This window comes from Apteryx rowi, unplaced genomic scaffold (assembly GCF_003343035.1).
Source record: "Apteryx rowi isolate R43461 unplaced genomic scaffold, aptRow1 scaffold_794, whole genome shotgun sequence".
In the NCBI taxonomy this organism is placed as follows: Eukaryota; Metazoa; Chordata; class Aves; order Apterygiformes; family Apterygidae; genus Apteryx; species Apteryx rowi.
Genome location: NW_020451087.1, coordinates 1 through 144,179, shown reverse-complemented (window position 1 = coordinate 144,179; position 144,179 = coordinate 1). Strand labels below are relative to the sequence as shown.

General features: G+C 40.1%; 2 protein-coding genes across 2 annotated transcripts in view; both read right to left on the bottom strand.

Moving 5' to 3' along the window:
* SLC22A16 (solute carrier family 22 member 16) overlaps positions 1-5,092 on the bottom strand; it is a 55,458-nt gene extending 50,366 nt beyond the window's left edge. Inside the window, exon 1 of the mRNA XM_026088905.1 lies at positions 5,070-5,092. The gene's annotated coding sequence lies outside the window, so the exon portion shown is untranslated. The remainder of the gene's footprint in view (positions 1-5,069) is intronic.
* A 24,054-nt stretch (positions 5,093-29,146) lies between these two features.
* Positions 29,147-133,137, bottom strand: LOC112977041 (cyclin-dependent kinase 19). Its single transcript, XM_026088901.1, has 12 exons — positions 133,017-133,137; positions 109,874-109,984; positions 97,062-97,202; positions 68,013-68,070; positions 67,084-67,215; positions 48,635-48,778; positions 48,312-48,381; positions 47,004-47,076; positions 42,895-42,992; positions 41,265-41,343; positions 36,934-37,200; positions 29,147-33,447 (listed from the first exon to the last, which is right to left on the bottom strand). Exons 3-12 carry the CDS (start codon positions 97,155-97,157, stop codon positions 33,316-33,318), a joined length of 1,149 nt encoding a protein of 382 aa, XP_025944686.1. The 5' UTR covers positions 97,158-97,202; positions 109,874-109,984; positions 133,017-133,137; the 3' UTR covers positions 29,147-33,315.
* Positions 133,138-144,179: the final 11,042 nt, after the last annotated feature.

The following is a 144,179-nucleotide window of genomic DNA, read 5'->3' as shown; positions in this document are numbered from 1 at the left end:
CACTTTCTAAGAGCTATGGAGCTGCCACTCTCATCAAGCAATGCTCTAGATGGGTTTTTCCACACACAAGCAGTGCAAGGAAGGCAAAGATGTCTTGTCTCTCCTTACAGGCACACCACCACTCCTAGGCAGCCAAGGCAGGAAAACCCACATGTTTTGGCAAAATTGCCTGGTAATTTTGGATGTTATATACTTAACTGTAACTGTTCAGTTTCTGGTACAAGGTAATCCATGTCTGCATAGAGAATACCATAATAGATGGCATTTCAGACTCTACAGACCCTATATCAAAACAAGCCCATACATTTCCAGTGTCTTCCTTAACTTAAGCCAGAATTTATCAATAATCACTGCTATTTTAGCATAGTGCCATCTGACGCTCTCCTTTTCACTCCTGAAGTTGGTATGTGTGATTGCTTAAGGTTTGTAAAGTCCTGTTGTTCTTTGGACAAATGTTGGTGTGAAGGTACAATGTGAACTTTGACAACGTGCTAGCAAAGCCAATATCCTTACAGCATTTCTGTCATCATTACAAGGGTACTTTTCTTTCCCTTTGATACGTTAGCTCTTAAATCTTGCAGCTGAAATGACCTGGATTATACCAACTTTTTTGCAGTTGCTTTTCTCTCAGTTGACCCAGTTTATCTTTTACTGGATGTGCCAATGCCTGCTATACGCTAAAAGACCACAGCGAGGCAGATGTGCTCAGACAGTTCTTGCCAAGCCTTTAGGATTAACAGTTTATTTAGTATTCCTCCTACACTCTGTCATGCTGGCCTATGTGAGATTTCAAGTGGAAAATGGTAATTACTTAGAATGCTGCTACTGTTACTTTTGAATTTGTTTGGCTGACTTCAGAGGGTCTGAACTAGATGCTCAAGGACTTCCAGTCCTCTCAAGGCAATTATTTTAAAGTACTGAACATCATTTCTGTTCAGAACAAATCAAAGAGGATACACAAGTGAATTTTCCAAAGGACACCATTAAAATACACAAAGCTTAACATAAGCACTTGATTGTAAAACCAAATCACACAGTACTTTGACAACTAGCATAAGCATCTCAGGAAATGGAAAAGGAGTGATTTTGTGCACTTACTGTATATATTCCTCTGAGATTCCCCAACATACAAACACAGATCATCCCCAGACAGTTATTCCTGATATAAACTTGAGTAAAGGAAAAAAATCAGGTCCCACATCCCCTGTTGCTGCTTCAATATAGGCTGAGAGAATTGGCAGAGAGTTGTAAAATGAAAAAGTAAAATAGTGAGGCTCTGGATTTTCTTCCATTTATTTGAGAAACATCAAATTATGGTTGATTTCAAGCACACACGAAAAAGGCAGGGGGGATGAAACCAGCCAATTTGTGWCTTTGGATATGTTGCCAAAGTGCTTGTTCCGACAAGCTGTGCCCCTTCCCTGGCAAAGAGCCTTCTTCTTCCCTTCCCTTTTGTGTGTCCACATAATTTCCTGATTATGCAAATGCACAAAACAACAAGTAATCTGAAAATGAAAATCAAGACAAACAGAGGACTGAACTGTTTTGTTGTCTTTCTGTTCCACAAGGACGAGTTCACTAGTCTAAGCTGAGGAGGCCAATATTTAAGTATGAAGATAAGCAAAAGCTTGAGCAGTGGAATTAGGTGAGGTTCCAGCTTTCTCCTGCGCCCTTTCCAACCCAGCACATTCTTCCTGGACAGTTAACATTTCTGCGAGATTTCCTATGTGTTCCTTCTGTGAGATTTTGTTATGCTAAAATTCTGGATTAAACTGTAAACCATGTCAAATCTTTTAGAAGGAAGGGGACTACCTGCGAATCATCAGGGAAGTTGTCAATTAACTGGTTAAGGAAAAGCTTCCAGATGGCATCACCAGTTTCAGAGAGACTCTTCTCCTTTCCAACATGCTTTTGAGCCACTTCCCCTTCTTTTCCATCAGGCAGAGCCAAGGTGCTTGATCAGACACTTTGAGATTCATTAGGAAAGAAGAAAAAAAACATCTTTCTACTCTTGTATCAATCTATGAGCCACTTCTGTCCTGAGCATGCAGTTTTGGTCCTCCCATCCCAAAACAGACTTACTAGAACTAGAATGAAAATGAAAGTCAACAGGGAGAGAATAGTTTCCGTGCAAGGGAAGAATACATAAACTAAGACTTGGATGGATCTCCAACAGAGATGCGATATGACAGAGGCCCATAAAATCAGGAATGACATGGCCTCTCCTGGTACAACACCTGCTATGACAGCAGTGGGAGGACATGGGGCATTTGGAAGGTAGAAAACTGGTGATCGGGGGCGGATGCTTTTAGGCTCCCTGGGCCTGAAGCCTACCCTGTTCCCTGTTGGGGACCCCAATGTACTATAGGAAGGAGACACAACTGGGGCCACATTCCCCTTTATACCCTCATGCTCTGGGAAATTCCCAGGCTCAGGTTGAACTCTCTCCACAGGTCTGGTCAAAGGTTTTCATTTCAGTAGCTAGTGGCCAATAGGAAAGAGAGTAGCCTATGTGAGAGTGAAATGGACATACGAGCTGCTGACTGGTGAGAAACAGACCCTATTTTGCACTCTTATCCTTCAACACTGCTTTTAAAATGCACAGATCTGATTTTTTTAATAATTATTAAAAAACAGAAACTCCAATATAATAACTTGCCTAGGGGCTGGCTGCTCACTTTGGGACTCAATGGCCATAAACACAAATCTCCGTTCTGCCCCATTTTCAAGGGAATACTATCCTAAGATACTATCCCAAGATACTATCCTAACAACCCCCACTGTAGATAAATACTGGACTGAAAAGAGTGAGACCAATTTCAACACTGTGGTGAGGGCATATGACAGCAAATCTACGCCCCAGTCTCCAATCTGAGAATATTTATGAAGTATTCAACAGCTCCAAGAGGAGAAGGACTGACTCCAGAATAACCAAGTGCTTAGGACAGACATGGGGACCTGGGAGACCAAGGCCTTGATCCCAGCACCACACCAAAGATTTGAGTCTGCCGAGATGTGCTCCAGCTCTTTTTCACATCGCCTGGCAGAACCACACAAGCCCCTGCAGCCCTGCCAAGCAGCACTAGGGAGGAGGGCAGTAGGGCCTAAAGAGTAAAGGCACCTGTCAGCCTCTGCAGCCACCAAAACACTCCAATGGTTTGAGTCTCAGGGAGGTATTACCTTTCTTCCTACAGGACAGTACTCTTTCTCAGTCCAATACCCATTTCTTCAAGCAGTTGCTCTGCTATTTTGCAATTACCCTCAGAAAAGCACTCAGATTCTCAAACTACAGTGTAGGTGAATGTTGTATTTTAACTGGCACACTCAAGGAACATATGCAAAGGTTTAAAMAGGGTGAGAAAAGAAGGGCTATTTCATTTCAAATGGAGAAGAAAAATCATTAAAGCAACCTGGAAGTGCCCTATTGATTTTAAAGCAAACTGTTCAAGCAGTGGGTTAGCCAGAGCCTCTGCAGAGAGTGTGGCTTCTCTGACCACATCAGGAGATGTGTCTAGAAAGGGACTCCTGTCCTTCATTATTATAGCATCTAAATGATGTAGCAATGGAAAATGAGCTGTCAAGAAAAAGATATTCCAYCTATTTGGAAAGAAAGTATAGTCAATTTTCATCAGTAACAGCATTTTTAATCKCATGTTGTTTATAGTGTTTTATAGACAACTAAGAAACAGCATTYCCATACATTGCTTGAAGTAAAATCCACTTCAGAATTTGCTTACACTTTTAAAGGATCTATCAGAATAACAAAGGCAATATTTGCATTTAATGACAAGGTTCACCACTTAGGAGGAAAGGGTTAATGTGCCTATACACAATTCTTTTAGCTATCTTTTCAAATGCAGCCTCTTCATAGGAAACTCAGGGGACATCTGGTAGCAAACATATTTGGTGGCAGAGATAAATAGTTTTCCCAGACCCAGTGAAGAAGATAAAAAGTAACTAGGGAGGCACTGCATGCTGAAATGTTTCAATAATCCATTTTCTTACTAAAACTGGGTAACCTCATCTTTCTCTCTATAAGAAAGATAATGACTCTGACTGCCTCCAAGTTCTTGAGCAAATTTCTGTAAATAAGTTGAAGTGAGGTCTATTTCTATCATGTGTCTGAAAATCTGCAATGCAATACTGTGTAGGATAACTCAGATCTTAGTTTTCTTTATCGCAGTGTATGGAACTAGAGCCACTTCAGAAATCAAGTACCTAATCATAACCTAAGCCATGGGAGGCAGATTTTTTAATCCTAGCTAATCAATATAACAGTATCAATGCTACTTGCATGGCCCTTACTACTGCAGCAATATGGAATAACTCTTCTGCTAGCAGGGAAATTATTTGGATTTATAACAGTGCATCCGAGAACAAMTCAGGTTCTCATATTTATTGAGCTTATTCATATCTAGTGCAGTCATTGTCACCAGACTGGCCATAAATCCTGGTGCTGTTGTTAACTGAATGAGCAAGCTTTCAAACGTAAGTATTTCTATTCAGAATAGTACAGTTGTTTCAGCTTTCCTGTTTAAAGTAGAAAAATATTTATTTAAGGATTACTGTAGCAGGATTATAACACATCCAGAGACTTTCTTGTAGATGTAAGTTTATTTAAATATCAGATGAAATCCATAAAACCTGAAATACTTTTTCTGCCAGAAAGTTATTTGTGATCCGAATCTTGATTTAACCATTGACTCAGCAGGAATGTACTCTAGGGTAGCTTTTCCAATAGCACTTCAGTGTTTTGAGAAACAGTGCTGCATCAGCTTTTAATGAAACTTGAATTCCCTAAAATACCTACATCAGGGTTTAGGTTCCTAAGTCACTTAAGAACTGCTAAATAAGAAATTCTTCCTAAATTCCCTTCCTGCACTGAGCTTGGTGGCTCCATATCTCCAAAATACTGAAAAGTTCCTGGGGTTTGAAAGCTTTCCCAGGTCTTGCAAATATCCTTGTCTTGGGGACATTGCTTTGCAGTGAAAATAATAGGTTAAACATCATACTTCACAGTAACAACAACCAAGCTCAATGGATGAACCCATTGCCAGAAGGACACTCACAGAATTGACAAGCTCTGGGTTAGGACTGCAGGTGAGACATCCTCTTGTACCCTGCGCCTGACTTCCCAACAGTGCTCTCCAGAGTACTCCTCACCCCTGCATTCTGAAATTAAAAAAAAAAATCAGATCAAACTAGGAATAAAGAGTCCTGCAAGGCAGATCATACATTCTAAGGCTGTTTCAACCCTTAAACTACAAGGAACCTTGGCTAAAAGCCAGGGACCATATTTTCAAAATAAATCTCTACCAAATGATCATGCCCAACATGGAAGTATTGATCAACTCTTTTCTATAGAATGACAGCAAAGACACCAGGGCACAGCTGGCACTTCCCTGAGAAACATGTACTCAGTTGTTTAAAACTTTGTGCCAAAATAATTTATGGACTGTAACTCTCCTTACATGGCCTCCTTAAAGATGACATATTCAGAAACAAGTGGTAGAATTCCAGATGGTCATTTCCAAATTATCCAGATGTGACAAAATTACCCTGTTCCTGCATTGCATTTTTAGTTTCTCCTTGCACTGCAAAAATTCAAACACTATTATATTTGTCATTGTCACACTATTATAGCATTTTATACCTATCCCTCCCCTTCAGTCTCATTCGAGCTTATGTATTCGGTAAAGATGCAACAGGAGCCTTTGGGCTTGCCCTCAGCTTCAGTCTCTTGGCTCAGCTTATTCCAAGGTCATGAAGGATGCTTAGGGCCCCTGCTCAGGGATAGATATGAAGTACCAGGTGCTTTACTACTACTGGGTAGCCCTAGAGCTAAGCAAGTACCTGAGCTTCCCAAAGCTGATATAAAAGCCACAGGGCTTACACAGTAAGATTAGTGCCCTTAATGGGTTACTTTCAAAGCAGTTGCATTTGCATCTTGATCCTGCAATGTGGTCCCATGAGACTGGTCCAGTTGTATGCCATGGTACTGTTTACTTGGGAATAGGCAGCAAAACCAGGCCACTCTGTATGGATATGCATCTCACTGAACAAATTGTTTCTAACTTGCTGTAGAAAGAGGCGTTTACTGTAAGAACCAATTCATCCCATGTCTAACCCTCATCCAAGGGAGAAGAAATAGAGAAGGAGTGAATTTGCAGTGCAGAAACACAAAGAAATTCAGTCTTTCTTCGATAAGGCGGTGCTAATAAGAGAGTTTTGCTAAAAAAGGGCTGCATGGAACATGCATCCTGCTCAGGAAGTAATAATAAAAGAGCTCCTTAATTTGCATTGGCAAATCCAGCATTTATTGCCAAGTAAAGCCTACACTTTCTAACCAGTGATAGAGACAACTCTGTTCCAGCAGGCATCAGAGGGAAAAATATGAAAACTGGAATGTCAGAGGAGACCCAGGGTCCCAGGTGCCTTGATTTCACCAAGCAACTCTTTAAAAACAATATGAAAGAAAGCAAAATTGTGGCAAGGAACTAACTAAACAACTGGGTTTGTAGTGTGCATGATTCAGGGGCATGGAATATTTTTTAAGTGGCTCTCTGCCTGAATAGGTCTTGTATTTTGCTTTTGTGAACAAGTGGAAGAAAGTTTTATTAATAAGGTGTTTTGTATGTTGATCTGCTTGGCACAACCAAATGAGCAATTGAGTCCAAAATAGTCACTGCAAAATATATTYTGGAACATATTTTCCCTCTGATCCAACAGTTGCCAACAAAACAGTGAAAAATGGCTAAGGCACAAATTTTGATATTAAAAACATATTTTTTTCAGTTGTGGGGTATTTCCATAATGCCCTTCTTAGAAGTATTTTTATTTTGTAAAACCCTTCAGAGAAGTATAGAATAGCCTAAATGCACAAAACAATGCCAAATTTGCTGATATTCTTGAAATACTTYTTTTTTTCTTTAAAGGAATTGCCAAAATAAACTGCAAAAACACTAGTACTGGAACAAATAACATAGAAAATGATCCATAGATATATCTCACAAGTCATACAAATATTCCCTGTGCAGTCACTGCTTTAATGAAGGGCATTTTTAATACCTGAGAACTGTAGATCTGTGCATAAGTCTCCGTTACATCTCATGGGGGTTTGGGGGAAAAAACGGTGAAGATATTTAGATCAAGCCTTGAGATCAGACATTACTCATTTGCAGTTCTGAACCTCTTCATCTGGCTCCTGTGAAAATACGTGGATGCAAAATAATCTGAGAACAACACCAATCTTACTGGCTATAGCAGCAGTGACCCAGGAAAATGAACCTGTGTCCTCCCTTGCTTTCTGGGACAGACAGAAGGCGGCTGCTGCATTTCCTGTGGGCTAGGAAATGCTTTGCTGCACTTCCCAGTCTAGGAGATGATCCCATTTCCTAACATTTCCTTCTCTGCTGTCCCAGAAAGACGATTGCTTCATCTTCTAGGGCTGTTGTCCTTTTGCACTGGCTCCGTTTCACAAGCCACACTCCATTTCTGTCATTACATATATGTGCATGTAAAACCATTATATTAAAAAGGGACATCTTTTTTTGCAAAAATAAGAGTCAGAAAATTATGAGAAACTAGATGTACAGTTGTCCCTGCATCCTTAATCCTCTTCCTCTATATGTTTACTCTGAGAAATGACTGTATAGCAGGCAGTCATATAGTCAAAGGCCATATCGTAATGCATAGGGTGTGCAATTTGCAGGAGTGGCCTTTTTAAGTTAAAAATCATTTTTTATTCACGGTTTTAACACCCTCTTCTCCTTGTATCATGTGTTACCCATAAGACAAGAGAGGGAGAGGCAAAAATCAGTTGAAATATTTCTTTCATTAGAATTTGCCAATTTGGTGATGTCAAAACATTTTGTGGAAAGGTTGTGACTGACAAAGTTCCAGCAGAGCACACACGTGTCCCAAAGGCTGCGTGACAGTCCCTCAGCACTATTCCCTGGTAGCCTGACAGGGAGCTGTGCACCTAGTAACACAAGCTGCTCTATTTTCAATATCCTCAGGAGCCCACAATCCCAGAATTTTCAGTGTCTGAGACTTGCTGCCTTCTCCAGAGGCAGGGTTGCGGTCCCTTTCATAGACTCTGATATACTGGAGTTTTGTTGGTAACAGAAACAAAACCAAATATCAAAATCCCCAGTGATGGGGTCAGAGGAAGCACCAAGTGCATGTTTTGATCTTCCTCCTAACTCAGCAACTGCTAGGCATTTGCAAGTCAGCATGAGCAACAGCTATTGCTCAGGCAAGGGCACTGGCCATAATTGTTGTGCCACATTACAAATGCCCAAAACAGTGGAATGAAGAGAGGGAAACAGCACTGGTGGATGGATGGACAGACAGGCTGAATCTGAACATTATTTTCTTGAAACCAAAAGGCATTTATCTTGGCTTTGTGATTTTTTTTTTCTTTGGGGGGGGAGATTACAAGGAGATTACAATGCTTAAAGAGAAGTCATAGTGTCCTCAGTAATGAAAAGTATAAATCACCTAGAGATGGGGTAGCTCTAAGTCCCACTTTCTTCTGTCCCTGCAGCCCCAGTTAGAACCTCTTGGACGGACCCCAAGAACAAGAATATCAGGTCTGGAGATAGCTCAGAGTAGATCCCTTCAGCTAGCAATCAGAAGCAAAGCCAAGATTTAGTGGGACCTGGTGGTGTCTATCCTAAATGTCAATGCAACCCATCTGCCAAGCACTGCTGTTCCTAGGAATTCCTCTTCAAAGTAATCAACACCAGAAGTCCAAGTCCCTTACTTGGGAAAATGAAACACATCTCCTATGAACCTTTACTGACAATTCCCCCATGAACGCAAGCGCAGGCTGTTTCCATCCTGTGGTCTCAGCAGTGACTGCTGCCACACTAAAGCCTGGATGCTGGTAGGAGCCTTACTGCAGCAACAGAAGCTTGGCACAAGCTTCAAAAACCCATCCAGAGAGTAGGGGAAATTACCATGTAGGGAATAAAGCCGTGTACCCACATTGTACTGTAAGCCCCAGTGTGACTGCCAACCTAGATGTGCTCTGCACATAAACCAAAGGGAGGTTTTATTAGAAGGCCAAGCCACACAGATATCTTGGGGAAACACAGCAAGAGCTGCTGCTAATGAACAAAATGACCCTTGCCACRAAATTCCTGGCCATTCTCCTCTCAGTCAGCTCCCCACATGCTTTCTCATACTCCTTCACTCTGTTTCCTCTCTTCATTGTCCTACCTCCTCTGCTCCATCTCCCCCAGACCCTCAAGCTGCTGGTGAGCACAGGCCAAGGATGGGTTAGGACCTGCCTGCAGCCCCCTCAGGAAGGTGTCCTGGGTGGGTGCAGGTGGTCCATCACCCGCTGATGGCTGTCAGTTCCATGACCTCTGCACAGGAGCTCTCTCAGTTCAACAAAAGCGTGCCCAGGCCACACAGCCACCTTAGCAGTGTTGCATATGCACCATTGCCTCTCATGGTCTTCAGCAGAGAGGAATAGATAGCCAGGGGGACCCTTGAGCAAAGGATCCCCATCCCCAGCACTGTTCTCTCACTCCATCCCTTTCACACAAAGGAGGAGCTCATTCCTGCCATCTCTGTCTCTAGCCATGCTTACACATACCTTCATCTGCCAAGGTTTGTGCATGAGTTGTGGGCCCCACACCTCTTGCTGGAGGATTTTTTGAGAGCAAGCAAGCCATGGCTACAGTTTTCCCCACTCACCAGCCRAGGACGGCAGTGAAGTCATGTGCTGGGCAGCACCTTCCCCGTCACCAGGAGCTGGGAACCTCTCCTCTCTCTCCTCCAGCCCCCACAGCTTGTCATGTTCCCATCTGAAAGCAGCAACCTGCAAACACATGTGAATCAAGGCAACTACTAGTATCTTCCTAGCTTCACGTACTCCAGCTCTGGGTTCACCAGTCACTTTGCTACAACAGACATAGCAGAAACAGTATCTTTCCTGCCCTTGACATCTCACTGTGGCAGCCTGGAGGCTGCCCAGCTAGTGGGAGCCCTTCACAGCCAGGAGACCTGAGACCTGTTCCTGTGGGGATGAAGYGGCTGCTTTCTGAGGCACCGCAGCTCATGGGCACAGTTTTCGTTTCCCATTTCCAGTCACCAAGCCAGAACCGCTCCAGGCCATCAGAGTGTCATCCAATTGACCACGCAACTCCCAGGCAAATCGGGCCAGGAGTGCCACCCTTTCCTGCACATGACACCCTAAGGCAGGTGCAAACACAGCAAGAGTGAGCCAGCAATACCCTGCCAGGCTTGGGCTGCTCTAATGTGGCCAAGGAGGCTTAAGGGAGAGGAACTGCAAGGKGAGACTGCGCAAAGCAGAGCTCTGAGCCATCTTCCCCTCCCCTGGGGCAGTGCTCTCTGCAGCACCTCATGCAGGTACCTGCCAAATTCACAGTCACTTCTTTTATTTCATTATCTTCTTAAATTTTCTGGCGTTATCCTTCCAGCCACCAGTAGATGGTGATACTTTATCTCCATTCAAGACGTGTGTCTACACTGGAGAACAGGGGAGGCAGCATAAAAGCCTGTTTGAGAACAGATTGAAAAAAAAAACACCTCAAGGGTAATTCAGTTTTCAGACATCCTCATCCTTCCTTAGATGCTGATTGCAGATAGCCTTGCTACAGTCCCTGGTTTTACTCAGGGAATCCCAAATTCTGGTTAGATTTTAGCTGCAAAAAAATACAGCTTTGTCTACATCACTTGCTTCCTAGTGTAAACCTTTATATATATTTGAATTATTGCATAGGCCTGGAGGCACACCTCTTCATGGCAACTGCACAGTTAGTATGCCAGAGAGATCAAGAAAATATATTTATTGCTAAGAATGTAAACAACATGCTTGCCATCTCCAACAAAGCAAATTCCTAAAGGTATATTTGGTGATCACATTCTTTTGAAAAGCTCCCTTTATTTTACAAACTTCTCTTGTAGAAAATGGAAAACAAAATCACTTATCTATGCAGACCTCTGTGTAAAATGCACTCTGAAACTTCCAGCTCTTACAGATTGCCTTCAGAGCTGGGCTTGTGCAAGAAATGTGCATCACTTAAGGCCTACTGCAAGTTTTAAGAAGTTATCCAAACATAAGAAAAATCAGAGCAGATCTAACTAAACCCTGCCTGAAATTGCAATGCCAAAATTTCTGCCATTCCCAATTTACTGATATATCATTTTCTTTGGGACAAGACTGGTGTAGTCATGAATTATGTGGTCCTAAGTACARGCAAACGGTGACAGATCAACAAGGCCCTGCCTAATGCTACACTACACAACCTTGCAGGCACACTAGGAGTGACCATAGAAACCTGGACCACAGCATATTTGTACTCTAGTTTTTCCCAGACTAAACTATCACTCTGATCCCAGAAGCTGTGTGGATTACATGTGTGAATATTTTATTTGTCCTGAAACCATTGCTAACATGTGCTCTCACCCATTCATCTGGGAGTTATTTTTTGCAGGTGCATTTATTAGATGTTTGCATTTCTGCTACTTGGAAAATTACTTTACAGTATCACCAGCTCATCATTTTTTTGGCTGGATCCGACTCCACTGGAGCTCCAGGTTGTGTCTTTGGTGCCACACAAATGCCCATACAAGCATTTCATGGTTGTTTCATGGCTGTTGGGGTTTGTCAAGCTCATGGCCTGCAAGAGGCACAACAGCAGATCGCAGGCCCATGGACACCTTGTGCTGCCCAGCAGGTCTCACAGGCCCTCTCTGGAATGAAAAGGAGCAAAGAGGCCTTTGGACACGGGAGGGGAAGTCTTCAAAGGCAAAGAACAGCATCATCTGGAAATCTGCTGTTTAGGTCTCACTGTTTCAGTAGGAACCTCAGCACCCTTCCTAGTGCTACTGCTGAAAAGAAAGAGAGGTTGGGCTAGGAGAAGTCTGCCAGAAGTTACCCCAGGAAGCAGAGGAATGCAGTTCAAAACACATGAAGCTCAATTCAGTAGCATGAAGCATGAATTTATAAGCATTAAGATGCTACCAAGATGAGCTCGTAACGTATTTATGAAAACACAGCTCTAAAACCAGTTCTCCCTCTAACACAAACATTTCACATAGCCCAGTGAAATGAATGTTCAAGAACAAACCAACCTTGATTAAATCTCCCAGAAGAGTACATAGCTATCGGGTTTTTTTCAGCCTTACCTATGGCACAGTTAACTGTGGTTAGCAGTATGGTTTTTCCCTCACAGTACAATTTCCAGACAACTCAAAATATATCTGTCTCTTTAGGGTTTGAAGAAAGCAGAAATCCAAATTAGAGAGGAACCGTTCAGATTTAGCAAGAGGCCATAAACATTTTACCAAATTAAGAGAAGAAGCATCGGCCAATAATTTTAGAATCCCATAAAATAAGCAAAACCCAGCCAGGCAGACCTCAGAGAAAGACCTCCAAAATATACATATAAAAATAGAAGGTAAAACAATGAGGGTGAATAGGTGAGAAAACAATGAGCAATGATCTCAGTCATTCCTCGGAAACTCCTGTCCAGAGCACTAAGGCTGACATTATCCTGGCCAGGCCCAACAAGGAGAGAAAAGAGCATTCAGGACTCTGATAACAACCTGGTGACTGAGTAATCGCAGTTAGCAGCCCCGGCCCTTGCATTTCACACCTTCTACGAACTGAAGTCCCACTTCTAGCCTCTCCTTATTAGAAATGTGTGAGGAACAGCTAGCTACAGCAGCTGGCAAACGGCTCTTGGGAGAACGGTAAGAACCATCATTAAAGTTAAAAAAAAAAAAAAGAGAGAGAACGAGGGCAACAGATATATTTTACAGAAAAATCACATCAGAAGCATATTATGTTAAAATGCCTGCGGGGTAAGACTGCAGCTTCCTGGCTAAAAAGGGACATGCTCACAGCTTTCTGATGGGTGACAAGTCTCACCCAGGGCCTGAAGAGGAATACATCCCACGTCCTCTGTACCTGGCCCACAGAGCTGCCGCTTGCTGCAAGAGGCACCTCCGTTCATCGTGGCCTGAGTCGCAAGAGGGACTGAGCGCTGCTGCACCATGCGATGCCGCAACGGATGGAGGAGCTGCACCATCAGGGAGCCATGCCAGCATCCTTCTCCCCCTCCCAGCTCCGCGCAAGGCTGAGAGAGAGAGGCACACGTTACCAGATCAGACACTGGCACGCAGTCTGGCTCTGTCTGCTTYCCTCCAGGCACATGGTGTTTCCCCTGCCAAGCCAGAGCTCCTGCCCCTCTCACTGTTCCCCCTGTCTGCAGACTTACCGGCAGGCTCGTCCCGTCCTTCTGCTGGATTAAGTCTCAGCTCTGTCCCCCAGGTATCAGGAGCCATCCCCTCTGCCTGCCCCCTTGTCCCTCCACACCCCTTATCACCTGTGAACCGCACCAGCCCCACTACATCCCCCACATATGATGTTCGCCACCCACGTCACCTCATCTGGCCACAGCTCCTGGCACTCAGTGCAGAGAAGGGCTTGGGGCGAGTTAGCCCCAGCACAGTCTGCATGGCAGCCCCCYTCTGCAGAGCAGCCAAGCACCTCTCCCTGTCCGGCATGTGGCTGGACCACTGTCGCCCCAAGCCCCATGGCCCCTCRCGTCCCACCCAGCAGCAAGAGGAGCTTTGGGGCTGCAGCCAGCACAGGGTGGCTGGCTTGGCAGGGCCAGCCTGCAGCTGCTCTAGTACAGCCAAGGATAACCAAAGCCATGAGGACAGAGGCAAAAAGGCCAATGCCAGGGTGTTAAATGGAAAACATCAGGCTTAGACTAATTTGCTCCTTGCAGCCATTCCACCTTTTTATTAATGTTTCAGGCAAAATCTGGATGCTTTATTTTCCCTGCAGGTCTCAGCCAACTAAGGGACTATGGAGGGCAACCACACTCGGCAGATTGACAGCCCAGGGCTGAAATGATGAGCTGGCAGCAGACGACCACATGCAATGGTTTCGGGCCCTCTCCCCTGCTAACTCACTGGGGGGTTCAGCCCTGGCGTCGGCCCTGGGGCAAGCTCAGGTGGCTGCTCTGCCACGGACAGCCCATCGGATGGCTCTCCCCCAGCCCCCTTCCCCTTTTGCCAGACGCTGACATCCTGTGCTGGGCTGTGCCATGCTGTGGGCGACCCTCCAAAACACTCAGCGCAACCCTGCATCCACCCCCAGTGCCGGCAGCTGTCCCGGCCCAGCCTGGGCAGCACCTCTGGGGTGGCACCACGGGCCCCAGCGTGAGCAGCCGGGACAGCTTCCTCGTTTTCCCATGACTTCCACTCCGCTCAACTGTCTTAACAGCCACTGTCTTTTATCACTTAATTTCAGCCATGAGTCTCCTTCCCCCATTTTTCAAATACTCTCAGGGAGAAAACTGCTATGAGAGCAGCTTCAGCCCCAAGCCCCCCGCATACACTGGGGATTTCAGCCTGCCCTGACTCCATGGCATTTCAGCATCAGATTTATTATTAATTATCAGTGTCATTATTACACAGCACCTACGAGCCCCGGCCATCTAGCAAAACCCCATACAGAATATTAAAATGCTAATTTCCCTCTGAGACGAGAACTTGCTGGTGTCTCTCCGCTCATTTGTTTGCAAATGCCGTTTCCCTGTCAAGGCTCTATTCCCAGCAGGCACAGCAAGGAAATGCTTGCATAAACAGCCCCTGTTTAAGAAACCATGTATCTCTCACATTTGTGCATTATAGCCCTAATTGGGATTACTGTGACACTATTAAAAAAAAAAAAACACTTCATTTTGTCCGATGCGTTTTTAAAATTTTATAGTGTCTCCAGAATGCCTTGATGGAACGACAGCTTTAGGATATATGGTTGAGGGCGTAATTTTCTTCTGCAAAGCAAGGCTTAGCTGACTGTAATAAGTTATATTAAGGCGCAGCTCGTTTTTGTGCCCCTGTGTAAGTCTCCAAATGGCTCGCTGGTGTGTGACTGCTGCAGCTGTCCCGCATTGCGCCCCGGTGTCAGGTTCCCATTTGGAGAGCGCGCGGCACGGCAGCGCTTGGCAGAGACGGCCGGCCTGGGCCAGGAGCCAGCACCCGCCGGTGCCGACGGGAGTCCTCGCACTGCCTTCAAAGGACACAGGGTCCGTGCGCCTGGGGCAGAGACGCCTGCTCTCTTGTCACAGGAAAGGAAACCCTCTATTTTTAATGATAGTGATTAATATGGTATGATTTTTGATGCTAACGCCAGGTGAAGAGGGGGACTCGGAGCCTGTTGCACACCAGGCGGGGAGGTTGGAGGAGAGAGGAAAAGACCATCAGGCAGCTCGAGCTGCAGGGGGCCCCGATGCAGGGCTCGGCACACGCTGCAGAAACCCTTGGTGCTGCCGGCTCTTGGAGAAGTAGTTCCTCRCTGTGGGGCAGCCCAAGGCTCGTGGAAGCAGACCCAGAACCAGTGCTCTCGAGGGCTTAGATGAAGCGCAGCAAGAGGATGCAGCTCTGCAAGCACATAGCAGCCAAGCTAAGAAGCTGCTGTTACCTCTTTCCCCCCATGCTGTGTTTCCTTGGAGAGCTGCATTTCAGGTGCCAAAGTCCCAAGCATCTTTACACTAAGTATTTCCTGAAAGCATCTAAATTCTTTTTTTCCTCTGCTATGTGATTTTCAGCAGCGGATGAAGCACAGGAATTGCTTTGGACTGCATTTTAAAGTAAATAAACTGGCATTTGGTTATATGGAAAAGGGACCAAAATAATTTGGCACCAGCAAATGCAAATACAGCAGTTCAACTTAAAACGAACAAGAAAATGAAATCAGTATCTCTCCTCCCATGTATTTTTTGTAACAACCTGCCACTATTATCCTCCTGCCATTAAGCAAGAATAGCAGTGTTATCTGAAGCTGTGCAATGCCACTAATGCTTAAAGCTATTTCAACAGTTCTGAATCATGGGAAATACAGAAACGCAGCCAGAAACTATCTTGCAAAGAGAAATAGTCAGTTTTTATAGTTTTGTAGTGAATGTCTCACACACAGCTAGTACAGGCCATCTTATTAAACAGAGTCTTCCTTTTTTTTATAGTAACCATACCAATCCCACTTATAAATACCTGCCTCACAAGAAGGCCCTGTGTCTAGCTCCAAATGCAGTTACAAAGCACTTGCAGTAGGGCCTGGCACTGCTGGGCAGTAATGGCAAACTCTATGCGTTGGGTAATACTGCCCTTGCCAATTCTGGCCTGCAACAGTGTTTGTGCAAAGTTCATTACAAAAGTGACATAGCTAGCACGCCTGAGTGAGACAAACGAGTCAGACTACAATAACTGGGGGATAAAAAAAAATCAAACTTGAAATTTAGTAAAAAGCATCTCAGGTACCTTTCCGCCTTGTCTTTCAGAGCTAAAGCAGTCATTCTGGTAGCAGCCAGACTTGACAGGCRGGGATATCTGTCTTCCATTTACCAGAACTACTCCTGGATATATTTCTAAGCTGTCCACATGTAGCTTTAATTCAGAGATGGCTCAAAATGTACAGAAGGGCCACAGCAGGCAAACTGGCTGTTTTTTCTTGGATGGATGCACTGGAATACCACAAACTTCCAGAAAGACTCACCAAAATCTCTGTCCCACACTACTGCCACTGATCACAGCCAAGGTCCAGTCAGTATTACAAACCACCCAGCCATAAACCTCATCCTGATTCAACCCCAATGGGGAAATAAAAGGGGAGGAACAGAGAAATAAAAATCAAAAATACCACCTTGATGGCCAATACTAGGCAGTTTACTCCAGCCTAGCTTTTACTGAATGGGGAAAAAACCCTGAGCAAAGAAAAGCAGGAATAAGCCAACCACAAGACCTGTGCTCAGTGCCCGCTGGGGCAGAGGCTGTTTCTTGCTCTCCTGTTTGAAAGCCCTTGCACCCTCCCTGAGCATTGCTGGGTGTCCACCACCACTGCCGGGGCTCTCTGCCGAGCCTTGGCAGCAGAAGTGGTGAGCATGGCATCCGCAGGAGGGAAGCACTGCCCGCCGGCAGGGAGCACAGAGCATCCCCAGTTGGCCACCCCAACCATACAGCATGCGGCCTCAACCACTGCGGCTGGTAACGCTCAAGGAGACCGTGCTCCTCCCAGCCCAGCCAGGCTCTTGGGGTACCTTTGCTCTACTCATTAACTTCGTCTCCAGCATTACCGGACAACTCAGATATGAAGAAGCCAAAATACATGCACAGTAATCTGGAGAACAGGTTCCCGGTGCAAGTGAGAAGGCTCAGGGAAAGTGCTGACTGTCTCCATGGCAGAGACATGGGGGAGGGAGGCACTTGTTATAAATCACGGCCTTGTTCTTCCCTCACTGGGAACATGTACAGATTCCCCTTGCCTGGGTGCCTGGGCCCCAGGCCACAAAAACACTCAGGTACGTAAATAAATCCAGGCACCACTGTCCAAAAGTGCCACCTGCCAGCCTGTGCTCACCAAAATCTGCCTCATCAAATCGTCAAAGTACCCAGCTGTCTGCTTCCCCCCATCCAGAAAGGTCTCATTGCTATGTCTGCCCCTGCCATGCAGCTTGGTGGCTCCTTCCCGGCCCGTGGGAGGTTGTCATTGGCTCCAGCATCAGTCCCAGCATGGGCAGATGAGGGCCTCAGCCCCAGGGGCTGGTTCCCTTTTTGGCCTTGCCCTTGGCCTGTTGAACCCAGAGCCAAGCTGTCTGCCCCAGAAGAGGTGTGGGGTAGGTCCCAGCAGACGAGAGGTGGGCAGTGACATGGGACTTCAGTTTTGTGAGCATGGCCTCCAAATGCCAAGCTGCTCTGTAGCAGGGGCATCCTCCTCTCATCCTTCTCCACCCCCAGGGCAAAGGCACCAATGCCGCCTGCTTTGGAAAGAAAGTGCCGAGGCCTGAAATCCAGCAGAGCTCAGGGCCACAAATCTCCACAGGGGACAGGCTGACCCTGGTGTCCCTGCTCAGCACTGTAGTCACTGTCAGCCCATTTGGAGGTAAAAAGCCGTTGAACGCGGAGGCGAGATATTTGAGTCGGACCTGTGGATCCCAGGCACCGACAAGCCGGGTGTTGCAGTGCTCCACTTTCTCATGGCCACATCCCTCCACAGACCTGGCCAGGGCAATGGGGTTATGGAAACAGGTCTGACCATAACGCAGCCTCCGACGTCACCGCTGAGAGGACAACTTTGATGGGCCGTAGGCCCATGGTCCTACCAGAAAAACAGAATATCACCTCTAGTTGGAGCAGTGCCATGCTCCAAGCCAGATTCCTTCATGCCACCGGACCTGCTGCCCACACCAGCTTTCCTTTTCCAGTTTCCACTCAGGCTCTATCCATCCCGTGGGATTTACCAGCAGATGGYAGGCAATGCCTGGCAGAGGTCCTCGCTAGCCACATCTTGGCTGCTGAGCTCCTCCATCCTGTCCAAATGGAGAAAAATCTCCCTCCAGCTCTCCTGCACATTCCCCCCTTATCCCCACACCTTAACGGGCACCAGGCACAGCTGGAGCAAAAGCAGCTTAGTTTGTGGACACAGTAATGTTTTACAGGAGTTTGCAGCAGTCTAAGGAGGCGGACAAAGAGCCAGTGGTTAGTGAAGCATGCCCAGGTGTGTTTGGCTTGAATACCAGCAGTACTGGGAAGAGAGCAACGCTCTCTTATTTGATGACCATTTAGCCCAGAGAAACACTTTTATGTGAAAATTTAGAAGAAAGAGCGAGCAGGCTAGATACCACCTCCCTCATGTCCAGCACTGCATAGGGTTATCCGCTCTGATCATCCACGCTGAGCATCAAATATACAAAGCAGAAGCAGAATCAGCACCACAGACTTCCCCCGTGGGAGCTGAGCTCTGCTGTGGAGCCGTGAGGCTCCCCTATGCTGGCATTTATTCGTGCTACAAAGGTAAAACCACCCAGGAATTTACCCCTGCACTGTTTGTACCCATGCAACTCTAACTTGAAATTCAGTCTTTCCTCACTGGTGCTCACAATGTAAGTGTTCATTAGTCACTGTGAGAGCAGTTTTAATATCAGAATTTCACATTTGTTTTGAAATGCTGACATTAAATTCTCTTTCAGTCTTTAAAGGAAAAGGGGCCCATTATCAAAGATACCATGTCAACACCAAGGAACAAATGGATGCTGCACCAGAACTTCAGATTCAGGGTCCTTGTACCTAGTTACCTGAGGATGGGTATTGCTGCCTGGGTTCTTCAACCAGGACACAGGCAAACAAAGCCACATCTACAAACCCCATCACAACGTGGAAGCCTGCTGGCAGAGAGGGTTGCCAAGTAGAAAATGGCAACTGCTAGGAACAGACATTTTATTTTGAAGTCTCAAGAAGCTATTTGCAACAACAGGGTATGGAGAAACCATCAGATCTGACTGCACCACTTTGCTCTGAAGACTCCCAGTGAAACCAGTGACAAGTCTGCCCCAAAAAGCTCTGAAGCAGGAATTGGCTCAGACCGTGCTCGAACTGTTTGTGGTTTATGTGACAGAGCATTTAGCCAAACTCCTGTCAAGAAATGTGATTTTCAACATCTGTATGTAGTTGTCTATTAAGAGGGGAAAAAAACACAAAACAAAAACTCCCTAACTGAAGACCAGCACTAACTTCCTACAGAGAAATGCTCCCAGGGGCAGGCTGCAGAGCCCTGGCGCTGCCCGGTGCTCCCTGGGCTCTGCGGCAGCTGGGGCTGGGAGCAGGAGGAATTCTTCAGCCTGCCCGTGCCCCAGCCAGCTGCCCAAGGGCGACACACGGAGCCAATACGTTATTTGTGCTCTGGTACCCGAGATGTGCGGAAAAACAAGCAGGAGGCTCCTCCCGGGAGGGCAGAAGGGGGAGGCTGGGTGCTGCGTGGGGTGCCCAACGTGGCCACTGGCAGTAGGCTCCCCCAAGGAGCTCTGCTGGGGGCACTGCAAAACGCCTGTGGGCCTGCCGCGAGCTCCTTTGACCGGGTTTCCTTTTAAGCTATCTTGCATGTAAGCTCATTAGCTCCTCTCACCGCAGTACAGCAAGTCAAGAAAAACTTAGCAGTGAACCGCCATGAGCCCATTCGCACTCCACCGGGTAAAGCCACTTCTGCCTTTCCGCTGCGCTTCCCCGGAGGGCCTGGGCACTCGCAGCCCAAGCTGTTTCTCCTTGCGGCTCTCCCCTTACAGGCAAACCCGTAGCGGCACAGAGGAGTTAAGCACCATCTTTCCCAGGTTAACCAGGGCAGAAAGAGGGTTTCAGCCTTCCCCTTGGCACTACCTGAGGCGATGTCCCAGGCTGGCTGGCAGGCAGGAGCACTGCTGACCCCAGTGGCCACAAGCCTGGCCTCTTCAGTCCTGACAACGGGCAGGTAAACGTGCTTTAACTGCTGGTACAGCTAAAGGCTGCCCTCTTCTCCTGGCAGGAGCTACAGCACAGCCCACTGCCAGGCTAGCTCTACCCCTATAAGGTACATGCTATGCGATACCTCTCTGCTCTGGGAGCTGCACCAGCACTTCTGGGCCAGGAAAGTAATCACACCCCTAGCAAGAATTGCTACATCACATGAAAATGTGTGCACAGGAGGGCCAAGAGCTCCAGGTACCATGCTGAATACAGTATCATTGCCCTGTAATGCACTACTGCAGCTGGAGTGCAGCAAGCAGGTATCAGCCTGCTCCTGCGAAGGAACATTTGTATGAGATGAGCATCTCTGTGTCTCAAGAAGCACAGGGCAGAGCGGTGTAGGCATTGTAGGGGTTTGGGGCAGCGATAGCTCTGTTCTCTTTATGCCTTAATTTGCTGCAGCCCAGCTCAAGGCAGCCCTAAAGCTCATCTCCACTGGAGAGTTCACACCTTTGGGCCAGCAGCAACTTGGAGAGATTTCAGCCCCTCCGCTCCCAGGCTGCAGGTTGCTTTCTCAGAGGGCAGCCACACTTGGCAACCACCAGATTCACAGAGCAACTTCTGTTGATGAGCATCCCATCTCCTGAGCTCTGAATCCTCCTCCCGAGATGCTATTCCTCTTGCCCAACATGGCCTGGGTCACATGTAGTTAGACTATATTAAACAGATCAGAACTGACTTCTCCCTTTTCACTTTGAAATACAACAGGCGAGAAATTTTCAGTCTACCTGTCTCTAGACAGTGAATGGGAACCACTGGTAGGTGGTAACTTCACCACCCCGGAGGTCCAACAGTGGTGACTGCTGCAGGGTCTCACTGCCCAGCTACGAGACAAGGAGAATAAGCAAGGCTGAGGCTCCAAAGAAGAGAGCCCAATGGAGGAGTCAAAAACAGGCTCCTGATCCCTCACTGAAGAACCCAGTGCAAAAAATGGAAATCAGGAGAAACTGTACTGCAGAATCGCCCTTGATTGCAGAGCAGCAGTTCAAGCTGAGACAAAGTCAGCAGAGCCTGTTCCCACCAGGCTCGCTGGGTCTCTCTCTCTCTCACACACACACACACACACACACACACACACGGCTGTTAAAGCGTGTTTGGGTGACAGAGAAATGTGGAGTGATTCAAAAGAAAATAATAGAGCCGCTCCCACCTGCCCATGTGAACATGAATCACGTGTGCTCAAACCCCAGCCAGGCGCAAATCAACAGCTCACAACTGACATATGAAAGGGCACCTCCTGAGGCCTGGTGCACCACCGCTCTCCCCCTCCCAGGGCATCAGTCACTCCAATGGGCTCTGGCGCAGTTTGTTTGCATTATGTCTAAATAACTCCATGCTCATTCTCCGTCAGCACCTGCAAAATGAAGTAAAAGTGCTCATTTTCAAGGGCTTTACCAGAAAGGTCCAATTATTGCCTTCTTCTCGTGGAGCGCAAAAGTAATCTGAGTCACAGTGTAGGTCTTTTGCTGTTAGCCTTCTCCCAAAGCAGCTGCCACAGGGGACTTTGGGAGTCCCAGCACAGAAGGAGGGGCCGAAATGACGGAGATGGGGCTCCTGGAGAGGAAGAGTCCTGCTCTGCAGCACGCGAGGGGCACCCAGGCCCCCTCCTTGCCCCTCGAGACAGTCATCCTGCAGCACTGCAACACAACTCCGGAGACTCCCTTATTGCTTCACCCCTTCGGTGCCCCCCCTCCGTCAGCGGCACTAGGCTGACGTCCCATCAGATGATTTATTAAGGCAGAAGTGCCAGCGCAGCTCCTCCGGCTTCCCGCCGACTGAGGGCTTGCGCAAAGCAGGCATTGCATAATCGGGGGCGGGGAGGGGGCAGGAGCCCTGAGCAAGCAAGGCATTTGCCGGCTTTCTTTTGCCCGACACGACCAAGGAATCAAAGTTTCCATCAGCCCGTTCCGTTTGCCTTGCAGGTCAATGAGGTGCATTTCCTCAGCAAGGCTCATGTCCTCTGAGCAGAAGATCCAGCTCCATGGCAGAGTGAGACTGCTGAACTGTCTCTTAAGCCAGCTCTGCCCTCTCCCATGTAGGTCTTCCTTTTCTTTCTAGTCCCCACAGCAGTCTCCCGAGAGGCACACAGGGTGTCCATCCGCTACAGTATAACATGTAACAAAATTTGAAGATCATAATCCTGCGAGGGCTCGAGGCATGCTGAAATATGTGTCGCAGTTTTAGAGGCCCCACATAACAAACACTGAAATTGGCAGACAGCTCCCCCAAATCCCCAGGACCCGGGCAGCATCGGTGCTAGAATATCGTCCCTGGAAGCAAAAGCAAAGGGAAACAAAATACCCATGTGTTCTCTCAATACGTTCCTTTTCTATGCATCCATGGGGATACCATTAGCCATAAAAGGACCAGGCAGCTCCTGGCGCAGGCTGCCTGGGGCTCTGGGGAAGGGAGCATTTGCACTGGAATAGTGCAACTGGAGCTGGCCCCAGGACTGAGCAAAGCTGAACTGCTGGACAAGGGAGGCCCAACCATTGCACCCTGCAGCCACCAGCCAAAAGTGCACAGCTGCCCTGGCAGGTGAGAAGAAAGTAGGCAAGAAAAGATCAGAGGGGATCAGGCCTCCCCTAATGCCATCCAAATTCAACAAACTGCCASTTATAGCACACCCCCTGTTTAAGGACAGACCTTAAACATAGCAAAATGAAGTCTGGATCTGGGACACAGAAGAGATGATGTAGGACATGCTTCAAGAAATCTTCCAAAAATCCTACTGTAACCCAAGCACAGGGCTTGTCAGACACCTTCCTAGCAACATCAGGGCCCAAAACATGTTGGAAGATGGGTATTGCTGGCCACACAACCACTTACCTACTGCAGTTTGGTATGTCACTTTTTTTTTTTTTTTTTTTTGTAGTTAGGAGTGAGCTGGTCCTCACGTGGCACTTTCCACCTCTGCGTTTCGTGCCCCGAGGCCCTGCAGAGCCGTGCGATTGCTCAGCGGGCGTGGCGTGCGTGGGGGGCAGAAGCAGTGCACTACATGCCCTTTGCCGCGCTGGCTGGCACGTCGCTCTGGCRCTGATCTGTATGGTTTCAGCTGCTTGTGCTCTCTTGGGCAACGGCTGGCATCTCAATCAGGCTTTAGAAGGATTTGAAGATTTTTTCTGGAGTCGCTAGGTTTGCAAAGGGTCCAACAAAACAGACCTGAATACCAGTCTTTTCTGTCTTGGGTAACAAGTACAGCAGCAGAACTACCCTCTTGCCTCAGGTACTTCTGGCACCTCTCCCGAGACTCCCACTCACTGGAGCGTGTGTTGACGGCTTGCACAAGGTGGGCCCATCGCTCCGGGAGCTGAATTATCTATCTCCTCTCCATCTCCGCACGCAGGCCTCACAGTTGGAGCTGCCCCGCAACAGCACATTGCAGTCACAGGCTGCTGGAGCGACAGCCCAAGAGGGGATCTCTGCACTGCCCCACCGCTTTGCAGCCCTCAGGGACAAATAACTAACACAATAGCTTGCAAATACTGCAGCGAACGTCCATGCAAAACAAATGAAACAGTCTGTGCGGGAACCTCCGATTTGTGCAGGGCACAGATCACCTCTTTTTGTAGAAAAGATGGCTTTGGCTCAGCGCCTGGCAGGTCCAGGTTAGGTATCTGGCCTATGCAGCAGCAGCTACAGGACAGGAAGCTGCTCACGCATTTGACTAGAGGAAGCAATGGTGTTACACAGCAGGGAGTGAATGGCTGTGGACATCCCAAGCACAGTACATAGTGTAAACATGAAACCTGCTCTGTGAAGGCTCGGCACTGTTACACTTAGCATGCTTAGCTATTTTGCCTATACAGGGTATCCTGTTTTCTCACCACATTTGGGGGAAACAGAGCATACCTTAACCCCACATTTGGGCATGTGAGTGAGAAGAAAGAGATGCAGGAAACTTTTTGGTCCCTTTTTTTTGATGACTGATCACTATCAATGTCATCTTATTAGTCATGCTAGCCTAATCAAATTTAGAAAATATCCTAACAATTTAAATAAGCATATTGCTGAAGTTCACCTGGCTGGCAAGATCCTGAAATCTGAAAGTAAAAGTGTATTTTGGCTCCTACATGTAGCATATCCGGAGACCATCACTGATGCCACAGAGGTAGGGATTCCTCCCTCCCTTCTCTTCCCCGCACTCTCCAGCAAGGTATAGCACATGCATTGAAATCTCAGTCTATATTAGGGCAAGACTGAATACTGCTCTAGTGCTCTTTGGATTTGATTTTGAAGGCAGTATGTAGACTACATAGAGTCATAGATCAGTGAATCGCTGCTCTCCCCACCACAGTAATAGGCAAACAATGTGACTGACTATCCTCATCGTGAAGGAGCGAGGTAGAACACAAACGGATTATCTCAACTCTGATACGCGTGAAGTTGCAGTGATAACGTGGTCTTGGAATAGCACAACCACTGTGCATTACTAGAAACATGACACACTAGGAACGATATATGAACTTAGAGTATTAGGGGGGAAAGAACATGCCTGCCTCTGATCTAGCTGGCAGGTCACTTCTTCCATCTTCCAGCACGCATGATCCGCTGATAAGTATTTTACAAGATTTATGTTAACAAGCCATGGTTGAGCATTTCTCCACACACTGAATATATGTAAATGTTATCAAGTGAGATTGAGCTCTCAGAGATGAAAGCTTGTGGCCAGTGTGCAAATAGGATGCACGTCACAACCTCAGATGATTCAAATACACTTTCAGTTCTAAGAGCACTTTGGATGATAACAGAAGTTACTCGACTCCTGCTGCCCAGAGCTCACTTTCTCAAAGTCACAGGGGACTTCCAGCTTTCATCCAGTAACAGCGTATTTAGAAGCAACTCTTCAGTCATTGGGATATATCCACCAGGGCATGTTAGTAGAAGTCCCCACTGTTTCTTAAACAGGTAGGGATTTATTTCGATGCTTGTGGGATACTCCAAGCTACAAAAACATTTAAATGTTTAAACAAAAGTCCCATTATTACGAGGGGGAGTATTTTGAAGTCATAAATTATGTAGCTATTCATGAATTTATGTGTGGGTAAGATCAAAGTCCATAAACTTTCTGAGATGACTGAGCCAGTTTGCCTGAGCCAGTTTGCTTTGACATATCATCACCTTTACAAGGCATATCTTCTAGGGTTGTGACACTCTACTTATGAGAGAAACATTTGCCTTTCAAATGCAAATGCTTCCAAAGAACTGCAGTTATTACATGATGCCATGATACGATATTGCCTGCTCGAACCTCTCCTGCTGCAGCAAAAGGAGCACCCCAGCAAGGGAGAAGCCCTGATCTCTCTTGGTCTCTCTGTGAGCAAGTTAGCATTCTGAATTTTACTGCCAAAAGCAAACTACTGAGACTGACCTCCTTTCTTCTGTATTACTGCGAGAATGATTCATTCATTCAATTAAAATAGGCTGAAAACAGAAAATAGTAATTAGAACTTAGCAAACTACTCATTCTACGTCATACTAGAAAATGGCAAGATGATGAACAACAGATGTTTTTATACTATACACCCTAACAATAGTAGTAAGATCTGACAATTTACTATCATCTCATAGCACTATCTAGCAGAGATAGAACTCCTGGAGAACTACAGGAGACTTTTGTGGTAAGACTTTGAGCCTTTAATTTTCTAGTTCTCTGGCTCACTTTTCAGCCAAGCAGCAATTTTCTTTAAAAAGCTGATTACTTTTGCATAGACCTGTTTGACCTAAGTTTACAGGTTAAAGTTCAGTGTCCACGTGTTCAACCCATCTGCAAGACTCAGAATTGATGACTGTGCCTGACCAGGTCAGGCACTCAGATTTACAGGTCATATTTCCAGTGCAGAGCTGTGCCACATTGCCTAGATAATGGTAGAATATTTTTAAGAGTGTAAATGTTTTAAATACATTTAAGAACATATTTTTAAGGTCAGTATGTTCTTGAGAACTTCAGGCACCTAAACTTGATAGCATTATAGCTGCTTACAAGATCAAGAGGCTGCACACTTTTACTTCATTTTCYAGCATCCCAAAGAACTCTTATGTGTGGATGTGGGGAAAAATCTTACCAATGTAGGCTAAAATACTGCCTTTGAAAGGACTTTTGAGCCATACATTCTTCAGCAGGACCTGGTCCATAATTAAAACTTCATCTACTGAAGTTATTGAGGATAGCTATGAAGGATTCAGGCCTTCACATATTGAGTATTTCATTAAATAGGACATATATTACTAGTGTCTCGTGGGATGAAAATTACATAAAAATAAAGATCCCAAGTTCTCTACTGAAGATACTTCAAAGAACACACTACTAAATAATCACAGAAATGGCCTATTACAGACCATACAATACACTTACCAGTACGCTGGTTCACAACACTGGGGAAACTGATCCTATAGCAGTATTSCAAGACAAATATGTTATATAAAAGCTGTTGGCATTACTTTCAGACTTTAAATAATAATTGATTCTAATTTTGAAAATATTTACTGTGGATATCTGTTACATAAAACTGTGGTACTTGCACAGCAATTTCAACAGCTTGACTATGTCTGTACATGCATCTTTCATAACTTTGTTGGTGGTTTCAATCTACCTCCAACAATTATTGCTTTAATAAATATTTCTCGCAAATGAAAAATCAATCATTGCAGTCATTATGCAACAATATTTTTATCTGTTACTATAAAAATACCAAAATAAATCAAAGGTGCTGTTTCTTCTGCAAATTTAAAGACATTCTCCATGAAGTTCTCCAGAATGCAAAAAAAAAAAAAAAAAAAAACCCTCAGTTCCTAGCTGTTAAAAAACATTGTAATTGTAAGTAAATCATAGTTAAGTAAATCAGTTGTGATTGTCAGTAAATCATAGTCAACCTTTGTTGGCTATTGGAACAATGCTGGTTCAAATTCCAAGTTTAGCTAGATCAAAATGATAACACTTGGCACCAATACAGTGTTTTATGTGTTCAAACAGCACATGAAAATTAATTCTCTCACTACTACTGCATAGTGTCCAAGAAAACAATCACTGTCAAATAGCATTTATTCGCATTACAGCAAAGCCTGCAAGCACTAGTCAAGAAACGACTAAAGTAGACCTAAATGGCCATTCCCGTCTGAGAGAGCTTACTGCGGTTGTGCAGAGGTGACAGGTGGATGCAGACAGACTGAAGAGCACACTGAAACAGTGAGACAATATTCATTAGTACAATAACTAAGATTCACAGCACACCAGCAGCTCAAAATATTAAACTTCTGTAGATATCAAAGCTAAAGGGTTTTAATGAGAGATTCAGAGGACACCTAAGAGGGAATTTTTCAGAAATTTATGCAACAGGTCTGCCAGGAACAAAGGACAATTGGAAAGAGAGCATAAAAATGCCTATTCGGAAATCTAAAAAGGGAGGCTGGGGGAGGATAGAGATTGACCTGGTGGGATGATCAGACCCAGAGGTGGTTTCTTGATCTGAGTAAGAGGGATGGAGTAAAAACAAGCTCTGGAAATGATTAAAAGGGTAGAGAGCAGCTTACACCTAATGCAAGAGAGATGGCAGAGCCAGTGCAACAACGCAAAGGGGGCAGTATCAAGTCAGAGATTAGCGAACAACCTACACTGCAATTTTCTGAATGGCTGTAAAATGCAAGTGGCCCAGCTGTCAAGGACCAAGAAAGAGATGCTGCTATAACTGAAATCAATATGATGAAAGCTTGGATTARACTGTAAATTGCTTGACCAAGTAGGAAAAACAGTGAGAAATGCTGTAGAAGAAAGAATGTGGGCTTGGGACAGAGTCAACAACAGACATTTCAAGAGGGACATCCAAGTCAAAGCTACTGAGAGAGTGCAATCTTACCAACAAACAGCATGGTAGGCATGCTCCTGTTGAAGCAGGAAGGCAACCGTGAGGGGTATCCAGCATTCTAAAAACATATATTTTCTTGAAATCTACAAGCATTTACATTTCCCATTCAGCTGATCACTCACCATTACACTTAAATCCTTCTCAGAATCCAATGTCCTGTAAGTATGGTCTGTACTCTTGTTCTGCAAAATGCCTTTAGAGCTTTCTAGGTGAAAAGCATTACAGCCAGAAAGACAATCCTTGGACACGTGAAGTACCAATCATTCAGAATTCCTCTGCCAGGGTTAGACTTTTGCACAAGGATAATACTATTGTTACCTTTATGCAAAAGGTACRTCATAAACTGAAGTCTTGATAGTGCAACTAAATCCCAACCATTCTTATCCATGTAACTGTTATGGAGAAAACAGGTGTGTTTTTTTTAGAAGAAATGATTATCCATCTGTGAAACAAGGATTGGATGGGATTGAAATACAGAGATTAGCAAAGTACATACAAATTCATGCTGAAAAATGTCACCACATTCTAGCTCAYGCTCTCCATGTTGTCACCTGGAATACCTGAAATTCTCCAAGGCTCAGTGGGAAGAAGAACACGGTAGAACAACTTTTTTCAGAAGACAAGTCTATAGGATTGACATGCTAGTAATAATGAATCTCAACAAGTGGCATCAGTGTGACTTGCTAGAATACTTTTAAACAGAGGACAAAACCTAAGAGAACCATTCCAGCTATTTTGTTTTCCATAAAGCTTCTTTCTATTTTGATAGACACACGACCATGAATATCCTCGTGGGCATTTTAAAAGCTGTAATTTCAACTCTGAGGTTTTGCAAGTTTTGTTTTGTGTGGTGTATGATATCATAAACATCCTGAATATAATTACAACAGTAATTTTGTGGGCTATATTCTCCCTCTTTGTAGCCCGAAGCCAATGTTTACAAAAACTTTTCAGCACACTTATTTGATTTGAACTTTTTATTATTATTACAAATGTATATTATTTTATTAAAAAAATTCACACTGAAGCAAAGTCAAGTCCATTTCATTACAACCAAGAATATAAAATAAATGCAATGAACTCATAGTTTAGTYTTAACAGTCATTTCAAGAGTGACATCAGGACAACTTAAAAGCAGTAAACTCTTAACTCTAGAATGAGAAACAAATATTTTGTTTTGTGGTCTTACTACCCCATTGGCATGGGCATTGCTGAATGTGGCCACCACAGATCCAAAGCGGCAAAGTTTTGTGGCAGCATGAGGCGCATACACAACAATTTCTAATGAAAACTACAAAAATGAAAGATGCGTGCATGAAATTATTAGAAAAAAAATAACTGAATAGAGACAGGCACACTTCCACAAATAGTAAACATGGGAAAATACAGCTAGAACAATTTGAAAAGTATACTACCTTACATATATAAAAAGTTCTTTAAATTGCTGTTAAAAAGGACATGTTCTGTCCACATTTTGTGTAATACTTTTTAGTGTCTACACAAGACAAATTTTTAAAAAAATTAAATAGTATTAATTTACTACTAAATATTTAGGAGATAACAGTGCATTAAGGACTTTTTTTCATATAGTAATACACATCGCTCCTGTCCAGCGACATTTTTAGAAGATTACGTATGGCCTTATGTACAATACATTTATTTACTCCTAAAACAGTTCTTTGCTTAATGGTGTTAAAGTACCATTCCTGAAGATTATGAAGGGGAACTAAGCTTATTATGTTTATATAAAATATTACACATATTTGAACCCTTCTAGCATCCCTCCACTCCTCCCTCTACRAATGTGCTTCCCCCCCTCCCTCAGATACAGTGTCACAGATACAGTGCAGGACTTGCGGCTTCCCCTAGACTTTTCCTTCATTGTGCAGTTTGTGCTACATAAACTTCACCAATGCGGACTAGGCTGCTAATCCCATTCCCCGCTCATCTGTTTCCCCCGAGTTAAATAAGAAAAGCTGTATTTCATGGCCCACTCTCCCATTGCGCCAACGGGAAGGAGAAAACAACTCTGGCAGTGGCACTTGCCTCTCTCGGTACCAGCGTGAAACACTTTGGTGAGGCTATCAAGGGCAAAGACAAAGCTATGAACACTAACAAAACTGCACAGGCAAAAATAATATAAAAATGATGTGGTCCTGGCTTCCCACGACACACTACACAATTCGCTTAGAACAGAGCGTTTTTACGTCATGAAGTTACCCCTGAAAAGCAAGGCTTCTTTCACTAGGACTGCCATCCGCCCTGAAAACACAAATAAAGCTTCCAAGAAAAGGCAAATTTCACAACCAGAAGACAGAAAGCAACTAGAAGAGTGCGCAGCAGCGTATGTTTTACCACAGTCACTTTTGCTTTTATCTACTCTCCTTCCAGCTGTTAGCTTGAAGGCCATGGAGAAGTCAGCTCGGCTTCGCACGTGTGCACACAACCTAGAGAGGGCTGGAGCGTGGGACGTCTGTTGGGTCTCACAAACACAGAAATATCACTTCAGCTTAGACAAAGGTCCTGGCAGTCGCTCTAGAAGCTGGAAGCTCACTGAATTAAAGCACCTTACAACACTGTGAAATTTCACACTGTATACACAGATTAATCTCCACCGGGGATTATTTTGCCTTGTTGGCACAAGAGCCCAGCTTGATCATACAGTAACGTGTCTCCCCATCACCTCCTGCCATTATCTGAATTTTGATGATCAGCTACAGGCTCCCGTACGGGGAGGACAAATGTTAGATAATTATAAAGGAAAAGACGAGAGGATTTTGAGAGAGGGGAAGGGTGAAAAGCACAGGAGGGAACAAAAATCACTCTGCCAAAGGTTAATTTCCAGAAAAGCGAAAGTCAAATCACAAGAATATAAAAAAAATGGTATTTTATGGCATTGGCCAAGTCTCTGTTAGCTGAAAGGTGCTTTGTCCTAACATTAGCAAGAGGTGGGAAATTCCACCTATGGAAAGAACGTAACCCCAGATTCACTGAAATAAAATAAAGAAACAATTAAAAACTGTTCCTTCAAACAGGCTACCAGGGTACATACAATATGTAGCATTTCAAGGACTGCACATGAAAAGTATCCTTTGGGAGATTATTTTGCCACAGACATAATTTGTGACTTTTTTCCTTCAAATTGCTTCTTTTCATTTTCACCACCTTCTCACCCACTTGACGACAAAAGCAGGTTTTAGCCACTTCTCCAGAGAAGCTGGGTCTTGTCGAAACCACATGATGGCGAACATGGCCAAACCAAACCAACTGCTCACAAAAGGCATGAAAACACCACATTTTTGAGGAGGGCGGGGGCACTAAAGGTGTTGGGGAGATCAAACCCAGTAGAAATGTATTTATTTCTCTTGTCTAGCTGTGATAAAAAGCATTCTCCTCAGAGCAAACAGATCTGCTAATCTTGCTAGGTCTGATCATAATTTCAGTGTGAATGTGTACTGGTATATATAATTTCTTGCACGGACACTGGACAGAAGAGAACACTTGGCAGCATAAATGCCTGGCACATTTACTGTTTACATATAAACCCTTCTTTCTCACTTCACCTTTTCTCTGGACAGGCAATTTTAGAAGCCTGCTGATGTTACACTGCTAGTAGCTTTCTAAATGCATTAATGTTTTTTCCAGGTTTTCGGCAACAAGAATCAGCCTTTTTCCTAAAGGCTGAAGAAAAATGAAGCTGCCCCAAATTACATGTTGTGTCTCTCCGAATAACTGTGGTTGCAGAAGTTGGACAATGATCCTCTGATTATGCTTCTGAACCCTGCTTATTTACTGGGGATTTTCTGCCAGCTACCCATCCACTTACAGTCTTTAGGCACAATCAAAACATGTTTGCTCTAGGGAAAAAGAAACATTTCAGTGCAATCAAGCGCATCTGGTGTAACTAATCTGGGTTAATCACAGCAATGTGAGGGAAATAGAATATGCATTATAAACATGAAAAGGGAACAAATTTTCAACATGCTTTTCAAACTACACAGTAATTTTTCTTAATTATTCATTCTAACATAAAATGATTAAGTGTATTTGCTTTTGTAAATCTTAGTATTTCTATCAGCTTTGTATTTAGGAAAGTGACTCATATACATTAATCAGTTGTTTAACAGAAAAACAAGCCTATCATCCACACTCCTACTGAGACTTGAGGGCAGTAAATACATTTTCCTGACTATTTTGGTGTCCAGCCTGGGAAGACATTCCATTCTTCTGTTCCAACGGATCCTGAAAGCATTTCCTTTTGATGTGACTGTCATGGTTTCATTTAAAATAACGCTTAAGTTAAAACTAGTCAGAGCATGATCACTGTGATTTCAAGAATTCAATGTGAATGAGTTAAGAAATATCAGCAATCTTTTGTTTGGTGTTCAGTCCAGTAGCATGAAGCGTATTTGTAACTGCAGAGACTTGGGTTGCTTTTTTTTCTTTTTTTTCTTTTTACTTTTTTTTTCCTTTTCTTTTTTTCTTTTCTTTTTTATTTTTAAGACCTCGCCTGAAAACTAGACTAATAAAAACAGAATAGTAAAATACTCTGGAACAGTAAAATTTGCTGTTCTTGACATCCATGAGCAAAACAGTAATATCCTGTGAAAATAATATAGTGCTTTAAAAAGGTGCAATATACCTGTATAGCTAAACTGGTTTGCCTAGTATAAAACTAACTATATACAAGCTTGAAAGCCTGGGAGTTCAAGATTTTAAAACTTTAAAATCCCATCAAAGAGATTTGAAAAGACAGATTTATGGCAATCACTACAGCATAAGGAAGGTGCACCAGGAATCCTTCAAAATTCCAAAGGTTAAAGAAGTTAAGTGCTGGGTTCAGATCAGAAGGGTTCATTAGAGTAACCACAATGAAACACATGCAAGGGCAGGGAGGAAGGAAAACTTCACAAGAATCTCCTTTATGGCAATAAAGGGACAGAGTTGGGGTGGGGAACAAGGAGAGGAAGAAAAAAAGTCTTCAGTAAGTAAAGTTTTCCTTTTGCAATGATGAATTTGAATCCTGCATCATAGTTTGTATTTTTGGTTCTTCTCGTCATTATGAACTTCATATTGCTGGAGTCTTCTGGCTTTTAGTCCATTCCTTTGTGAGTGCAGTCTGTCAGGCCTCTCAGTACCTGTGGGACTGATGAGATTGATGGTACTGAGAGCTCTGCTGAGATGATGTGGAATAGCCCATTGTACTCTGGGACTGAGAAGATCCCTGAATGTTGCTTTGGTAACTCAGGCGTGAGCTGGAGTGCTGGAGAAAAAGAGAAGGGGGTTAGGGAAGGAAAAACAGCCTGTTAGGACTATGCAGCTCGGGAAACTTTTAATCTCTCCAAAGCTCATTAAAATTTAACTGTTGGAGAAACTAACTGAACAGTGTTACTGTTTAAGATCCCACAGAACAAGTAATCAATCTGCAATACTAACACAGCACACAAAATGTGCTAGGTGACTGGCAGACAACTAAAAGTACAGCACGTACACATCAACTTTTTGAAGGAAAAATATACAACATAAAAGAGAGATCAGATTCCTTTCTGCATTTCAACTGTTTCTGAAACTTCAGTCTACCATTATTGCACAGCACTGTTAAATTAATGCAACGACGAACAACTGTTAGAGACACACACCCTTTCAAGATGGGTAAAACTAAAAGTTACAGAGAAACAATGTATTCTATTGCTGAGAAAAAGACAACCATATGACTTACCCAACTTGAGAAAACATCTGGTAAATTAAAATAATATAATCTTAGGCAAGTCTTTCAACCTGCTGCTTTATCTACTAGAAGCAAGGTACCTGCTTAAAGGTGGGCATGTGTACGTGCAACACCCTAACATTCATTTCCCTGAATGTTCTTTTTTCCACTGTTTGAGATGTTATCTCAGTGGATCCCAATCTCAGCAAGCCAAATTCAAGGATCACTTGCCACCTCCAGCCTGCTTAAATTGCATGTTTATTACCATATCCACTCCCTATCATGCGTTAATAACAAGGTGCGTCATTAGTTCTTCTCTAAATGTTTTATACATTACAAATCAGTGTTTGCATGAACAGCACTGATCAGTGTACAGGAGGCTCTCTAGCAGGGCAAACCCCACTCCAATCCACAAGGAAAGAAAGTTCCCAAGAAACATACTATTCACAGCCAGCAAGCACTTTGTTTTCAGCCAAGTTAAGTGCAGGGGCAGATACTCATTCAGTAAGGAGTCCTGTTCACTGTCTAGGTGATGGTTCTACCCAGCTATGCCCAAGAGTCATCAGCAGGACTGTGGCCAACAACAGTCCTCCACAAAAAGTGTTAAGAACCTATATTCTGATCAAATATCAAAATTATGAGTTACAGAAAGCCTGTGAAAAASTGTGATTCCTCAATGGAAACCCTGTGGAGAAAGTGGGTCTGTGAGAGTACAGCATTGTCCACAGACCAAGATGCTGTTCAGTGAAGGCGATACCCAAGTCAGCGATCTCATCTAATGACTGTATCCCAACTAGGAGGGCTGTGAAAGCATCCTGACAGCTTTCCAGTTGGATGATGAAGAGTAAGAACCTCAAGTGCAGGCAGTGTAAAACACTTCTGCCCTTTATGCGTAGTTTACATAGATTTATAGCTTAACAGTCCAGCCTTGTGGCCCACTGTACCTCTGTATAATATCAACACACCCCATAGGTTGCATGGAGTGACTTCACTTGGGTGCAAGGGTCAGTTTGGGAGAGAATAGCTCAGGACGTTGGCTTTGGAAGAGACGTCTCTCAGTGGCAAGCATGCTGTTAATAACCAGATTATGCTTGGCATGTGTGGTTGGATGATTCAGAGAATGCCTGAAACCTGGAATTTGTCTCAAAATTCTTAAAGTTTTTGCAACTTTTGACAGGAAAGAATTATGACCTATTAGGTAGGAACTAGTTCTGGATGAAAAGCATCAGCTTACAGTGCTAAGCAAAAAAACAAGACCACATAAGGAGTGCCTAGTAAAATTAAGGAACTGCACTGTCATTTGTAGAAGCAACAAAGACTGGTGCTGGTGAGCTACAAAATATTTGCAACAGAGATTTTAAATTACAGGCTAAATCAACCCCAAAGCAAAGGGATTCTTCTTCCTACTTCTGAATAAGAAATAATGGATTAAATTAATGCCATAAGACTACAAGAACATTTTAACTTGTCCACGCTTATTTTAGTTCCACAGAGGAGAATTTGTTTTAACAAGGTCAGACATGGACAAATTGTAGACATTCCTTTCTGGAATAGAAGACAGCCAGCTAGAATTAAAGGGCAGATAGCCAAATACAAGTGTAAAAATGGATAATCAGACCATACAATTTAGCAAGTGACGTAAAGGGAACATATAGATCATTAACAGCACAGGCATCAAAGAAGTAGTCTAGAAGGAAGGAGTCATAGGGGATAAAAAAGAATCTAATTATCTCAAAAGAAGAGATTCAGACTGCTRACAACTTGTAAAGGGGAAACTTGCCAACAATTCAGAGAGCTTTATAAGCATTCTATAACGGATATCATCAAACACAGCACACCAGTCCCCAAAATATAGACCAAAACAGGCCAGCCATAAATACTACGTAGTCAGACAGCTGCAGGGATCTGTCCAGACCTCAAGCCTGTCTGGAACTTTTCAAAAAAGAAACCTAGTTGTCTTTACCCTTAAGTTGCCCTCAATGTCTTCATGAGCATTTGTAATTAAAACAGAAATGGGAGAAAAATGTCTGGCACTGAGAAATCAATTGTCTGTGGAGGAGGTCTGGAGGGCTAAGTCAAAGCAAATCCAGAGCCGTTTTTTTTTTTTTTTTAAAGCTACTTATTTTAAGTTAAAAGCAGCCTGAACAGACCATTTTCCAAGGTTGGACCCTCTCAGAACACAGTAGCAGATAGAATCCTTATCATCTTATAATATCTACCTTTCTCCTCTTCTACATTTATAGCAAGTCTGGTTCATCCAATGCTTTGTATATGTAGTCTAAGTCCATTTTTCAGTGGAGAGAAATAATAATTCTAGTAAGGTATGCAAACTCAAAAATAATTCAGTGATACTGCATTTACTTACGAATTCGAATACTACCATACTGGAAAACATGAAATCTATTCAACTCAGGTCATATCAGAAATAATGTCTGTTTGTGCCCCACTTCAGCATGAATCATACTGATGCACCAGTATATCATTCCCGTGCTAAAATGCAGTTTTTCTTTAAGATTAAAAGTAAAGTTAGCAAGAAATTAGAATAAGCTATAGAACTGCTCCACACATGTGATGRGATGAGCTAGAGTAAGTTAAAAATCTAATGAAAGAGCCTGGTACTAGCTTGGCTCCTGCTTCTCACATAGGACTTAATCTTGCCAAGAGCTGTGTATTCTGAACTTGATCTAACACAGCATCTAGGCGCATGCAATGGTTCTACTGACTTCAGTAAGATTATTCTCAAACATAAAGCTAAGCACATGGTTAAGTGCTTTACTGGAGTGGGACAGTCCTCAACACTTCACAGGGCATAGCTGATGAGACTTGTACTGGTACTCTATTGAAAATTACTGACTACAGAATAAAACTTTTTTACTGCTGTAATAGGATTTAAACCCACATTTTTAATCTAATATATCAGAGCATGCCTGCTCAGCTTACAAGAAAAAGTCATTAAAAGATGATCTGTTCTTGAGGTGGGGAAGGGGGAAAGTGACACTTCGGCCCTTCCGTATCAAAAGCAGTAAAAATTCAAGAGGGTACCTGATAATCTGAAGGCATGACAGGCCCACCCGAGTTAGTGCCTGAAGGCCCTATGCGTGGTTTCTTGGTTGGAGGCACCTGGTTGAGGCTGGAGTCCTGGCTGTGCTGGAGTCCCGTGCCAGCGCCCCCTCCTCCCGCGCCGGCGCCGCCGGCCGTGCCATTGGTCTGGGTGCTGTTCTGCTGCTGTGCTTGTGCCTGCTGCGGCGCTGCCTGCGCCTGCTGCTGTGGGGCTGCTTGCGGCTGATGCTGATTCTGCTGCTGCTGGTTCTAGGAGAGAGGGCAACAAGGCATCGTCACGCCACCGCTTCGTGACCCACCAGCACCGGGAAGAATCACAGCAGGGCTGCATGAAGGGTGAAATGCAGCCCCTCTGTGTTGCTGTGTACTGCCTGGGGTAGCCCTGCGCTGATCGGGGAAGGACAGGCTTCCTAATCAGAAGTTTAATCACTTGAGGTTCATTTTTGGTTTTGCTGCGGTGGTTTTGGTTTTTAATAAAGCAAGCAAGACTAGAACTGGAACGGGTGTCCAGGGACTTTGACAGCTAGCCAAGCACTCAGGCCTGAATATCAAGAGGAGGATGGAAGGAACTATTTATAAGTCAGTGATCACCTAATGAACTGAATCAAAAAACCCAAAATTTCTCTAGTGCTCAGCAGCAGACGTCGTGAACCAGAGTAAATCATTCTAAGTGCTTCAGTGGCATTGTTCACTCAGAATTAAAGCCACTTTTCAAACTTTCACAAATGACACATTACAATAATCTGAGGAGGTTGCCAGCATTAACATCAGAAAGGTAAGCAAAGTGAGACCAGAGAAATTATATAATTTCTTCCAGGTTACAAGGAAATTTGGTGTCAGAACCAGAACAGCTTTCATTACTTTTTTACTCTCTTGTGCTTTCAGCACCTTGTAAAGAGGTATACTGGGAATACAGTCAAGCATGGTGTGCTAGGTATGGGGTCAGAAAATCTAACTGAAATAACAGAAAAATGAAAATTGCTCAGAGATAAGTAGYTGAAGGAAAAAGGAGGAGGAAACAGCTGAAGGAAGAATCTGGCAAGGGAAAGAAAAGAGTAGTTATGGAAGAGAAGTCAGACAACTGAGATGACACTGGGGCCTAGCAGCAAGAGAGACAAAGAGAAAGGTGCCACAAAAGGGAGAAAAAAGTTAAGAAAGGGAACACAAGAGCAAAAGACATTGTACTGTTCTGGCTCTAGACGGTTACAGACTGGAAGGAYGGTTAGGAGACTTGAGGAAAGGTTGGAAAACCAGCAGAGTGCAACCATGACCTCCTTGGTGAGACACTTAACAGGAAATACCATCCATTTGTCTGCTTTCAAGCACTAGGCAGGGCTCCTCCAACAGAGCACTGAAGCAAATAAGAGAATTGCAAAGGAAAGCAATTTCACTCCAAATGTGAGATATGTAACTTGCTCATCATGAAAAAACCCTACAAATATTCATGGCTTGAGTTAAAAAGCCCTGCACTTAATAAAACCCCTAAAATACCATATGGGGGTATGGAACATTTCAGCACAGCCTTTTTTTCCTAGCACATCTGCTTATGTAATTATCAAAGCTTTGGTATGACAGACTTTTATAAAAATCTCACATTATTAATTTCTCGGAAAGCACAGCAACCCATTGCCACTAGCAGAAATTTCTTGACACCCCCAATAATCAAAAGCCATTTAGATACCTCAGATAAATGACATGAAAATCTTCTGTGATGCTGTTCATCACAACAGTTTCCCAAGACACATTCAGATGAAATTTGCAATGACATATTCATTTAAGATCACAAAGAAACATTGCATCTTCAAGGACTTAGGGGTGGCTTGTATTTCCATCTAATGTTTAGCAAAACCACTATTATATCCTCCTGCCTGTAGTCCTCAAATCCCATCCCAGTCAGATTCTATTTCCAGGGAGATTTTGACAAACTAGCTTGATTAACTTTTAAAATTAAAGTTCACCTTCTTTTAAGAAGCAATTTATCTTTTTTAATAATGTTTTGAGCTTCACTTATACAAACAAGCTCCAGTAACTAAGCCCATATTTGTGCTAGAATTCCGAGATTTCTATTTTCTTAGGTGTGTTTGGATGCAAGAGAGGGTGTTGATACTGTGAGAGCTGAAAAATAGCAATTTTGTTACATGCAAACAAACATGGCAGGAACTAACATAATTAAGAACAACAGTTTGTCATAGGTCCTCTGTTTTCTAACTCTGGACATTACCACAAAATTTACCTGACTAGGCCAAGATTGCTCTTCTGTGCAGCTACTACTCTTATGGCCTTGGTAGAGACCAAGATCTACTCTGTGTTAGATTCTTGTTGGGACCCAGCTGTACTGGGAAACCATCTTAGTGCAGGAAACAGCTTATGCCAGCAAAAACGTGCTCTAGTCAGCCTAGTTCATGGTGGTTCCTAAATTAAATAAACTTGTCTGAAGTTTAGCTAGCAACGTATTACCACACGTCACCTCTCAGCGAAGCCCAAGTTACTAGAATGAAAATTCAGTCCTATCTAGCAGAAATGAATCTAACAGAACCTACTTAACAGACTTGTAATGAGAAAAGAATCTTTTCATTTTGCTTTATGAGCATGCATTTAGCTTTCCTGACTGATGATTAAACATTCTGAACTTGTTCATGTGAAAGGTTGTTCAAAGAAGATGCAAGTTCCACACAAATAAACACAGAGAACCCCTGTAGGTTTCCAAGAGCTAAACAGATATTTATGGTTTTAAAACAAATCAGAAAGTAACACTATTAAAAAAAAATCCTTTCACTTGGAACACCAGCATAAAGAAACAAAACATGGCACAGGTCCAATTTTTAGAACACGCTTTGCCTTCATATATTCTGCACTGTGAGAACAGATTCAATGAGTAATGCGTGACTTAAATAAAACTTTTTTCAGACCATTTAGTTAATTTACAGTGTGCATAAATACGTGACTGTCCCCAACAATCTCAAAGACCATTTACACAATGGCTGTTTTGAACATAAACATTCTATTGTTTTTTTCCTCCAAAGGTCCCATGAAAAAAAAAAGATATTTACTTTTAAATACACTAACTTAACAAAAGCCRGAGTCATTTTAATTCATAAGGCTTGTTCTTGTTTTTAAAGCTGTGAGAGTTAGAGCAAAGCTAGTATCTAAATTACAATCAAAGCAGTATCATGACTTTCGTTGTATTTTTGCTTAGGTTTTTCAGTTTCCTCTTTTTGAAAAACTATCTGGACAAAAAAAAAATCCCACTTGACATTACCATTTGTCCTCAGTACAAAAGAATCTACAATATCTGTCCAGAAAATAAATTTTACTGTCTGAAATGTATTAAGGCATACTTTTAAACACAGCTAGGTTATCACCTTACACAGAGTATCTGAACCAGAAGATACGCAGAGTCAAAAGGGTCCCCCAAAACAGTCTCTCTCATGTAGCCCTCAGCTAATTAACAGTCCTTCTCATGTAGCCCTCAGCTAATTACAAATTAAGGCCGCTTTCTTCATCTTTTTCTAGCTATACATTACTATTGGTGCCTCACTGTACACTTTTAAGCAAAAATAACAAGCTGTCTTATGCACTAGAGCAGTACTATCCAGCCTTCACACCATGATGGGACATTCACTGTGGTTGTGTAGCACAGCTGAGCTATGCACACAAAGCAAATCAAGTATGTCCCAAATACACCAAAATTTACTATGAACGTAGACAAGTTCTTGCCCACGTCTGAGGGGCCATGGGAAAGAGGGTATTCAGAGTAGATTGCCACTATCAGAACAGCTCATGTTCCTTATTACTCCTTTGTTTGAGGGCCCTTAAAACACAATCAGGAAACTGCATGTAGATGGATGAAATGTTCTGATGTAGTGTCAGAAGCAGGCTACCACTATTTTTTTGAGACCTTGACAACCATCTCCCTTCCCTCCAAATGGTTGGATGTATGCCAATCATACAATGGAAATACCATTCTTTTCATGTGATCATGATGCATTTTCATCATCCGATGCAGGAGGAGGCAGAGGCCAGGTCCCCCTTAGGTCCTCTTGGAATGATGGCAGCTGAAAGCAGGCTATTGCTGACAGAACAACACATCCAGCTCATTCCCCATAGGTCGGGACTAACTGTGCTGGCGACACAGACTGATACACCCCAAAGTCATGTGATACTTTTAATCTTGCTGTGAGACCGTTTTGAGACAGCCTTGCCTGGAAAAACATATTTTTGGTTAACCATTCACATTTTATCAGTTTTCATTTGGGAGCACCATGACTTTCCTTGYTGCATACTTGAAAGAAAAAAAAATATGCTTATTATACCTTATCTCCTTTCTCTTCAGGTTCATCTTCATTGAGGAATTCTCGTTTAGGATATGGAATCTGGCAGCCAGCAAATACACTGAAATACAGCAAACAGTAAACACTCAGCAAATATGTATATGAAATACAGTTGCTTAATGTTCTATTAAAAACATCTGAAATACAACACAATTTAATTTCTGGTATTTGGTGAGTCCTGTTTCCATAAGTGAATGGCACTGTAAACACCCAAGATAGCAGCAGATACAAGCAACTAGATGCTGACCATAATGTCAGATCTTTTCTGTGCTGGCAAGATGCCATCATTTAGAAATCATAGCATGGCTGAATGCCTGAATGCCAGAAAGACCACTTGTTGATTCAGATGGCAAAATGAATAAATACAATGTCTTAGCAGCCAGAAGTTCCACAACATCTAGCTATAGCATGCATGGCTCACTGAATAAAGGGCTTGAGCCAAAGAAAATTCATGTCTTATGAGCCCCTCTGACTTACAGTGGGCTTTAAATGTATTTGTCAATCACAGCTACAGAGTTACTATCAATTAGTAACAAGACCTGACTCTCTCAGTCTTGTTTAGAGAAAAAAAGATAGCTTTTAAACTGAGTTAGCTAATAGGATTTGGAACATCCCTTGATGTTTACGGCAGATACTTTATCATAATGTTATCCTGTAATCCAGGGGGAGCTACAGCACTACATAGGATAGTATCAGATAAATACTAGATAGAAAATCACTGGTGGATATTCGACCACTATCAACTTCAGCAATTCTGGACATTGGCAGAAATCTCAGATGTCATTTACAGTACAACCAACACAGTATGATTTTTAAAGTGCCTAACCTAGGCGCTGAGTAGTGTTTTGGCTTGTTCAATTAAAAAAAGCTTCCTAGACTCAACCAGACTCATCCTTCTGCACTCTGGTGAATGTGTTCCCTCCTTCTGTGTGGCCTGCTGGCAGAGGAAGCAGTGAAAGCAAAAGAGGAAGTCTCCCTGCATCCAGCTCCTGTGCCCTAACCCACTGCAATTCTACAAGCTGGGAAGAGAAACCGGAAGAGGAAAGTCTGCCAGTAACACTTGACTATACCACTAGAATCTTTCACGACAGTAAAATATACAGGTAGATATGTAAAATCTGTATTCTCAAGCTTCTGAACAAGGGGACCTGTGGGATTTCAGGGAGACAATGATCCTTCTCTTTTCTCTCCTTGTTGTGATATGTCCCCTCAGAAGAGGGCATGGGAATGTGCTGTAGGTCAGAGAAGCGTCCTAGTCCTAGGGACAAGCACCATGAAACTGGGCAGTGGAGAGCAGGGCTGTGCGAGGCTGTGCAAGCAGAGCAGAACAGGCCCAGAGTTATACTCTGAACACTGCAATAGTATGGTCACTTCATCTGATAACAGGTTCAGAACTACAGTACTACTGACACTGGTATATTGTCTCTGACCACTCAGCTCCAGCACCAGTAGCTACAGACACTTCAAAGCCGCACTAATAGTTTCTACTGAGCGTGCCTGAACTACGGCTACAGGTAGCTATCTCAATTTTTCAGCTGTCGCCTCACTATCAGAGATAAGCATTTAGCAGACAGAAGATATTCCTGAAGAGCACAGTAGAGGGAATACATACTCTGATGTAGGCAGAGGATCCTCTTGAAAGTAGGGGTCCTGCAAAGCCTGCTCTGAGGTAATTCTCTTCGTAGGGTCCATAGTAAGAAGTTTCTGAAGCTGCAAAGTGTAACATTAGAAATAGCAAAAAGCTTACCAAATTATCATTTTTCAAACTTATGACTTGTACATCTCAGATCATGGACTGTTAAATCATCTGTGGCTTGCCCAGATAAGCATAAGTTAGCATTTCGTGCTCAGTAAAGAGACAGAACGCACATTCATCAAAGCACTAAGACTATGAAGTACTTCTCACATAAGAAATACTGTTAAGTATCTGGCAGTATTAATTGTTAGGGCTGAATCTCTGTGCTACAATGGTGCTAAATTCAGCTATTAAGGTTCATAAAGCATCACTTCTAAATAATGGTGTTTTGTTGTAGCGCTTTTATAGCTTTTATACTGCTCCCTACTGCTGACATAACAAGAAAAGAGCATCAGAGGAGAACGCTCTGAATATGAGCAGGACTCCCCATATTGCATTAGAGATGAAAACAATAAATCTTCATCTCTCCCACTGGCAACATTTCAGAGTCAGTGCACTCTGCCACTCACACAGGTCAAAATCACACTCTAATTGGTATTGACATGAGAAAGAGGAGAAGCAGAACCTTCCTAGTAACCTTTTTTCCTTGCTAGAAGGAAAGCAATAATGAATTTGTTAGCTGGAAGGCTGTTGACTGCACCAGACTTAAAAAGATGATAATATGTCAGTAGTACAAAATAGGAATTATAGTGATAACAGGCTGTTTCTCATCCTTTTTTTTTTTAAATCACATTCTGATAAACTTGCTATACAAACTTTGGTGCTCAGATTACATTGTACAGTATCATGCCCTCACACAATACTCTTGTCTAATTCAAGTCAACAGTGAAAATAAAATTCCTTCTGCAGAGGACATCTTAGCTCAAACTCCTATCTTCCAGACCTCAAACAAAATTTCCCTGGATATCCAGCAAAAGAACGGGTTTTTGGCATAAGTATGTTTGGGTTTTGTTTTAATAAATCAAGGTTCTGGTAAACATTTCTATACTTCAGATAGCCAGTATAGTAAACAGCAGCAGAAAGCACTCATCCTCCTGAAGAAGAGATCATTCCCTGCACTTCATCTCTCAACAGCTGCAATTAACCCTACTTCTAGATCGGGTCTCATCAAATTCTCTATACTTTCACCACTTCCCGTCCATCTCTCCTTGTTCCCTTTACTTTACRAGCTGTGGACACCAACAGACTGGCCAGACAAGAAAAAGTCCTCTGGGCTGGTTCTCCACCTATCAGACCACTTGCAACCAGCTCTTCAATTGATTCCTGCCACTTATTCAGAAGTGTACCTCAAGATGCCCACACTTGTCCTGCATCATACACACCCAGAGAGTTTGCATGGCACACTTTATTTATTSTGTTTTGTAGTGTCAGATACTGCATAGCCCTATGCAGTTTTAAAGATAACAGTAAATTTAATGGGACAAAGGCACCATTACAGGTGATTCAACATACTCCTCCCTAATTCTTCCACAGTGACTGCAGGGACAAGTGCTCATGTTCCTATATGGCCACTCCTGCTCTTCGGTACTGCATGTGGTCATGGGCAGAAGAGGAGGAATACAGGGCATCAGCTCTGCACTACCACACTCCTTCCTCAGAACTGGTTGCTGCTGTACTACTCAAGAGAAACCTCCTCCAAGTTTTTGCCCAATACCACCTTCATCACAGGGAATCTCCAAATATAATCTGTTTTCTGTGTCATTCAAAGACAAGGCTATTCCACCACTGCAGAAGATCTGAAGACCTCTTAATGGACCTCTTAATGAGCTTCTCATTCTCTTAATAATCGCTCTCCACCCCAAAGAATATAATAAGTTTGCTCATTCCAGGTGATGCCACATACAATATCACTCTAAGTGAGATGTTCTGCCTATCAGGGATGCTACTGGGGGCCAACTTTCTTCGACAGTCTGGTGTTCTGTAGCTTCTGCTGCTTCCAGGAAAGTGAACAACAACAACAAAAAATCTGGACACAATTTGCTTTCAGGGTAACAGTTGCTATTACAATGTAGAAAGCCTGTGAGACTGGACTCTATCAACAGACTCTCATACTTCTCAGCAGCTCTCCAATTCAAGATTACTGACTGTCAGGCTCTACTGGCCTGACATGGTGGCTATAAATACAATGTTTGTAACTATTCCAGGGCAGCAAGAGCAGATGCCTCTCTTCCTGGATGGAAATACTTTCTGGCTTTCACGTAGACATTAACGTTCTGCATCAGTCGGCAGAGTGCCATGATAGCCTCCTCTTTGTCAAGAGTCGCGTGCTATCCTACTTGGTACTGTACTCACCTATTCTCTATCACAAAATCTCAATCAACAAAGATTACAAAGTAGATATCCTCAGAGGTCATCTTACAAGACAGAGGTTACCTCAAAAAACAACCTAACTGCCTCAGATATGAACAAGGAGTTTCAGGAAGTCTGCTTCAGAATCAGTGTACTCCCAGCCTCCTAGGCAGGTGCAATTCTAATTTCTTGAAATGGGAGAGCAATGTACACCTTTCCTTCAAGTTCTGATGTTTTTGAGGGTCTGTCTTAAGATAAGGCAGGTACTGATCCTCTTTGCAGTACCACGGCTGTGGCAATCCTGGTGCCTGGACCTCCTCAGTGCAGCAATGACCTACCTAGAAAGTTGTCTGTGTTCCTGCATGTTCTTTCACAGAGCTCTGGGAGACTGATATATGGGAGACTGAGCAATCTCCATCTCTGTGGTCTATCACCAAATCATTCCTATTCATCCCTGATTATTAACAGTGCAAAAAAATTGACTAAGAAAATCTACCTGGCTAAGCAAACTAGGTCTTCCTCATGATGTTCAGACAGAGCCCTTAGACCTTTGAAAATCTCAGTTCCCATCCTCATGATTACACAGTGGAATTTATAGGGAGACACCTATCTATTTGTTCAGTCAAGGGCGTACCCTGCATTAACTTTAGTTCACTACTTCCCCATCATTTGCTTCTTTACCTTACCACAAAAGCAGGCTTTCTAGTGCCTTTCACCTTTAGGCGAAAGGAGGGGAAATTCAGGTGTTAACTAATGACATATCTTACAATTGTGGTCTTTTCAGTTAGTGTCTTCCTCCAGATCATTCCAATTTCTGCCCAGTAAAGTAGGTTTATGAAATTTTAATTATTTTAATAAAGTTTCACATTTCTCACATGAATGCTTCCCTTCATATGCTGGATATCAGCAAGTCCCATCATCCCACCCACTTAGGACCAACCTATTCTGTTTCTACAGCTATTTTTGTCATTATCCAGAAGATACTAATAAGCCAAAGAACAAAATTTTCAAGGAGACTGCCAAGCTGAATCTATCTCTAATGATGAAAACAGACTACCAGAACTCAAGACGCACTAAAAACCTCATTACAGTGACTCCCTATTCACAGCATTAGCAAAGTCACTTCGAACTTCATTCATAACTTTAGAAAGGACTAAGTCATCACAGACGTATCCAGAAATGATGCTGTAATAGGCAAAGCAACCTGCAGTCAGCTACAGTGGATGACTCAACTAGGTAACAACAAATACAGAGTACAAATACACAGAGTAGAGGTAGACTATCATCAGAGGGAAGAAAAAAACAAAACCAAAGTTTACTACAGGAAATAATTAAATTTCTTGAAGATGTTTTGCCCACATGCACATCTATTATCCTTTCTTCCCTTTTTTCCCCACAGAACTCTCCAGCTCTTGGGATTCTGAAGCCAAGCAGAACCAGGGGATACATAATACTATTTTATTTGTACAGCAAGTCTAGGAGTAAGGCTGGGTACACAAATGCCCTGCAGATTTAGTTAGGTAAATGCTTCAGATCTTGAGTAGCAGCAGTTTAAGCGCACCCTCAACATGAACGTATACAAAGAGTAAACATCTCAAAAATGGCTAGTTAGTGATAAACAGATTTCTTTTATACCAGTGTTCATTAGAATAAAATAGAGGAATAGGCACAGATATTACTACTGTCAGAAACACATTTCACTTCTATCGTCACAATGATTTTCAAATTGTACCTACCAAAAGAAAAACTTTGCTGTCAGGCTTGACTTTGTGTTTCTCCATGTATTTTATGAGGCTACTGTTGGCATATCTGAAAAATATTGTTAAAAAAGACATTTCAGAAACAAAGCAGCATCAAAATACAGAACTGTACCAAGTGATCACAAAAATGCTTACCAGCCTTTAATAAGTAAAACATGAAAAGAACTGCTATCAGAAATCATGTCAGACATATCTAGCAGTTCACATTCCAAGCATGTCTTTCACTAGTAGTAGTAGCAGTACTAGCAGTCATATCAACTGTGTATAGATTGTTTCAACGGAACATGCAACTTTTATAGTGTATGGATAAGCTGTTGACATTGGCGTATGACAGAGAAACTCAAGCTGAAGAAGTTTATGTGCTACTTTCCTAAAGCAACTCTACCACAGAAAGCGCAGAGCAGCTCTTAACAGTGCAACAACTAAGCTACTGTTTCTTCCACTTGCAATCTGGCAGAGAAATTAGTTCACCACTCTATCTCCCCACTCCCACCTGCAGCAAACCGCACAGTCCTTATAGCTCCTGAGCTTGAAAACACCCAAAATATGTACGACCTGTACTATGCCTTGCCTTTAATCTATAAATCCAGAGGTTAACTACAGCTATTTTAAAGAGAAAGAAACTTCAGGCACAGAGAAGCTTCATAGCTTGTTTAAAGTCAGCTTAATGAATCCATGAGAGAGCCAGACACAGAAACCAAAACTCCCAAATCCCATTCCTCTGCCTTAAAACATAATCTGTGTTGCTCCTTATGCCTTCTGATCTATCAACATCACCTGACTAATTTAATCAAAGCACTTGGCAACACTAAAAGCAGGAAATTCTCAGATCCCAGATGGACTTTACATCACTACCTGTTGTGCACATTACCTTCCACAGCAACTTATGACCACCACATTATTGGCTCAGATCTCTGCTGGTCAAAGGGACCAAGGAAGTACTTCCCTAATCCTTCCGACACAAAATGAATGAAGTTATCTTGAACAGCTAATATAAGTGGTTTAAGCAACCCCATTCAATTTTGCCTGCCATAGATTAAATGGTACTTATAATGATTCCTTCCAGAAGGCCATCCAGCTGATGCTTTTAAGCACCTAGGGGAAAGAACACCCTTCAAGCAAAACACCTAATTTGAAACAGGAGAGCTGTCACAGTCTTAGAACCCAAATGCTCCAAAATAAAAAATAAAATAAAATGAAAAAATAAAAAAGAGTTCAAAGACAGTAGGAGCTAATTTCTTCATATGTGCTACATTCACTGAACTTTTGTTATCATCCACTTACGTTGTTCTTCTAAAATCTTTTTGAAGAGTTGGATATTCTGGCATCTTTCTTATGTCTTCCCAATCTTTATCTTTGTGGGGGAAAAAAAAAGGAGAAGCATTTAAAATACTTAAAGGATAGGTCAAGTAACACATGAGAAGAAACAGCTACAGGAGTTGTTTGACTTTTTATGTTTGTTGGTATTATTGTTCCATAATTGTCAGCACTTCCAAATCCATCACACTGACAGCTTCTATGTACCTGTACAAACAACTAGGCATTTCTTTTAGAACAAAATTCAGCTCAGTAGCATTATGTCTGACCCTTTAATGAAAATAAATTACCTGCAGGGAATCCCATTACACTGAAAATGCGATCTAGCTGATCATGATGAAAAGGATTACTTGTTTTGATGTCCTCCTGACGACAGTGAAATATAGGTTCCGAAGTCAATAGTTCAGCAAATATACAGCCAATTGCCCAAATATCTAGGAGAGAAGGAGGATCATTCATGCGAATTCACTGTATTTCATCACTTTGATTTTTGTTTCTGTACAATTCCTGAACAATCTATATAACTACTGTAAGACAAGTCTCAAAGTACAATTACGTACAGTATTTAAAAAAAAAATGCATTAACATAATAAATAAAAAAGGGAAAAAACTCTATCTCCAGATTTTACAAGCAAAATCACAGTTTCCAAATTCTGTTTCAAGTTGTACACTGGCAGTCCAGCATTTAATTTATTCACAGTTATGGCAGAAACCCACACAGTTTTTGCTGACAACACAGCCTAAAGGGCATTCACCTGACTATAAAAACCAGAACATTAATCCCCTCAAAGGATATATTCAAATAAAAATTCTATCACGTACTTTAGAACAATTCCAAATAGAAAATTGATAAGCAAATACATACTAACAAGGAAGAGACTAATGACTCGTATGTCTAGACAAATAGTGCAAAATGGAGAAACAGGATCCTAATTTTAATTGAGAGTAGAGAYTGATTACCAAATTAAGGAGAAAAAAAAAAAATCATACTTGACAACTAACTCCCACTGGAACAATACTAGACCCGTCTCATCTACAGCTTGCACACATGCACAAAACAACAGTGTGATATACTGCTGTTTTAATGTTAGGAAATAGCAACCTCCATTTCATAAACTTTTCATTAATATGCTTTTCAAAACTAAATATATCATATACAAGAACAATAGTTTCATTTACTGTAAAAGAAATTTCTAGATTACATGTAATCATTCTACCTACTACTATTACCATCAATCCTAGTGTTCTGTAAGACCCTAATGCTTCATTATGTATCTTAAAACAAAAGTATGAATTTGTCAGTGAGGAAAAGGTTACTGGCAGAAAAAAAAAAAAAAGATCTGTTACATTGACAAATACAATATGTCTAGAATATAATTCCGGAAAAAGGTGTCAAGATGAGACAAATAATGAACATAGATTACTGAATACAAGAACGTAGAAGCCTTGTCTGATAGCTGAGGATAGACTAGATGACCCTGGGAGACCTTTTGAACTTCATCAAATTTAATAGTATATACACAGAAAGCAGTTTACCCTTATTTTAAAGATAACAGACAGAGGTACTAACTAACATAGATAGAGAACTAACTAACTCGGAGTTTGGTTTATTAGATTCAAACTGAACAGAACATCACCACCACAAAAAAAAAAAAAAAAAAAAAAAAAGACCACTTGCTTTTATTATCTGTATGCAACTTATCTAAAAGACTCAAAAACCCACCACCTCTCACTGGTGCTGTCTGTGCCACGCTGCCTAGGAGACACGTAGTCTACTGAAAAAAGAAAAAAAAGCACTGCTTCTCCTCTGGAATCACAAAAGGTGGAGACGAAAAAAGAGCCATCATACAGGCCCTCTCTTTGTCAAATCAGGTCTATTCCATTTTCAATATGTTACAGATATAGGGTTTGGGTTTTTTAGGGGTGTCCCGATTTATAAGCCTTTCCCCCAACCTCCTTTAGAGGAAAGTCTGATAACATCTCATCAGACTTTACAATTTCAACAGGGTATAACTTGCTATATGAATTACATCACTTTCCCAAGTTTTTATCTTGCTTTGATTTTCTCATTAGTGTTATCTGTATGAAAACAAGATCTTTAGCTCTAGAGATTTTATCTGCTCAAGCAGCTAAGGCAGCGTATTAATCACAGTTCCTACGTGGGTAGTAGCCACAAATTATCTACTATAGTATAGAAATTATCTATTACTTGAAGAACAGCATCTTCATTTAAAACTACTTATTCATTAATTTTCATATCAAATGGAAAATCTTCTGGGGCATGGTTTATCTAGAGGCCAAGGGGGTTGTAGCCCCCCGTTACCAKGGCCTTCAGCAGCACTTACTGCCTATGACACAGTGAGAGAACGGCTGGGCCACTGCACGTTCTTCTGTTCATTACTGCTGTGTCCTGACTGATCTTTTCCATCTGAAGAAAAAAAAATGTAGTAATCTTGTTGACAGTAAAGTTGAATTGGAAAATCTTCCTGATGTGACACTGCAAACTTTGAACCTCTGATGCTTCATGAGCTGAATGGTGCGAGAGAAGGACCACTGGGGCGATGAATTCCCATTTCCTGGCTCTATGATTAATACAGACAGCACATTTAAAACCCTTTGAGAATTCAAAAAGACAGACATTATTGCAACTGAAAGTTACATCTGAATAAGCACTGATAACTTCAAGTTTGTGTCTGATATACTTCTGGACTGCATTTCTGGACAAGTCAAACATGACAATACTTTAACACTAATCAGTCATTATGTTCTCGAGTAATTCACAGTGCTGGGGTTCAATCCTTTAGGTTTCTTCCTACATATCCTTCAGCTTCAAAGAATTAATGTAAACTACCCCAAAATACTTACTATAGAAAGCCTGAAGCTTTAATTTCCATACATGAAGATTAAACAGCTGGAAAACTGCAGTTCAAACAGGTCAGGGCCTTTTCTTCATGAATCTAACTTTTGTGTAACTTGATCTTAAACACATCCTTGATACATATTGAAACCATTCTCACTGTTAATGATTTTCTGTCAAGTTTGTCTATCCCATTTTTTTGTAGTATTTATAATTTACAGTAATTATTTACAAATGTGTAGCATTTTTCTAGCAGGAATAACTTGTTAAATTCTGTAAAACGTAACTTCATCAATATAAGCATCCCTAATAAGCATTTATTCCTTACATTGTTCATATTAGTCAAACAAATACGAATTTAAGATCTGACTATGGAAAAAATGTGACAATTAGTAATTCCCTATGCAACCTCATTTCAAATGTTTTCAGAATATGGGCCATAAAAAAGATTAATGATGATTATATCCTGTTAGAATCAAAGAGTCTATTCCAAATAAGTATTGTCCCTTATAAGTGGGCATTTACAAAGCAAGGCTTAAAACATGCAAACAGTATTTTTCAAATACAGTACATGTTATTCATCTAGTGCATATCTACCTTTAATGCAATGGGAGCTTCTTATAATACTTATAACCAAAACYGTATAACAGTTTTATTATAAATAAGACTAAAATGTATTTAAAAAAAGAGGCAAAATTTTCCATCTGTTCCTGAGCCAAAGCTAAACCAGAGACAGCATCCATTTTAACTTGTATGTCCCAGAACCACTGAAAACTGGGCCACATACATCCCATAAGGTTGTGCTGAAGACAAAACGTTTTCTGATCTGATGTACCRGAAGGAACCTAATAAATATACTAGAGTGACACAACCATTCCTATAAGGATGGTTCTGTCTTCCATCCTTTCCTCCACTATCATGAAGTTTGCAAAATGATCCATGGTAAAAGTTGTTCTTCATCAGGGAAACAGCACAGTAGGATAAGCATACAGGACGTGCTTCACAGAAGCGTCAATAAAAAGATTCTTGCGTAGGGCACAAACTTCTGAAGGTCCAGAGACTTGACTGCATAGGTATTCATAAATTCAAATGCTAACATGATCCCCAATATTTCAAACACTTTGCCCTCCAATACCTCCAGACTGCCCACTTTCCCCCGGTTTACACTTAACCTAAACACAAGCCAATTTTGCTCTCTGGTTCTGGAAGTAAATTCATTTTCTCTGAACGAGGGGTGGTAGGGAAGGCCTTCGCAGCAAAGTCCTTTCCCTAGATTCTCCAGTGAACAGCTTGCTCAGGTCCCCCTCACAGCTCTTCACCAGTGCAATATCCTTCCACTGTAACAATTTTTCTCAGGTATAACATAATGACTTCGTAAAGGGAAAAAATACCAGCCTTTTAAAGATGGCCCCTTGCTGCTGATAAACAGATTCCTCCTACAGACGCCCAGGTGTCCCGATCACCAGGATGTTTGTACAGCTGCCCACGTCCCAGTTTTGAAACCTGTGACGCTAATAGCTTTGTAGGTCAGCTACTCAATCTGAGAAGATCCTGCATGACCCGCTCTACTCCAGTGCCAAAGCCCAGGAGCGAGTACAAAAGGATGCCAAGGTAGGTGTTCTAATGATAGGGCTGATTAAGTAGGCAAACGCTCATGTATTCCTTCCTTTCTATGACAGCACAATCTCATTTCTGCATTTGTGCCAACATTTTGGAAACATTCTTTAAGACTATTAAGACAATAAGACAATTTATTGAGACAACAGCCTTGATTCTCAAAAGGAAACATCTTTCCCCATGCATATTAACTACAATGTTTCACTGAAGACAGAACAGAGACAAAGATGAAATACWTTATATTTGTTAACTAGATCCAAGGAAAGAAATACAAAAACAAGTCGTTAATCTTAAACAGCTCTTTAATAAAATTCTGTTCAAGAAAAGAAATTAAGAATTCAGGATTAATTTTGGAAAACACATTTATTTATTGGCAACTGACTGTTAGCGAGGCTTAGTTTAGTAGCACCAGTATCTCAACCAACCTGGATTTTTTTCTTTTGAGTACAAAGTCTAGAGTCTAGAAGTAGTCAAAACACTGATAAAGAAAGTGAACAGCCTAGTAACAGAGGGACACCAGAGTACAGCTTCCCTACCTCCACCAAGGGCAAAAGCGATGACCCGAGTAACCACAAGCTAGTTAGCGAGGCCCTGAGCCAAGCCAGGCAATCCAGGACTGGAAGAGCCACAATGTCCACAAAAGATTCACCTAAACTTTCAAATCAGATCAAGGACAATATATGCTCCAAGAAACAGGAAACCTAGAAGAGGGTTGTGCATGCAAAGTGCATCTATTTCTCTCAAATAAGTACCAATTGGTCTAATGAAAAGCTACAACCCCTTCATAAGAAAAATCTTGCATTTCTTATGCTGAACACAGCAGCATACTCTAAACTTATCTTGATACACAGTGACCTGGGAGCATAGAAACACTACAAAAAAGAGTTTATTAATTTTTGCAGGTTTTAAATACCTAGAAATTAGATTAAAAAGAAATAATACACCTTTAAATAGGGAGTTTCTTGTTTCTCTTGTCTGATAAGGTAAACAGAATATACATGTCATTACCACCCAAAAAAGAGTCTTCCTTTTTGTAAGTTAAGGTCTCAATTTTTATATGTTTCATTAAAAAAATACTTTAGTCAACAAAACAGAGGTGGGTGACAGAGTACTTACCAGCCTTTTAAATTTGACACCTTTCATGCAAAACTGATAACAGGTCAAACATTTACATGTGACAGGCTTTTCATGGGGAAGCAAAAAATGATCTCAAGAGGCTAAAGATCAGAAATTTGATATTACTCATTGATAAGTTAGCAAATATTCACTGAGCTTTAACAGGATCTCAACAGAACTTGACTGAAGAACAGGAGTTTCTACTGTAAAAACACAAAGAATAAATGTTCTGCAGACACCGAATACCTCCCAGAAACCTGAAGGGATGATCTCAGTCAGCCAAACGCGTATTTAGGTGCAGCACTTCATTTCAAGAATGCATACCTCCTGGGTCATGATGTAGAGAGCCAAGATAATTCAAAACTTTCAAAGGCAAAACTATTTCAATTAAAATTAGCCATAAAAGCTCCTATCCTTATACTCATCACACACACCCTTTTTTTTTTTTTTTTTTTTTTACCATATGCTTCCATTCTAGCCTTTTAAAGTAAGCTGCCCTTTTCTCACAATTGTCCTAAGAATTTCATGAATTTCAGTTACTCCATCTTAAAACTTTTGGAACGTCTTGAATGAAATTCTGAGTTCATCAAAATCAACTGCGAATTTCTACAGCGCTTTAGCAGGCCAGTATTTCTTCGTTCTCGTTAAGCAGAATTATTTTAGGTTGTCAAAATATTTATTCTCCCACTTAAATTTATACTCCTTAGTATATTTACATTAAATGAACATCTTGGGATCATATGATTTCACACTGCTGCTGTGCATTAGACACATTATCTACCTTGCAGTGCTACATTTAAATTACTGTGGTAAGCTTGATGACACAGGTGTCTAAAATAAATGACTTAATATGTGGAGTGACAGTAGAATCAGATGGCCCTAATATGTCCTCTCATGCAGCAAAAATATAATCATAAACCACAAATCCACATTAAAGGACTTAAATATTTAATTTACAGAACTTCACATCCAAAAACTTGGAAATTCCTGGTTTATGGTTGTATACACCACTTGGTATTTTCTTTGTGCAGCCTATGTACTACAGGAAACGTCAGGTGGGAAAACGTGATCTTATTAACAATTGTACCATAAAGCACAAGATTTAAAGTTTTAGGGACATTAGTAGATCTGGCATTTTCTAAGTTTCCAATATTTGCCTTTGTAAAAAAGTAGCATTCTTTAAATATGCCGCTTTTGTAAGGATTTGCAGTGCCTGTCTCTCCAAATTTTTCCCAGGAAAAAAATCCTATACACCACATTTTCATCACCACTTCTTCAACTCTTCAGTCTTTGGTGACATCTCCAAGACTACTACTGCTTAAGCTACAGATTAACTACACTGGCTAGCAGTGGAGCAGGCTAAAATCCTTGAGAGAAAGAACAGAGGAATGGTTGCACGAAAGCTGGCCCATCTCCTTCTTCTCTTTCCTCATTTCTGCTTCCACAGAAGGAGGGGAGCTCCAGCCTTAGGTGATGTCGCTTCAGGGCAGGGAATTAGGCCACTGGGACAAGCACTGAGCTCTGGTGAGGAATGTGGGTTATAGCCTTGTTTTCTCCCTACCCTTAAGCCTTCAGATAAGTCAGGGAAGGCAGAGGGCTATCATTTTTATGCCACCTACAGTACCTCCAAGATGTAGCAGAGCGCGTACTCCTACTTCTGTTCTGGCAACAACAGTGCTTAGACCCCAAAGGGGCCAAGAGTTATGTAGGCAGGCTGCCAAAGTTTTTCAGTGAAACAACAGTAAAAGAAAAAATGGTCTTTAAGTGACATCTCATCAAAAGCACAAGAAATCTAACGGGTGACAGGAAAAGCAGCTTTGTAGCCTGAGGGCTACTTCCCCCTACCAAATATCAAACAACTATTGTAAGTAAAGGAGGTATGAAAGCTTCTCATTGCAAAGGTCACAAGAATCTTTCATATTGCAACGCATTAGGCATGTCAAATATAGAAGTTGTTATCACTTCCTCCTATAACCACAAAAGAATTAAGATATGCAGCCGTTTCTTGAAAGAATATTTACAAAGTTTTTCAGGGAACATCCACAGCTTTGCACAGTCACTTTGTCCTGTGAAAACAAGGACTGACAGTATCACCTGAGCATAGGACTGGAAGGCCAGGATTCTTAATCAAGGTGCTTTATCATTAATTCCCTCCCTGCCATCTTCTTCCATTTTTTTCCATCACTGCAAGCAACAGGTATCTAATATTGTACAATATATTGTACAAATAGCATAGCATATTAGAAAATTGTTGCCATTATCTGTGCTTTTCTGAAATGTAGCAAATGAGAAGAGAGCAGTAAATCTTCTTTGAAAAGAAAATATACTTATTTCTCATGCCTAATCAAACACAGATTTTTCTACTACAATATTTTAACAAAACACAGCTTTTCTGTACACAGTGGAGATCTTTGGAGGTTAACTCCATGCTGAATGAAAAGGGACAATGAATTTATAATATGTTGTGTACTCTCACTTGGCTTGTGTCATCTGCTATTACAACTTTTTACTAGGTCCAACATGTCAACACCTTCTAGAGCTAACATAAGGTGAGCAAAAGGCCTGCTATCTGGCAGAACATGTATGAAAAGTACTTTCATAGCTTGTTCCAGTTCACAAGTTCATGCCAGTCTTCTCCGGGAGTTATTAAAGCTTTTGATGCTTAACTTATTTCAGTCAATAGAGAAGAATGCACACAAAGAAATCGTGCCTCCAAGATAGCACAGGCAGAGAGGCTTAATCTTCCTTCTAAGCAGAGTGCTTCACTTTACAGTTTCTTAACATTTCTGTTACAAAGGGATTCAACCTTACAGCTATTTCTAACAAGGTACTGAGGATATCTCCTACATTCTTATATGCAACTCTGTTATGCAACGAAATGAACTGCCATGAACTGTAACCCTGCTGCCAGTCAGAACTGTTTCCAAGAAGTCTATTTGTGAAGCAATCCCAACTCTGTCCTGAGAACAAGTCATTCTACTGAAGTACTAACCAGTACTGTAGCGTTGAAAGGTTCAGCTCATATTGCTGAAATAATTGTGCTTGAAGATCAAACTGATGAATCAGCTAAAAAATTCCTCTGCACCAGAAGTATGCATCTTAAGATGGTTATGAAGTTAGGTGCTTGATTTTCAACCAAGTTCTAAAACTAACTTTTGCTGGAGAACCTTTTTAGACAAGGGAGTGAATAGAGCACGTTAAAAGCTTTCATTGCTGCACTAGTTAGCTAAAGAAAAGTGTTCATGGAACCAGGTTTTACTAGAGACAAGCTTTTGGATCTTTATATGGCAACCTCACCTTTCATTTAAGAAAACAAGATCAGCCTTTAGTTCGTTGCTTTGTAAAGGACGCCTTAAAATACAAAACAGTATCAAACATTCCTGAGGTGCAAGTTCAGTTCTGCAGCAAACCATTTACCTGTTCATATATAAAAGGAACTAAGTATTTGCAGAATATCCCAAAGAATCACAATATATCACAACTGACATGTACAGAAAGGAGTTGAGGATAAAGAGAAGTGGGCAAGATTTATCTCCTAATCTTCTCCAAATGCTGACTCTTGCTTTCTCATGTCACCATTTGTGTCCCATTTCCACATTAGCACCCGTTATTTGCTCTTGGCTATGGCAGACATTGCAAGGAGAACTCCTGTCTTACCTCCCTAAATCCTTCTTTTTAACTGAACTTAAAGAGTAGGCTGTTCAGGGAGGGTAGAGGATAAATCCTGCTGCTGCTGCATCATCTGCCCGGTAAAAGGCAAAGTCAGCGAGTTACTAGGGAGGCACAAGCTTGCTCACATTAAGAGGCACCATGATTGCTCACAGCTGGGAAGAACTTGAAACTGTCTGATATTCTGAGGAAAAAAGGAATTAGAAGGAAAAAGAAACGGTACAGACCATTATGCGCAGGGAGGTTTTTTTGGTCCACAGATCACAGTCAATTTTTGAAGTACAAGGGCCTAAGCATAGAGGGATTTTTGAAGGCACCTCTTGCTCAAAGTGTTTTTTCATCACAGTGCTTTTGCTGTGGAAGACATTCTGCCTTCCGAGTATTTTTATGCTATTTTGATTTTCCTTCTCTAAAATAATCCACATACAGTTAAGTCACAGTAATCATGTAATAGCAAATCTGGAAAAATATTGAATAAAAAGGCAAAAGCCCTTGGTTCCTTCTCTCATATGTTTTGCAGGAGCAGGAGAGAATCGTGAACATACGGAAGAGTGCAGGGTGATCAGCAGTAGAAGTTAACCTGTAAACTTATACAGCAATCTAAATTGTAAAAAATGTTTGGGATTTTCATTTGTTATACAGCAATCTTCACACAATTTATGTGTTCCCTCAGCTAAAAACTGAGGGAACTGCTATAAGTCAGTAAAATTGGTAGATTGTAATCGTGACTGAAAACTGAGTGGTTTTGTTGTTCTCCCCACCCCCAGCCCCCTTTTTTTTAAAGGTTCAGAATGAGATGTATTTCTCAAGCTAACTGCAGATGCTAAGTGACATCCCTGGGTTCTCAGATGAATTAATCTATTCACGGAAGTAATGAAAATAATCCATAACACACTTGTCCTGAAGCTCCCTATTATCTGTAATTGATTTTATCTTCAAGACAATACTATTAAGTAGCATCCCCATTTTACAGAGTGAAACAACACATGGGATGGWTTAAATGACATGCTGTAAGCTACATACAAAGCTTGGGACTGAGTCAGTATTTAAATTCAAGTCTCCTGAGACCCATCTTATTGTCCTAAAAGATAAGATTTTACTGTCTGCCTCACATTAGAGCAACTCAATTGGTTTTACAACATCAGAGACAGGTCTGGCCTACTGCACTGCGAGTCACTGCCACTGCTCTCGTCCTCCCAGCTGTGAATCTAGTACACAAACTCAGACACACCTTTCAGGCTCTCCATAACTGTCACTGGCCACAGGCTTTACTAGCTTTTTTACAGACACTGACAAATTTGACAAGAGAGAGCAATACAGCAGTTAGAAGAAGACAGGAACCAGTATGCTAGATCCTGAAATAGTTAATATATTAAACTGCACAACAGTCCTGCAGGCAATATACCCTGAGTTGCTGTCAGCATCTGAAGTTTCACAAAATACTAGTTAATGTATCTATAAAATGTTCTATTTTAAATGACCTAATAATCTGTTAAAAAACTTACATTTTTTAGGTGATTGGAGTGATAAGATTGTGCAGTGTAGTAAATGTAATTTTTTTTTTTGAAAACAAGAAACATATAAAGTATTTCAGAGCTCACTGTCAAATAAGAGGAAAAAATCAGCAGTAAATCATTTAGCACCTGCAATAATTAGATAAGAGCACAACAATTAATCTTTGATATTTAAATATTTTGCCTCTCAGAAAAAGAAGAACAATTGTGATAATCAAAATGAAGAAAATTTACCACATGCCAGAATAAGTTTACCACAAAATATCATCTGAATCCAATTGCTTCCCGTGTCATATAACATTGCCCAAGGCACGAACAAGGCTCCCTTCCTAGTGTATCCYGAGTTACTCTTTTTGGAGCACATAAATGAATATTTTCCAAACTTTTCTACATTTCTTTTCTACTCTCCTCCCCCTCCCCAATCTCTAGCAACCAAGAACGTGGATCCCTATGCAGCAAATTGAAGCTAACTGACTCTAGAGTTGCTTTTCTTAGTTACCTTTCATGGATGTCTAAAAGCAGTCCCCACATTCCCACAGGTCCACAGACCACAGGTAGAGAACCTTGGGTTTAAATTTTTCCTAAGGACTATTCAACCTGCTGAGCAGCCCCATTTGGAATTTCTGATTTACCAGCTTTTCCAGATATGTCTTATTTTCTCCCCTTCGCCCCACCCTCCTGGAATAAGAGAATCAAAGAACTTGAGGCACTTGTCCAAGCTTGCGAGCAGCCTCGCAGCCTGGTCAGTATGCCAGTGGTCCACGCGCACGTAGAGCATCTCACGTATTCAGAGTGGGGGGGGGACTCGCTGCACATACAATATGGAGTGCACATGCACATATTTCCATCCTAAATCCCACATAATGCACCCCAGATATTTCCCTCTTTTTTTCCCTGGATAAAGTTGAAGCGAGTTGTTGAAACTCTGACAGATCCCAGCATTCATTATAAATTCATTCCCTTTGATACACCCAATATTTTCCTGTGACATTTGCTTTCAAAGGCATTTTGATATCTGCTTATACCTTTCACACATTTCCAGCTTTCATAACCATATGTTACTCTGGAAATAGAATGAGGTGACAGTGCACTGCCCAAGCTTTAAATTACAGTTTTTCTATTACTAAATCTTGCTTAGGCTGGTAAATGCAGCTGCCACATGACCATTACTGACATTCCTGCTGACTTATAATCTAGGTAGAGAAATTACCTTTCCTCACTTTTCTTTGTGTTATAACTCAGCAGCGGAGATTTCTTGGGTGCTCCAATTTATTTTTTATAATTATTAATTCCATTCTTTTTTGGTTCAAGACAGTCTTTTAGCCTACCTTAAAGGGTGGGTTGACAATCAGGCTGAAGAACTGTTTTGTCAGCAAAATCCAAACTATCTAGAATGCTGTAAGGCATTACATGTCATTATCATGTATTTCTTTAATTAAGGCAAGTGGTAAGGAGAGGTAAGATAACGTGTTCTTGTTTGATAGCACTGATAACTACACAAGTTGCAACTTGATTAAAAAGAAAAAAAAATTTAATCATGCTATTTCCTTGATATTATGCTTCAAGATGTCCCAGAATGAATCATAGCAGAGACTGCCACATGCTTTCTTAAAAGCCTATGAACTTTCATCTATGATGAAAAAGCTCTTACTACTGTAATATTCTCTTTTCTATTTTAATGTTTCCAGAAGGAAAAAAGTCAGATTAATGTGACATTTCAAGCTGAAAGCTAGCTTACTTTTTCCTTAATCTTGCCTCAATCGTTTCCTTTATTCCCCTTAAAATTACAGTGCAGAAATCTTTGCCCATCAAGGAATGGAGTATGGTACCTCATCACTTGCTTCAAAATTGTTTCTTTAGTATTTTGACTATAATGACATCTTCTGTTCCTCTGGAGACTTTTTAAAAGTTCAGTAAGTTTATTAATGTTTCCATGATCACAAGCATTTTATATTTTTCTGGTAACTTGGTTTCACCTAAAGCTTGTTCAAGTTACTTTTCTCTGTATGTTTTACTGCTTTGTTAAAATATTAGGATATGAATTCAGGAGAGCAGAGTTTGATTTTAGGTTATGGAGTTGAAAATCCAGTCCAACTTCCACAGGCTGCAATAATGTTAGTACAGATTTATATTGCAGCAACAGAATAGAAAGTGGTCTTCAGGTTCTATGCAACATTTTTCCAGTTTATATTCATCTGTTAAATTAGTTGTTTGTAACTATAGTAACATGTTATGCAGGAAACTTTACTAACAAGTAGGACTTAGAATACAAATGTTCTCAGTTCAGGAAACTGAATATTATTCCCCGTGAAACTCTAACAGGGTTTTTTTACTATTCTTTTAACATGCAGAAAACAAAAGCTATTTCTTTTTGTTTTTCCAGCAACAGTGTTTTCCTGACTCCTGTACCTCCTCAAAACATGGTGTTAGATATGTGATAAACAACAACCTCTTCTGCAAGCTCATAAATGAGAAGTATTTCATGAGGATGAAGGGACAAATCAAATAAGGGGAAAATGTCAATGTAAACCTACCTCTAAAATATTGAAATATGCTTATACAGTAAGTGTTCTGCGTTTAGACAGAACACAGTTCTATCTGAACAGATTGCACTGAGTGAAGTTTTTCCCTGCAGTTCAAATCTTTAAAATGTAATGAACATCAGGCCCAGAAAACCAAGATAAAGTAACATGTAAAGTAACACAAGTCAAATTCTAGTTTCAACAACTGATCATGTACAAGAACTATTTGCATGCAAGCAAACATATCTAAAGGCCTTATTAGAAGAACAAAGTGGACACCATGGTAGACAGTATCCAAGACCTTATGAATACACTGCTAATAATTTCAGAAGTAGACTTGCTGATATGCATGTTATATGTGCAGCTAAACAAGTACCGACTATCCAGAGTTGACTAAAAAAAAAAAGTTAAATTTGTATAGTAACATAAACAAATTAAAAAATGATACTCTAGGTTATAGGGTAGTAAAGTAGCATCAATACATGCAAAGAACAGGAACTGAGAGGAAGAAACAGAAAGAAGAATTCCTCATAAAAAAGCTTAGAGAAAAAACATTTCAAAAGTGAATTACTGTCCAAATTGACAACAGGAACTTAATTTTTAAGATATATTGAGTCACAACCCTCTCCGAAATTCTTCTAACATTGTTCATGTTGAGCAGCCTAAAACTGGAAGCTACCAAATCAACTAGTACCTTTGAAGGCTTTGATCATGAACAGTTATTTTAGAAAAAGATTTGGATATCACAGGTCAAGCAAGAGAGTCACATTTTTGAGCTACGATTGGCAAAGGGCAGGCAAAAGGAATTGTTCCTTTTTCACACGGGGATAATTTTCTATCAAGTATTGTGGAAATACGGCACAAGGCAACAGGAAATTGAGTCTTGAGAATAAGATAAGGAAGTGTGTGAAATACAGAGAATATATAAAAAATAGATATATAAAAACTAAAAGCCAGTAAAAACTTGAGCAAAAATCTGAATTATGCAGCAACTGTTTCAGACAATGTTTAATGTATTGCAATAAAGAATTGATGACTGAAAAAATTCCTAGTAAATTCAAATAAAAATATTTCTCACAATGGTGAAACTCAAAGAGAATTGACCAAAGCTGGTGTGATATAGCTTTTAGCCTCATTTTATTGAGGATTGCTGATTATATGTTATATAGAAAGCATAAGAAAATATCTGTGGAAAATGAGAGGCTATATCCCAAATAGCCTGTTATTTACTTTTTCATAAACTGCCATATCTAATCACTCTTCTTCTAAATGAGCATGTTCAACTGAATAGCAGTTAAGTGAGAATCTTAAATAATTTATGAGTTATTACTAAAAGCAGTACATTAGTGCTCCTGAGGATTGTGTAATTTTAAGAGATGTTAGAATTATATTTGTTGCATAGAGATTTAAGAGATAGCTTAAGAGTTGCATTCTTTGCCAAAAAAACCATACATGTTCAAGTTGAATGGCAACTCTCTCTAGTGTGATTAGCTCATTAAGACTGTCTTTTTAAGTGCACATAATGCTAGAAGCAAAACACAAGTCTGGACTCATAAAGTGCATGAACATCATTGCTGTCATTTTGTTACCAACTTCTTCCCTTTGCCTTACAGCTGCATACAGATCACCTCCATGATCTTTGTTCTTTTCTCTTTAATCGCATCCTCCTCTAATCCTTCACTCAGCCTACAAATATTACCTTGCAACTTTCCTTGTTTTCATTTCCGTATTTTTTACTTTGCTGCCCAAAGCATTTTGAATGCCCTTGCTACCCACAGTGTGCTGTGTATCATGCTATCCATTCAGAACCCCCCAAGGAATTCACTGGKGTGGGTCTAATATAAGAAAGAAAAGCCTCAAAAATAATAAACTGCTAACAAAAACAAATCTCTCTGAGGCAGCATCCTCCTCTAAAATTTCATAGGGACTCCTTGTCTTTGTTTTAGTATAGACTACAGATCCCTCAGGGCAAGAATTAAGTAACTTATGACATAATTAAAAAACAACGGCATTATACTAATTCATTTGTCAAAGAGATATCCTGAGATAATGGTACATATGGCACACCTAAATCTGCAAACAAGTGTGCTATCTATCACAAATAGGTAACTGTCAGTTAAGGTAGCTTCTCACTGCTATGAGTACAGGTCACTCAGTAATCTGGTCCACTCACGCTGCAGCTTCACATAAGCAACTTCATCAAGGCAGTTTAAGCATCACAGTCATTCACAAGCATTTAAAGTGACCCTGGTGGCATTTCTTTAAATACTTATAGTAACCATTTTCACCAAATACAGGGTGCAGCAAACGGAGACTTTAGAAGTTAGCAGGGCAGTTTGCACAGTGGGGGATGCAAAGCAGGCCCTGGAAGTCTGCTCCAGACAGCACTGGGCTGTGCAACAACCATGGGGACACGCTGCAGCGCTCCATCCCCAACATCTGCTGGAGGAGGCACCCTGGGAAATCAGAGGCCTCAACCAAGACAGAGCTCCAGAGRGGGAGTGCTGCCACCCTGGATGCAGGCTGCAGGGGGGCAGCAGCCTCACCTGCGGAAGGTGCGCTCTGGTTGAGGCAGAGTCACCAGGGGAAGGAGCTGTAGGAGGAGGAGAACAGACTGTGTAGCCTCAGGGAGAATAAACAGAGATGGATGGGGTTGTCTCAGGGACCCTGCAAACATTTCTGGAGCGTGTTGGCAGCAACTGCTTAACACAGATGCTATATGGGTCTTCTCTTGGATCTGCTGCTCATGAACAAGGAAGAAATGGCTGGGGATGTGATAATCAGTGTAGCCTTGGCTGGAAAAAACATGAAATAGTGGAGTAATGAAGGCACGTAGTAGAATACAGGTGCTGGACTTCAGGAAAAACTGGCTGAATCACTGGGGTCCAGGGACACTGATTAATGGTTCATACTCTATCTGGAGGCTGATTAGCAAAAGTACCACAGAGGCCTATGCTGGGACCTATGCATCTTTATATTGTTACCAATGACCAGAAGAAAGAGATTGGACACATCATCAGCATGTTTGTGGACGAGGCAAAACTGAAAAAACAGTTGATACACTTGAGGGCAGAGCTGCCATTCAGAGGGAACTGAACGCAGGCCGGAGGAATGGGCCACAGTGAAATTTAGCAAGGACAAAGTCAGGCACCTGGGATGGACTGACTCCCTGCAATTGTACAGGCTGGGCACTGACTGGCTGGGAACCGTCTCTGCAAAGAACAAACCTGGGGATCCTTTAGGCAAATGGTAGTGATGAAGACTAACAGCACCCTAGGCTGTATCAAYAGGAAGAGAGCCAGTAGACTGAGGGGAGCGATTACTCCCCTTTACTCAGCACTCATTAGGCCACACTGAGAATACCATGTCCAGTTCGGGGGCCTGAATACAAGGCAGACTTTGATGAACTCACACTAGTTCAGCAGAGGGCCACCAAGTTGGTCGGGGACTGGAGCACTTGCCCTGTGAGATGGCTTTGGGGCAGGGGTCTAACAGCAGCCTCACAGTACCTACAGGGTGGTGGTGATCGAGCAGATGGATCCAGGCTCTTCACAGTGGCACAGGGCAGGAGAAAGGGAGACAACGAGCACAAATTGAAACAGGGGAGGTTCCGACTGGATATAAGGAAAAAATTCTTCACTATGAGGATGACTAAGTACTGGAACAGGGCACCCAGAGAAGTTGTGCAATCTTTGTTCTTAGAGGTTTTCAAGATGTGACTGGACAAAGCCCTAAAAAACCTGGTCTGAATTCAGAGCGGACCCTACTTTGAACAGGAGGTTGGACTAAAGACCTCCTGAGCTCCCTTCCAAACTGAATGCTTCTGTTGTTAGTATTTTACCTTGAATCAGGAGTTTACTTTGGAAACGGATCAGATTGTCCCCACTTCAGTTCACACTGCAAAGTCGTCTCAGAGTGCATAAAATTAATCCCTTTGGGATGAAATTAAACCAAAAGATGTGCTTTCACCACTAATGAGCATTTGTCCATTGAAACAAGCCAGAGATGGCCCAATGTACTCCCCTTTCTCTGAAACGCGTGGATGTGGATGTGGATGTGGATGTGGATGCTATGTCCTCAACATCATTTTGCTTTACATTTACACTTCTGTTGTGCCACACTACTTGCTAAGGGAAACAGTCATTTTAATAGTTTATGTTTGTCCATTTCAACAGATGAAAAGCAACACTGAGGTTTAAGACCTTACTTTTCAGCTTTTTCATGCTGATAAATTTTGTCCGAGGATAGAAATGCACATTACCTGCCTGTAAGCAGAATTCTTCAAGACTGAGTCTACATATTCTTACAAATGGGAACACACAGCTCTGATTATAGAAAATTTTATAGCTATGCTCACTCACTAGACCTGTGCAGAAGTCTTTTTGCGCTTCTTCACAGTTCCTGCATATTCTGAAGGCCAGAACAACATATAAAGCAGTGTTTTGCCCACCTCAGGTCCTCCCACATTCGAGGGCTCTAAATGGGAGAGGAGACTGGTAAAGAAATGTGAAGTGCAAGCAGACATTGAAGAAGTTAGATGACAAACATATAACCTCTCATTTTGTAAACTTTTTTTTTGTACACTCACACATAATGGGATAGTTTGATAAACAGTAATTACTTGAGAAAATCAGACTGTGAGATCTTAATTAAAAGTATTGATCTACCCAACTGAATTCTCAACTGAGATGCCAGTATAAGAGTGTCTTCTAACTGTCTGAACAAGGGATCAATAGCATCAGCAAAAATCTCTGTAATAAGAAAATCCCTGTAACTGCCAAGAAAGCCACCTCTGTACATGTGAGGAATGATTTAACCCCTTTCAACACAGGGACACTTCTTCCTTTGCAGTTCTCTTCAACATACAACCTAGGCATGCAGACAGGATACCTCCTGTGCATCAAGTGTTTTTATTGTCTAAACTGTTAGGCACTCAGGCTGATTGTGCTTATGGAACTTATTAAGTCGTAATAAAGACTAGGATCTGGCCACCAGCCCTCAGGAGTGAATGATCTGCAGACTGCAAGCAGTGCAGGAGACTGCCCTTCACCTTACCAAGCCAGATGCTTTATAGAAGCACAAAGCATCTGGATATGGAACACAGTAGAAGAACACCACTTCACCAGCCACAGCTTTTTTCCCTTTGAAGCTATTACAAGATTTCTGAGCCCACATCAGAAAACCATATAAGCCAATGCAAAGAATATTTCTATTAAAAAAAAAAAAAAGCAAGCGCATTTAAAATTTCTAACATTAAGATTAACTTGTATCTAAAAATAAGCCCTCAAAAAGGTTCCATCTGGATTTACTGTGGATTGGATCAGACTCCATCTGCTGTTACTCCAGGAAAAAACCTAGCTGGTCAGTTGATCATTACATCTGTTATATGGTTCCCCTCCTTTAAGAAAGTTAAAGATAAACCTCTCTCTTACTCAGCAACTTACCAATAGCCTTTGTGTAATGCCTGGCTCCAAGTAACAGCTCCGGAGCTCTGTACCAGAATGTCACCACAACCGGATCCAAGTCTGCCAGYGGCTTCAAAGGCGAGTTGAACAATCTGGCAAAGCCCATATCAGCTGGGAAAAGAAAAAGAAAGAACATTTTAAAAATTTAGCATAAACTACAAGTCATAATTTAACAGCTTTGCCAAAAAGCTATAGAACAAAAGCTCAGAAACACTAAAACTTACAAATCAGTGTATCTAAGTAACTGACAAGTTACTCATAACAATACTTATCCTTATATAAGCCTAAATTCCATGCATTTCATTTGACATGACTATGAAGGATGATGTTTGAATAAGTGTTTTCATCAGAGAATTGTAAAACAATATGTAAATACAAGTGCCACAGTATTCAAAATGAGCTGCAAAAGATACCTGGGTAACCAAATTCAATAGTAGTAGGTCTCTACTCTTTTTGCGTAGCAAATTTTCGGACCTCTAAAAACATGTGCATTGATATTGCTTATAAAAATATAGTTAAGAATTAATACAACGTGTAAGTAACAACATTACAATACTTAATCATAGAAGAAGTCAAAAGAACCCTGGCCTTTGCTCAACACTAAGGTAGCCATACAGAAATTTTAACCTGGTCCTGGCCACCGCAGCTGCTCTATGGGCTTATTCATTTTTTGTTTCTTGCAGATATTTTTATCCCACCAAATATCCTTGGCAAGCTCTATAAATGTCTAATAAATTATTCTGAATCTCTTAAAGTTTGTAAACTTGGGGACTGAGATTTAAAATTGAACTAGATGTTGCACATACATTTCTCCAAAAATAATTCAGAGTTTTTTCTATCTTACACTGAAGATGCAATGTTTTTAATTACTCCTTAGTTGTACAATGAAGTTTTCTTAAAAGGTTTACCTATTTTGACTCTTCCTCTTTCTGGACCCTCACCCATTACCAGAATGTTTGCTGGTTTCTGGAAAACAAAAAGCATAATATTTAGTCGACCAACCTTTGATGATTATCTTCAAGAATAATAAAAATACATACATTTATTTTATAATAATGAACATTTCTATAAATATTCTTAGAAGTCTAAAACTAGTATACATTTATGCTTTGTTGGCATTTGGGTTTTAATTCTAGTCACGGACTCACAATTAGAAGAACTGCAAAGTATTTTACACTCCTTTTTTTTTTTTTTTTTTAAACCAGTATGGTAATGTTGTTCATTGGTGAGATTTGCCTCTAAAAAAAAAAAAGGCATTTTATATCAGGCTAAGGTTTATTGCGCAGATCAATACTCTGGCAAGAAGCACTTTTGCCAGTGTAGCTCATTTAAAATGATGCCAAATACTGGTATGCAAACACAGAGCTGAGAGTTGCTGTTGCTACCATCATATAAAGTGAGATTTTTAGTGTATGAATGGTAAAAATTACACTGGCAAAAGCACTTTTTCCACAAAGTAAGTTGATTTCATGCTATGAGAATTTACCTTAAAATGGGAATATATACAGCTACATCCACAAACTTTTTACCGTGTAGACAGAACCTTTATAGATAGAGCAAAATTTTTATAGGCGCTTTATGCAACCTGCAGTTGTTCACAAAAAGCTGTTTGTGAACGCCGTACAAAATCGGCACATGACAGCACAGCAATTATTCTACAATTAGGATTTAGATTCCCTCAGACACCAAGAGTCATTCCTTAGAAGCTTTTACCCTACTGTGTTAACAGCTGTAAAAAAAGTAAACAAGATTGAAAACATTAGATGATTTGAATGAAGATATCCATAAGGAACTTTCAAAGCAGCATTTTGGAAGTTTTTCATCCAAGCATTAGTTATATTTAAATATGTATTTTAAAATCTCTAACTCCACAAGAGCTCTGGTCAAGCAGGATTTGTTCAATCATCAGAAAGGGACATGCAGAAAGCTGACACTGGAATCTCAACTAACTTCTCAGTTCCTAAAACTTGCCATTACTTACCTGAAATGAGACTTAAGAAACTAGAGTTATTAATTTGGTTCAAACTGCAGCCAGTGATTATATACATATATATATATATATAAAATAAAAAWATATATATATATGTATATTTTTTTAAGCAAAAACTAAAATAAATGCTATTTTAGCTATTCCTTCCCATCTGGCTCCAGGAGGTACTTCTCCCTCCCAACCAGTGCCAGACAGAGCTTCTTCCCTTGCTCCAGCCATCGCTCCTCTTTCCCCTCTGCTTCCTACTCTGCTCCAGTTGCTGTTGCTTCTTTCACGTCTCCCCTTCTTAGAAAGGAAAACCAGCTGCTGCCTCAGGGTTTCTTCCTCTCACACTACTTCTCAACCCTGTCCCAGATTTCTCATTCCCGGCACACTTTTGGATCCCTTCAAGAGGGAAAACGCACTCCACTTGGAGAATGCAGTAGCTATTTTAATCAATAGTAAGTTATGGGTCATAGTTAATAGTTTAATAGTTAATACGTTTTAACTATTAAAAAAACCTGTTGTTTAGCAGCACCATTCTCTAAGTCAATGAACACTGATAAAGCAACGATCACCGAGAAATCAGTTAATGCTGGTAAATCAATACCAGCRTCAATTTTAAAACGTAAGCACTTTTGTTACTTGATCTAGAGTAAAATCTCACCAGCAAATCTAGGAGAGATAAAGATGATGCTTATATTTAATGATAATGAAATTAACATTCAAAGGCAACTGGCCAAACACTGGTTTTAAATTTCTAACAGTGGCTTGTATTTGCATAAATTGAATATTGTGGAGAACAGAACAATCCCATTCTGCGTGTTTAGAAACTTAAGCCAGGCAGCAAGGAAAGTAAGCAAGCTGCTATTGCATTTGATCTCTGCTAGGTATCACACAGCTAAAATAGCCCCAACCAGGATTCCAGCTACGAGCATTACTCAGGCCTAGAAACCTCCATCGAGAGTTGAGCACAAATTAAAAACACCTCAGTAGACCTTTAGATTCAGGACTGAATTTTAGGCGGTAGAAAACGTATTTGTCAAGTGAACAGAGCTGATAAAAGTATAATCAGTGCACTGATTTCTATGTTAGATATAGAAGAATTACACTGTAAGAGAGAAGTTTTGTGTAATACCAGGAGATGGGCTAAGATAAAATTTAAAAGCTAAGCAGATTCAACAGGATTCTCAAAACAGGAAACATCTCATAAGGCTCATATTTTAACCTGTAATATTAAAAGATTCTTCAAGCAGCAGTTTCTTCATAGACAGAACTACTATTTTATCTGCTGGCAGAAACTGCAATATTCATACGACGGCTTCACTAGACTAGAGTCTATGAAAGCAAATGCCTAATCTGCTTATTTATTTTTCGGCCAGAGATTTTTGACGAGCTCTTGCTCCTTTTGAAACTTAAACCTGTGCTAAGATTTAATTGCCAGAGGATGAGAAGCCCGCTGGGGCAGCCAGCGGAGAAGCCCGCTGACTGATAAACTTAGCCGGTTACGCCACGCATTAGCTCTTGTGAATCTATCTCAGGGAGCAGGGGGGAAAGAGCAGGAAAACAGAGCAAGAAGAAAGCATGCTGCGTTTGAAAAACCTCATCTTATTTCCGAAAGAGCATGCACTTATTCCGACTGGCACCAAAGGGAGGAGACGACAGGCACCGCGCGGCCGGTGCCCTGGGGGTCTCTGCCGACCCGCGGGCCCCTCTGGGAAGGGCAGCTTGCTCCACAGCAGCTTCCTGAGGGCTGAACTGTCTTGGCTCCAACCTCTGCCTGAAGCCAGATGGGGAACAGAGCTGAACTCGTTTCCTATTTCCCCCGTGAGCAAGTCAACTGCTTGGGCACAGGTTATGAAAAGATGAGGGGCGCAAGACAGCCAGTTCCTGGGCCCACGAGTCTTTAGTCAAAATAAACAGCTTCAAAAGGAGCTTAAAACGCAGGGCGGGTATTTAGTGGTTGTTTTATGCAGTTGAGGCCCGAGAAGCAAAGCTCCTGACTCCCTGGGCCTCGACGGCAGGGAGGGGAGGCGTGCTGGGAGCACCCCAATGGGACGGGACCGGCTCCCTCCTGACGCTTCATTCGGGCCGGGGGGAAAGCAGCAGTGCCGACGCAGAGGCTCGTTTGCTATCAAAGCCCTTCAGAAAGTTCACTAATGAAGGTTTCCATCGTGACCTGAGAGAGAAGGCTGCTAAAGGAAACGCAAGCAACTTTGGCTTTTTGGAGAAGAGGGAACGTGTTAGTCCARTCTCTGGATATGCAGGGCTGTAAGTGTCAAAACATGAAAAATTTTTTTTAGGTGGAAGAAAACACGAAGGCGCAAGCAGCTAGGAGATCAAAACCTGACACATACTTTGAGTAAACCATAGCTCTTCCCTGAGAGAGCAGAATTTTGTTCAAAAAAGTTTGAGAAGTGCTACTTAAAAAAAAAACATTAACCACCTCCTTGGGAAAGAGTGAGGTAATTCCCACCAAGACAGCCCTTCCACACCAGTTACATCCCAATTAACACACTTGCTGTTTTTCTAAAACTCTGCCCTTGCTGCGAACACGAAACCCCAGCTGCGAAGCAGAGCAATACGGATACTGCTGCCTCGCCGCACAGCCCGTTGCCATGGAAACCACAGAAACAGTCAGCGCTCGAAGCCTCGTGCTTAAGATCAGCTATAAAAATGAGCAGACAAATCCCCGCTGAGAAATGCGGYCGAGATTTGACTGTCTAAAGAACAACTGCAAAAAGAACAAGGTCAACAGCAACAAACAAACGGAGCAAAAATCCAAAACAGCTACAAAAAGGGATGTAGACGACAAGGTCATTTAGTGGGTTCTTTAGCAGTAATAAGGATATAGTGGGACAGTGGGAATAAAGCAATTAAGAGATCTTGGTGGGAGAGAAATGAAAATGCTGGGCTAACAAGTATGTTTTCATAAATAAGAGGAATATAATGAATGGGACTCGTATGGCCATCCATGTTATCTCAATCAATATGCCTTCTATTTAAATATTTAGACAGAAGATTTGAAGAAAAGCTGCAGGAAAAGAGGCCATCTACGGTCTTGAAAGAACCTGCCAGGTCAAAACAGGAACAACAGTCTAACAATAGATGGCAATACTTTAGTTTTAGTAGTTATTGTTGTTACCTCCTTAAGTGCAGTGGTGACATAATTCTTAAGAGATTTGGTGCCGAATTACWTTCCTCTGAGAAAACCTCCATAGGGACATGCTGCTTTCCCTACACCATTCTTTATTGTTTTTACCCAAACCAATGTGTTTCCCCTTTGGAATGCATCCCTGGACAAAGAACAACCCGAAGGCAGGAGGTTTCTATTGCGAGACAAAGAACAAGGCTTTTTCCAAATAAGAGCTCTCCCCACAAATAAAGAAACTGGTGTGTGATAAGATCTTTTCAATTTCAATTATTAAAAAAAAAAAAAGAAAGAAAGAAAAAAAGCAATGGTAAACAGCACAATGTTGACACTTCCTTTATCCTTCATCTGTGGAAGCCTAAATAGGTGTACTTTTAATTCACAAGCACGCCTGCCCCCCCCCCCCAAAAAGTGGTTTCACCTCAGCTTTTAGTACACTGCTCCCCAAATCACAAAGTCCCTAAATAACAAAACACCATTCCACACCCAGGCACGCTAGTCAAGAGACCACTGAGCCCTAAAGTTCAAGATTAAGAGGGAGTAGCAGATTTTTCAGACATTTGTAAACAAAGCTTTTGGTTTTCCTCCTCTACATATGCACTTTTCTGCTGTAAGTCAGTGCTACTGAAGCCTAGCCGTTCTCCTCAGATAAATATGGCGTACTGTCACCAGCGCTTTCGAAAGCAATTCACCTCATTAGTGCAGGAATTAAAAAACCTGTCCTTTAAAGACTTCAATATGCACTGCAAACCTCCAGTCACTATCACTTCCATTTGAACTACTTCTATATATTCAAGTAGATGCAGAAAACTTGGTATCATCACTTCCCTCTCCTTTTTTAGAAAACCATTTGGTCAACATTTTTCTCATATTGAAGCAGTAGACAAAAGTATGCCATACAGAGTAAAATATCTTCACATCTGCTTCTCTTTATAAGCCATACTGTGGACTGATGTAAGCCTCGCTGCTCTGCTTACACAGCATCACTACCAACTTGGGGTTTTTTTCAGCTGAATTATCCTTAACTTTACTTGCAAATTCATTGCATTTTTGTCTATATTTGTAATCCATACAGTTTTCTTGGACTATACCTCTACTCTGTTGAAATGACTGACCTTGCAAAGCAATATCATTAACAAGCTCCATCAAGATATTTCTCATTTCATTCAAATCAATAAGGTCTCTACAGACATTATCATGTTGAGCAAGGGCAGATATAAAATTGACCACTACAGCTCATGAGCTAAAAAGGCAGCAGAATTACAAAGAATGTCAAATGTTTTGAAGTAGTAGAGCATTCAAATGAAATTGAAACGTGTTTAATCTAAACAGAAAGAAAAAATAGAAATAAACATACTAAGTATGACAACAAAGGAAGCAAATAATACCACAGAARGCTTTTAAAACTAAATTAAAAACTAAAAAAAAAAAAAGTAAGATCAGTCCAAATACCACTAAGCAATAAAAATGAAAATACAAGCAAATGTGGATACATTAAACTTTACAGCTAAGTGTTGCCAGATTTCGATCTTAAAAACTGTCAAAATCATATTTATTTGATAATCAGAGGAACATCTGTGACTATAGAAAAATGTTTCAAACGTATTCCTAGCATTTTGTAAACTGATTTGATATTAAAGTATCAGATATTAATATATTAATAAATATGATAATAATAGATATATTGTGACCCCATTATTGTTATTATCTCCCCTCTTGCTTCTTATAAAAATAATTTAAAAGTGAAATTTATACAGATATTGCAAAGAGATGAAAGTGTGCRACATTCTTTGAGACCAAAGAAACTTTTGCCTAATTCTGAGAGATGGAGACTAGATACTCCGCCATAAACTATGCTGCTAGATCATGTTAGGAACCTGCATTTTTCACAGCTGCTGAATCGATATGGTCAACATAGGCATTAATTCCAGATATCAGAAGTTCTAATATTAACTGGAAATGCAGAATTTACCTCAAGCTCTGGGACTAGTAATAAAATGAATTACCAACTGGAAGTACGAAAAAGCTGTACAGAAGATAACTGAAATATTTTCTTGAAATTTCTTAGTGCAAGATTTTGGTTAAAAACATTCCTTGCTTATATCCACTACATGTTAAGAGCGGAAACATATTGTTTTCAAATCAAAGCTAGCTATCAAAGAGATCTTTTTATGTTCATTTGCACTTATCAAACTCCTCTTTGCGAAGAAAGCAAAAGCAAAGCAAAGCAGAAATGCTAAAACTATGCCCATAGTGCAATCATTGATCTACACACATTAAAAAAAAATTAAAAAAAATCCCTGAAATATAAGGCTATCTAGCCCACAACAACAGCAAAGATGTGCCTCTGCAGGCTTCAATACAGACTGATTTAAACCAGCCTGGGACTCTGGATACTTACCTGGAGAATCAGAGTTGTACAATAATTTGGGCTGGAAGGGACGTCTGGAGGTCGTCTGCTCCCAACCATGCCCAAAGCGGGGCCAACTTTCAAGCTGGAGCCAACTCCGAAGCTGTGCCAGGTTGCTCCGAGTCCAACGCGTGGGAGTCCCCATCCAGGGACGGGGAACTCRCAGCCTCTCTGGGCAACCCGCTCCCCTGCCTGACCACCCTCACGGAGAAAAACAGGCTCCTGCCCTCTACCCGCAATGTCTCCTGTTGCGACCTGTGCCTGTTGCTCCTCCTTTCTCCGCACACCTCTGCGGATGGCTCCAGCTTCTCCCTGTCCTCCCCTGGGGTAGTTAAAGCGCATGCTGAAGAGGCTCAGCGGCAGTAAATCCAATTCAAGCAAAGCTAGCACGGTAATCCTGTTATATTCCTATTACACCTCTGGCTGAATGACTACGGAGCTATACATTTAACACAGCAAACACATATTTGAGATGAGGGAGTCAGTCTAGAAGGCCGGATTCAGGAACATGCTCCCAAGAAACATATTTTACCATGGGAAAGACAGACTTTGCACAGAGGGAATCTTATAATCCAAAAGAGGAAGAATTCAGAGGTATCTACTAAGGTGAAGACTGGTATTATAAGTTTTAGTGTAAAATGTCCAGTCAAAATAAGAATCTTTAAGGCAAAAAGTTTAACAAAGGTGAGGGCCTGAGCCAAACTTTATGACTGACTTTGACAGATAAAATATTGAAATACTATTTTTTTGGAATCTCCTTTTGATGCAGTATTATCTACTGTGAAAAACAAGCTTGAAACAGACATCATATATGGACATATTATACATCTGACTGCCTAAAAACTTTTTTTTTTTAATGAATCACATACAACATACATACACTATCTAGCTAGTACATTCTGTTCAAGTTGCGATGCCTTGAATTACTCTAGTATATAAGCATCCTTACAATAATGAAGTCAGCAGGTCAGGTAAAGTACTTATTTTTCAGTTGCGTTTCATTTTTCATAGGTAGATGTGCTCTTGAGAGCTAATTAAGCATATACCTCAACCGACATTAATTCTTTACATTCATTCCCCTCACTAGCACAACCCAGAAATGTCGAAAACATTCATGCTCCTTATACAAATTCTTTCTCAAAATTGATTGGAAACAATGTTTTCTCAGGCAATTGCTAGAAAAGACACTTAATTTATAAACCCAAGGTGTTTGATCAGTGTTGAAACAGGAGAAGACTATTCACCAAACTCTATTCCCTGGCTAATCAATGGATGAGACTGTTAAAGTTGTATGCTACTGGAAAATGGATTGCAAGTGCAAAGGGTATATGAAATAAGGGCAATCACAGGAGGGGAATATAATTTGGGCTGCATAAGAGTTCAGAAATAAAACAGTCTTCCTTTCACACACCATTTCTTTCAGGTTTCCTGTGGCTGACAGAGCATTAAATGACTGCAAGACAAAAATCAAAACTCCAGATGACTTTGGACACTGGGCATTGCTTTTATTATAACAATATTCACAATGTACTCGTGTACTAGTGGTTTCACCCCAATCAATGGCAATGCAGTTCAAGTGAAAAAGAAAAGAATGAAAAAACTCACATTAGGAGAATGCCAGAACATTTGACACAATTAAATTTTATGTTGCTATGCAACATTATCCAAAGCATTCTCCCAGTGCTGGTTCTGCAATAGCAGACTTGAACTTAAAATGTTACATGTAACCTTGGGAAGGACAAAGAAGGGGGAAGACAGATGGAAACAAAGGGAAAATATGATCATAAATTATAAATGAAAAATAAAATAAAATATCATAAAGCAAAGGCTTAACTAATATGGTGCATTCACATCATCTCTGGGTTTTTCAATGCATTACAGTTCGCTCCAGCACAATTCCAGCAAAGCTGCGCAGCAATCATTCAGGGCCAGACCTCACCCGGGCCCTTCGGGAGCACGGAGCCTTGCACGGGACAAGACTAGGACTGCTCAACCTCTGCTACCCCATTTAAGAGCAAGGCAGATGCGCAGGCCCATCGTGCAGGCGAACAGAAGACAGATGCACCGCAAAACGGATATTACAAAGAGGAACGGAAGCAATAAATTTCACTCCGTAAAAGCACGGTTATCATCTTCTTGTGCTGAGGCTTCGGGAGGTATCCTGAAGGCCCCATGACACTTCAGCCAAGCCAAGTCTATGCAGCTCTGCCATAAAGTCCTTATTAGATATTCTTCCCACATGATCTTTATTCAGAATAACTGCCCAAATGCAGATATACTGAGAAGATACTTACATGTGTGAATTTGGATTTACAGACAGCAACAAAACATTAGCATTTTCTTTACCTTAAAAGCAAAAGCTAAAAAACAGAAAGTCTGACAGAATACTAATATAAGAAAAACTTCAATTGTACTAAGTTTGAGATTAGAACTTGACAGATGGAAGTGAGATTATGTGATTTACACCTTTTTTTCCCCACTATTGGAACTCTTTGCTTATTTGCATTACTTTGCTTTTATTACAATGCCTTGAAAATTAGATACCATAAATGCTATGTTTGATGATACTTTGGGCTACGGCAATAAATTTCACTATTGTCAAATTCTGATTTTTATTTTTATTTTTTTTAACAATATTCTGACTATTCCTCCTGGTTCAGCAGGGTTATTAAGACAGRAAGATGAAGCTTCTATCCAATCAAAGTACAAATAACTGAAAATGAGAGTATGGACATTGCCGTAAAACATTTTGTTAACTGCATTTCAAAAAGTATCTTAGACAGTAAAACTCCAATAGCTCATTCCTCTGGGAGTCTAGCAGAGTCCAAGAATAACAAAGCTTTTCTGACTGCAATAAATAATATAGTACCAAACAAAYAAATATAGATGCAACCCATTTTCATCACAAACCTGCTTCTGCTTGGATAGCTTAGATTGACTGAATTGAAATATCAGAAGTCCTTTAATGGAAATTTCTAAAGAGAAAAAGAATAGGGAAAGGCAGCCTGGTTATTTATAGAGAGGTTACCTCCATCTTGAGTGGGTCGTAAGTGTCCCTTTTTGTCTACACATGGACTTGGGAATATAGCTTAAGGGACTCCGAACTACAGAATAAAATTTTAATTTTTTTTAGGATAGAAACTTTTGGAAAGATTTTGGAAAGCAATAAATATGTTGAATTTTTACAGGATTTTAATAATTAAATGTTTATATCTAATACTATTTCATATTGTTCAATTAACTCTTTTCAGAGTTTATTACATACGTATTCTGCCACATTAAGCTACATTATTTATCCACTTTTCATTACATACTGTTTTCCTATGCTCACAATCTCAAGGAACTCAGACAAACGGCATTCTCATACAAGACTGACATGCTAAAGAAAAAAAGAAATGATGCTGGCCCACCTCCCTCCAACCCTTTTCTTTCATGATGCACCTAAAGACTAGAAAATCTGACCCTTACCTATGCAATCAATTTAAATTTCTGTTATACTATAGGGGCAACTTCTCCTTTGTGTGGAAATACCCTAGATCAGCAATTTATAATGTAACTCCAATCCTTCTATAATTTTTGCAGCAGTGCCTTCTCAAAGCAAGCTCTAGGCTTCTAGAATTTGCAGGGGTAAGCTACCTGCCCCTTTCTCAGGATGGTTTGTCCAGCAGACCAATGTTCAGACTTCAGGAAGAAATTTTATCACCCTAATGCAACCCTTGATACATACAGCAATACAAATTGGGATTTAACAGCCGACTGGAAGTAAGGGCTCAGACTCGCACCGCAGTTACCACGTTCTAGACAAGTTACTCACATAACCGTTGAGATAACACAACCTTGCTTAGCTCACAGGGAAAAAAGCAAACTGTGAACTGCAAGCAAGCAGATGGACAACCTACCACTGCTCGGCTGACATGTTCATTGCAGAATAAGCTAAGCAAAACAACCTTTAAAATCCACTCAGGCTTTTTTAAGGAGAGCGGCACCAGTGCCTGTGGCTTCTTTACCAAACCGTACATTTCAAATCCATTCTTTTATCATAAAGTCAGAAAAAACCTGCTTCTCCTAGTTTCCCCTTCAAGGTTGTCCCAGGATGCCTCCATCTGAAGAAGCAGCTACACAGTTTTAAAAGTAACCACTAAATGCGGTCTGCTCGGGGGGTGCTACCACGATGGCAACCACTGCCTGATTTCATTGCCATTATTATTCAGAAGTGTAATTGCTGCACAGCATCGCAGCTCCTAAGAGTGCGGGAGCCCCAAATCCTGCAGCCAGCGCACCCCAGGATGGCGTGAGGGTGCCCCTGCAGTGGGGCGGCCGGGGAGCCACGGCACCCGCGACCCGGCGCCAATACCGGCGTTTGCTCGGGCCGCCGGCGACGGCTGCACCCTCCCAGCAGGAGGCAGGCGGCAACCCAAAGAGAAGACACTGCAAAACATTTCTGGACACACTGCCATACAGTATTCAGTAGCAGGATTCAATATTGCAAAACTACAAAGAAACCAACATGATAAAATGATCTTCTGAAGTCTTATTCGTCTACATAGAAATAGGCTAAAAAGTCAGACAGATGTAACAAAGTGTATGTTTAGAAACAGACTCAAGAGTTACAAGATTTTCTACTTTTGAAGCCTGAAAGAGATTTCTTCACTACCTGCCAGTTTCAGATATTCCCCCACATAAATGAGATTGAGAGATATAAATAAAGTAGTACAACTGTTTCTATTCATGTTAATTATGACTTTACAATGTTTCTCAATAAAAAGTATCTTTAATACATGTACCTCCYGTACAATTCAGAAGAGTACTGTGATCCCTTTATGCTAATTTTGTAAGTAAGTGCTAAAGAAAATAGCCTAATGTTCGGCTGCAATTCAGTTTTTATGGTATTCTTTTTGTAGTAAGAGCTCCAGTCCTGACTGCAGTACAAGCCAAGTTTGGCTACACGGGTCTGTCCTGTCTCGATCTGATTGAAGAGTAAAAGACCTAGGTTTTAAAATCACCACCAATTCAGAATTATCCGAGTCTCAAAACAGTTTAAAACCTTCCTAAAAAGACAATTCTTCAGATAAAATAAAGGTCATAAGCACTTCAGGAGATTTTCCTCCAATTAAAATCATYTTCTAATAGGCCAGGCAGGAACAAGCATAGGACATTTAAACCAGAATGCATTTTTGTAATAACTACAAACAACTATAAGCTATACAATAAGGGCACAATGGGCGAAGGGCACTGAACAAACAGCTCTTACCTTGGAAAGCTCAAATCCGAGAGGCACAAGTCAGCGCAACGCCAGATCTGATGCGGGAGAACGCAGAGCGGGCTGTGACGGGTAGGGAAGGAATAATAATCGTACAGACGCAGCTTGGGGAGTTGGGTGTAAGGGAGGGAAGCGCACTGGGAGAATGCTACCTTGAGCAGTTCTTTCAAGCAAAATGTCTCATAAAACAACAGGCTTGGCTGGAGTGAGGGAAAGAGAAAAGAAGYGGGAGGAAAAGTGTCTGCAGCCGCACACGTAGCTGGTGGAGACTGCAAAAGGGATACAAGCGGGAGAAGAAAAATGGCTTGGAACATAGAGATTGAAAAGGCATGAACTTGGTTCAGGGRGAAAAAAAAAAATCTATTTAAAGCTAAGAGTTGATAAACCAATTAAAAAGCTATTGAGACTACAAATTACCTTTTCAAAAGTCAAACCTTTACCACAGCTACTTGGTTACCATAATGCATTACCCAAGATAATTAAGTTTTCCTATCTCAGAAAAGAGAAATATTTTATTTTCAGATACCATAGTATTTATACAGCTTGATAAATATTGATTTTTCTATGGCTTTTTTTTTTTAAACACAGTACAGCTCTCACTTTCTAGAATGGCACTGTCAATTTGTGTTTTAGCGTCAACAGTCCTAGTGTCATACAAGCTGGAAACGAAGGCTGAAACAGGCCTCACGTGCACTGGTAGCTTGGGCATGAGAAGTATCCTTCCCTAGCCGTAACTGCTTCTGTGGTTTCCAGGTTTTAACTCAGAAAGATACTCCCTCAGTTTTTACTGTAGTATTTCCTTACCCGGAAGAGAGCCTTTCTCTCCACAAAAGATTTTGCATCAGTTCATTTCAAAYCAGTGCCTCCAAAATTTTTTCTAGATAACCTTGAGTAAAATTTCAAAATAAAAATCCTGCAGATACTACGGGAAAGTATGCTGGAATGAAACTAAGGAAGACATCTAAGTCCACAACACTATCATTTTAAAGGAGCTGTAGACATTGCTCCCTCCTTTCTATCCCATGAACCTCCTACTAGCAACTCTAAGTGGAAAGCAATGAGATAGTATTTGAAGCTTAAGATTTTCAAAAGAGTTTATGCATCCTGTTCTTGAAACGAGAAATCCTGATCACAAGGAGTTCACATGGCACTTCAGTGCTAGTGGGAAATGCACGCTTCCCACAGACATTCGCTTGAGCAACTGCACGCAACAGTCTAGTACTTTGCAGCAGCATAAATGAGGTGTAAGAACCACTTTTAAAAATAGTGTAAATATACATCCATTAAACAGTCATGATTACATTTTTAGTATTTTCTAAAGGCATTTTTATGTGCAAAATAACCCATTTGGAATAGCGTACGAAATTTGTATGGCTTGATGAATGAAGTATTTGGCCGAAGTGAAAGTGTGAGTTGTCGGCACCTCAGCTAACATGTGGGTAACTGCCACGGGCACACTCTTACCATGCGACATCTTGCAGTAAGCTCTGGACAGCTTGCTCCTTTTCATGAAGAAATAATGGTATTTCTTATTTACCACAGGATACCAGTGGTAAAAGCGTGCCCACAAGCAGTCAGGGTAGCTAAAAGGTTTCAAGTTCATATGCTCTCTTACTCACAATAAAGTTGCCTTCCCCAAGAAAGTGCACTTAAATTTCATCCGCACGTCTCCAGTGAAGTGATTCTTTAGTTTAGAAACTCTATGCATATGATAATCAAGTTGTAGCAGAGCAGTGGAGAAATCTCTGTGTAGAATATTGAGTTTATCAGGCTGCCTCTGATATTCTCACTGCCTTTACTGAGTCAACATAAGATTGATGCAATGGCATTTTGTCAAATCCACTAAGGCTTGCATAATATTTATGGCAGCTTTCCAGCCTTCAAAGATAAAATAACCCAGGTAAGATAAAGAAAAGTGTTCGTACTGAGCATACTTGATACAGTGATTTGAAGCGAAGACTATCATTTACTAATAAGCTGCATGGTCACCAGTAAAAAACKATAGTTAATCTTCTTCTATACTAAAATTGTGTCTTAACCTGGGGAGGAAAACCGAAGTAAAAAAAGATTTTGGAAAAAGCAACAAAGACCAAAATAACTTACAAGAAAAACAAGTCATTTCTTCATTTCCATTTTTCACAAGTGTACTGAAAATTTTGGGGCAAACAGGTACATTGAGTATATTTATTTTGCAATATTTAGAGTAACATTGCTACAACAGGGCATTTCAGATTCTGAAATTTTGTTTCTTCAATATATTGCTAGCATTTCCATTTTTTGCTTTGCTACCTAATAAAAATGCATCAAAAGACAGTTATGTTAATAGATGCTTTCATGAATAAATACATTAGGTATTAGTATTACTTGTTCTCATTAATGCAAATCAAAAATAGTTCTTGTCAAAATACAAGCACGTGGTGCTTAAATATTTTAGGTGGCCAATTTAAGACAAGGTGTGGGAGTCTGATCTTTTAATTATTTTGGAAGATTAGGCTCTTTTAAAATGGCAAGAAAGTAATCCAAAAATGCAGCACAAAACCAAAAAAATCATTAAGTCACCTTATATAATTTTAACCTATTTTCAATTTCTTTTAACATGTTCAAGCCTCTGGAGTAATTTGCAATATTTCTGTAATAATCCCACAGTCAGCATCAAGACCCCTCTTATCTGCTGCATTCAAGTTACTATACTATACAGCTACGTGGTCTCTGACAACATGTGGAAGAGCTAATTAATTATTGACTTGGCATGCCTATAACCAGTTTTCAGCAGAAGCTATTAAAAAGTTTTTCAGTCAGTCACTAAGCCAGGCCAGTGCTGCACTGAAGTATATGGTTGAAGATTTTCAGACAGACTTACAAATGCGCAGTGCAAAATCACTGCAAGGTTAATGATGATGTCAGATCAGCCTGACACCTCCAAAACACCTGTAGTCAGTAATGCATAGACTTCCAATAAGAAAAATAACACAAACATTTCTGAAATATTAAACTTTAATTAGGGGGTTTTGGTTTGTTTTTTTGTTTGTTTGTTTAAGTGTAAGGACAAAAAGAGGTCTGTTTAAAAAAATGCAAAAACCAAAATGGTTAAAAAAACCTTTTATTTTGTAAAGGATTTTTCACAATAATCTCCAAATGACTCACAAGAACTAGATACAAACTACTGTGTGTCAGAACTATAGACTACGGTAGCTTAAATATACATGACAGTGATTACACTACTCATTCTTGAAGGTAATAATAGGAGAAAAAAGCTAGAAGGTATAGGGAAAAAAGATTTAGTACAAATAATTTTAAGTGGGAAAAACAGGAAGGTTGTTTTGGGAGGCAGAAGCCTTAAGAAGGCTGCTCAAAATCTTTCCTGGGACAGAACCACCACAGTAGGGACCTTCACAAAGCTCAGAAAAATAGTATCTGGAGACTCGTAGGTTTTAACAAATCTATAAAAGATTTTCAAGCCGGTATGGCAACTTTTAASTAGAACTTGAAAATAAAAGGAGGGTCATTCCATCTGGAACGAGTGAACTTTTCTTGTGTATTGGCCAAGATAAGAAAGTGAGAATTCTACCTGGAAGAGCCGCTGCAGAGCTCAACATTGCGGAAGCCAAAGGGAGGAGCAATAATTAAGGTTGTGAAGATGAAGAAAGAAGAGTACTTCAGGAAAGTCAAAGCTGAGTCAAGGTTATATGAGTAATGTTAGAAGAGGTGGCAAAAGGCAGATAAACAGATACAGGAATGTGGGCAGAGGAGCAGGAAGTTGGAAGCAAATGAAAGATTTACATCGAGAAAGAAAACGGCAAAGTAGAGTTGTGATGAAGACTCTACCCTACCTGCCAAAATCAAAATCTGAAACTGTTCAGAACTAATTATAATATTCTTCCATTCAACAATTATGCCATTTTTAAAAATGAAAAACAACTTGCGTAGACATGTAGTGACTGTGGGATACCGCCAATTTCTGAGAAAAGTTCTGTGATTCATGCCAAAAACATTATCATGTTAAAGTGAGGCAGGTCAAGCTGTCCTAATTTTCTTTTTTATTAAACAACTCTAAACACATGCTACACTGTCATAGAAAGACATGATTGTCCTAGCGGCAGCAAATTTACCCCAATTTATAAGGAAAAATCTCTTCATGCTTTCAAATGCACAGCTTGCTTATAGCTGTGTAGCTACTGCTTCAGATTTATGCTTTATGCTTTACCTTGCTGTTGATGTTGCCAGTAAGTCTTAATCCTTGGACATTTTCACAAAACATCAAATGCTTAAAATGCAAATAAACTCCTCATGGGATTTTTTTTTTTAAACTGCATAAACAGGCTAGTGGCTTAACTCCTGTTCCTCAAAGCCAGCTTATCACTTTTGAAAAGTCCACTGTGCAACTAAATCCCTTTGAAAAAACTAGCTTTTAGTACATACCATCAGAGCACTTCCTCCTCCAGAAACATAGTTGGCCCTATATTTTGTATATGCTGTGCACATCAGATAAAAATCTTCTCTATAGCTGCAACAATCATTTTGAAAATAGTCRAACCGCAAACTTTGGAAAAGGGTGAAAGTCTATGGAAGCTCTGCTCTAGTCTCAGCAACAGATTTAATATTCTTTGCCTTTAAAAATGGTTGTAATGTCCCTATTACTAAAAACCCCAAAACTATCAACTGATTTGACAACTTGAAATCCAGTATTAATAAAATGAGATGCTGACCCTTATTCCTGAAGGCAATTTTTTATTTTTTATTTTTTTACAAGATGGAAGTATTTCTTGCATATTAAGGAGTAAACAAGATATGAATTGTAGGATGACTGTGCCCAAAAGGCTGAAGAGTTTTACTAGCGTGACGTATGGGTCAGAAAAAATACCATGAAGTCGTTAATATATTGAAATTTTTATGCCAATAAATAGTTTAATGAAATAACTCTCAGAAATGATATAATATAGGCACTTAGAAATTAACTCAGTAGCTGTCTAGTTTTATCCATGGTAAAAATTAGGTAATTTTATCTTACTCTTTGAGGACCGAGATATCAGAGGACTGTGCGTTTTCTGCAAGATAAAAGTATGCGGGTGAGCAGCTACTAGGGAGTAACTAATGCACTGTAAATCCACGCCCTGGATTGCCTTGCTGTAACTTGTTCACGCAGCCATACCCTCAGCTTTAGTTTAAGTTTTTAAACTAAATTAGAACTAATGAAACACCGAAGAAGGGTTCCAGGCCGAATGTACCAAGAAAAATCACCGTAACGGTTTAAAATGCTACCGCTTCCAGCCGCCTGCGCTGCCTCTTGGCTGCAACTAATCAGCGGGACGGCAGACGGCCAATGTGAACATGCTCCTCTGCCTTGGCACCCTGACACCCCCCCCCCCCCGGTGCGGTAGCACGAATATACCTTTACCCCTGGCACAAGTTAGTGCCCAGGGCCGCTGAAGCGGAGGTGCTCGCCCACCGGCCGCCTCTGCTGCCCGGGGATAAGCCCCAGTGCGAGAGAGCACTGCTGTAAACTGGCCCGGCTCAGCTGAGCAGAAGTCTGTTTTCGGAGCAGTCAGAAGATCTCCAGAAGTTTAACGCAGATTAGTTAACCATTTCTAAAGTTAATTGACACTTTCCTGAGAGTTCCCACATAGACAACCCCAAAGAGAGAGAAATCAGGATCTAGCATTCATCCAGCAAAGCAAAAATTAAAAATGACAAGCGCCCAGAACGTGGGGCTTGCRCTTTGGTAAACCAGAGGCTACAAAGGGAAGAGGGATAAAATAAGCAAGCTGCAAAATTTGAACTTGGTGGAGCAAAATGTAGCTTGTAAAGAAAAGAATTAAAATCCAGCTTATTTAATACTCTTCAAACTTAACACACCATTTTTACGTTACATAGAAAAGACTACTTTGAGGTTCCCTCCTTCCTTGCCATTGCAAAACTTTCCCATTCGGCTATAGAAGCTAACACAAAAGAGCAATGACAGCACCCAGTTGGAGCAAAAAGACATGCCCAGAGAAATCATCTCCCAAGTAAATCCTGCGTCCCAGCAAACGGTGGCAGTCAGCCAACCACAGCATATGTATTTGCCAACGATAAAATTAGWAAGAAGTTACTGCAAAATGATTATACTACCCAGATACCCAGAATTTCATGCACACACATCATCCAAAAGCTACATGACTCCACTGCTCTCTTGGTTTTAACTATCCAGAATTCGCAYGAATAATTTACTGGACAAGCACTCAGTTTTAGGGTTATCCAAGCCTGGAACTCACATCCTGAATTTAAAGAAGTAAAAACAACTTTCTACCATCCCATTTAAGGGACTTAATTTCAGTTGAGCTGGCAAAGCAGCTAACCATTCTCACAGTTCGACAGCTATGAAAACAATTTAGCTTTCATAGCATTAGAGGTTGATACCAGCTCATTWAAATACAGCTTCACCAGACTTTGTACTTACTCAAACTTCTGACAATCATCATCCACAACTGTTACATCAAAAGTAATTATATTAAAGGCAAATCAAAGTAAAAAAGTGCAAGCACATTACATGGAGAAATAAAAATTTAGAACAGAAGATGCACTTGTGAAAAACCCACACTTTGGCAACTATTACAGCATAAGACAAAATGGCTTGAGAAGCTGAGAACACTAAGGGGAATTTCAGGAATGCAGAATATTGCCTACAGACAATTATTTTTCATAGACATAGTTTTCGTTAACTGAGATGACGGGGTGGTTTGGTAYTGCAGCTCCCGTAAGGCCCATGATTTCTGAGATGTTAGCCAGAAAGCAGAAACAGAGGGATACTGGAGTGGACAAAGAGGCCCTGAAATCCCTCTTCAGTGAAATACCAGCCCATCAGTCATTTACTGCAGCCAACTAAGTTTCTCAGACAAAGCTCACACATAACGAAACTGAGGAATAAACGACTGTCCTTTGTTAGTCCCAGCAGCTCAATGGATCACGGAGCAAAGCCACTTCATTTAAATGCAAGGCAATCTGCAGCATTATTACCACACTGTGGTTATTACTGCTATACCAATGTAAGCATTGCAAATGAAGAGGAATGGGCCTGCACAAGATGGCAAGCAACATGAAGAGCAAGAGCAGATGAAAATGCAGTGTTTTCCTTTGTTCCCTCACATATTATATGTTGTTACACATATCTCAGTTGTCTTTGCCAATTCTAACATAAGTCTTTTAAGCTTCGTTACTTCCTATAATTATAAACATGAATATGTTGATGTGGTGACAATCTTTTAGCCTTATTCAGAGGGGACAATGAGTCTCAACAGGAAGGAGGGAGGGGAAAAAAAGGACATATATGTATGTATACATACACATATATGTACACACACACATACTTGTAGCCAACCACATTATCCCAGAGAGGCTGCTTTCTCCAAGAAAAAAAGTGATGTACCTTTATAAAAAGAAAACCCTAAAAGAGCTGCCTTTAAACTTCGTATTTTTCACTTAGAATGCAAAATTCAGCTTGCTCCATCCAACTGGTCAGCTGTGCCAATAAGCTAAAGACATAACGTATTTACTAGAAAGCTTCATAAAGCAGATGGTTTCTGAATTGGGTCTATTAGAAATGAAGACATTTTCCTTCTGCTTTTTCTATATTATCAAAACACAAATTCTGGAATTACTTTAATATTTTTGCTTCCTTCTCTCCCTTCTCCCATCTCAGGGGAAGAGAAAGTGTATGTCATCTGTTGACATTAGCAGCAAAGCGCAGCCAAAAGAACATTAAATCAGTACCTTTGTTTCTTCTGACTCACCTGAATTTATACCCAGTCAGTGTTTTATGGGCTTAAGCTTGTTTCAGAACCTGGGGTAAAACATTTTTCTTTAGCTGTAATTATTTTTCATTAGTAAAAATTAATCGACAAACATCATCCTAATACTCTTGCCACAAACCATAGGTATGTATTAGTCAAACTCTGAAAAACTGTTGTTTCCATGCACTCAACAGATGTAATAATCCATGTGCGTCTTAGCAAACCTTTCTGATCAGGTGAAGATTAGTTTTTACAACTGAAGGACAAAAGTGAAGTTCTGAGTGAGGAGAAATATGACATTTTGGAATAGGTGCATCTCAACAAATGCTTAACATTTTAAAGAAGGAAAAAAACATATGCTGATAAAACTCAGTTTGCTATTCAGCATGTAAAATCTTCAGTTCATTTTTCTTTATCCATCTAGAAGCATACATGCATATAGACACACACATATAAGCAAACATGTGCTATTGTTCCTCAACAGTAAATAAAAAAAAGTACCCCCTCTCCAACCAGATACAAGAGAAGAAAACTGTACTAATCTCTCAGCTAACAGATGAATTCAAATCACTTCCAAAAGTCAATCTTTCCAAATATGTAGGTTTAGCTTGTATTCCCATTATTTTGGGAAATCCAAGAGCTGTGTACGATCATTAAAAAGGTTCTTAGACACTGTGTGAATGTCCTTCATCATAACGGGATCATGCAGATGGAATAAGAAAGGATTAAGAGGCCTTAATCCTTTCCATAGGATGTAATACACAGATATGGAAAAATACTAGTCAAGAGTGTAAGCCCACATTCACGCATCCATCTCTCAAACACAAGCACATGGTGAGGCAAATGGCAAAGATTACAGTTACAAACGGTCTTTTTAAAAGTTTAAAGAAACCAGCAGACAGGTTGACTCGTTATTTATTTATAGAAGGTACGTGTGCACCCAAATGGGTGAACAGCGCCAAGAAACTTTTCAAGCTAGCGCAAAATCATTGGCAGCCAGGCAGGACCCAACAGTTCTGCATTCCTGTGCAGCAGCTGGTTGTCAAGAGACGGATGCATGAATCTATGTCTAAATTTACTTTTGATATCAGCATGTAAAAATCCTTTCTTAAATCACTGGTGAGAGGGGAGTTTCCTAGCCAGGTCATTTTACATTTTATCTTTCAGAACCACAGTTTCCTTGCTTAGCAAAATGTAAGTGGCTCATTTAAAACCCATTTCAGTTCTGCTGCATCTTAGGTAACTTTTCTAATTATTTTTTGGCCAGGAAAGGGGATGGCACAGGGAGGAAGAGGAGAGAGTAGTTAAGCAATACTATAAACTAGCAATGAGGAACGCTAAGACTTTTCTCATTTCGAAGGCTTTGACATTAAAACATAAAAGCAGAGGTAAAAATGTGTCAGCTTATCAAAATTTAAAAAAAACCTGCTGATGTCTTCACATAACAAAGAACAAATCACACACAGTGTAATGCTTTCGTTCAAAGATTTCATAACACAAAGTATTAAGCTACAAATTAGACCTATGAAGTAGCTAACAGATTGGGAAACAGAGGCAAAAACAGGTTAAATGAGTTGTCTAATGTGACAGCAAAGTCCAGAACAAAGTCCAGGTACAACTCCATAATAAGAGACTTGCAGATTTACTTAGTGGCCAGAGCAGGATTACTATGAGAAAATACTGACGGGTTTTTGAATGAATCCCTAAACTAAAAGCCAACCTGTCAACTAAAAAATCTGAAAATTGATGGATGGTTATTGCATTTAATTGAAATACTGAAAACTTACTAAAATGTTGGCTTTCTATACAAATGCCATGAAGTATCATTTAAAATACTCATCCTGAATAAAGCAATATCAGGTAAATATCCCAAAATATCACCAGAGTTAGAGGGTTAAGCACTAATTAGTTTAATGATCTCCAAAAAGGTTGTGGCTTTGAGGGAGACGATTGCCACAGAAAGTCATCTTTCTGGCCACTCAGTTTGGCCCTTCCCTTTTTGCCTTACTTCTGATGAAAGAAAAACCATAGCCTCCATATGGCTACAGCTTCTGGGCAATCCTATGAGAGAAGAACAACTATTGCATTTTCCAGTACCTGCGTTTTCACAAGAAGGCAAAGCTGGACTACCTGAGAAGATAACTTGCCCCGAAAGGACTAAAGGCCAGCCTGAGCTGGCACTAGTCACAGCACGGGCTTCTAGTGGCTCTGCTGAAGATTTACCCTTGAAACGGTACTGCGTTTATTATTACTGCAGTGACTGAATATTCAGGGGGGCCCAAATCTGTGAGCTCACACATCTGAGCATCCTAAAGCCTCTAGACAGCCATTCTCTTTACAAACAGACACGCTGGGTCAAAATTATATCAAACCTCAGCTGTCTGCTATGTCCTTCCACCAAAAATTACCCGATTAGCACTCCATAAATTCTGTACATGGCAGAAGTGCATGAGCACTCCCTAATCCACCCCAGGAAGAAACCCAACCTGATTACCTTAAACACCCAAGGGAAACAGCTTGAGCTAATGCAGCTGCCTTCTAACGAAGCAAGTTACAGAGCGCCTACACAGTCCCCCCTCACTTTAAGAGATGTGGGGATAGTAATAAAAAAAGCTGAAGATGGAAAGTGAGTGGCAAAGTCTCCAAACCACTACAGCTGGATTCCCCCCCCCCCCAAAAAAAAGTGATTGTCTGTTGTCTTAAATTAAAACCAGTTTCTACGATTTTTGGCTCAAGAGCAGGAGAGGAGCCCTGGAGGAACTCTGGGATGAAGTYGAGGAAGTCGGGTGCAAGTGGCAGGGGAAGGCACCCTGGTGGCAGCCCCCTCCCCAGATCACTGTACTCACTAAGGAAAGGGGACCAAGGTTCCCAGCTCCTTTCCTTAATAAACTGAAGCTTCATAGCTGCGGGAAGTGGTAGTGAGGTGCAGAAGATGAAGAATAAGAAACAGAAAACAGTGAGCAGGGAGTTCCCCCTTGGGGGGAGATTGGGGGGAATCTTCAAAATGAACTTACAGAAATGGAGAAGGCTGTTTTGAAGAGAAAGGTTTACACTGGGAAAACCACTTGTGGACATGAAAATATAACCGGTTTAGCCCCACTTGGCAGCTGAAGTAGTAAGGAAAGACCCTGCCCAAATAATGTTTGGGCTTAACTGGAACAATGGGGAGGAACATCACAAAAATCCCCAGAAAACCAAGTCTTCTCTACTGATGCAGAAAACGAGGCAGAGTGTTGTAGTTCACAGGGCGTACACACGGAGATTACTGAAAAAAAATGAACTGCAGAGAAAGAAGACGACTTCTCCAGGATCTCCTCCTTTCTCCTTTAGCTGTGTCTTCTGCAAAAAGTCTTTGTTTCAGCTTCTCACAGAGATTTCTTTTGTCTCCATCTTCCTTTCTCATTTGCTCCTTCTGTTCAGTTCCTCCAAGTAATATAAGCCACAAAACACAAACTCAGCTACTGTCTCCACTCGGATGATGTACACATCAGCTTCAAAACCCTAAAACATTTTGCCTTTCAAAATGACAAAAAGCCTGTAAGCTTTCACTACAACCGTCTTTCTTCACTCATAATACCCCCATAAGATCTGTTCTCCAGCAGGTAAGGACTCTACATCTACAATCTGCTTGGGCATTTAGTCAGTTGGTTGCAGCTGTCTGATACAGTACTCTCCGTTCTCTGCCATGGCAGAAGTAGGAGAAGTTCTCTTTCCTCAGAAACTGCAGCTTGTAGTTAGGATATTTGCTTTAAATGCCGAAGAAGGCGGATTTATGCCAACATGGTGGACTACAAACTGGGGAACCTGAGATACAGGCGCTCTCTGCTTTCTGTCACTGGCAAAAATAGTATTTTAAACCACCGCAACTAGATTCCACACAAAACACAATTCAAAGCCCCAAATCTTACATTTCTGATGGATAACATCTCAAAATACAGAGAAATCTCAGATGCTCATTTTTACTAGCCGAAAGGTAAGCACCAGCTGAAATGGTTAAGTAGGTACCAAAACCTCTGAGTAGGAGAAGGGTTATAGATCACACACAACATTGCAATTTCCTGACAAACGTAAGCCAGCAGAATACGACAATGTCACTGAAAACAGAAATCTTCCCTCCCCTGCCTGCCATTCCTGCCCACTTGGTTCCCACCCATGTAGTCCTCCTGGCCTTCTGCTTACACAAGCATTTGTGTAATTGCCTGACGAACCAGCTCAGGGGATGAACTTGGATGCAGACCAACCTCTTTGCGAGCCTAATTTTAACTCCCGTTATTTAGTTGGGGACTTTCCAGTCCCCAACTGGAAGAGGAGGAATACAGGCAGGGGAAGGGAGCAGAGGCACAACGGCCTCTCTCTGTAGCAACACTAAGTTATACCTCAAACTGCTCAGGGAACCCCAATGTCTAGGATCCATAGTCTGTATACTTTAGACACCTAAATCTTTTTTTGAGTAGAATAATATTATTAAATAATATTAAATTAATAACTAGAGTGAATTAGTGAACAGAMTAAAGACTACAATCTTCTCTAAATCCCTCTAGTTTTAAGACTCATAGACACTTTCTGTTCTATCAGAACAGGTGAATTCTGCTTTCTGTATGTAAATCAAAATTGTGATTTCTAAGGTTTGTTAAACATTGATTCTTTTACACATCCCTCTCTGCTGTTTCACATACTCAGAGAATTTTGCTATAAATTAATCTCTTTAATTTGTAAAGTGTCACACAAAGTCATTTTAAACACTGTAAAGCAGTAGAGTGGAAATACAAGAGAAGCTGGTAAGTGATTAGTTAATCAGTATTTAATATAATAATAAAAACACTTTGGGACCTTGGCTGCTTTTGTGAAGTCAGTTTATAAGTCTAATGTATTGAGCAAGTTTACAATATATAGTACGGAATGCTGAAAGTAACCAGTTAACACAATCCTAGGAAAAAAAAAAAAAAAAAGCAAACAAAAAAAACTCATTCCTCTGGTGAGTTTAATTTCCAAAATTTGTTTTCCAACCCGTGGTTTTAATAACATTAAGCAGAATTCTAGAGAAATGCTCAAGGACATAACTGGAATCTTAAATTAATTCCTCAGTATGGTTTCTGTGCACGTAAAACATCTAATAGATTATACCCCCTCCAGGAAAATCCATCCTATTACAAATAGGAATTACTTTATCAAGTTCTAAAGGAAATCGTCTCTGCCTGTTTTTGTCCATAAGCAACCAACATCAACTACAAAGGGGCTATAGCACAAGAAAGAACTGCCAAAATCCTTTTTTCTGTTAATGCGAACACGCACTGTGAACAGTGTTGGAAAACCTCCATTTGGAGAGTATTTTCAGATCTCAGGAAGGTCCCTGCAAGGTAAGGCCTTTGCTGAACATTCACGCAGAACCTATAACAGTTCAGGTTTGGGGGAGGAGGGGACCAGTATATCCTACTGCCCTGAAGTACTGTACCACCGCGGGCTGCATCTTCTAGCTTGCTATTAATTAGAGACACAGACGACAGTTTTGTATTTCCTATGCTATGTACAGGCAGCTCTTTAAAACCAAAAACCAAAAGCTTAGTACCCAAACGTCACACTCTAATACTTCTACACATTAACCTTTCCTATAATGAAAAGCCCTCCCAGCTAGCAGAGCCAGCAAAACCTCCCCCCGCTTTTTCTCCTACTTGTCTTTCAGGAGCGTTGCTATGTTGAAAAGGCAAAATTTTTTTTGCCCAACAACACATCATCCGGTAAGAAATTACCAGTCCAAATGCCTTGGCACAAGAACAAGCGTGTGGGTTCTTAGAGATCTGTGTCGCCTCCAAGGTGCATGAACTGACATAATGCTATGCAAAGAAATCAAAAACCAGTAATGCTCCTATCCCACAGTATGTACTGTTTTAAATATTATAATAAAAGTAAGGAAAGTTACAGGTAAACATTTTTAACTGGCAAAAAACCTAATAGCTTATCCAAAAAAATTATTCCTAAAAGCCACTTAGCACCTTTCAGCCACTTTCAGGAAAACAAAGCCAGAAACAAAACAAAATAATCCCAGTATTACAAGAAATTAAACTATACACTATAACAAATTATTTTCATATTTCTAAAAGTACGAGTGTAAGTATATTTAGAGATGCAACTTGTCTCAGTTTGGGCACTCTCCTATATTTGGACTCAGATGGAGACAGTTTACCCTGACATAAATCTTACATCAGAAGAGATTAAAGTAAACATAAATCACAAATTAATTTTGTTTTTAAAAGAACACTTGCACATTCATCTAAGAGTTAAAAGGTGCGTTTTAACACTGAACTATTCTGACCTAACGCTACTCGATGCCAGAGCGCCCTGTTCTGCTTCCCGCCACCATCGCCGACCTCGTGCTTCTCTGGCACCAGCTCCAGTAAATACCTAACCTGCCAGCGAGCTCCCTCAGGGAGCCAGGCCTGCAGAGAACTAGCTTCTCAGGAGAAAAACAAGTATTTCCCTGCTGCTTTAATCCCCTGCCTGAGCTCACGGGGAGTCAGATGAGCATCGCCGGGCAGCCCGCTAAAAAGGGTGGTAATGCCCGGTGGTACTGAAGAGGGGAACGAGACTGTCTCCTGGTGGTGGAAACCAGCCATTAGCTCAGCCCAAGGACACGTTCCTTTTTGCAAGTCTCCAAGTTCAGCAATTTTATTACTCCGTAAGGATTTTACTGGCTCTTACTGACCTGAAAAGTAACGTATGAGTAACAATTTTCAGGTATCTAAACATACTCATCCACCAAGTACCAGAGGTTTTTTCTAAAGAACACTCAGTACTGTTGTTTCTTTAAAAGCGCTTGATTCAAGACAACACCAAATTCAGATTTGAACAATGTTCCTCAGATACTTCCAGCAAGTACTCCAGCAAATACTTAACCTCTCATATTTCTGCTTTTTCATTGCCATTTTCATTAAATAAATTCTAAATATCATTTCCACGGCTAACTGAAGAGAATTTTACTAATATTGTGATAAATATTCTTGGAGAACCTAATTCTTTTTTTAAAATACAATGAAATAAACATAACATGACTTTTATGGATGTCACTGTCTTTGGTCTACATCCAAATGCATGCTAAAAATAATAAGAACAGAGTTATATTAAACTAGTAAAGTACAAGGTGTCTCCATGCAAAATACTGGTTTGCATAAAACAGAAAAATAATTTTCCGGAGAATATAAACTAAACCAGCTAAGGGAAAAAAAAAACACCAGACAAACTGTTCTCAGTATTACAAAGACATTGAAGATTTAGTGTTTATGTATTATGTCAGAAACAGATTCTAGTGAAATGGTGCCTGAGGTACCATTTTTAGTACTAAAAAAATCACAGATATGAGAATATGAATAAACACTATACAAAAATTTTGGTCAAGTGAAAATCTAAATGAGTTACTATAATATTACATTAACTCCTAATTTCAAGAGCAGACCTGACACATCCAGATAAACATCAGCAGCTTTTCTTACTACGTTCAAGATACAAAATACTGATTTGAAATACTTTAATTCTTCAGAAATCCACAATGATTTTGACAGAAGGCAAGAGACTCTGAATATGCCTTTAAATTACCAGTGTACAGCAATTTTTAAGAGTTTTCATTTCTATGACTGAGGTGTCCAAGAACTCATTAGTTTAAATTTATTCATATAACAAGAACACATTAGATTTCACAAATTTCTCTTCTCCCTTCTCAATTATGACAAAACTCAGTCGAGCATCATCATTCCAGTGACATGAAAAACAGTCTTCCCTTTCATAAAAGCAATCATTACTTCCCAAAGCTCCAAGAGAAGAGACATTAGGCACCAGCTTTGCTGCAACACATCAACAACAGATAAGACCTGTAAAGTAGCAACACTGGTCATGCAAAACACCTGGTGTTGTGGACTGGAAATAGCAACACTTAAAGGAAAATTCTCCAGGGTATTTGTTATTACTAACCTAGATACCATCTTGTATTTCCTATCAAGGCATCAAGTTCATATATGGCATTTGGAGGCTATATATTTCATAGTTCTAACACATACGCTTCCTTTAGACAGCTGAATATGGACTTTGCAGGTGTTCTTTCTTAAACCATATCTAATTACATCTCAACATGCTGCAGAAGCAACAGCAGTCTCTTTATGAAAGTGAGAATTGTAGCATTAAAAATCAGAGCTGTACTTGCTTCCTGCTTTGCTCATGGCTACTATTCCAACCCCCCCCCCCCAAAAAAAATTAACATATAGAATTTAACAGTAAACAAGGAATGAAGTAAAAAATGATCATCCCAAAACCTGAACCATACTTATTGCCACTGTTATCAGATATTGTAACGAAAAAATCAAATCAAATCAAATTTATTTCAGAAGATGTTGGTGCCTTCCATTCCAAACACTGTCTTAATTTATTTGAATCTTTTAGGAATACATTTGATTCATATCCAAAAATGAATCCAAGCCTCTATTTATTATTGAAGACACTAGAATGATTTATGTCTCACTTGCAAAACTCCATTAGTGATTGCAAGCTTCTGGAGATGCATCACTCTTTTGACCTACCAGAGCAACTATGAGAAACACGCAAATATAAGCGGTGGTTTTATATGCAGATTAGACTATATGTCTTGCCTTTCCTACTACTGATGTTACTCCACCAATGCAGCATAACAATGAGAACAGATTCTGGCATAGTAACCATGATGATGTTTTTCCTCAAGCCAAAAATTCTAGTTATAATGCAAGCAGCAGCAAGCGCTATGCCTACATGAGTATTCCCCTTTTTGCCACCACTGGTGGCACTCCACTGAAGTATCAGGAGTGGTGGGAAACTTTAAGAGAGAAAAGGGTAACTAAGACAAGGCATTTGGCTGCCCTTGTAATCAGCAATCAACTGAAAAAGCCACTTCAGGTCATGAGAAATTTCAAAGATGACAACTCTTTCATAGTTCTCTTCCCACGGTCAGAAAAAAATACCGCATGGAAAAGAAATATTACATGAAAAAACTACTCTTTCACTAGCTTTTATGATAAAGTGCACGTAAGCCAAACAATGTACAAGGGTATCAATCACTTCCCTAATTAAGTGCCTTTTCAAAGTAGTGCACAAACTTATAAGAATGTTCAATGTATATCAGCTGGCTCATGTACTGTTTTTGGATACTGATATCTGCAAACCTTTTACCGGATGTAGCGTCATTGTCTTAGTACAGATGACTCAGATAAAAACCAATGTGAAAACATAGTTTGTTTTCATGTTTAAGATCTCCATTGGTCTCCCACAACAATAACAGGAAGAGCTGTATGGATCGGTATGCAAGATTACTAATAGGGACTTTTCTTCTCCTACCCATGAAGATGTACGTAAAACTTTTTTAACCAAGTAAAATATGTAACACTTACCAGATCTCTATGAAGCACCCAGTTTGCATGGAGGTAATGGATTCCATCAAGAATCTGGTAAAGTAGTGATTTAACCATAGATCTTGGCAACTGCATGGGCTTTTTATTTGCTTTTGAGGCACGGTGAAACTTGATAATATGCTAGAAATAAAACAAGTAGAAACATGAAGTACGTTAGATAAGTAAGAAGTTTTGTTAACTATTAACACTAAATAATGGAATGAAATACAAAGTTTGTTGAACTTTGCAATTAAAAGTAATAGTCATGTGCCCCCAATTTTCTTAAACTGTTTTTTGTTCTCTAAGTTGCTTTAAAAAGGGCTTTCGAGCTCTTCACAACATCTAAAGACTGGCTACTTACCTCCATTAAAAATTCTTAGACATTCTCCTCCCTCCCTCCTTCCCATCTGGGATCCTCTTATCCTCACAGCTGTCAGAGCAGAAGCTTCCAACCCAGCAGTAGGTACTGGGAAGATACCTGCACTTTACGTTTTCGCATCTTCCCTCCTCTCCAAAGACACCTGGGGCAGAGCACTTGCAACTACTTTTGTGTTCCCCCTCTAAATCACAATCCCAGCAGACGAGATTAAAACAAAAAAAAGAACCCCCCCCCCCACATGACAACATTAGGGTGAAATCATGTACAAACATCTAAAAACAGCTATATTCTCACTTCAGAGCTTTGGCTGTGGATGTCACTGGTGATGACAAGCTAGTGGTTCCTGGATTACAGAAGCCAGTCGGTCATTAGGGGATAGATACAGCTTGAAAACAAAGAATGCAAAAAGGGACCCCAGCATCAGTCAGTGGAAGGAATGAAAAGAAGGAAATGAAAAGACTGCTGAGAGATCATGAAGTATTCATAAACTAATTGATACTTATTGTAAGATCAGTACGGAGATGACGGGGTAGGTTTGGTTTTGCTACCCTGCACAACACAAGAAATGAGATGGGGTTTGGGGGGCTTTCTATATTTTCAGTCCTCACACAAGGTTGAATCATGAGGCACAAACCCTGTCTTAACATACTGTCATTTAGCAAATTAACCAATCCACTTGTTCAGATGAATATGTATCCTCTTAAGGAGATTCAAAGAAGCACCTCAAATAACAAAACAGTTTTCAATTATGTGCTTTTTTAGGATAGAAATTATAAAGGCAATTTGCATTTCTACTGAAAGCAATTCAGAATGCTAATCTGAACAGTGACAAGACTATTAATTACTCAGTTCTTTAAATAGGATTTGTCTAGTTCAAGATCTTTCTCCCTCACCCCCTGTCCCCAGTTTAAGAGGTAGCCAGTGGCAGCTGTGCCTTCATTAGACCTCTGCTCCCCTCCAAGTTTGCCACTTCTTGCTCCCCATGAAAATGGTAATGCTTCCCTCACGGTTAACATTACTTCTGGTTGTCAGTGGTACTTCAGGCACTGCGCTTAGCAAAAGGTGTAGACAATATCATTGAAACAGAAACAAAAAGAATTGCAGAAAACCCCAAATAAATCAGAACAAAAAATTGGTTACTGCCTATCCACATTAATGTTCCTACTGATCCTTCCACTACTAAAACTACAACAGTGATGGCTGTATATTAAGAAAAACATCTAGTATTAAAAAAAAAAAATCTACAGGATTATCAGTTTTTAATATACAAACAAGGATTAGTAAACAAACCAAGCTCTTGGTACCTTATTCTTCAATTGTGCAATTACTCTGAAAACTACAGGGGATCATTTCCCTAGAAAATTCTTCTTGTTGTCATGTTGCAAAAAGTTTTTGAGTCAAAAACTTCAGTTGAAATATGGGAGTCCCTACCTCCCAGTACGTACACTGCTCACTGGAAATGATCCTCACGCATAATTACAACGTGATTTATAAAGCAGTAACACTACTACAAAAACAAATCACAGTAATAAAAAAAAAAGATACAAAAGCAGCAACAGGCAAAGGTCACCACACAAAGACCCGTACACCAAGCCAAGTAATAAAAACTGAGCCCTCAAAAACATGCTCCATGTAATCACTAAAAGGGATTGCTATACTCTTAAAAACGGTCTCCACACAAAACACTATTCCTGATAATATGAAGGCATATAGGAAATGGAATTGGAAAAGGACTCAAGGGGACAAAGTTAACAGCTCCTGTGCATTCGCTAGGAAGGTAATGCCTCCGGCCCTCATGCAACCTCTCAGGTAGAGTCCCCTTGCTGTTTGAGTTGTGATTTTGGGGGAAGCGAGGGCCATTTCCCTTCTTCCACGGGAACGCCTGTATGACCTTTTCAGGCAGGTAAGCAGCTCCCTCTACCCCTACGCAAGTTGCCCCTGAACCCAAGCAAGCGCAAGGAAACCAGCGCAGCGCTGAAGCAAAGCTAAAAGGCGCTGCCTCTCCGCTGCCCTTGCCAGCTCAGGCTCGTGCCTCAGAGCGTGGCAGAGCTTGCTCTCATCTGCCTGTGAAATACCACGTTCACACAGCGTAGATTATCTTGTTCTGGCGACAGCCTGTCCCACAGCTAGAAAGGCCAAGGAAGCGTGCTCCTGCCTTTCTGCCTCGGCGCAGGTAAGTACGCGATTTTGTTTCTCTCGCCCCTCGCAGCGCCGTACGCAGTTTTATCAGACCAGCCCACTTTGCTCCTGCATTCTGCCGCGTTTTGTTTCAGTCCCTGTTTCTTGCAAAGAAATCAGGGAAACCATTGCCACACAGCCGCAGCCAACACAAGGTGCTCCTGCAGGAAGAGAGGACCTCCAGCCTACTGAAAACACGTAGCAAATGGCTCAAATGACATCTGGCGAGGCGATCCGCAGGATAGGCTTACACCACCTTTGAAATTTCATAGCCCCAAATATCGACAGCAGCAAAATTCAGTGAAGAACACGAGAGAGAGATCCCAATATACCACAGCAGCAGCAAGGTATTCCTTTTTTTCTTTTTTTCTTTGAAGATAACATAACTCTCTCCAAAGAGATTTTTCTTTAGATGCCTAAATCTAAGCAAGCAGCTTCTCTGCCAGTTTCAACTGTGTGTGTTTTTGAATTGCACAAGTATGAATTACAACTGACAGTTTTGCTTTAAGCAGGCAATATCTCCATTAAATAAAATTCAGTTTCCTATAGAAGTGAATAAAAATTATTGCTGCCAGCTTACTCTAATTTAGCCAGGTTTACATTAGTCACAAGAGTGGACTTGACTCCATCACAACTAAGATCTGAGGACTGAACAGAAATTAAACTAAAAATACTCTGCAGGGAACTAAGATGCTGAATCTGTCCTATGCCACTGGAATGAAGCCACTGCACTTGTAACCAAGCCCTATTCTCAGGAGGTTTAGGAAAAATCAGTTCTTCCAATTTCTTGTATCCAAGTATCCATATAAAAAAAGACCATCACATGAGCAGAACTAAACAACTACTTTAACGGCAGCATCCATCTAAGAATCAGAAGAGCAAAGAGATGCTGTTACTGACCCACATCTCTTCTACTGGAGGCAATGAGCACAAGCCCTTTCTTATTTCTTTATATTTTCAGAAACATACCTATATGGCCCTACTACTGCTGTGGGAAAATATTCCCCAATTAAAAAAAAAAAAAAAAGCGCAATAGAAATAAACGAACAGTCGTAACTTGACAAAAGTCTCTCAGACTAGGCATGGATCAGGCAGATCAGGTGTATTGTGAGCTCCAAAGCAAAGGATGCCATACCAAAACAACTACACTAAAAGAATTATAACCTGAGCAATTCTGCTGACCAGCTATAGCAGGGAGATGTGCTCTTTCCATGTCACAAAACACTTAATATTTAACAGTTTAAATCCAAGACCTCAGCTGTAGAAAAGGGTACAGGTGACAGCACAAGCTAATATGTTCCTTATACACAACTGCACTGCACAAGCGAAATGAGGCATTCGGTACCAGCTTCAGTTCCTGAATAGTCCCAATGTGTAGTCTTAAGTATAGCATGTAATATCCATAATCTTAAGGCTAATGAGGGTTTGGATAACTTCAGTCCTCTGATGCAGGAAAAAAGAAGTCAATACACAAAAATAGAGACGAAGTGTTTAAAAAAAAAAAGAAAAAAAAAAAGAAAAAGAGGAATTATAACCAAGATCTTCCCCTTCCCTTGATGACCGCCCTGACCACTAGACTAGGGAACTACCCTCTTTCTTTCTAAGATTCAGTAAAGCTTTTTGCACAGTGGCACAGCATTCACACTGTCCTGGAAGCTGGGAGTATAGACTTGGATCCCATCAGGTTATGGAGGTGATTGAATCCAACTAAGCGCTCTCATTTACTTTAAGCAGCAGTGGGACCTTCTCCTACTTAAAGGAGTATGAAAAGGAAATAAAAGGAAAGAAGCATCTAATTCTGAACGTGCTGACATTACAGAGTGCCCTGTTCAGATTGCTGGGGGTTATATCACTTTCTGCATGCCCAACGTGCTCTTAAAAGAGCACCCAAGATGTTCTGTAATGCTCCCTGGGGCCCAGGTGCTATAGGACACTGCAGCTCCTAACTTTAAAGTGTGCACGTTCCTTGCTGGATCTTATCCACAGTGAATAACCATCACAAACAAAACATGAGAACTTTCCACAATTTAACCAAGTCAAAGAGGCGTGTTTGTAGTGAGAAGATGAGCAGAGAGAGGGTAAAACAGCTCCAACGTCCTCTCCATCTTTTTTCACTGTCACTCGCTAACGCTAACTTGATTCCCCATTCCTTCTGGCAGTGCCCCAAAGGCTGGGAAATACTGAGACACATTCAGCAAAATAGTCCAGGGAAGCCTTAATTGCCAGTGTGCGCTAGATCACTTACTTACATGCAACAGAAGAGAAACCCCTCTCCAAGGTTATCCCACCATAATTTCGTTTTTATTTGTTAGAACACTGTAGATGACATTTTTAAAGATTGGGTAATTTGAGTTTTAAAACTGCAAGTAACAGCAAGCTCTCCTTCTGATACAACTAAGAAGATTCAAAATGAAAGCAGGAACATGTAAGTCATATGAGGTAAATGAAACTTGAAGAAATATTCAGTCTGTTCAGCAGAAGCGGCCAACTCAGTTTCCCTTTGCAGGCAATTGTATTTGCAGATTCCCAAATATTAAAAACATACTGCCACTGACTTGATTCCAAAAACTACAGAAAAAAAGTTAATATTCTGAGACACTTAGGCTTTCACTTTTGAAAATAAATACAATGTAGAAATATTTCCATTTCTTTTATATATTTTGCTTTAAATTTAAACAAGACATTAACTTTGTGGCAGTGGCTTTAAGTCTGATTTATAAATAAATACTTCACTCACCAACATTAAAATATAAAATTATTACCCCTCTAGAAAATTAATGAGGCTTCCAGATGCTTTCTATAATTTGCTATTTACAACCTCTGTGACCAAAGGTCTTATTTACTAACTGCATAGTCCTCTTTTTCAACTTCGAAAAATGCGTAACAAAATTGAGAGGAAAAACTGGACGAACAGGCTTACTTCAGCAAGACTTTATCAAAATTAACTTTTATCAAAGCCAAGACCATATAAATGCCAATACATAAAGAAATGAAACAAAGCTAAGTGATATAATTACACAGTTGTGACTCTTGAAAGAGTATTCAACCTCTTTGCACACCTACTACTTTATCTTCTGAAGAGTCCTAAGGAGCTTGAAAATTGGCTGAGGAACAACATACATTTTCCACATCTTCCACCATAAACAGTGTAAACATAATACAAGACAATATATACAGCTAAACTATCTAATTTGTTCCATGAAACCCCCTAGTCTTTAGTCAATATTTAAGTGAGCATTCAACAAGGTCCTAACCTAATTTTAGTCTGTTTCTAAAGAAGTCAAGCTGATGCAAATTTACTCTATTTTTGTGTCAACCTATTCCTGGTTCCAAGAACTGTTGTTCAGTATGACAGAGGTTAAAATAAATAAATAAGTTAGACCTGGAAGGTTTGCATGAAAACAGGAAGTCAACTAAAGGAGAGGTTTTATATATGCTTGACAAAAAGAAGTTACAGTGTGAGCTCCCACCTCAACGGCATAAGATGATCCACACAGGAGCTTGACTTCAAGATACAAATCACTCAAAAACCCGGCTGCTTGAACTCTACTGCTCAAGGAAATGCTTGTTTTATATTGCATGAATCTCTATCAAATGCAAACACAATCATGGCAACCTGGACACCTTCCTCAGCTATGGCTCCCCACTCTCCCTGCTGAATTAAGTTGTCCGTCTGTCACCCATATCTTTGCAAAACTCGTCTTTCTATTCAATCACTAATCCAAGCTTTGAGAATAAAGCAGAATTATGTCAGGCATTTCCAATGCACCACTAAACAAGTATAATTATGTTTTATTACTCAAGAGACCGAAGATTATACACACACTAAATCTGTCCCGGGGTCAAGAGGAAGATTCAGATTGTATGGTTTCAAGTATCATTTTAAAGAATAAAATGATTTCTACCCTCTCCTCAGCAGTCAATACCCAAACAAAAGTGACCATCACAGATAAGTTTTAAACGAAAAGCACGCAAAAAGCTACGAAAAATAAATCAAAAATCTAAGGTGGTATAAAAATGGAACGGGCACTGTTTGCACAGTTTTCAAACACAGGGAGCAAAGATAGCCCCAACTAACCCGAGTAACATTTGTTTGCTTTTCCAAAGATAAATCACTCAACTTCGTACACCTATACTTGGAACTAATTTTAGACACCAAAGTTTTAGACACCAAAAATATTTTGTCCAGTGTATAGAATCAAAACAAAACAAAAATGTGTAAAATCATTTCTACAGAAACCACTGAAACTTCCAATTCTGGGTGCACTACAACCATCGACACAACAGTCATTTAAAAAGGGAAGGAGGGAGAAAAGAAAAAAAGAACGTGTGGTAGCCTACTCCCTGTAAGCCCTGCCATTATCGAGTATCTTCTTTTGAATCTCATGAACCAAACTGCCTTATGAAAAATCTATTACCAAGCGACAAGAGGGCATTTTAAGTAACAGTGAAGGGAGCTTTAGTCCCCTAACTTTTGCCAAAGTTAACTTATTTTAAATACATTTTTTTAATGAAAAAAATAAGCTTTGAAGCATAGAGCAAGCATAAATAGATTCAGTAACATTTTCCCAGGTTTTCAGGGATCTTTCAAGTCCTTCTGGATTGTTAAGACCTAAATATTTCAGAATAACTTCATACAATAATAAAAAATTTTAAAAAAATCAGAATTCAACTACCCTGTCCAGTATATCCGAAATACTTTAAGTATTCAGGATACTCTGTCCACATTAATTCTTTACAAACTTTGTGCTTTTAGACCCGTGTCTCTGTCTTCGAGCTCTGCTCCTATCTGTTGTCTTCTCCGATTCTCATGCCCCAAGATACAGAAATCCCTACAACTTTGCCAGAAAAAGCAAATGAAATAACCCAAGAGTTTTGTGACAAATGCATGCTCAGAGCAGACTGCTATCCAAAAGGCACGCTGCTGCTCTCTATAAAATCCAACCATTACTTTCGTATCAAAAAAGATCCTATCCATTATAGTTACAAAAGGATAAACCATGCCATAAAGAAAACTTTCCATAACGATGGCTGATGATAAAAAAATTGTAACATTAAGGCAAGCAAAAGCCCACCCCAATTCCTTCTTCCTCAGCAAATCCTATACTATCCTGCCAGCTAGAAGATTTCTGTAACAGCAAAAATGTCCATGACAGAGAAGACTGCACCAAGAATCACCTAATGGAGTGGGACTGGAATAAAACAAAACAGACACACAACTATAGAAAACTAAAAGAAAAAAAAAACTGCTACATGGAGAAAAGTATTTCCATTTATATAAAAATACTTGTGATCAACTACCATTTGAATTCTCCTCATGATTAAAAGTTAAAATGAGGCCTAAAGGAAGTAAGACCTAGAATTGATTATACCAGATCTGAAGACTTTAAAACTTAGATCTATTAGAAAACATTCATTTGATTAAAGAAATTTGCAAGGTTCTTGCACAAATCAGTATGTCACACCCTCACAATTTCATTTATCATACAAGAACATTATTCAAAACATTGTTAGCTGAAATTAAGCATCTTTATTTGTATATYGAGACAGTCAGCTAGTTTTATGAAATTCATATGTAGGAAGAATATTTTTCCCTTTCCATTACTTGATGAAGATTATTTTCAAGTATACATGACTATGCTTATAACCTCTATCCTAAATTTTAAAAAACAGAATCTATGTAACAAATATTCCATATAATACAAACCCAGTCTGTCTGTCTATTTTTTTATTGGTGTCAAGTATAACTTCAAAATTAATTTTACTCCAAGTTTTTCAGTGCTACTCACTATTGAAGTTACTTATTAGAGATCACTAAAATCTAATAAAAGAGAAACATTTTACCAAACCAAAAAAAGATCCACAATCATGGTTTAATGGGTCTTAGATAATAAATGTGTCATCACATTCAATATTATCAAATCATTTTAATAACCTATTTAATCACCTATCGCCTTTAAAAAAAAATGCATTCAACGCATTATATACACCGACTTTTTGTTGCAGTAACAGAATGAGGTAACAGAAGAAAAATTAATTTCAATGAAAAATGACAACAGATTTCCAGGATAGTGGATCTTAGGCTTTGAAATTATGCATAAATATTACATGATTCTGAGAATTAACTCTGTACCATAGCTAGAAGAGGGAGATACCCCATCAATTCAGAACATAAAACAGTTGCAATAATGTTGCTTAGAATCAAGAATCCTATTTAAAAATTATGGAGACTATGGAACTGAAAATATTGAATGGTGTGCTTATTTGCAGTATTTAAATAATTGTGTGCCTTAGAAGTTACTTCCAATATTAAAAAGTTGATGGTCTAAAGGTACATAAGACTAGCTGGGAACAAAAGGAAAGCTACAGGTATTATAACCTCTCCAATGGCTAAAAACTATACTACTGCCAAATAAAATTCACCTCTAGCACAGGATCTCATTTATATAATTTTTTAAGTCTAAGAAAAGTCCAATTAAGTAATCATCATGCATATAATATATTTCAAATAAATCTGAATAATGTATTAAAGTGCATAAGCCTTACACAGGAAGTTGTGGACAGCAGTATAAAGCTTTAAACTAAGATAAAATAAGAACATTATGCAAATTGAATAGGAAAATAAGTAATTTCTTAGTGATAAAACAGCAAAAACTCACGCATTTAAAATGACCTCTTCTTTTTAATTCTAAAGGTCAATAATAAGCATAGCAGAAAAGAGACATATCAGTTGAGGGAATTGCACTTTTTTTGAGAGAGAGAGAGAGAGAGAGAGAGAGAGAGATTTTATCCACACATAGTTTGTAAGACTGTGAAGCCATAAGTGTGTATTGGAAGATGGGAACTGCAAAAATAGTATCAGTTCCACACACGGATTTAAGATTAACTCAGCTATGTGTTAACTGAATTATATTTTTATCTCAACATAATTTAAGCAAAACAGACAACCTGGATGAAATTTAGATTAAAAGCATCCAAGATATTATGAGTAAATATTGAAAAGGGAATGTTCCTCACAAAAGGAGGAACAAGACATCTTTGGTTCTGTGGCTATGAACAGTTGAAGCTGAAAGTGTCAGACTATGAGGATATAAAAGCAAAGGTATAAAGAAGAATGCAAGAAAAAATTCAAGCCAGTTACAGGGAGTTAAGAAAGGATGTGGCCAATAACGTCTGAGAGATTTAACAGTAGCTGCATACATACACATTTTTAATCTTGTGTCAAATACACTGGAGGACAAGCTAAGGAACCTTGCATTTACCTCTTCATAGGATAAGCACATATAAGCAGTGATGACTGTGTAGACAACAAACTGTTAATTAACATACGTGGCACATCCAGTATCCTAAAAATTTTACCAGTTGACAACGACTAATAACCAAGAAAATCGTAAGAAAATCATTTGTGGATTACACTGAGAATTATGGGGAAAAAAAGCAAGCAAGTGTTACAAATCCATTGGTCAAAAGAATTGCTATGTTCTTAGACATTCTTTCCTGTAACTTTATGAATGGTTGTGTAATATAATTTGAGAGGTGATGAAGGAAAAAAATCTTTGATAGTCTTAGTAATTAAACAGCGAATGTTCGTGGGCAAGGACAACATAATAAGTCATCACCAGTATCGGTCAAAAGTAGTTCTAAGTTAGCATAGCTTTCCTCATCCCTTGGTGATGATACCAACAGACGTTACAGCAAATTATAAAGTACGCTGCTATCTATACTCAAATTTCAGATTTGAGCAGTCTAACCCTTGAGAATTAAATACAAAGTTAAAAAAAAAAAGTTCTTGCTCACTATAAAAGAACTTTTTAATAAGCTTAATTGGCACCATCACTTTTCTTCATTAGAATGGAACAATTTCTTTCAGTATTACAAAACGAACAGAGTAAGATAGCATCTAATATAGTTTCTTCATCTCTTGCCAAATGTTTCCAGTACAGAAGCCCAAAGTTTAATGATTTTAATTAATCGGATGTTTATAAGTGATGAGCATTTACTCTTCTCACTGAAGCCAATAAGAGTTACTAAAGCTGGGCAGCTTTGAATGTAAGGCCAATTCAGTTACAAATTTTGGTAACTAATTTTAGATGCCTATATTTGAAACTGTTGGTCTCTCTGAATTTACATCTCTCCAGTGAGAGCACATCTATCATTCCAAAATTCAAATCTTTTCAAACGGATACCCACAATGCATAGACTTATTTTGCTTTCATGTAGTGCTGTGGGGGCACATGGTGCTACACAGTAACAGAATGTGCCAATTCCCTACCAAATCTCTACCCCAAAGAGCTGAGAGGGCACAAGCTGTAAAGCACAGGAAATGCAAAACACAACACAACACAGACAGAATGACAAGTGGTTATTATACTGAAATGCGTTACAAAATAGGTGGATTTTCAGGAGTTTTTCTGAAGGAGGATAGTGAAGGATCTTTACGTACGTTAATTGGGAGGCTGTTCCATGTGTAGGAGGCAGCGTGGAAAAAGACACAAAGTTGGGAGTGAGCAAAAGAGACAAAAGGGGAATTTAAGAGTGATGCTTGGGAGGTGCTGACGGTAAAGAAAATGAGGACCAAGGTTAAGCCAGAACCAAGAGTGCCTTGAATATGGCTAACTTTATGCAAAGGGGGGGGGGGGGGAATCCTGTAAAGGCTTAAGAAGCAAGGAAACATGGGCAAGTATACAGAAAGGGAAAATGATTTGTGTAGCATGTTCCATAGAAAAAAGTAAAGAGAGTTAAGAAGTGGGAGACCAGTTCACACCAAATAACTAGTGTAACAAACATTCAATCTCAAATAATAGAAAAGAATTAACTATACTGAGATTATTACCAAAACCTAGCCAGATGTAGGGAGTGGTAAGAACATCAGATTGCAGTGATTCTTTACCTAAGGCTGTTAAATCATGTGCAAAATCACCACATAACATAAAAACCGCATGCCCAAAATAAATTCAAATGGAAAAGGTTAGAAAAAAAGGGGTTTTAAACCTGCCACTCAACATAGCAGTAAAATTTTTGGTAGTTGCTGTATAAAATGAGTAAACTCAATTGATGCACAAATAAATTAAATTCTGTCCATATAGAGCTTTATGCTGTTGCATTCCTATTCATCATCTCTGTCATCATTTGTGGGAAATACACAAACTCTCAGTGTACACTGAACTTTGATGAAGAAAACTTTAAAAATGCAAAGCCGCTACCATACAAGAGAAATCAAATTAAACAATTTTTAAGCATATGAAGGATGATGAAATCTCATAACCTGATTTGTCCTGGGCCAAGTAGCTTTTTACGTGGTCTAAGTTTACTTACTTCCAGATTACAATTTGATTTGTGTCGCTGAGAAGTACGTATGCATCAGCTATTGAAAGCTAAATATAAATAATTGAGCAATTTGTCAGTAACATCAGTAATGGCAACTTTTATACTACTGAAGCCTTAAAAAACAATAATATTATCACTTGGCCTTCTTGCCAATATTTTCAAAGGAATTATAAACACATTTATTACTCTTAGCAAGTGTTTGATATCTCTTGGGCTTAAACCAAAACCCAGGTTCAAGCATCTTCCATCTTACTGATAGGTATAGAGCTTGAAATAAATAAATAAATAAATAAATAAATAAATGAGTTCAACTCAGATGTCACTGATGCTTACCTCTAGAACAGATAAAATCAAACCCTATCACACTCTGCTGGAAACTTGAAAATTGACATTTAAGTCTCTACTCCTTTTCCATATAGTGATAGCATATCAGTAGGCCCAATTAGCCAGTGCTTACTTTATTTTCATCCCTCTCATACCAATGACCCAAATTCACCAGTTAAAATTAATGATTGAATGTTGGTCACTTCCATGACATCTCAGGGAAAGGAGTCAGTAAAGCAGTCTCTTGCCCTCTCTGTTACCTCTTTTTGTAAGCCATAGGCAAAAGAAAATTCTAAAGACATTTCTAATCTCTATTTTAATAGATCTCAATTTAGGAATACTTTCTTTAACTCCATCTAAATTTTCTAGGCAAACTCTGTTTTGGCTTAAAAATGGAATCTGACATTTTAAAAATTCTCCGTAGCCTTTTGTAGGTTTCAAAGGGAAGATCAAAGTAGACTGAGAACAGCATGGCAGTTAGACCCTTAATTACAGGGCAAAAGAATTACGTATCTCTGCGTTATATGAAGGTACATCACGCACACCTCAGTTGGTTCAAGCTCGTATTACACTATCTCAAACACTCGGGCAAATTTGTACTTACCCACAAGTCATGTTCAGCATAGTCAAACAGCAGCCAAACCTTTCTGTCGCTGTGAGAAAGGAAAACCTTCTGTAACGCAATCACGTTAGGGTGCTTCAGTTCTCGTAAAAGCTGCAAAGAAACAGGAAAAAGAAAATTGTTATTTCTGTACTTGCTAAAAACAAACAAAACCAACCAACCAAACACCAGGTGTCTTACCACAACTAAACAAACAAGTAATTCAGGCCATACCGTAGCCATGCAAGCAGCTCCCAAGAAAGCAAGGGTGCAGCTACACAAACCAACTGCTGAGTGTTCGTTAACATAAATCTATTGCCTGTGAGCAGTCACCACTGCAACTGCTTGAATGCATACTCTACCCGGGATAAATGCAAGTTAGCTCAGGCTTCTTTCAAAGAGGAGCAACCAACACAGATTTATTCTGGGTTTAAAAACACACAAGCAGACAATTATGGCAGATACTAAGGATGAAGATCCATTAGTTTCTGTCTCAGTAACTTATTCACCTAGCTCAATCTTAAAACAGGCTCTAGAAAAAAAAAAAAAGATGCCAGCGATTCAACACATTATCTTCAAAAAGTCAAAATTAGGAGGTTTAAGAGCCTCCATTGTGCAGGTTCATTGCTCTACAAACAGAGCTGACCACCACGAGCTACGCTTCCCCCTTTCCCACTCTCAACACACCCCCAAAAAATAAGAAGTTATTTCAGACAGCATACAGGGCATGTTGCGTGCTTCCTCAGTTGACATAGCTGTAGGTCCATACCTAAGCCCACGGGTGCATAGTCATGTATTTATCTCACGTTTTATCTTAAAGTAAAAACCGTTGTGGCACACAAACATAACAGTTCTCTTGTTAAAGAAACATCCTTATGGTTACCAAGGTGAACATCAGAATATAAAAGTGCCAGAACAAAGCCTGTGCAACTGTACTGTTCTCCAATTGTTGGTAAGCACAATACGGTGTTTGATTACCGCACAATTATCGCATTTCCTTTTGCATGGGATCCCTGCTTTACTCGCATGGGAGTCTGCAGAGCTCTCGCTCCCAAAGCGGGAAGGGCATTTCCAAGAAAAGCTTACCAAAACCCGTTAGGAAATATTATTCTTAGCCTTGTTCTCAGCAGTATCTGAGCCATTATGATTCATATTTAAGATAAGTACAGAGGCAAACCGGAGAAGGCCGACCATTTCAGCCCAAACAGTGAAGTCTGCCACGGTCACGTGAAAATAAAGTGGCATCTCACACAGAAACTACCGAGCAACTTCAAAAGCAACCAGTGCTGCCTACGACAACAGTACCCAAGGCATCAGATACCGGGTGACTGGGATTTGAACCTTATCGTAAATAAGAAACAAGCCCTTATTTGTAYTGAGAAGGGCGATCACCTTCAAGATGCCCACGAGGCAGAAAACAGAGATAAAGGCTCCCATATGAAAGACTGAAGCTGATGGAGTCACAGCACGTCAGCTGAGACATGGTACGCGAGCGCGTGATCTCGGCTCTCGGCAGATACATTCGGCAGCACGAGGGAGGTGCGTAGCTGTTGTCGGAGCCCCAAAGCAAAGACGGAGGGAACGGCAACGTTGGGAAGAGGAAGCCAACGCAAAGTCCTCGCCACGTAGGGCTGAGGCGCTCTCATCTCCATCTGCAGGAGTTAAAGGCAGTCAGGTCTCAGACCTTTTGACTGACGCAATTTCTTTAAATAAGAGCCATTATTAATAGATAAGGAATAGCCACAGCAGCGTTGAGATTTCTGCAGCTAACGATTAAAACTTCTGACGCTCCTAAAAGCGTAAAGCTACAACCTGGGTACTCATACACTAACACTACCCACCCTTCTTTTAATGGTTGTTTCAGCTACTGTTCAGTAATCCAGCAACCAGGATTAGCGCTGCACGCCAGCAAGCCCCAGTCTCCCGGCTCCTACACCCGTAATTAGCCGGCACATGAAAGCGTGCCCAGCTGCTGAAGTCACCCCGCGGCCAGATGAGTTCAGCGCTCCGCAGGAGCCACCAAGCGATGCTTGCAAAAGTACCGCGCTCTCGCAGGGCTGGGTTTTAAGATATCGCCTTCACAGCAGTGATTGATCACTTCTGTTTTATCTGAAAATTGCTTGCATCTGCAGCACGACAGCTATATAAGTTACCGGGCATCAGTTTGTAACGGTGAGTCAGTAAACAGAGTATGTTACCAGGCACATTTGAGAGAGAGGTCTTCCTTTTTTTTTTTTTCACTTTACAGAAGAAGACACAAGATGCTGATTTTATGGGAAAAAAAATTAAGGAACAGGATTAATTTTAATTTATATTCTCCTTTGGCCATACAGGTATCTGCCAAGATAAGAGATCTCCTAAATATTATTACAAATGCTTAAATCTATTCCAGTTTTCCAGCAAACTGAATCATTTAAATGCTTTTTGTACCATGCAGGAAATGATTTCTTTCTTTTGTTTCTTCCTCTCCTTAATGTTAAGGATTTCTACCTCTAACGAGAGAAGTTGCTGCCTATTGAACTGAACAATAGTCATTTCCAGGTATCATTTATGTGATATATTAAAATCATTTAAATTCACTTAACAAGTAGTAATATTAACTTACAGAACTCTAGACTAATACAAATTCAGAGATTAAGAAAAAAAAATTAGAAGCATCACATAAAATCTCTATTGGAAAGTAGTTTTTACTATTACTAAAAACATTGAAATATAACAACTTTTCAATCTATTGAAGCCTGTCCTAGGGAGATTTTAGAGTTCTTTATGTTTTAGTGCGCTAATGAGCCTATCGTTGGCAGCATATATCATGACAACAGAATGCTCTGACATGTTCAGAAAATTTTTAAAGTAGGAAAAGTCTTATAGCAGACACATTATTAGATTTTTTTTAATTATCATTAAATTTTCCTTAAAGACACTATTTGCAGCAATCTGGATATAAAATAATTCTAACTTCTTTAAAAAAATGAAACAAAGCATTCTCTTAAAACAATTAAAAACTCTTCAGAAGAAAAAAACAGCTAGAGAGAATATATCAAATGCTAGCATATAATAAACAAGGTAACAGAAATACTATGTACAGCATAGGAATATAAAAGAGTGCCTGAAGTTCTCTGCATTAACTGAAAGACACTATACAAAAAGGAGCCAGGAATATGTGAATATTCTGGAATTCTAAGGAGCAACACTGTTAGTGTCACTCCAAATTTTACATAGCAGCGGTCACCTATCAGAGCAGCTTGATTAATAAATGAAACCTGCAAGGCAAAAAAAAGTGTCATGAAAAAGGAAGATGCTTTCACATTAAAAATGGCAAATTTACTATTCAAAATGACAATAATATATATTCTCTTAAAATGGGTAAACTATTTTTAATTCATCTTTTTCCTCTTTTGATTCAACATGGATGAAACAACAAACATCCTTATCAAAAGCCAGAATTTTTCCACATGGCCAGAATCAAACCGTTAGTGGTATGATCTTAAACATCAACTTTTATAAAAAGCATTGGGAAGCACTAAGTTAGTTTTATACTACCTGGGTTGAGCATCTGACATAAAATGTACACATCTGACCTTAAGCTGAAGAATAGAGTACTATAAGGCAACAGAGAAAATGGCCTCTGTAAAATGGTATTACACTGTATTTTACAGCTACTGAATGACTGTTTATAGCTGCAATTGTAGATGGAAAAAGCTCCCACCAATTAATAAGAGTTTGTTTGTGCATGTTACAGAAGCACATGCTACCTGCCCATTTTTCAAGTCTGTTCTGCTCTTAAAGCAAATTAACATTCCTAAAGAATTTCAAGAGGCTACTGAGTAATTTTTCTAAACTCAGTTGTAAATTAACAGATTAAAAGCAATCAGCTTAATTTTTAAACTTGCTATCCATGAGATCATGAGATGTTCCCAATACCGTAACCATAGCAGCGGCAGCAGCAGCCTTGTAAACACAGTGTATTTTCTGCTTAAGAACAGCAGTTATAAAACAAGACACTACACATAAAATCTTACAAAAATACGTATTACCCAACAGTTATGTTTAAGAGGACACTCATAATTTAATACAGAATGTTTACAGAACTGATTCCCTGAGTTAAATTCATTTTATATTTTTAATCAGACACTGACCAATACTAGAGATAGACTGAAAATTTGTCAAATCCTATTATTCCATCTTACAGTATGTAATAGGAAATACTTGGAAGTTATCATTAAGAATATTTAAGTTAGTTTTTTAATCTTATTTATAGATTCTGTGCTCCAACAGATGAACAAATATGGGAAGACAACTCAATTTTTGTTACTCTCACTTGTCTATTTTAAGCAAATACTTGCAGTAGTTTTCATGAATAGTCATTTTGGAAGTGCTTTGGTAGTTTTAGCAAATAATGGGTCTTTATACCTTCTTTTTTTACTGAACCACAACCCTAATGTAACAGTAGGCCATAAGAAACTTCATGTAAAATGGAAGTTTCGAATGCAAAGAAGTAGCACATGATGCAAAATGGAATATTTTAAAGACTTTGTTACACTCTGGGAGTCAAGAGTATTGATCCCAGTGGCAGGAGCTGGACCAGGGCAGTGCTGTCTTTAGAGTCCTAACACCCTGCACCAAGAACAGGAGCTCTGCCCTACCAAAACTCACCTTGCAATAGCGCTAGACACCAGCCAGAAGAGATCAGAAACTATAGCTTGGGGTAAAAGTGACCAGCATGAGAGTCACAAACAGAAATTTTATTTTTAGTCATAAATCTTACTAATCTCCCCTAGAGAGGAGAAGAGAGGGTGACCACAGGGTCAGGTGAGCCTGGGTACTCACAGGTGTTTAAAGAGTGGAAATGAGGGGAAGCATTCAAAGAAAGCACTGAGATGACATAATCAAAAAGGAAAAAAGGACCAGGGGGGAACAACATAGAAATCAAGAGATGACAAAGTTGAGACAAGTGTACCAGAGACAACTATTGACCTAAGATTTAGCTAAAAAGAAATTACCCACTTTGGAAGAAGCGTTTTCATTTAAGCAGAGTGGAGGAAGCCAATAACGTGGAAGCACAAAGACGTATTTAAAGCCATTTACATCACGATTATATCAACTATATACCCTAACATCTTTTATGTTTTATTAGAAATTTGTCAATATTTAACTGCTACGCCAACCTTTTACCTGTATTGTCACTAGTATTTTTCTAAACAGTTTCATAACTATGCATTGCATGAAAGGAAGCCAAGGTAGCATCTAGTTCTTTAATCAACTCCAATCTTGAAAATAAAGGCATAACTCATCACATTGAATTTGCTACTTGTTGGGAATGAAACTCATCTGAAATTTGTTGAATAAAGGAGAAGAAATAATTCTTAAATATATTAGCCAAACAGGAGACTGGGGGGGGGGGGGTCAGGGGGTCATAAGACTACAGTGAAATGCATTGAGATAAGACTTTAGCTTAGTCAAATGCCTCACCACGGTTTCACCCTGCTGCTTCTGTTATTCATTTGATTAGCTGTCACATGCCAAATCTCTCTAACAGTTAAGCCATGCACCATTTTCTGCAACAGCTGTATGTCAGTCCCTCACCAGGAGCACACTCCACAAAATGTGCATTTCAGCTGCACCAAGAATCCCAGGCACAAGAGGGATGTTAAATCACTGTCTACAGCTTTTCTGCACCACAGATTGCTGCATGAACTTTAAGAATAGAAAATGGAAGAAAGAAGCGTAGCTGTAATACTGGTTTTCTTAGATCTTGTGCAGAAGTAAGTCATCTTGGAGACTTGGGTTAATTCAAGTCCAAAGCCAGAAACAAGAACCTAATACCCTGTTGTAGTGTATTACATTCCAGTGTATTTGACCACATTTTATAACAAGATAAAAACCTGAATGTAAGAAGAACCCGCAACTATTAGAATTTATTACCAACAGAACATAGCATCATACTTTAATAGTACTTTAGCCTATTATTCCTCTAAAATTTAACTTCCATTATACTAAACATGCAATAAAATGCTAATAAAAAATTGTCTCAAGTGAGTAGCAGTATATTTCTTTCTTGGTAACAGCATACAAAGCAGTTGAGGCAGAAAGTCATTGAGTAAGGCTGTCCTGTACAGTGTCTGCCTTCTAAACTCATTTTTTATTTTCTAACTATTTTCCGGTCAAGAGAACTGTACAAGTGCCTTTGCTTGTCACGGCTTTTAGTGCTTAGCTCCAATTTTAAAATGTTGCATTTGGATAGCCCAGACAGCATGAAACAGCCTGTAGGATTCCTGGCAGCGACACAGCATACGTAGAATAGTTAGTAACTTCCTCTGCTATCTCTTGAATGCTCATTCAGCATTGAGGATTTCCCTTATAAGTGAATGTCTCTTATCCCAAGGGAGCAGTGGGGATCAGGACAGGAAAGTCTGTGATGTCTGAGGAGAAGTTAAGCTGACCACAGAACTGGTACAGAAGCCTAAAACGCTGAAAATCCGATGAGTCGGAAGTCAAGCTGAGTTCGGCTGAAAAGTGAAAATAAACACAAAAGATTCTCCAGGCAAAGAGAGAAAGAACGCAGGAGGTTGTGCAAGCTCAGGAATAAGAGAGCGAAGTGGAATATAATATAGTTTAAAGATGAATTCAAGAGCTAAAATATTTTACTTCAGTTTTAAATGACAACTGTGATACTGACCATGGAAACAAAGAACGTACAGATAACGGAAGATAAGTAGGAATCAGCACAAGTCAGATACAAGCAAAACTCAGGCCAGGGTGGTATCGTATGATTAGCAAACACAGCACATACATTTATAAAGGAGACTACAGGAGACACGGCACTTGTGGACCTGTTAATGCAAGAAAAGTGTCGTGCAAAGTTTTAAAAAACGTTTTGAAACAACAATAAAGAAATGAAGAAAAATGCCTTAAAAACATCAAACTGACCTGATTTTCTTCTCTGATAACTAATTTTCTACACAACTGGAAGATTCGTGTTCAAATTTCAGCTTTATAAAAAGCATTTGGTATTTTGTGAGACGGGAAGGCTGGCAGCTGGAAGAGCTTTGAGGCGAGCAAGAAACTACCTAAGACGACAGGTGACAATGGAAAACGTTTCAAAGTAAAATAGTCCTGTATGGAAAATATTTGTGGAGTTATCACAGAACTGGTATTGTGATTATTAAGAAAACCCATCTTAGCACCAAAATCATGATGGTGGTAATGAAATTATCCGATGAAATAAAGGTAATTTATTCTCGATGAAGAAAAGGAGTGTGGTAACACATACTCTTTTATGAATCTTTATGCTATGACTGAGTAATGAAAGGGTAACAAAATGTGATTAAATTAACAGGACAACATCTGAATTCATGCACTTAACAAACTAAGTAAGAATTTCTATGACAGACTGAGAAGTCATCAGGTGTAAGAGACAAATGAGGTGGCAGAGTTGGATGAATATAAACCAACAAAGTGATAAGGAAATTAAGAGGGTAAATCTGATCTTAGATATACTCGTTGAGTATTTACAAGAGGGAAGGGGATGTACCGATATAAATTCATAAAAAATCTTCCATGATGTCATTTTAAATGCCATAGTTTTACTTACCTATGCTCAACATCACCCCCCACCCCCCCCCCCCCAAAAAAAAAGATTAACTCTCCCTGAAAAAGGCAAAGGGTGGTCAAAGCAGCAAACAACCTGTCCTTTGATGGGGAGGAAAAAGCTTATCCCATTACTGTAACAAATCAAATATTGAAAGAAAATAAGATTGACATCCACTAAAATACAAACGTGTGAGCAGTAAAGACAGACATAATTAAGCTAAAGGGCAGTGATGATACAAGAACAAGCACATACAATTGATAACAGATAAATTTATCTTGGAAGACGGTGTCTCATAATAGGAACAGTGACAATGTCTACGCAGTACTGTGTTTTTATAAAAACTTTCATAAAAGGTGGGTTTGGTGGGGTTTTATTGATCATCTCTAGCAGATGGAAAAAAAAAAGTCACCTACTGATAGCTAGCTCCAGAGTAATTTGTTTTAAACTTTGACCTTATCCTACAGATTGGCTATCACTATACTATGCGAGTAACTTCTATGTGAAATAGGCTAGCAACTATGAAGACTCTTGATCTTTAGAGGTATAGAAAGTTACGCTTTTTTTCCCCACAGAAAAAGACAGCTTCTGTGAGAAGGAGGGAGGAGAGTTATGCTGTTACTAATGTAAAGAGAATGATCAAATATGAAGGTGTTCAGCACTCTGAAAGATGATCAGGCAGTAGATTCATCAAGGAGGTGTCTTAACTCTCATATAAAAATACATTTTCACCGTAGGTTAAACGATGCTTTGCTGCTACACACCTACACAAGCAGAGTGAGGACAGACGCTTTCCTCTCACCGTAAGGTAAAATGAGAGAAAAAAAAAAAAACAGAGAAAACAGAAAGACATATAAACACTACTATCTACACTAGTAAATCCTGCAGTAAACATGTATTTCTGTGTCAGTGAAGACAAAGCCATAATCACCTTCAGAATGTTATTTTAAGGCCAGATCACCTCATCTCAGAGGTGTTCCTATCTTCACATGCTTTATTCAGTCTTTTGATCTACATAGCTAATCTGCTCTGGAACAACCTTGGTAGCTTCTTTGATGGAAATGCAATCTGTAATGTATTTAACTGCTTTCATGATTAGAACCAAAACCTTAAATTGGCAGAGACATGGATCAGAAGTTATAGGAGAAACCAAAGCATAAGCTCAACTGCTCATAAAAGCAACTGTACATTGCAGAATTTGTGAAGCCCTGTTCTTCTCGTGTGATGTGCAGATTCAAAGCCTCTGGGGTCACTGAAGTTGGTTTTAAATTGAAGCTAGGATTTTCAAAGGAACCTAGAGATCATCATTTTACTCCTACAGAAACTCTTGAAAAAAGCCAGCCTATTTAGATGTTATTAATCAAGACTAGCTCCTCTCCTCCCTTTTATTACTATCATTCTTTTCCCATGGACCCTCGGATGCCTAACACCATACTGAGCTCATGCTGCAGCTTTTCCCTCAGGGAACTAATTTGGGCCTCACTCAAAATAAAAAATAAAAATAGGCAGCCATTAATTTGACTCGTAAGAACAGTCCTTGGTTAACTTGAAACTACGCTACAGATCCTGAAGTTATCAGGAGAGGAAAAAAGACGGGAACCCAAACAGCATATTAGTCTAAACAGCTACTTAACATTCAGCTTTGTTTAGTGATCCGATTGCTTCCTACATTTGGGACTTTCCAGCCTGGATTCCCCTTTCTAGGTGTAGAAATTTCACTTACAGAGCAACTGCACAGCCAAAATCAGAAGTCTTTGCTCATGGATAGGTTCAAGCTGAAGTGCTGTGAAGGGTCCGCGCATCAGTCCATACAGCTGGAGCCTACAGCTGGACCCTGTCTATGGCAAGGACATGAGCACAAGGTCTCACAAAAAGATCTAGGCACCATATAAAATAGACGGGGGGAGTCCAAAGAACCTTAAGTTCAATACTGAAGTGGCAACTTCAGCTCCATTCCAGAGGGGACATGTCCCTCATATACTGGTCTGTTGAAGCCCTATCCTCGGACAGTCTTTGGCAAGCAAAAACAAGATGGGGAGACAGACTAAAAGGCCAAAACTACCACTGGCAGTCTCACATGGGCTGCCCCGAGGTCTGTCTCAGCTTACATGGCACATACTAAAGGAAAACAAACAAGCTAAAATATTCCAAAGCCTGACTTCAGGCAGACTTTCTTGTTCCCTCTAATTCTTATCCTTATACAAGAAGTCTATCTTCAGTTTTACTCAAAGCAGTCCTTCAATATAAAAACATCCAAGTCTGATCTTCAATGTTTTCCTTTCTTCAGGCTTCCATCTATTTAAGCAGACAGTCCTGTCCTGGTCCCGGTCCACCACCACCACCAAGTACGAGGAGTCCAAACCTCCACAAGATTTAAAAAAAAAAATTTTTAAAGAAGGACATTGAACAGGGTTCTAGCTGGTAAACAGCGAAATGTCAGGATAGGAAAAGGACAAAACCACCACACCCTCCTCCTCCAACAAGCATTAAAAAAGTTATTTATTCTATAAATATTTTCATTTCAGGAGCTGAAAATGGTTTGGCATGGCTAAAGAACATTATTCTGAAACAAAAGCCTGGCAAAAAACTTTTCAAAAATAATACATTTTAACTAAAAGAAAATAAAACTAGGGTAACTGCATTTTTAATTCTTTGGGTTCAAATGGCTAAGCATTTTTATTTAAGAACAGAGGAAAAAAATACAAATATATTCATTCTTTTGATTTCTTAGTTAACAATATGGTATACTATTGCATGGACCTTTAAATAGAAAGAAAGGACTATTGTAAAATTACTGCCAAAATAAGAAAATTGTTAACTTTTAATACACCTATATAAGGAAATGCAGACATAAGGTTGTACAAAAATAATGACTTGGCTACAGTGTACATATTAAAGTGTAAGGTGGAGAGAAAAAAAAAAACACACAGGGATCACAGGCAGTGAAGATTGAATTTCTTTGTCTTCCTAAAGGAACCGTAGTTTTTGCAGTTTCAGGAACAAGTTTAGTTAAATCAATTGAAAGCAAATTTGCATTCTTGGACCAAAAAAAAAAACAAGGCACGTTTTTAATGGAAGCTTCAATTTATTTATTTATTTTATTTTTTAATTTTTTTTTAAATGAGATCTTATGCTCTCTTTTTTCTTAAAGGCAGCTTGGTAGTCAAACTGGTCAGTCTGTCACACAGAGTAACAATACAACCATCTTCCTCCCAATGGAAAGGCAAAGAAAATCTCTCCCTCTCTCTCAACTAAAAGGTATTTTTCTCCTTATTTGGTCGGCAACAAAATAAAAGAATATTCATGTACTTCAGTAATAACAACAACTAAATTGAAAACATCTAGTAGAAAGTAAACTGTTGAAAAGCAATAAGGAATGTTTGTCATTTCTGAAGATTTTAAAATATCCCAAATTCTCTTTTTGGTTGACTTGAAAAGAAATTTATTTTGTTACTGAAGAGAGAAAGAACTTTCCCATTAAGTAACAAAGCTACTTTAAGCTATATTAGAACAGTCTTCACAATTAAAAAAAAAGCGTCACTTTGTTAATATAGTTTTAAATTCTGAAGCAGCTTCATTTAATTTCACATACCTAAACATTCAATCTGTGTTTTTAAATTGCAGCTAGATTTACCCTTACAGGGTTTATTCTACTGTTTCAATGCTGTTTTTTTTTCCTGGCAACAAGCTACCCCTTAAGAATCCGATGGCTCTTGCACTACATTCCACACTGAATAAACAGTGCTGGTAATTGTTTTTTTCCAAAACACTTGGAGAAGGACAACTAACAAGATTGCACATCAATTCTGACCAATTGCCCTATTTTCAGAAAAGGTTCTCCTCAAGAAGACTTCAGAAAGATGCATGTTATTACACAAACCAGAGTCAGAGGAACAGTGTTTCTGCTTTTGTAAGTTCATAAAAGAGAAAAAAAAGAATGGTCAGATCTACAGGAGACAAACTAGTTCTATTTTTTTTTTTTTGACCACAAAATAACAGTGATGCATCAAAAGTATCTATTCAGCTACAAAACTGGCACTGAGTTCCTGTTTACAATAGTCCAGTGTGGCTTCCTAAAAACCTTGTAAGCAAAACTAAGGGGGGAGAGGGAGGAAGGGGGAGAAAAAGTCCAAAATATTTTAACATATATAACTGGAGCAAAAGAATGGCTAAGCAGTAGGCATATCCAGCCTGAATATATTTAATTATGCCACCATGCTGTTGCATCTCTCAACAGGCAATGAATTTCTAATGTATGCAAAGGATTGTGCAGCCACTTGCAATGCCATCCTGAAGGGAACTCCTGTCCTAAAGAGAAAATGCATTTGATTTCCTGCAGAAAAAAAAWATATATATATAGTTCTGCTGTAACCCACTAACATGGCAGACTATATATGTAGCTGTTCTTACTGTCCACCCTATACTTACTACGTTCATATATCAAAGCACCTCAACTTGGTTATATCTTGCAGTTGTACACACTGAGTATTTAACCATCTAAATGCAGAATTGTACAAGTTTATCAGCAATATTTATAAAAACTGTATGACTTCAAAGACTATTTAACACTTACTTAAAATAGCAGTAAGAAGAAAAAAACGCTTTCACCTTACATTCTACAAAGCAATACTCAAATACATGCGGCACTATCTTTTGGTTACTTTGGGTCACCACTTCCCTTAAGGCTGAATTGGCTTACAATCACTTTGTCACTTCTGCAAACTCACATTTCTGTTATTTTAAGTTTCTTAAYGCAGGCTTGCAAAGACAGCAATAAAATTAGCATTCTTGCTGTACATTATCAGATATTAATGAAATAAACCAGAGCTGCATATTTATCCATAAAAAAAAAAGTAAGATTTTTCAAAAATGTTCTACAAAGGACAAGCCTTCCTTAATACAAGATGGGACATTTTACATTTAATTTCTAGGACAAAGAAGGAGCATACTCAAGATTTCGAGGACTCATAAATAATAATCTGATTGTTTACAAAATACTTTCCCTTTATTTCTAAAGTTTACTTGTTGTTATTTTTTTATTATTAAATCAAATATTAACTTTGTGATACTCTTCCATTTTCCACAGTTTGTACATTACAAACTACACAGTACAAACCTATTACAAATCATTCAACAGTTATCATGAAAATAAAATCTAGATCCTGAAGAAACTTCCATCCAATGACTTCCTATATCCTATTACTGATAATGACACCGATTCCCAACTTGGTAAATGTTTGCTGTCAGACAGAAAAGTGCAACTCTTGGCCATTGATTTAAAAAAAACCACACATACCAACAATGCATTAAATTTTGGTTATAAAACRTTAAGGTGAGCCATACACACTGATTTTAAGTGATTATAATGGCCAGATCAGCGTGATTTTTCCCCCCCAATTTTGGAAACAGGTACTACAGGAGTTTGGTATCTACAGGTCCAGAATTAGTCTTCAGAATTGCTGGTTAAACACCAGCTCATCTTTTGGGGGTTTAAAGCAAAGCTTCCGGTGTCTCTGCTTTTGACACTGATGTTCACTCTCATATGGTATGAATATTCCCCTTATTTTGCTTCTGTATGGCCCCAGAGCACACCGAGGGTGACAACACCGCACTGCTCAACACCTCTCCCGCATCAATATCCGAGATGCGAAGCCTCTGCCAAAGCCACCTGTAAACTCCGGTCTGGGAGGGCTCCCTCAGACCACACGGGACGGAGGAACAAAACGGCCGGGAGATCACCAGCGGCTCCCTTTAATCTGACAGCTCGATAGCCAGAGCACTAGCACAAAGCAGGAAACCTGGACTCAATTTTCTCCTCTGTTTCACTGAACTACTGAATGAAAGGGAGCAGTGGGCTAAAAGGACAGCACTCAAGCACCCAAGACTTCATGAGAATATTTCTAGCAAATAGAGGTGACTCCCTGAAGCTTGAAGGAAGGTACTCCAGTCCTGGAAAGAGCCAGGAAATGTTGCACATGTAATGTAACTTAAATCCTATAGCGAGGTTAGACAGCTTCTCGAGTGTGCGTGCTGAATGGTATGAATCCAACTCTTCAGTATTTAACCCTATTTTGTATATAGGGCTCAGTGTCTTGTTCAAGGTGGAGAAATATGCTGTTGCTGAGTACTGTCACATCCAAGTCCTCAGCCTGCATGCAGTTGTTTTTCAGATACAAAAATACATAGGAATGTAAATCAGGTGTTATAGTTAGGCGACGGTCGAACAATAATTTAGGGTTTCTAATGCCAGTTAAAAAGGCAATAGTCACACAGTACAAAGTATTAATCCAATGTAAAACTCTCTCTTACAATTCAAACATGCTTGAAAACCTATGATGGCTTATCTTTGTATCCACTGGCTTTACACTGGATCAGGTATCATCTATCCTGCTGTCAACATAAAGCCAGGACAAATTCCATGTTCTATGCTCCAAATCGATAGAAATGAAATCAAGTGCCTGTGACCATTCTGGATCAAATTCCACACTGATGGCTGATCCAGCAACACAACAGCCACCTCCAGTCAGGATACAATTCTTTTAGGTCTTGTTTCCATGATGTTTAGTCATGGAAATAGTAGATTTTCCATGAAGCAGTAATACAGTTTTGTACATCTCACTAAGTTTTCACTAATAGGACTATGGGGCACAAATAATATGTATTTTCATATTTCAACATTAACAGAAAAATGACCTTCTTACAGGAGTTAGTGGAGAAAAAAAAAGAAAGCTTGATTATTCTTCATAAGTACTCACTCTACTTACTCCAGACTGGGAAGCAGGAGTTTAGACGATTCATTTACAGTACAAGTCTTCTTTAATGGGAAATTAAATCAAATTGGAGGTATGAATTCAAAACACATTAAGCATATTAAATCTCTCTTCCCTGTGTGAATCACATTAAAGCAACTTCAATTCTGAATGAGAGCATCCATTAAGTTTGATGTATTTCAACTAATGTTCTTTAATATCTTACTTCTAGTTAAACTAGCTAATAGATAAGCCTACAGTTGCAAGTATAAATTCAGTCCAGTATCAAGYTCTAAGCATGAAATTCTCCTGCAAAATTAAGTAGAGGGTGTGAATTTTTATTTTCTTAACTTCCTTTAATTTGGGTCCATTTAAAATAGCAAAAGTTTTGCACATAGTTTTACTATCTAGTTTCTTGCATATTGTTTCAGGATAACACTCACTTAAGAATACTACCCTTCTGGAGCTTTTATTTAAGAACTGTTACTGTCAACAGATTAATTACATTTATTTACAACAAACTCAATGCCTTCTTCTTGAAGGACAAGGCTAGAACGTTCTTAGTATTTATTAAAACAATTACCCATTAAGTTTGTTATGTTTTTGCTCACAGGTTTTCACTTCTTACCCAAATCTTCTGCAATCTTTTTAAATACACATTAGAGAAATTTAACGTGTGAAGCAAGCAAAAACAAGATGTTCATTGGCTGTCTCCCAAGTCATTAAACGCCTACCACAAGATTCCTCTCATACTCTCAGGACCATACAGACTGCAACTGGAAAAAAAAGTCAGTTTGTAGCACAAAAGACTGTTCGTTCTTCATTCTTCAGTTAAATGTGAGAAGTTCTAAGACAAGGCAATGAATGCAGTAAAACCAGTATTTTACCCCCCCCCCCAATAAGGGCTGAGACTTAGAAGGTGGCTTAATGTAATTTCCAAAATTTGATCAGAAAAGAGATGAAAATGTAAATGAGATACAGTAAATATGCTTTTATATCAACCCCATAAGGGCTCTGAATAACAATGGTTGACTAGGAAAGGTTTCGAAACTACAGCAGGTAAAATGAAGAAACCAATAACTAAATGGCTAATATTTACCACCAAGAGAGGGTAGGCAACTGGTGTTCTTCATTTAATCTTCCATGTAATATAACCTTTCTCTAAGTAAAACCTATGCAAGCAAATGGGTACTGAACTGATGTTTTGCCCAAGGCAGCAAAAGCAATGTGGCCCTGAAAACACCATACTATGAACACTCATGTTAGAATTTCTTCCCAAGAACTGAGTACAAATACTTTCCCAAATACTTTCCCAGATACTATGCAGCAATGAGTAACGGGAAGTCAAGACCTACAACTCAAGACCTACAACTGACTTCCAGACTTGGCATATCTCATTAATATGCAATTAGTGGTAACAAATAACATTTTTATCATCCCAACCAAAATGACAGAGTTCACTTATGTGCATCTTCTTTTTGGAATAACAACTTGAGACTTCCTGGAAAAAAATAAAATATGCACCTTTATTGTGTAAGAAACTTTCCTAACTTACTAATGTTATCACCTACTGTTAAGAATCCCTGAGACTACAGCAAGCCGCCTGCATTTCAGTTGCTCCTAACTTTGCCAAACTAATTGCTTGGGCTAAAATTTTCCAATCTGGACACCAGTGAAGTCTGATTGTTCACATAAATCATTTAGCTATTTCCAGGAACACCACTGCAGACAAAATATGTAATATATGTTCTTACTCAAAAAAAAATAAGAGCAGCTGCACTTGATTCAGACACCAGATTAATTTCAAGTCTGCTTACTATCCTGTCCCTGATGTAGCTGAGGCAAACGCCAAGGTTTGAAAGAACATGTGAAGCAGCACATAGACAGCATAAGCCTTTCAGGGTATACACATCACCTTCAAACAATCCAGCAGCTTAGGGACTTCATAAACAGAGCTTAAATCATGGCTCTTCACTGTTTTTGTCTGCTTTTCAATCAGCCCCCAAATAACACTTCACTAATTAATTTTTTTTGAACTCATTCCTAGCCTGGTCTCTAAAACATGTGGAGCCATGTTTCAAAATTGAGTTGTGTTAGGGGGATATTTGCTAATTTCGTTTAGTAGCCCTAGTTCTTCTGTTTGGATAAACACTGAATAATGGTTCCCTAATTAACTTTTCCATATAGGTTTGTGGTTTTATAGACCTCTTGCATTTTCTTGCAGCTTTTTCCCTTCCAGCCTGCAGGCTCCTAGTCTATTTTGTCACTGTTCACATGGAAGCTGTTTTATGTCACCAACCTTCTTTACTCACTTTCTCTTCTCCTCCTCTAGTGCTACTATAACCTTTCTGAGATGCAAAGGGATCAGAATGACATAAACAGTCCAGCTCTGAATATATCAGGGATTTATGAGGCAGACTGAGTTTGTCTTTTCTTTGCAGGTCTTGACTTCAGTAATTCACCCTAAAGTCATTCTAGTGACTTGCAAATTGCCTTTTTGACTGCTGCTGAGCTTGGAGCTGTACCCAGAGGAACAGCAGTACTGATCCAGATTCTCCCCCTACCTGCCCAATGGGTACCAGTAATGACAATTTAGAACCCATCACTGCCTGTAAAGAGGTAGGATTGTTTTTCCCCCCCACTTAATCTGCACTAAAATTCAAAGGTGAGATGCAAATGTAATTTTATCACACAAATTATACTCAGTATTGTGAACTCATTTAGCACTTCCACGTAGGTTAGTAAAGAAACCAAACCAGACTAAAGCAATTTCGTATCATCAACAAACTGTCATCTGATGCTTTGCTTTCCCTTGGGCGGGGGGGGGGGGGGGGGAATTATTTGCACATACTCGGTAGAAACAGACTTCGGAGACCATTCGAGCTGTTAAGTGAGGCACTCCAGAGACAGCTCTGGCACTAAACAAAGGAGGAAGTTTCACCGATTTCTCTCCTGCTCAGCTCAGTCACCGAGGGGAAGGCCAACTTCTCCAGGGGCAAAGAGACAAGAAGCACACGTCAGAAAGAGATGGGGCAAGAAGAAGTTGTACGAAGAGCAAGTGAGGAGAAGCACCCCAGGGAGAAGGGAGCCAGCACAGCAGCTAGTGGAAGGAGAGGGAAGCAGAGCTGACATCAGCAGGGAGAAAACACACGAAAGGACACTAGAAAAGAGACTGGACCGAGGGGAGAAGGTACACAGGTGAAAAAAGAAAGAGATTCCAACAATAAACCAGTGGTGAGGAACGGGACTGGCTATGAAAACAGAAGGGAGGGGGGGAAAAAATGGGACACCAGCAAACCTGCAGAGGGAAAAGTGTGTTGATAGGAAGAATAGGAAATGGGATTTCCCATTAGGAAATGGCATGAAGAGCAGAAAAAGGTATGAACTAGATAGGAAAACCAAGACTGAGGCAAGGAGACTAGTGGATGGGGAAAACAGAGGACAAAGATGGAAAAGGTTGAGTTGAGGGGGAAGAGGAAGAGGAAGCAGAAGAGTGTTCAACACAGTAAACTCCCCTCCTGATGGTGGCACGAAGTCCAGTGTGCCACCACTCCTCTGGCAAATGTGCCTTCCTCCTTCCTTCTTTAAGCATCGGTCCCCAGGAGAGCAAGGTTTCTTAAGGTGGCAGTCTAATGTCCAAGTTGTGAGGAAAAGGTCAGAAAGGAGAAGAGTAAAGGAGGCATAACAGAATGGAGGCATTAAAGAAAAAAAAAAAAGGGGTATAGGGAAGAAGCTTCTATTTCCAGAACAGAAAAAACATCTATAATACATACATGTACATATAAAATATATATACATATATACACCATACCTGTCAAATTCTTTCTCCCTTACAGCATGACCTCCAGGAAGAAATCAGTCAGATTCGCGTGAAAAGGAAAGACAGGAAAAGAGAAGTGCTCAAAGAGTATGTCAAGGATGAGGGAAAGAACCTGGGACTGAAGATATGCAGTACAATTAAACTGTAGAAACAGAGAAAACAAGTGAAAGAGTGGGTGACAAATCTGCTGAAGTTGACTGCAAGATTTTATTATAAGCACTCTAGAATACAAAAGAAGAAGCAAAAGTAGTAAATATCGCTGCTGACAGACCCTGTGATGGAACAGGGAAATAATGAAGAGACACAAAAAGTGTATCAGCAGAAGAAAGGAGGAACAAGAGAAAAAAGAAGTCTAAGCAACAGAGTATGAAGGATATACAATGCTCCAAGAAATTACAAGACAGTCAAAGAAAAGAAGCTTAGAATAGGAATTAGAGAGACAGTGTTTGGCGAAGACGAGAGCAACTCTTTTAGTGAGCATGAACGTTTAACTAATACTGCCCATTGACTGAAGAGGCAAATACAAGCTCATATATACAGCTAAGAGACCAGATGCATCTTCTGCATTAAATTACAGAGGATGAACACAGCAGATTTCACAGAAAGAGAACCAGGAACCAGAGTCAGAGGAAGGATGACAGGGAAAAGATTAGAAGATGCATTCAAGTAGTCGGGTAAAGAGGATTTAAAAAAATAATAAACAAATAAATAAATAATATTTTTTGCTACTCAGACCACAAATGTTTTACAATGGTTATTGAAATAACTGAATGTAACAAGAGATTTTGCCCCAATCAGTATGTCACTACTATACAAAAGGATAACTCAGCCAAATAATCTAAGTGCAGCATGCGCTTTGTTTCCACTCATTATGACATTTTCCATAGTTAGATAAAAATCAAAACAGCATGTCCTTTATCTGAGCTTTATAAAAAGAGAGCAGGTCAAGGATTCTTCCTTTATCCTATTATTGCCAAGACAGAAAACATGTTTTTGCAATGCCCTTCCTTAAAAACACAGAATAGACCTTTTATATTTGGCAAGAAGCATGGAAAGTTCAGGCAAGGGGCCAAATATTCTGTTAAAATGCATAATGGTATAGTGTAGCTTTGCTGAGGACCCAGAAACAGTGCCCTGAGAATGTGGTCCCAACACCCTTTGTTCTTACTTAATATCCAACATCAAATTTTACTCCAAAGGTATAACAACTAATTTACATAACATCCCCTTCCCTCCCCCCTCAAAAAAACAACTCTTTAAAGGCAAGAGCAGAGTTCACTATCCCATTCTGTAAAAGATACAATAATCTCCCAGGAAGAAAAACCTAGATCCATATGTGCATTAAATACTTTAATTCATATATGAAGTTAACTTAGCATAACTTCTGTTAAAAACATGACATATTGCTAATGAGAGTTGAAGTGAGAGCGTTCTGGCACTCCTTGCTGCACGCTGCTCCTTGCCATCACAGCTCTCCTTCTTGTCATCTCTCTGGCCACTGTCACCATCTGCTTATCCAACCAAAGACATGTTACGGCCCCACCTAAGCAGCACCTAATAGTGTGTATATACCCCTATTCAGCTCCCTTTTTGCCCCCACTTCCTATGGCTCTTTCCCTATCAGAATAACTGTACCTGGATTTTGCCTCAACACATCAGATCTCAGAACAGATTTACATATCTTAGGAAAGTCTCTTACTCCACTGTGAATGTCCTTTACTCCATCACCTTCAGATTTTTACGTATTTAAATCTATAAAATAAATTAACGTGAAAGAATACTGACTTAATGGAATAAAAGGATTCAACGATCATGAGAGAGACATTACAAATGCCAAATAAAAAGGATGCATGGTACTGAAGAAAATACAATGAGAAATAGACATGTGAAAAATAACACTGATGAATGCTATTTTATAAACTGCAAATATTTTTCAAAACCCTCATTCAGAAAAAGCCATGCAAGGAAGATTCCTTCCTTTAAATTTTCCTTACTATTCATGAAATATGAATTGGATTGTATGCAACAGATTAATTAGTTTAAATACTGCCAATATTCTCACTAGTGATAATTGGTTGCTTCTTGTAAGAACATCTGTTCTGTCTTAAGAAACGAAGTAGAGAGCCTGTTACCTAGACAACACAACCCTTCTGAGTATCGCACATTATAAAAGGGTAATATCAACCTAAGCCACACTTCATATTCGTTCTCCCCACCACTCCTTTATCACTGTTGGTATGTATAACTGAACGCCATGACTTTTTAACATGATGCTCGTATTTACCAGATCAAACAAACTCAGGCCCACTTTCACATGTACTAGAAGTAACAGCTGTATTACTGCCCTTTGGCCAAACAACGGGCAATTTGAGGCTCTGTATCTGGCTGGCTTCCACCAATGTAAATGCCAAGTCGTCGAGCTGAATATGCTGCAGCTTGTTATGACTCCTCTTAGAGTGAGTCCTATCAAACTGAGAAATCTCAGCTCCATCCCCTTGAAGATGGTCCAGAAGTAGTCACCTTCATCACCACACCCCTGGATCACCCAAGATTTTCAAGCGCTATGAGGACCCATCCCGCACTGGTGCACACCAGTGCTCTCCAGTCAAAATTAAGGAGAGTAGCAGCAGATTAACCTTTGAGAGATGCCTTTTGTTGCCTGAGCAAACTCACCATGATCTTATAAATGCTGATGAAACATTAACAACAATGAAGTGCACCAGATTACAAATTCCTCTGCATACTTTAATTAGATGTATGGGATTCTTTTCCCCCTGTGTGCATGCGCGTGAGATGGAGGACCAATCAACACTGAAGCTCAAATGGTTTGTGAAACCTGAGAACCAAGTGCTTGGAAAGGAAAAGAAGAGCTCACTGGGACAGAGCAAGCAGCAAAACAAGCCACCCCTCGACTATCACCCTGAGATTCATCTCCCTCAATCTTCCTATTGGCAATGCCTTAAACTGCTTTTCTTCCTCCTTTGCCTCTTTTTCCCTTCTTCTTGGCTGCAAGGAGAGGAGCAGGAAGAGCACTGTCTATCTCAAATGTGCGTGCTGTAACCGGCCCTGGTGGGGGGAAATTTCTGTAGGAGAAACCGCACAGGGCTTTGGTCTCCCCTCCCCGCAACAGCAGTTATGCCCCAGGTATGGCCTTAAGTCTTCAGGTTAGTCAGTCAGTACAAGTCAACAGCACCAGAAAATGCCAAGCAGGAAAAGGAGAATAGGCTATTAAACCAAAACATCAGCAATCAGTCCACCACAGACCACACAAGAGAAGCGAACGCTTTAGAAGTACTTTACTAATGCAAATAGGACTGATACTTTTGGGGAAAGCTATGACAAATCATATTTCTACATACTTCCATAGTATGGGGAACAACGCAGAAGTAATTATATGAACATCTGGTAAGCAGGTAGATGACATTCTGAGCATTAACTAGAATGACCAGGGATATTAAGTGTGTGGGTTTTGTTTGTTTTGCAGATTTTGCATGTTCAGAGGGGGCTTCAGGCCACTTACTTTGGTAAAACAGAAATAGAATTGTTTAAAGGGAGAGTTACACAGCAGCACCTTATACAACAGTGTTTCCTAGGAGAAAGATAACATTGAAAATAACCAAAGTGGGATAAAAATACGGGCCTGAAAAACAGACCTGTATGTGTTAAGGAAAAACTGTGAATTCTGAAGTACTGAGGAAAAAATAAATAAAGCAAGCTTGAAAATGGTCTGGAACTGAGATGCCTAGAAGAAGGAGAAAGGAAATAACCCATCTGGCCTCAGACTGAAAATCTGTGCAATGGAAATAGCTGAAAATGATTAAAAATTTAAATTATGGTAGGAGTCCTTATTTAGATTACAAGGCTTTGAGTAAGATCAGAGAATTTCAGATGTGGGACAGTAATAATAATAAAAAAAAATTAGTAGTGGTAAAATATTTTTTTAAGCCTCAAGTATAGGAAATACCTACAGACAGAATGTAAAGCTGCAAGTATCATCCCTCCCCAAAATAGTAAGACAAACTACATAAAACCTAGGCAAGAACAAAATCACTAATACTTAAAAAAAAAAAAAGAAAAGTCAAAAAAGAAGGAACGATTATGAGTCTGAGATGCAGAGGTAGCACATTTATAGGCCCTGGTCCTCATGGGGGACCTTAACCACCCTGATAATCTGCTGGAGGGACAACATAACAGGGCACAAGCAATCCGGGAGGTTTCTGCAGGGCATTGATGACAACTTCTTAACACAGGTGATTGTGGAGCTGATGAGGGAAGGCATTCAGCTGGACTTCAGACTTACAAATAAGGAAGAACTGGTCRAAGATGTGAAAGTTAGGGGCGTCTTAGCTGCAGCATACACGAGATGGAGTTCAGGATCCTAAGAGGAGGGAGCAGGGCAAAAATTGTGATCACAACCCTGTACTTGAGGAGAATTGACTTTGTTCGGCCTTTTCAGGGACTTGCTTGTAAGAATCCCATGGAATATAGCCCTGGAGAGAAGAGGTGTCCAAGAGAGCTGACTGATAGTCAAGGATCACCTGCTCCAAGCTCAAGAATGGTCCATCCCAATGAACAGGATATCAAGTAAAGGTGCCAGGAGGCCTAGATGGGTGAACAAGGAGCTCCTGACTAAATTCAAACATAAAAAGGAAGTGTACAAGAGGTGGAAGCAGGGACAGGTGACCCAAGACAGAGACACGGTCCAAGTATGCAGGGATGGAGTTAGGAGAGCTAAAGCCTGCCTGGAGTTGATACTAGCAAGGGATGCGAAGGGCAACAAGAAAAGCTTCTATAAGTAACAAGCAGCAAAATGAAGTCTAGGGAAAACACAGGCCTGTTGCTAAATGGGGTAGGGGGTTTGGTGACAATGGACACCAAGTGCAGAGTTACCAAATGCCTTCTTCACCTCAGTCTTTACTGCTAAGACCAGCCTTCAGGAATCCCAAGCCCCTGTGACCAGAGGGGAAGTCTGAAGCAATGAATACTTACTCTTGGTGGAGGAAGACCAGGTTGGAGAACACTTCAACAAACTGGACATACGCAAGTCCGTGGACCCTGACAGGATGCACTGGCAGTGCTGAGGGACTGGTCCACGTCATTGCGAGGCCTCTCTCAATTATCTTTGAAAGGTCAAGGCAACTGGGAGACATTCCTGGAAGAAAGCAAATGTCACCTCTATTTTTAAGAAGGTGGACTAAAGGCTGGTCAGCCTCACCTCAATCCCAGGGAAGATGATGGGACAACTAATCCTGGCTACCATTTCCAGGCATGTAAAGAACAGGAAGGTGACTGGGAGTAGTCGGTATGGATTTACAAAGGAGAAATCGTGCTTAACCAACCTGATAGCCTTCTATGATGAGACAACTGGCTTGGTGGATGAAAGGAGAACAGTGGACGTTCTTTACCTTCATTTAGTAAGGTTTGACACCGTTTCCCATAACATCTTCAGAGACAAGCTGAAGTACAGGCTGGATAAGTGGAAGTGGACAGTGAGATGGACTGAAAACTGGCTGAACTGACAGGCTTAGAGGGTTGCGATCAGCAGTATGAAGTCCAGCTGGAGGCCAGGCACTACTGGTGCCCTCCAGGGGTCAGTACTGGGACCAACACTGTTCAGCTTCTTCATTAAATGACCTGGATGACAGGACTGAATGCACTCTCAGCAAGTTTGCAGACGACACAAAACTGGGAGGAGTGGCTGATACACCAGATGGTTGTGCTGCTATTCAGAGGGACCTCAACAGGCTAGAGAAATGGGGAGAGAGGAACCTCATGAAGTTCAACAAGGGGAAGTGCAGGGTCCTGCACCTGGAGAGGAACAACCTCATGCACCAGTACATCCTGGGGGATGACCAGCTCAAGAGCAACTTTGAAGAGAAGGACCTGCAGTCCTTGAACATGAGCCAGCAATGTGCCCTTGCAGCAAGGAAGGTCAACAGCCTCCTGGGCTGCATTAGGAAGAGCACTGTCAGCAGCATGAGGGAGGTGATCCTTCCCCTCTGCTCAGGGCTGGTGAGGCCACACCTGGAGTGCTGGGTCCAGTGCTGGGCTCCCCAGCATATAAGAGACATGGGTCTGCTGGAGTGAGTCCAGCGAAGGGCCACAAAAATGATGAAGGGACTGGAGCACCTCTCATATGAGGAGAGGCTGAGGAAGCTGGGACTGTTCAGGCTGGAAAAGAAAAGGCTGGGGGGGATCTTATCAGTGTCTCATCAACATATCAATCTGATGGGAAGGTGTCAAGAGGATGGGGCCTGACTCCTCTCAGTGGTACCCGGTGACAGGGCAGGAGGCAATGGGCACAAACTGAAACACAGGAAATCCCACTTGAACACAAGAAAACACTTCACTGTGTGGGTGGCTGAACACTGGAATGGGTTGCCCAGAGAGGTGGTAGAGTCTCCATCCCTGGAGATATCAAAACCCAACTGGACATGCTTCTGGGCAACCTGCTCTAGCTGACCCTGCTTGAGCATGCGGAGTGGACCAGATTATCTCCAGAGCTGCCTGCCAACCGTAACTATTCTGGGTTTCTGCTAGGTGCTAATGTAGAAAAGGATACAGTACAAGCCTTGGAGTTTGGTTAGAAAGAGGTCATTAGTCACAGTAAGAATAGTTTTGTTAAAATAGAAGCTTAGAGTCAAATCAAAATGAATCCAAGACAGAGCTAGTGGCAGGAAACCACTGTATTGCTTGTAAATGTTAAAGTGGTTTGGAGATAAAGGGAGAAGAAAGCAAGGAAAGTACTACAAAAGGCAACTGAGATAAAAAAAAGAAACTAGACTAATCTAGTAAGCAAGTGAAAATAAGGAAGAACAATGACAGTTGAGAAACAAACTCTTCAGGGGCCATGGGAAGGGATAAGTTCATTAGCACAGAAAGAAAAGGCAGAAGCTTCTTCATAACTGATTTCAAGAACTGGCAGATCTCACTATATTTCATAATTTATCTATGATCAAAATTATTCTACTGATAACCTCCTTCAAAATGCTGTTCATATATTCCAAAAATTGACTCCTTTTACCACTAGTATAACCTCTCAGGATTACCCTAACTTCAGTATCGTCAGATGGCAGCACAGGAAAAAGCTCAAGCACCCTGAGCATATATACACATACCCACGATTTAGTACATGTGCTACATACAGACAAAGGGCAGGTTTAAGGAAACATCCTGACGCTGCTAATGAGGATAACAAGGATTAGCATGATGTTCCTTCTACAAGGCAGAAGCACAGGCAGTACTGCTATTTGGCCAGTCAGACGGCAAAATGTGGCAGAGAACATAACCCTGATGCTCACCTTCCTTATCAAAATGAAAACTAAGCAGATTGTATACAGTAACAACCTCAACTGCAAATATGTGGACAGAGTCCTTCACAAAGTTATGCATTTAGTGAATATTGTACTGTTAACTACTGTTTGGAAATAGATTTAGCAAAGCAACCCTGCACCTCAAAATTCCCATGGAATAATATATCAAATCATCACAAAGATGAGAAAAATCTCAGGAAGATTCAAAGGAAGTTGTATTTAAACAAAGTAATTTTTCAACTTATCACAGACATAGACATGGAGGCTCATGAGAAAAATACAGCACTAAAACTTTCAGTGCAATGAAATTCAATAAAGGTAATGAAGTTTCAGTGTAAGGTTCCAAGACATCTTGCCTTCAATGACAAAAATGACTACAACTTACACACAAAAAAATCTGTGGAGTAACTCTGACTTACACCCAAAACTCTATCCATTTACCTATGCACAGAGTTGAACCCAATGCCAAATGAAGTAATTTTTTCATTAACATTTGATCAAGCCCTAAAGTAAGATTCCTTCCCGATGTTCTCTTCTCAATCCAGTCATCCCTGTTTTACATTCATGTATCCAGTTTAGGCATTATTAGTACCATTTTATTTCTGTCTCACAGACTAAATGGGCATACAGAATGGTAATGATGAGCCTCTACATCCAGACTATGTGGACATGTAAGAACATTGATTTTAATAACTGAAAATACTTCATTTCTATCCTGGTTAACTAGAAGCACAGTTGCAGAGGTGGCTACATAATTCAAGTTTTTAGCAATAATAAAATTAAACACAAAGAATGTAAAAAATCTGGTGTTCCTATCTTAAGAAAGTTGTTCTGCTGCTCTAACATTAAAAAAAACTTCAGTACTCTACAGATTACTAGTTTATTTATAGCACAAAGTCATTCTCATTTTACAGTGCAGGAAAGTACACTGAATGGGGCTGGAAGACAAAGAGTGCAGAATGACAAGAGCAAGAGAAACCTCAGGAACAATAAATCAGAGTGAATGGAAGCCTGCCTCAATCGTATGTACACAAATGCATGCAGCCTGACAAACAAGCAGGAGGAACTAGAGCTCTGCATGAAGTCAGAGAATTACGATGTCATTAAAAAAACTGAGACATGGTGGGATAGCTCACACAGCTGGAGCGCTGTGATGGATGGATGAAGTTCTTCAGGGAAGACAGAGAGGATGACAAGAGGGATGTTGCTCTCTATGTGAAGGAACAGCTCAAACGTATGGAGCTCTTCTATGGGACAGAGGACAGACTAGGTGACAGCTTGTGGGTCAAGATCAGAGGAGAGACCAATAAGGTCTCATATCATGGTGGAAGCGTGTTACAGACTACCTGATCAGGATGAGGAATCAGATGAAGTCTTTTCGAAACAACTTGAGGAAGTCTCTGAATCACAGACCCTGGTTCTTATGGGAGACTTTAACCTTCCTGACATCTGCAGGAAGGACAACACAGGAGAATGCAAGGAACCCAGGAGATTTCTGGCAGATATCAGGAATAACTTCTTGATAGAGGTACTGGATAGGCCAACCAGAGTGGTGCACAGCTGTCCACAAACAAGGAAGAACTGGCTGGAGATGTGACAATCAATAGCAGCCTTGGCTGTAGCAACCATGAAATAGTGGAGTTCAAGATCATGCAGGGAGTGAGGAAGGCAAGTAGAAGAGTACAGATGATGGACTTTCGGAGAACAGCCTTCAGCTTATTCAGGGAACTGGTAGATGGGATCCCATGGAAAACAGCTCTGAGGAGCAAAGGAGCTCAGGAAAGGTGGCAGATCCTTAATGGCAACCTCCTCCAAGTACAAAAACAGCCCATACTAATACTCAAAACACAAGTATCAGGAGCCTGGCTTGGTTAAGCAGATTGGCAAATCACCAATGCAAAAAAAAGCAGCATACAGGGGGTAGAAACGGGCACAGACTACCTAGGACGAATTTAGAAACATTGCCCAGACATGTAAGGACGGTGTCAGAAAAGCCAGAGCTCAACTAAATTGACACTTGTAAGGAACTCTAAGGGCAATAAGAGCTTCTGCTACTAATTAGTAGCAAAAGGCTGAACAAGGAAAACATGGGCCTGTTGCTGAATGAAGCAGGTCATTTAGTAACAGTATCTGAAGCTAGGAGGGTCCCAACTTGAAAACGATCCCATCATATGAAATCCCATGATATCACCTCTCAGTCTGAGGCACCAAGAGCAGCTGCATATAATGTTAAACTATAACAAAGAAAGGCATGTTCTAAAGCCATGTAAATTAAGATACCACTCAAACGCTTTTATAACTCCATACAGAATTAGCTGAAAACATGCATAAACTAATTTTGTCTGATTACAAGGAAAGCACAAGTGGAAAACAGAAAGGCAGCATGTAATGAAGAAGAATAAACAGAAGAGGAAGAGGACAGAAGTTCGTAAAAGAAAATAAAATTATAAAATATTCCAGCTGAAGCTATAAAACATACACAAATGTGTGTGTATAAATACATATATATACATACACATAAGCTTGCAGGGAGTATTTAAGTTTGTGGAATAAGTATTTAAAACTCTTTCTCTTGCATTATCTGCAACTCTGTTCTTTAACGTGGCAGTAGCCATCCTAGTGATAAAGCAGCCATTTGCTTTCAGCACATTGCTGCCTACAGCTTAAGCTAAGAGGCTTGGATCAGCTTTTTCTGTTCATTTTGTTGAAGGCACTGGCAGTTGGCATTGCATTTGTGTGCTTTTGAAAGTATTCAGGATCTGTAGCCTATAGCAAATTCAGAATGAAGACAACAGAGCCTGACTGGCACTGAACACCCATTTTCCCCCACTCGACTTCATTGGGAGTTTGGATTATATCCTACGGGATGCCAAGTACCAAATTCCTAAAGAAGCTTCTTTGGCTCAAACTGTTTGTGTGAGAATGGGGTGGGGGGAAGGCTTCTTCTGTTTATTTTTTTTTACTCCTTAACATACTCGCTGTGGATTTGTTTCCTGCTTTGAGCCCAGACACTTCTTCAAAAAAATGAGATTAAATTCTGTATGAAAAAATAAAGAGAAAGCTTTGAGTACTGCAGATAGAAAGCAGTAGTGTGCTAAAAGCAGTGCTCCTCTTTCTCTCTTTCCCCTTCACATGCTATTTTTTTATTGAATTGCTGAAGGAAGTGGTTGAAGTTTAAACAATGGAGCAGAGTAACTTCTTCAAATGATGCTCCGTTTTTGTCATAATTACATGACAAAAAAATATACATACTTCAGGCTTGTGAAACTGCTATTTTCATAAATGTTACAGTGCATTTATGCACTGATGAGAAAAAAATCAACATAATTGGTTAAAAATGAAAATGTGGTTTTATTCAACAGATCTATTACATGTGTACTTTTTCATTTTCTTAAGCTAATTTTTATTTCAAAAAGACAAAACATGCCCGCAGAACCCTTCTGAAGAATAACCAAGATGGGAATTTAGGTATTCCCCTTTACAAAACAGTATTTAAATTACACAGATTATACAAGATTAGATCATGTAACTCAGAGAGCTCTTATTCTTCCTATGGCATGCAAAACATGAGTTGTCATGTAGCTGAACCAAAAACCTCCTTCCAGCTGATTCATACTTATAAAATTGCAATGCACAGACACTTCTAGCTAACACATGTCCTAACTCTCTGATAAAAATCCTTTTTTTTTTTTTTTAAACTTATTTCACTACCTTCAGCTACTGAAAGGGGAGGGGACGTTCAAATTTTCCACAAACACAAATCTAAACCTTTTCTAATTAGGTAGTAAAGAATTTATGGAGAGATTTTGTATTGCCAAATATCCTACATATTTATATTATCTTGGCAAGGGGAAAGAAATTTTGACATTCAAAAGGAATCTCGTGTGACAAATGCAGTCACAGACACCCAGACTTTTTAAAACTTTGTTTTACCTAACCTTGTCTTAAAAAAAAAAAAAAAGTTGGGAACCAAGATTAGAAACCTATTTTCTACATAACAGTAAAAATGGCAAACTGCTGTGATATCCAAGGTCAAGAAAAGGGACCATCCCTATAGGCAATGCAAAGGACTTGCATCTGTTATGTAACACTATGTAACTGCAGCTGATAAAAGTCACATAGCATCACAGGACTTCGAAGTGATTTATTACTATTGAAAAGCTCCATAATTCCTGTACCACTAATCTCTTTCACTTTCTTAAGAGATACAGAGACAGCAAGAAGCGGCGCTGCCCCTTGGACGCCCTGGGCCGTGCTGCCAGGAGCATGGCCACGGGGCAGCCGGCAAGGACACGGAGCGCTCCCGGACGGAGTCGGCACGGCCGGCCGRACCTCCCTGGCGCAGCCACGGCCCCACAGCACCGGCGCCCTGCTAGCCCGGGGTGGGGAAGACGCAGCCCCAGAGAGCTGCTAACATGCAAGGGAAGGGCCACAGGGAGGCCGAAAGGAAAAGCACCTAAACGGAGCAGGACAGCCTTGCTTGAGGGAGATGACAAACACAAAAAGGTTGGCAAACCTATCCTTTGGCCAGTAATGCTTCCAAAACCTTGCCCACCCTCAGAAACTGAGGATGCCAAAATATTCGTACCCTCTAGCACTTTGTAGCACACACAGCGTCAATAGGCAAAAGACCTGAGAATAATTTGCGCATGCTGAATTGTTCAAATGAGCTTTCAGTAACTCATTTAACATTACAGCCTGAATTATTTTCGCCTGTACCCATAAATGCAAGTATGAACACAATGGCCAGCTAATGCTCCCACTAACGTCCCACAGTGTGCTTGGCAATCTCTCAAGGTCTCCCAGAAGGAGCCACCTCCAGCAACTTCCTTAACAGCCAGCACGCCCAGGCACAGGGTGCAGCAACCAAAACGACTGTGTGCCCCAGACGCAACATTCACACGGGATAAAGCTGCAACAATTCGGAGCACTCATAGGCAAGGCTGGGAGAGAAACACCGTTCTGTTTTGTGACTCTGCTTCTCCCACTTAAACCATCTGTTGCAGTCTGGCCCAAATTTCTACACAGAAAGGAGGTTACTGAGCTATTAAAAAAAAAAAAAAAAAGCTGATACAAGAAAATCCACTGAAATTTAGAATTAAGTTCACTATTTACAGAGAACATTGCTTGTATTGATAACTTAGCCTTGAAAGATTGAGTTGGGGCAGGCAGRGAAGCTGAAAAGACCTAAGAGGTGACAGAACAGCCTCCTAGGGCATAACTCAAGTCACTGATTCACATGAAAAGAAGTTTTTATTAGCAGCCATCTTTGTCCACAGGCTACCCTTTAGAGAAAAAATGATCTTATAAAAAAAACATTCCTGAACTTTCCACTTTTCAGAGTGGGAAGAGTTTCAGAGCAAGACGATATACCCTGAAGTACAAGTGACTTATAAATGCTTTATCAGTTTCAAGGATGCTTTTAATACCATATTTAACATTCCTAAATTCTACCATCTCGGTAAGAGAACAGCCAGAACACACTAAAAACATTGACTATTTCTCACTGACAAATGAAAAGGAAGCTCGACTTTCCTCTGGTTTTTTTTTTTTTTTTTTGAAAGTAACATGCTCAACTGATACCAAGGAACTGTTACAAGTATCAGTTTACATGTGTGTTTTGGTGACAAACACACCCAAGAAAAAACTTGGGAACCCAAACAGATCAAATCCTTCAAAAACTTTCCAAGACACAACTTCATGTTAGGTGCCCAAGTGGAGTGTCCGGTCAGGAACCTCAAAATAGCAACCCAGGCTATGAAAAGGACTAAGGTCTTTTATGGGAACTTACTAAAACAAAGCTTCCTCATTGTATTCCACTGCCAAGGGGTGTATAATCGTATTATTTTGTTAGTACAAAGCACTAATCTGCTTATTGTAAATACACCTAAAAGGCAAGGCTCTGTTTCTATTGCAAACGGATAGAAGTACTAGAAGACTGTTTTAAATCTAAATAAGCATGTAACCGTAATCATATTGTAGCTCACCAAATGGCTCAAGACTAGAATTTTTCTGAGGATTTCCAAATTAAACTCCACTACCATTCAAGCCTTCATTTCTGCAATTCCTCATGTGAAAAGCAACAGAAAACTACACATTTTGAAAGTGACTTAGCCACTAAAATAAGTTCCAATGGAGATAGTTTGGAGTCCAGCAGCCCAAGTCTTAACTCTGCTGTCCGAATCAGTCACTTATTTCCTTCTCTGAATAAAAAAAGCTGAAATTCAAGGAAAGACATTTTATTGCTTTTTCCTACCCTCTTTTTATTAATACTCGCAATGTGGTTGTAGTTTTCTTATGCCTTTATCAAGCCTTATATATCACAAACAATTCCACTGAAGCTCTCCCATGCTCAGAGAGAGGCTTTGTATCTAGATATTTTAAGAACAGCCACTGAATGGCACTGATAAAGAAGAGGCTTACATTTTTATTTCTTTTCTCTAAGAGATTTTTTTCCCCAAATCCACAATTAAAAGTTTATAGTTCCTTCACTGTGGAGGGTATGTGAAATAACCAGCATGGCCCTTTCACAGGAGGCAATATCTTTGAGGCAAGAAATCTCAGGCAAAGCTGTATTACACTGGTGCTTTTTTGATAAGTAAAAACCAAATTCCATTACAGTTAGCTGTCTGCAGGCTTTTAAGTAGTTTTAGTTATTGGTTTGCGATGGATGATGGTCAAGATGCTTCAGGAAAAAAAATAAATAAATAATACACTTCCTTAGAGTAACAGGTGGAAACAGAAGAAACAAATCAGAAGTTGCTTAGATAAGCTACGAGGCAAAAAGTAAAACACAATGACAGTAGAATTAAGAAGTCTTCCTTTCCCAAATGTATTTAAGTTACCTCTTCAGCAAAATGGAGAAAAACTTTTCACAAAATATGAATCTGATTACTTATAAATCCAGTTTATAATCACTATCTCCACACTTGATTAAACTAAACTCTTTAGTTTCCTCCTTCCAAACTGCAAGATAGTTCTTTCTGCACCAAGAAATCTGAACCCTAGCCCTAATATGCTGAACCATAAGTATATGTTCTTTTGCTGTGGAAAGTTCCAATGTATCTTTAAACTACCTTGCAATTAATATTTACATGTCTTGCCTTTATGCTCTGATGTTTCACATCTGAGTGGAACACAGGTTTAAGGTTTTAACATCTACAAATGTATTTTATTTTTATTCCATCTTCTACAATCAAGCTACATTAATAAAATCCTAAAGCTATTTTATCTAAATGTATCACTTTTGTCACTCCAGGAATTTTCTTGCCCATGTTACAAAAATATTAGAAATCTCGCCCTGATGATCAAGAAATAAGGAAAAAGTTTCACCCATCACTGGTTCCAAAATAAGCTAATGCAAGTCTTAAACTGAAAGAGATGTCACATTTATTAAATAATCATGTAAAAATGAGAACTCTACATTTCATAACTCTCATGTATATTTTCCAGCTTTACTCTTCAAAAATGCTGATGCTTAAGCCCAGTGATAGTTTGTCTTGCAAGAACACACAAATAGTTGGTATTTCAATTATCTTCAGAATAGACTCTAGGTACACAGAAGGAATTAGCTTTTTAAAAAAGAAATTTGCATAAGTCTTTATCGTACAAGAATCCCCTCTGGTATTTTCACATTATAATACAACAGAATTGGCTGAAATATGGATTCCTGCTTCAGCAGGTATCACACTACAGTTGAAAGAAAGTAATCATCTCTTGCCCCAGGAAGCACTGCCTGATGTTATCACTGACAAGCCTTCTTCCACAAAAAGCTCACATTAATAGTGGTAAAGGAGGCTTTATGTTTTTCAAAGTCCTAAGCGAAGACAGACCAACTTCATCCATAACCTCGGGAAAGATGAGTAGTCTGCCTTTTCTTTAAGGGAAAGTTAGCCAGTAGATCTTACTCTGAGTATTCAGAGTATCTGAATATGGCAATACCATACACAAAATGGTCTTGGACTGCAAAACTGAATGCCTTTTTCAATAATGTATTTCTTGAACACATTTGATAATGTCTTTAGGTTACAGAACTATTAAGATTTTGAAACACACACAGAGGCACAGTTTTTTCTTCCATGTTCTCAACTTCTGTCGAATATGGATGTATCTTAAAAATCTAGGGAATTATTGTTTCTGTTTTTTTTTAAATTATTATTATTAAAGTTAGATGTCAAAAGAACTACCCACATGATCTTTTAACATGGCCTCCTTCCAGGTTGATAATCTTTATTTAATCAGTAAACATCACCTTCTTTGTTATCTACTTAAGCTTTTAAATACAAGATTAACTATTAATGTATTAATTATACATCTGCTTTTCTTTGTGGAAAATGTGCTTGATCCTGCTAGTCTGTAAGAAAGAAAAATCATATTTCTTTTTCAACTAGTTCACCTTCACCTTTTCCACATTTCTAATCTTTGACCAACCTGAAATTCCACTGGGGCAAACAGTTTTTGCTACATTATCTCAAGGTATAGTGTTTTACTAGAAAGTCTGGAGAAGAGTTGTGGAGGACCATGACAGGGTTAAACTGGTGGAAAGTTGCAAGTAGCAAGCAACAGGAGTCTCAGACAAACGTACCCAAGGACACTGGTGCAGCTGGAAATGATACATCCTGAGAAAGTACAGATAAACTAGCAGAAGCCAGTGGGAACCAAGGTTAAGGGCTAGACAGTTTTGCTAAATAAGTAGCAAGGTACAAGGTATGACCGCTGCGTGCGTGATCGGTGCAATGATTGGCTACCTGTGACATAATCTGTATGAACCACCAACCAAGGGCCAGAGCACCGCATGCCTGCACCTATAAGGTGGGCAAATTGCTGAATAAAGTTGGAA